Here is a 144179-nt window from a genome sequence, read left to right on the forward strand (position 1 = left end):
TTTTTTATGAACGTAGGTTAAAAATAAAATGTACTTTTACATAGATATGGTGTTGGATCTGACCAGGAACCTATACAAACAGGTGTAAATACGTCCCTGACCTTACGCGACTTGTGACCAGTTAATGAAGAGCCGGTTTGTGGACATGGGGAAGAAGTTGCAAAAATAGGAAGCGTTATTTGTTGGGTTGAGTTGTACTGGGCCAGTTTTAAGCATCTTCGGGTTAAGCACACATTATCTCGTACGGTAAACTTGTTAAAATAGAAAATATATTACGTATAATAATAATTATAAGATTACATTAGCTTCTCATTACATAGAAAGCCTAATGCTTATTTAAAACGCTCTTGTGTCCGTTTCCTGGGATTTGCACCAGTACTTAACTTAGTGTCTATAGGGGAGATCTAAAGTACGCTCTCAGAGTGGTGATCGAACCCGTGAACCCCCGATCGCTAGGCAGACACCATACCCACTATACGCCATCGCGATCTTTACTCAAATTGATGCACAATAAACCTGTTCGGAACACATAAAGGATACATATCTTTCTAATGTAAATGTTGGACACCATAAAACGTCAGAAGTAAAAAACATTTTTACTTGAATCGGGGACCCATACAAACAATAACATGTAACCCTGCTTAAATTGATTACACAGAGAAGCTAAAAAAACGAGTCCGTTTCTTGGAAAAATCAATACTTGTTGACACGTCTTTTGTGGAGATCTTGAAAACATGCCGTGATGACAGATCGAGCAGAAAATCCATTGTGCCCTTTGCCTTGGTTGGTTTGTCGCACTTCTCGGGTTTACATGAGGGTTCGAATGGTTGGCAAACTTATTCCGACCTATATATAAGGCATATTGCCGCGATTTCCCGCGGATTAGGCAGATAATTAAATGTTTTTTTCCCTGTTATTGCAGAGAAAGAAACACGTCTATGTTAATGTATAACTAAAGACGTCTAACGACAGTGTTAGTTAGAACGGCTCTGATATAAAATGTATGATTTAATCGTACATACATATCATAAAAAGTCCTCATTTTAAATATATGAATGAAGATATTAAAAGTCGACTTAGCACACCGCAAAATGCACGACACTGGGTACTCGACATACACTGATCATAATAGACACACAGACGGAACGACGGGCACACAGACAAATCTTAAATAGTTTATACAGACTATATCTGATCTCTTTTACTTTATATCGATATTGTGGGTTTTGGGATGTCAGAGAAGATAATTTGGTGTAATCGTATGCTTCACAGGTCTAAATAAAATCTTTCATATCACCCCTGAGCGCAGATAATTTTGACCACAGAGACGTGATTTGAACAAACATATTTGAGGACCACTATACGATTTTAACTGCCAAATGTAACACCCGTTTGCTTTCCGGTTTCATATGCACACTTTTTATTATAAGTCCTCCTCGTATTATATGTATTGTTGCACTTTTGCCCTGCGTATGCGGTAGACCATAACGATATGAGTAACTTTGTAATAAGGTCACACAAAGGTCTCTCCTCTGAAGCTGCCTGGCAATCTGCAACGCGTCATGGGTGGAGCTTTATTTCAAACAAATTGTTGAACACGGACCAAACGAGACCATTCCCCAAACCAGATCATCATGAGCGCATTCCTTGGTCAGGTCAGCTTATCCATGCTGCTGTAAACGGGTTAGTCTTCTTTAAAGATGAAATGCAGTCATGGCAATTTGTGTACAGTTCGATGAAACTCTTTAATTAGTATCACACGTCACTATTGAGTATAACAAGAGTTCCGCGGTCGGAGACATATGCCCCCCCCCCCCCCCCAAAAAAAAAACAACAACAACAACAACAACAAAACAACAAGGCTTTGGACAAGTGTCCCCAAAATCAATAGGGGTCATCTCCGAGGCCAATGCATATGTGACGTATCAAGCAAATCGTTCAATTTATTGTTTTAATTTTAGTTGTTGGTCGAAAACAATGTTCATACTTAATGTGACAGTGACCTTGACATTTGACCTAGTAACCCCAATTTCAATAGGGGTCATTTACTGTCCAAGACCAATGCACATGGGAAGTATCAAGCAAATCGCTCGATTCGTTGAGTTATTGATCATAAACAATTTTCACACTTATTTTTACAGTGACCTTGACCTTTGACGTAGTGACCCAAATTTCCATAGGAATCATCTACTGTCAAATGTCAATGTGAAGTATCAAGCCAGTCGGTCAATTCGTTGGCGAGTTATTTATCGGAAACGGTTTTCACACGTATTGCGACAGTGACATTGACCTTGTGACATCAATATCAATAGGGGTCATCTACTGTCCAAGTTTGACGAGTTCTTGATCGGAAACGATTTTCAATAGGGGTCATCTACTGTCCAAGGCCAATGCACATGTGAAGTATCAAGACAATCGGTCAATTCTTTGCCGAGTTATTGATCGGAAACGAACTGGTCTAAAGGCAGACCGACATCCAGCAAAGCAATATACATGTTCTTCCTCTTCTTCGAAGGAACAATAAATATTAACACTTATATGAGTTTGAACTTTTATTTATATTTTTTTCTTTTCAATAGTATAATGTATAAAAAATACAAAAAAAAATTGCCCTAATCATGTATAATACCAAAGGTTGAATTAACTGAAACAAGTGCATTTTACCACAGTATATATGTACCATTATACATTTGCCATAATAACGTATAATATAATAGGATACATTTAAAAGCATTAAACACAATACAGATGCATCAAATATATAAATGTGCTTTATATTATACAACAGCCTTATTAAATTAATATTTTTTGTTTCAACAACAGTTGCACTGGACTAAGTTTCTGGTTGGTAAATATAACATTTATATTTTCTACCTGAATGATCAGAAAACTGGAGTGAAATAATTTAATCTCGTGACAAAAGTAGCTTCAAGACAAGGCCATCTCAGCTGTCAGTCTAAACAATGGCTTGGCTATACAAAATAAACATTAAGTGCTAAATGCTAATTAAAACCTCATTAACGTTTAAACATACATTTGAAAACAATATATATCTTCTTATAGTGCAGCACTTCAAAACTGATTTTCCCTAAAAGTAACTTTTTAACAAGAGTGCCAAACTGTCACAAGATACGCCCGTTCGAAGGTTTTGGACACCATGCTCAATGCTTGAAATGCACTAAGTGACCTCAAGACCTAGTTATTGACTTGGCATGACCCATATTTGAACTTGACCTAGATATCATTTAGATGTAACATCTGACTAAATTTGGTGAAGATCAGATGAAAACTACTTCAATTAGAGAGCGGACACCATGCTAAATGCTTTAAATGCACCATGTGACCTCGTTTTTGACCGGGCATGACCCATATTCGAACTTGACCTACATATCATCTAGACACAACTTGTAACCAAATTAGGTGAAGATCAGATGAAAACTACTTCAATTAGAGAGCGGACACCATGCTAAATGCTTGAAATGCACTAAGTAACCTCGTGACCTAGTTTTTGACCCGGCATGACCCATATTTAAACCTGACCTACATATCATATAGACACAACTTTTGACGAAATTTGGTGAAGATCGGGTGAAAACTACTTCATTTAGAGAGCGGACACCATGAAATCCTTGAAATGCACTAAGTGACCCCATGACCTAGTTTTTGACCCGGCATGACCCATATTCCAACTTGGCCTAGATATTGTCTAGACTCAACTTCTGAGCAAGTTTGGTGAAGATCGGATGAAAACTATTTGAATTAGAGTCCCGACAAAGTGGCGCCGTTGAAAATGCACTAATTGACCCTATGACCTAGTTTTTGACCCGGCATGACCCATATTCGAACTTGGCCTATATATCAACTAGATGCAACTGCTGACCAAGTTTGATGAAGATCGGATGAATACAATTTGAAATAGAGTCCGGACAAAGTGGCCCCTTTGAAAATGCACTTATTGACCCTATGACCTAGTTTTTGACCCGGCATGACCCATATTCGAACTTGGCCTAGATATCAACTAGATGCAACTGCTGACCAAGTTTGGTGAAGATCGGATGAATACAATTTGAATTAGAGTCCGGACAAAGTGATGCCTTCCGCCCGCCGCCCGCCGCCCGCCAAGGGGTTTCACATAATACGTCCCGTATTTTATACGGGCGTATAAAAAGAACATAACACAACACAATTAATGAAATAAAACAAAAATCTGTATACACAACAAGTTTCATGTCAAATTTTTTTAACTACATCTATCATGTAGATGTCCTTATAATGCAACCAGATAAAAGCAACTTTGCCTTAAAATTCTGCAAAAGGCACACAACATAAAATAATCATTGAAATAAAACAGAAATTGGTAGCAAATAAGTTTTAAGTGTCAAATTGAGTCAAATAAATCCTTTACTATGTGAAATATGCTTACAAAAAGCATCTACATTGTATATTTAAATATAACACAACAACCTAGCTGTAATAATTAGGAATTGCATTAGCAGATTTGTTTAGCACAATTATTGTATTTAAGTTGAGCGCACAAATATAGAGCATCATTTTTATTGCTGAAGAAGAATGAATACAAGGCATTCACATGCATTTAAAAAATAAACAAGAGGGCCAAGATGGCCCTAGTTCGCTCACCTGAGAGGAGTCGATTCATTCAATCTTAACCAAACGTCAAACTTGACCTAGATATTGTCCAGACAAACATCCTGGTCAAGTTTCATCATTATTGAATCAAAACTCTGGCATATGGAGTGTTTTTGTTTTTTGTAAGATTTGACCTGGTGACCTTTATTTTGAGTAGACCCCCCTTTCCAAACATCAAACTTTGCTTACAAAAATAAATATTATGACCAAGATTCATAAAATCTGAAACAAAATTGTGACCTCTAGAGTGTTTACAAGGATTTTGTATAATATAATGAAAATTTGGACAATCTAAGAGCAATAATTATGGCATTAATTATGTGATATATACAAAACCAATCTTTTCATAAAGTTTCATGATGATTGGACAAAAAATGTGACTTCTAGAGTGTTCACAAGCTTTTTTTACTAAATAAATATAAGAAAACTGACTGCCCCCCCCCCGGCAGCCATGTTATTCAACAGACCGGAACCATTTTCGAAATCAACTCTCATATCAAGGAAACAAATGTTCTGACCAAATTTCATGAAAATTGGGCCAAAAATGTGACTTCTAGAGTGTTCACATGTTTTCACTATATACATATAGAGAAAAATGCCCCGCCCACTGGAGGCCATGTTTTTTCACCGATCTGGACAATTGTTTAACTCGTCTGAGATATCAATAAAACCAAAGTTTTGTCCAACTGTCATGATTATTGGGCAAAAATTGTGACTTCTAGAGTGTTTACAAGGTTTCTCTAAAGCCAAAGAAGGAAAACTGCCACCCCTGCCCCCCCCCCGGCAGCCATGTTATTCAACTGACCAGAACCATTTTCGAACTCAACTCTCATATCAAGGAAACAAATGTTCTGACCAAATTTCATGAAAATTGGGCCAAAAATGTGACTTCTAGAGTGTTCACATGTTTTCACTATATACATATAGAGAAAAATGCCCCGCCCACTGGTGGCCATGTTTTTTCACCGATCTGGACCATTTTCGAACTCGTCCCATATATCAATAAAACAATGTTTTGACCAACTTTCATGATGATTGGGAAAAAATTGTGACTTCTAGAGTGTTAACAAGGTTTCTCTATAGCCAAATATGGAAAACTGCCCCCCCCCCCCCCCCCCCCCCCTGGCAGCCATGTTATTCAACTGACCAGAACCATTTTCGAACTCAACTCTCATATCAAGGAAACAAATGTTCCAACCAAATTTCATGAAAATTGGGCCAAAAATGCGACTTCTCTGAGTATTCACATGTTTTCACTATATACATATAGAGAAAAATGCCCCGCCCACTGGCGGCCATGTTTTTTCACCGATCTGGACCATTTTCGAACTCCTCCGAGATATCAATAAAACCAATGTTTTGACAAACTTTCATGATGATTGGGCAAAAATTGTGTGGGCAAAAATTGTGACTTCTAGAGTGTTTACAAGGTTTCTTTATAGCCAAATAAGGAAAACTGCCCCGCCCACTGGCGGCCATGTTTTTCAACGGACCGGAACCACTTTTGAACTCAACCAACATATCATTAAGACAAACATTTTGACAAAGTTACATAAAAATTGGGCATGAAATGTGACTTCTACAGTGTTTACAAGTTTGTTTGTTTTTTTGACCTAGCGACCTAGTTTTGACCCGGCACGACCCAGTTTCAAACTCAACCGAGATTTCATTGGGACAAAGCTTCTGACCAAGTTTCATGAAGATCGGACAATAAATGTGGCCTCTAGAGTGTTTACGAACAAATGTGGATGGACGGACTGACGACGGACAAAGACTGGTCACAAAAGCTCACCTGAGCAATCAGGTGAGCTAAAAAGGTTTTCACAAAGATTGCCCTTTTTCTTACAATAAATTGTGTTTGAAAGAGAAATTTGTGGATACTTAACACACATCACTGAAATGCAATGTAAGTTTTGTTACGTTTTGCGTCAGTAGATTTTTACTGTCATTTTTCTAATGACTTAATGGGTGCAAAAATAATAATTTTAAGGTTTCGAGACTATTAGTGAAATTAGACTTATAACCAATGGATAATTCATTTATACAAGGAGCACCCGTTCATTCAATAACACTTAACACTGAAGCCTCAATTCATTTTTTGTGAATGTTTGTGGACAGTCACATTTTGAATTCGTATCCACAGACAAGTTAATAATGTTGATATTTCACACACTTAAAACTCTACTTTAAGTCTTTTGGAACCATGCCATGCGAAAATGGGTCTTATGTCATATGCTGCAAGTGTTGTCCAAGAACAGCCTGCAGTTTTCTAAACAAATTTGTATGATCATCTCAAATTTTAGTTACAATTCATTTGCATTTTAAATATATCTATCTATGCTACAATACAGAAAATGTGTTATAGCAAAAAGTTCTCATAAGTAAAGAAAAGTTCATTCAAGTAATTATTATAACCAGGGGTCAGCAGAGAGGGCGACTGTTTTGCCGAAAGTCGGCTAATGTAATGCTGTATTTTCATAATTACGATAATTGAAAGAGCAGGACACTGAATTTACGTTTCATATTCAGTGATTTAAAATGGTAAAATTATGCAATTTTTTAAAAGATAGATAAGAAATACCAAAAAACATGACTTTTCCTTTACCTCTGCTCACTTCTCCTTATATGCCACTAAAGAGAGAAGAAACTTCTCCCTAAAATTTGACCCTAGGCCAACCCCTGATAACAAATGTTAAATTCTCAGAGGCTTTTCAAACCAGTACCCGTCCAAACATTTACAAAACAGCCACCTCAACCAAAAGATCAAGCATTTGTTAGTAAATCTCTCTTCCACAAAAAGATTTTTATTTTTCGTTCGATTAAAAGAATGAAAGTAAATTCATACTACAGTATTTGAAAATATCTTGAACAATTTATAACATAATGAACAACAAGAAACCGTCGGAGACGGATGATGCTCCCCAAATGTTTTTTTTTGTCATAATATTGCACTTTATATTCAGATAAAAGGAAACGTCTTGAGGGGCATAACTTTGGACAAAATAATACGATGGATGGTTTAGCAACTTAAAAATTTCAAAGGGCCATAACTCTCTAAATAAATCATCTAACCAGAACCCACAAATAACATTCGCATCTCCTCAAGGTAGTTAAGCTTCCAATAAAGCTTCATTGAATTCCAGTCAGTAGTTGGGGAGAAATAGCCCGGACAAGAATTGCACTATATGTACAGTTTATAGAAAATTTCAAAGGGCCATAACTCTGTGAAAAATCATGCCACCATAACCGGCTGATAAAATGCACATCTCCTGTTGGTAGTGAAGCTTCCCATAAAGATTCATTGAATTCCCGTAATATGATGCTGAGAAATAGCTCGGACAAGAATTGCACTATATGTACAATGGAAAATTTCAAAGGGCCATAACTCTGTGAAAAAGCATCCAACCAGAACCGGCTGATAATATGCACATCTTCTCTTGGTAGTGAAGCTTCCCATAAAGTTTCATGGAATTCCGGTCATTAGTTGCTGAGAAATAGCCCGGACAAGAATTGCACTATATGTACAGTTAATGGAAAATTTCAAAGGGCCATAACTTTGTGAAAAATCATCTGACCAGAACTGGTTGATAATATGCACATCTCCTCTTGGTAGTGAAGCTTCCCATAAAGTTTAATTGAATGCCGGTCATAACTGCTGAGAAATAGCCCGGACAAGAATTGCACTATATGTACAGTTAATTGAAAATTTCAAAGGGCCATAACTCTGTAAAAAATCATCCGACCGGAATCCGCTGATAATATGCATATCTCCTCTTGGTAGTGAAGCTTCCCATAAAGTTTCATTGAATTCTGGTCATTAGTTGCTGAGAAATAGCCCGGACAAAAATTGTGCACGGACGGACACACGGACGGACGGACAGACGAAGCGGCGACTATATGCTCGCACAAAATTTTTTGGGGGAGCATAAAAACTCTGTCTTCAGTCTCCTTGATTCAGATAATGATGGTCCATGCAATCAATAGCAATTGATCTATCATGCCAAGTTTCAGGCTGTGTGAATTTATAAGGCACTATTAACTTCATTTAACCAACTTTTCCTTAATTATCACTGAAAAGGTTATTATTGATTGTTAATTGCACATGTATATGTAAATAAGTCATTTAAAATGAAATTCACCAGCTAGTCAGTTAAGTCAAGACACTTCAGAAATGATCCAAAGTTTTTCAATACAAGTTTTTTTTCAGTTACCAAGACCTAAAAAAAATCACTATCAATTTTACTTCTTGAAAAAATATGCAATTTCAAAACAACACACGAGTTAAATGAAAATTACACTATTCCAGAACAACATAACAGTATAATGAAAATAAAATGTCTTAAAATGCAAAAACGATTAAGAGCGAACATAAACAAATTAAAACAAACAGAAATGTAAAACAGAAATAACCTTTTGCAAAATAAGTTTAAAAATCTTTAAAACAAAAACATACATTTACTAAACTTTTTCTCATAATCTTTAAAATTTGCCTTTAAAAACCAACACTTGTAGTCTTTACTTGCCATGTAAAAGAAACCATGCTTAAAAAACACCTATTCTTACTACGACACAAATGAGCACATGTTGTCCACAAAACGTTAACTGTTAAAAGTTCAAAAATCTAACTTGTAAAATATCACTTTGTATAGCAAATACATAAAAAGTGTAAAACATAGTATCAAAACGTTTAATAAAATGTGTAAGAAATATCAAACATCATAAAATAATAGACATGTATACATGTATATAGCTTTTTTCTTCTTTTTTTTTAAACTCCTTAAAACCAATTAAAAACACAGAGAAGAATTGAATAAAATTACTAGAGGTCTAAGACATCAACAACTGTTCACATAGAAGAGAATCTACAGATGATGTGAATATTTATGTTCAATCTTCGTCAGTCAGTCCCGGTTGACCGCATCCCCAATCTTACATGGCCTAGACAACCCCTCATTGCAGGTCCATTCTAGCGCGGACAGGACAATGTCTCAGTGTGTGTGCATAGTCCCCTGTAGCGCCACACACAGTGCATGTGTACTTCCTCAGAATGGGACAGATCACCTTCCCCCAGCTGTCCTTCACAATATGGGTTGTATAGAACTCCTTTCGCTCCTTGTTGTTCTTGCAGAAAGCACAAAAGATGCCCTCCTCGGAAAGCCTGTTTCTGCAGTATCTTTCTCCACGTCCCTGCAGGTTTGGAAAGATGTTCTCTATCTGAAGCTGCCTCATGAGAAGCACATACTGATTCAACCAATCCTTATTGCCGTTCATGCCAGTGGAATATTGTCGGTACCCATGTTGAGATCCAGTGGGTGGGCTGATTGACATGTTGCTAGCTAGCTCGTCAAGCTCGTTGTCATTTCGACTGGTGTCCATAACATCTGGTCCATAGAAACCGGTGCTATAGAGTAATGGTTGATCACGGGAACCACTGTTGTTGGCTCTTGCCCTTCTATCACTATCCCGGTTGGTAATTGGAATTCCACCGGACCCATGGTTGATTTGGAGTCCATTTGGCGCTTCTCTCAGATTTGAAAACAACAAACCACGATTCTGGAGGCGGGAACCTGGTGTACGAGTTACAGGATATGGCAGGGGGTTGTTCCTTTGAAAATCCAGACTGTTGTGATCTCTGATGGAAGCAAGGGCGATACGATTTGTGACAAACTGGCAGTTGACGTCTGTTTTCTCATTCGCTATTCGTCGCCCAAGCAAAGGTCGACTTTGTCCTGTAAAATGGAAGAACATTTTCAAGGTTTAAACTTAGTCATTATTAAAACAAAAGACAAAAATATGCCATACATATTGCAGAAACAGTTTGAATCACAAATATCACAAAATATTTTGGCCTTAATTTCTATCATTATGTAATACAGTTCTGCCCTTCCAACCTCAAGATTTAAGGGAATTTAGAGACAAAAAAGGTCAAAGTGGCCATAGTTTACTCTCCAAAGTATCAGGGATTTCAATAGACGCAGAATCCTGCGTTTTTACGCGAGCAAATTAAAAACGACACGCTTTTGACGCAACCCTTTTTTCTGCCGTGCGTCATTTTGACGCATAGAAAATTTGACCCATGCGTCAGTCAGTTACATGTAACATCTCAAGTTCCATGGTAATAAATCCCGTTGTGTTCCTAATTGACATTGATGTTTCAGTATTTGAAACTCGGTCGAAGGAATACGCCGGGCGTTGTTTATCTTATCTCATCGCTTGCAATACACATGTCACAGTCTAAATAGTGCGTGCGCACTAACTGGGTAATTACTAAATTAGCAGCAGTGATTACGTGATAATCGATTGACAATCCGATAATTGCGGGGATTTTGCAGACGGCACGGTTAAAGAAAGTCGACAAAAATAATTAAAGAAAAAACAAAATTGATCAAAGGTCCATTAATTACGTAGATCCATTATTAAGTCCAGCGACTTTTGTCAGTTTGTTAATCCACCGATAGATCTAATTACGAGTAACACCCATCTTATATAAACTGGAATCACAGTTCATTTATCATACTAACAAGTCATAATACTTCACATAAACATTGAGAAAACACATTTCCTTGATTAGATATAATTTATCCGAGTAGAATTAAATTGCTACGTCATGACCTTCGACATTGTAAATGCCGGACTTATTGTAAATTAACATTCAACCCGCATTCAATTCAAAGCTGGCGATTCAACATCAACAGATTCAAGTTGCAAGTAATGGTTATTCAATAATGGAGAAAGCATTAACTGGATTTAACAAACATTTGATTAGGTTTGTTAAACCATATAACAACAAGGAAAATTTGGATTATTAAAGTTAAACTACAACAGGTAATTAAATTCTTAAGTGTACATATTTCGGACATGTATAGTATTCGGATAAACAGTAATACATGTAGATATACTACATGTTCCATGCAGTTAGATTGTGTTTTGTTACAAAAGCTTTCATAAGGATGATGATAATATAGATGTAATGATGAAAAATATGTGATAAAAAGGTGCTACCGGTACATATCTAAAATTACTTAAATCTGTTAAAAGACTTAAATGTGTTTATGATGAAGTAGATTTTAATGAGCATTTATTGTTTTTACAAACAAACATAGTATTGTGATAGAAATAATAAAACTTGTGAAAGGAACATGTTTTGTTTTTGAAAAACTTAGTCGATATTGTTCGCACAAATTATTAATATTTTGTCATTATCTTTGTGTACCAATTCATTAAAATATGTTTTGTTATGTATCCTGGTATTGTTATTTAATAATTAAAGCAGTATAACTTTTTAAGATTTTGTGATACTCTTAGAGCATCTTTTTATCTAAACAAAATGAAAAATACAGACAAAAACACAATTAACGCGCTTCAAAATTGACCCCAGCATTTTTCAATTTGACTCCTCAAAATTTCAATCCAGGGGTCATTGACTCCTGGTTTCTAAAATCTATTGAAATCCCTGAAGTATTCTTTTAAACAGGGGTGAAAAAATGGATGCATTTGGCACAGGAGATAAAATGTAAATATCATTTGATTACAGAAAATTAAAACCTATCACCTAGCAAATATGTGATCAATATATAATTTTGTTAAGAATTAGCCTCAGAACATGCTATTGCAGTGCTTTATTTTGCAAATCAATCCCTTTAAATATTTTAAGATGGCAGACATTACTCCTATAAATATGAGGTCGATTTACATTGACCTCATATCGTTTAACGTTATTTTGCAATAGCATCGTTCCGACGTGAATTCATGTCGGAAGCTTTAACGGCATCAAATTCATAAAACAGCACAGAATAATCATGCAATAAATTATTAAACATAAAATATCAACATTATTTTACTAATTGCATTAGAAAAATGTTTATACAAACTTACAAGTAATGATAGTCCAGACCTTAAAACACTACCACTGTTCAAATTCCATATTGTTGCCATATAGCACTGCGTAAATTGAAAGTTGCATAATGTTACCTCATTGGTCGGTTATAAATACAGTGTTTCTCTATATATAGTATTCGATTTAGACGAAAATAATAATTTACGTGGAATGGCATATTAGTTTTCCATTAAAACTTTGATCTTGCCGTGTGTGTTTATGGACGTTATTAATTATGTTATACTTATTTTTGTATTTCATTAAAGCGGGTATATACGATTTTTTATATGTGTTTAATTGTAATATATTGATAAAATATGTTACAATAACACAAAATAGGCAAGAAAAATTATACATTAAAGCCGAATTTCATAAAATGCAGCAAAGACAAATTAGCGCCCCAAGCCGATAGTGACGTACATATTTTCCTACAATAACCGAAGCATTTGTCTTTGTATTAGGATCGGAGATAGTGTTCGTGTGTCGTATGAATAGATATCGTTGCAGGAATTCAAATAAACCGTTAAACTAAGTTTAGATGCACATCGTACATGTATGGTTACTTATACATGCTGGCGAATTCGGCTGTACAGCCGTTTTCAGTTTCAGAATTAAATATCTGGCTTATTTCGCATTTTTCGAAACATGTTCTTCTTAACTTTTATTTTAATTTATATTGAAATATATATATAATAAGTTTTTTACACAGTTTATATAAATTCATAAATATTTGACAAAATCGTATATACCCGCTTTAAGAATTAGAACGTGTAGCCCTTTTTGTTAACTGTTTTTAGCAAACGATTCGCGGCTTAATAAGACACGGAAAATAGTTAAAGCGACACTTTCATTTAAAGGTTTAATGTGAACAATATTATATGAAACCTTTTTTGGTATTAATATATTTTATTGACATGTTAAATTTGATACTTGAAAAGGTGTTTAGTCTTTAAAAAGTTGTCGCTGATATTGTTAATTTCAATAACTGTTAATATGCTTAATGCTGTATAAGAAATTGAATAGTTTCACTGAGTTGTATTCCCGCCTAAAATCCGATATCGTAAAACGCGCAACGGTTAAGAATAAGGTCTGAATAAGTTTAGGTATTCAGATCCGAATATCAGCAGCTGTGCCAGCTGGGAAGCCCCGTTTTGGCTTTAACAACCGCAAGCGAAACAACATACTTTTTTAAGTCTTGCACTTAGACTCCATGATCACAAGTATAGGTCCCTGCTGTGGCGTATGACACCATAGTGTTATTTAGTATTGGTCGGCACAGTATCTGATCATAACGAGATAATTGGTTTGTGCTGAACACAGGGGCAATAAAACCACAGATCTATCAATAAACAAGATTATTGAGATATCTTTTATTGAACACCGCGATAAAAATGCTCAAACCACGGACTCTAGATTACACGGATAAGAAACATGGCAACATTCTCAGAATCATCACTGCTATATGTGTAATCACCTAACAATTCGTCTAAAAATAATTTATATATTTGAGTTGAAGACGATGTACTGTTGTATAAGTCTGAATAAACTATCTGTCTGCCTCTCTAAATCTAAGCCGTCATCGTCCCAGTGAAAAAAAATCTGATTTTGAATAGTTGGACATGATGCCCTGATGTCAAAATATGAAATGACCCGCGTAACCGTGATTTTCAAGAATCTTTAATAAATTGATAATTTAAGGTAAATAACATTTCATATAATTATACATAATTCCCGCGTTGATAATTAACAGCAAACGATGAATGTTTTTGACACCCTTTTTATTTCAAGTATGCATGCAAAGCCGAATAAAATCGAGAGGGTCCGCTATATACGCTGTTTCATCATAAATTTAACACCCTTTCTGTGTTATAAAAACGAGCTGAAATCGTTAAATTGTTAAGATTTATTTATAATAAGCTTTATTGATATGTTTCGTGAACAAAATACTACAATATATTCCATAAAAAATATAATCATCATGGCAAAGGAAATTCAATGGCCGGTTTCTAAACAAAAGCATAATCGCCAAGACCGTAGCATCAGTTCAGTGCGTTAGGAACGCGCGCTACTTTCTTCCGCCTTCATTCCTTAATTACTTTCGTTTTTAAACAATTTTTTTCTATCGTATACATAATTCTATTCTCCTAAGCAAGATGTAATTTTTAAAACTGAACTCCAAATATAAACGCTACACATTGGTATTAAGTACGAACATGTCAACCGTAAATCTAGATTCTAAAACTCCAAAACGGTATAATATTTGCAAAAGTTAAAGTTATAACTCGCCGGGCTGTCGAAATCAGAAGAACGCTACAAATTGGTATTAAGTACGAACATGTCAAACGTAAATCTAGATTCTAAAACTCCAAAACGGTATGATATTTGCAAAAGTTAAAGTTATAACTCGCCGGGCTGTCGAAATCAGAAGAAAAACTTAATATATATTTATATATCTGTTTACTACGTAACGTTAGCTTTCTAATGATATATAATTTGTCAAAATCGGCCGAGAAATGAAACTATAATTCAACAAAAGACGTGAGTGGGTACATCAAAATGTATAACCTCGGCGCTTCGCTGTACGCTAATTGTACAAGATCGATAGCCACAACACGGTAAAACGCGCGTTGGTAAAACATAAAATGTGTATTTCTTGTGTTTATCTCGCTATAAATCCATTAATAACAACGGGAATATACTAAAACGTATATTTTTTGAAAGAGGAATTAATAAGCAACAAGATAACGTATAAACCAATAAAATCGGATGAATAGTTTTTGCATAAGATTGAATTTACTACAGTAGGGGTCAAATACTCGATTCATCTCCTGTTAATATACACTCCGTGATACAACTGGTAGTTTTAACACACACACATAGGTTTCATTTAATTAAAGAGTACAGAAAGCTTAAAAGTGATGTGGTTTGTTGTACAACAACAATTGGTTATGTGTAACCTATTCAAAAAAATAATTTCGTTCAAGATAATTCAATGTAATTCTATAAACGACAAACACACTTCGTGTGTTGTGTATGTTTATTTTTAAAAATGTACATAAGTGGTTTAAAAGCACAATTTTTACACATTTAAGAGGTAATCGCTCACATTTATGTCTAATTAATGATAATTTTATGCATTAGCAAAGATTTAACGAGAAAAACTGAAGTTTAAGTTGAACTCAATTTGCTATATGAAAACAACGGTAGCCGTTTAGACGTAAGCGGGGTAGCTTACGTCTAATTATTTGGACTAGGCAGACATTGGCCATAATTCTTTGACAGCGTTTTGGAAACTAGCAATGATTTTTTTTCAGTTTCCGCTTATCTCAGCCATCCACTAGCCAATCATAAAGCAATTAAAGTAAGGAGTACAGAGCCAAAAATTCCGGGAATGCCAAGGAATCTTCAACATTATTCTTTCTAAAATGATTGCCTTATCATGAATTGCCTCCCCCGCCCTACCCCCTCTGAAAAAAATAATTGATTTTACATCTCAAAATCGACCATGGATGGCTCAAATCCAGATTTTCGGAATAATTTGGACAATTGCAGTGCTCACTCTGGCCTTCAGAAAATAATAGCCATAATTTTTTTCCTTAAAAAATAATAGCCAAAACATATGCGGACTTTTCCGCAAAACGGTACTGAAGGCAAAAAGAAAGAAAAAACAATGAATCTCATTTTATCTATGTTTTATTAAATGTATATCTATTGGATTTAAGTTATAATATATATTATATTATATATATATATATATATATATATATATATATATATATATATATATATATATATATATATATATATATAAACAAGCATAATATCAGTGTGTCATTTTCTTATAAAATATTATCATGGCTTTACAATAAAGAATACAATCAATGTTGTGGGTGTGACTTAACAAACCAGATCTCAGCTACAGTTACATACACATAAGAATTAAGGGCAGAGGCCCCAACCCACCCAGAGCCCTTTATCATGGCTTTACAATAAAGAATACAATCAATGTTGTGGGTGTGACTTAACAAACCAGATCTCAGCTACAGTTACATACACATAAGAATTAAGGGCAGAGGCCCCAACCCACCCAGAGCCCTTACTAAGTATACTATTTTTTATATAGTTTTTCCAATTGCAATTTTTGGTGAATACAAATCAAAATATTATAAACCACACCTTCCATATCAACGCATGTGTATTCTTCATTCTATGATTCTACTTTTGATATTATGAACTTCGAAAATAACTCGTAATCGACGAAAAAAATACAGTATCGGTACTCCGAAAAATTGTACGCGTTTCGCACAAGAAATATGCATAATATAAAATATTAATATGCATAATCTAAAATGAGCATATCGTTCGACAACTATATCTCTTAATATGACGTTTGCCATCGGCCGCAATATTGTAGGCAGAGGCAAATAGCAATTGTAAATGATTTATTCCAAAAAATAACACTTTCGCAATGCCCATCATGTTTACATCAATAAACGTCACAGCGCGTGAGTTTTAATACACCACCTCAGTGTAATTCCAAACACGTGTTTCGTTAAAGTTAGCTGGCCATGGCATATGCCGGGTCCCTTTGAATTGGGAAAACCAGGTTACCTGGTAAATTGAAATCATTATGTTAAAGCAGACGACAAACAGCGGTAATTACGGGGATAATTAGTTGATGGCGATTAAATAATTATTTCATCAAGCAATGTTCAACGTAATCTAATTGCAGAGAAAACGGCGTGAAAAACAAAACCAGCCGACAATATAAGCGGCAATTTCATGACGATTAAATAATAATTGGCGAAAAATTTACAAAGATCTAACAGTTACCGATAATTGGTAAAGCACAGAGAGATTAAAACTTTTTTCCAAAATATATCACTGCTGTTGGACACTGATTGAGAAAAACGCTCTAGGCCACAATGTCGCAAAAGTTATTGATGCGTGTATGACAATACACAGGGTGGAGTGTGTCAGGGGTGTGATTGAGGCAAAGTCAGAGGGGAGGAAAATTCTGTTGACTGATTTTGACTACGCGAATGGCGCGCATAACGCAATGACAAACATAAAAACAGACATTAAAACAAGATGTGTTTGTGAAACACAATGTCCCCCTATATGACGTTTGACCTTGAAGGATGACCTTGACCTTGTGAAGGATGACCTTGACCTTTCACCATTCAAAATGTGCAGCTCCATGAGATACACATGATGCATGCCAAATATCAAGTTGCTATCTTCAATATTGCAAAAGAATTCATAAAATAAGCGATTTGGGCCACATATATTTGACCTCTGACCTTGAAGGATGACCTTGACCTTTCACCACTCAAAATGTGCAGCTCCATTAGATGCACATGCATGCCAAATATCAAGTTGCTATCTTCAATATTGCAAAAGTATTTATAAAATAAGCGATTTGGGCAACATATATTTGACCTCTGACCTTGAAGGATGACCTTGACCTTGACTTTTTACCACTCAAAATGTGCAGCTCCATGAGATACACATGCATGCCAAATATCAAGTTGCTATCTTCAATATTGCAAAAGTATTCATAAAATGAGCGATTTTGGCCACATATATTTGACCTCTGACCTTGAAGGATGACCTTGACCTTTCACCACTCAAAATGTGCAGCTTCATTAGATACACATGCATGCCAAATATGAAGTTGCTATCTTCAATATAGCAAAAGTTATTGCAAAATGTTAAAGTTGGCGCAAACAGACCCTACTATAGTGGGGGACATAATAAATAACTTTTTGAACTTCATAACAACATTTCTTTATAAAAACTTGTTAAACTTCACATTTAACATACTGAGGATGCAAAGTAAACAGTTAAGTAAGTATTTATTGTGATCAATAGCAGCAGTTTTTCAATGTATTGAATTACAGTTAATAGACTAAATATAAAAAAACACACTTGAGTGTTCTTCTGGTGTTAATGATGTATTTACTGAGTTAAATGAATATATTTAATTTGTTTACCTTTCAATATCTTGCATTTCACATCTTCACTCAGTTCAAAGCTATTTCAGTTAACTGAACAGCGTGACAAACATAATAAAGCAGAATATGCATATGAATCTGATTATACACAGACCCACAGACATATAAAAATCAAATCATGTTTGTCTATTTCCATGTTCGAACGATACTCTTCTAAATAGTTTTACTTCACCAGTAGACTAAACTCCAATTTGCAAACACTGGTTTCCGTGACACAAATTCAGTGGGCACATTTCTTAACAAAATATGTGTTGCTTGTATCTAAAACGTAGTCTTTTTTTTTTTGACAAACACATTTCATTATTCCTATCAGACTAGGTGATGTCAGTCGTTTATGCGATTGCTATTTGTTATTTCAATTATCTTAATTTTCTCTTCACAACGGCGCCATTTGCAAACAAATCACAGAGCGCATTTTAAGAACACGATTTTAATTGGAAGATTGGGAAACGACAGCCAATTATATGGCTCGTTTTAAAAATGCTTAGGCATAATATACCAGTGTAAAATGCGGAGAGATTTCGCGGGCCGCGAATATTTCGGGCCGCTTATGAAATACGTCCGCGGAATCGGTGGTAGCCCCTCTCCCCCACATTTTTTAAAACGAATTTACGCAAATCTCAGAAGTGACATCCGGGACAACCCGATCCGCGGAAATCCGCGGATCTGTGGAAAAATCACACCCCTGTGTGTACACAGGTAATCTCGTTATCGATTTTTCCTGCTTGATGGCCCGATTTGCAGGCGTTTCGCATTCGCCGGACAACATTCAGAGGCAATTTGTTTTTTGATGTAGGCGGATAAAATATTGCCATTTTTTCTAGACAATTTTAAGAAATAATAGCGAGTTGGATAAAATAATCGCCATTGGCGATCATGTCTGGCAGCAGAGTGACCACTGAATTGACACCCTTTTAAAGGATATTTTGTTTGAAGCAAATGTTGACAACAAAAACTGCATGATTCCAGAAGCTTTAAAACCAATGCCACCAAAATAGCTCACCATGAGCACTTCCTGCTAAAGTTAGCTCATAAAAAAAAACAAAGTCAGTCCCCAAACATGATAAAGGCTTAAGCCCTCAGCTTTTGTCCATTCAGTGTTATTGGCCTGGCTGGTCAGTCACATTAATGCAAGAAGGCCCTTACTGATCTAGCTGTAATATCTCTTCATTGGTAAACCAGGGCAATAGCGGCAACCTACATGTACCTTGAAAACAGAAGCTATTTTGGTTACTTCGGGAGTCAAACTCGGGTATGGGCGACTCTTCTTGGCCCACCTCATCTGAAAATGATTGATGAGCACGTCATTAAATGAGCCTAATTCTGGGAAAACAGGGCTAAACGCATTTGTGTTATGTGTTGTTCCAGATTAGCCAATGTAGTCTGCACAGGCTAATTGGGGATGCCTCTTTTTGCTTAGTTAATTGTTTGTTTAGAAAGAAGTCTCTTCTAAATAAAATCATGTCCACTCCATGTTTAAAATAATCACATGCATTGAGCCCAGTTTCCTCCAACACTCTATGTCTAATGCCTCGGATGAATATGTAATAATCTAGTATTTTCAAAACAACAAAACAAAACATTACGTAGGAATTTTTAGTCTGTTAAATATTATTTTCAGATCTCATTTGACTTCAGGACACTGTCTGTTTGGTATGTCTGATCAATCAAAAAATGACCTTTATCAGATGTATTAATACTGCTCATTTGGTCATTGTTGACACAGGTACTATTGTAATCTAACTCCGGTATTCTGTAAGTTACAGGCACCTGGTCATATTCCAGGGTACTTACTTTCCATATATATGTGAATGCATAATGATTAGTAATGCAATATATAAGCAAGCAGAAATATTTGTATTTGTTGGAATCATTTGCATTTACAATAACATTTTTTAACAAGTGGAAAATCAAAGGGATCTTTTCACGGTTTGGTAAATTGACAAATTTGAAAAAAGTTGTTTCAGATTCGCAAATTTTCGGTTTAGTTATGATATTTGTGAAGAAACAGTATTACTGAACATTTGCCATGGTCAAATATAGCCATTTTATGCATCTTTTGACGATTTAAAAACCTAAACATTATAAAGCGTTGCAACGCGAAACGATTGAATAATTTGGAGAGTTCGGTTGTTGTCCTTTAAATTTGTGAAACTACAAAGATTGCTTTTATAACGTATAAAATACACATCTTATGTGTGCTTGGCAGGATAGATCAGTTGGCTTATGCGTTTTTACTTGAGGATTCTGGGGGTCACAGGTTGAAGCCCTGATGCGGGCTACTTTTTTTTTCTTTTTTTAAATTTTATTTTTGATTTTTTACTGGAGCTTTTAAAATTTAATGTTTACATTTATCAATGTAAAGCATTTAATGACAAACTTCAAAACATGCCAAAATCTGTGAAAAGGCCCTTTTAACATCTAGGGATCGTTCCCATGACATAGTTTGTTGTGTAAAGTAGGATAGGGGAAGATTCAGGCACGTCCAACTTGAGAGACAACTCTTGGACTTTGAGTTCTAAAATCACCTAGAAAACTGCACCCCCGTTTGCAGACTCATGCAATCCATTATAAGGCAAATAAAAATGTGTTATCAGCGCCTGACTGATCTTGACTTAATGCGCCGTTTTTGGTTTTACAAATTGAGTTCTCAATTATTTTAGCTAAATTATTTTTCACTACAATTATTATCAACATTTGCCATCATGTTTGCCATATTCCATCATATTTATTTAATTCTCAAAGAAAGCATGTTAATAAGCGTTTTGAGAGATGAAAGCATGTGAATCTTATTAAATCAGAAATCCTTAAAGAAGTTAATGCAAAATAAGTTTAGGATGTAACTTCCGTTATCTGGGTATACAACTGCTCAGGGCTCGACTTTAACTTTTTTTCTACTTGCAAAACATTGCGAGCATCTTAAATACCAACTAGCAAAATCAAAACATTCTCGCAAATTTTGCTGGAAGCATTATTTAATTTCCGTTTTTTTTTTCTAACTCAACGATTTACTTTGCATTATCTTTCATATTGTTATTTCGTTTGTGGGTTTCCTTTTGAAACTAGTTATTTTTCGCTTGGACGCTATGTCTATTCAAGTTCAATGAACACGTGTGAATTAGTCCACTGTTTCACAGTTCTTTGTACCAATACCATACACGTATCTGTACTATAAATATACCAGTCTACATACAAGGTGGGCCCTTCTGCATACGGGTATTCAGACGTACTATAAAAATGTTTGTTATCAGCGCCCGGCAGTTTTTACCCAGTGCTCCAGCTAGCACTAAATAGAGGGGCGCTGCGCCCCTCTAAAATTTGCCCCCTTAAAAAGCGCCCCTCTATTTTTCTGTCAAATGCCCTTTTGGTCTCTAAATTCCAGTTTTCAGGCCGTGTTAATCGCCAGAAACATCGACATGAATACACAGATAACACCCTTACCAGTACATGACTGCCGGGGGTGTATTAAGTCAACACATCGTGAACAAACAAGCCCCAAGGGCATGGTTTGTTATCAGATCACTAATTAGCCTTTTGTTGCAGACGATAGTAACATGCTGTGAAAGATTATCTCTGAGGTCACACTTGGTTAGGCACAATCACACTCGAATGAAATCAAAGTCAGCACTATTGATTTTTTTAAACTTCTGAATTCTTTGGCTATGATTTTTGTTTGCAAAAATAGTGATTTTTAATTCAAAATACCTATCAAAATTTGAAAACTAATCATCTCTTTTTAATGCGAATATGCGGTTAACTTTCAGTCGGAAATTACGGCATGGAAGAACATATTTGTGTTTGGATTTTATTTCTGAACTTTAAAACACTGTCTGTCCTCAATCATGATGAATTTTAACATGAATAGGGGCAGAGAGTTGTTATTTCAACAAATAAAGAGCTTGTTTGGAAGGCGGATTTATCACTCTGCGAGTAAAATGTAATTTTGATATTGTCATATATTTTCGGACCTAACAAAACTGTCAACTTTGTTGACATTACTCATTAGTTGAAATAACATGTTGTAAAATAAATATATCCTGTTACTAACAATGACAATGTTTCATTTTAATCTCCAGACTAAATGCTACTTCATGGTGACATTGATCATTGTTTAGACTTAAAATTTGTCAATAAAGACAATATAGATTTTTGTTTTAATTAATATTATTGTGGACAAACATTGGCTCAAAGTTATTTAAAGCAACGAATTTAAGTGATGACAATCTGAACGTTTTTTTTTTCCCAGTGAAACCCATGAATTTATTTCATGTTTTCTTTCTTCTTCTACAAGGCCACTGATGCTGAAACTGGAACCTAAAAGATTAACATGCAGTTCAATGATGACAGGTGATAAAAAACATCAAAATCTCCCCCCCCCCCCCCCCCCCCCCCCCCCCCCCACACACACTGGAAAGAAATATGATATCTACATATCTCTAATGCGTGTACAGTGTTTTTTAATATGGCAATTTCGGGGCCAATATTCGGCCCCATTCCCCTCAAAAAAGAGTATATATTTTTCCCCCTTTTGTAAAAAAAATCCCCTCCAGAAGTAAAAAAAAAAAAAAAATTTTTTTTTTTTTTTAGAAAGAACTGTCTCATAATCATGATATATTTATCTGAAATTTATTTCATAAACAACTAACAAAGTATATAGCTATAATTTATATTATTTTGAATTATTATACAGAGCTCCAGATAAGGGTCGTATTTTTGTAATTACGAATTATTTTCAAGTCCGTTACGTATTTATTTTAAAATCTTGTCGTACCATTAAGAATTACAAAATCAAGTTACGAATATTATTTTTATATCGGTTCGTATCGATTTTTATTGAGTTCTTTTCGCGTATTAAAGATCTTTGCAGTGCTTAAATAGAATGGTTATCGGGTTTGTTTAACAAAGCGCATTTTTTCCAATAAAAGCGGCGTATACAGTCTATCTGTCAAAAAACAATGGCGGCGCCCAGAGAGCGTCCTAAAAACTTCAAAGCGTCCAAAAACACGTTTTTAACATATTGTACACAAAGTGAGCCAAAGTTAAAATGTTTAGAAAGACATTATATAAAAGATCTTATACGATGTTGTATGTTCAATTGCCGACACAGTCGGAAAAGCTAAACAAAAACGCGACACGACGGGTCCAAACTTAAACACACAAAAAAAACATTGAACGAGTGGAAGGGACAAGTCCCGTGGCTAATCGTTGAAAAGATTGAAGGGGAGACCCGTTTTAAATGTGAAATATGTAAAAATTCATCTAAGGCATGCAATCTAAGCACAGTTTGGGCATATGAAGGTATTTGAAAAATAAAATTGTATAATACTGAAAAGACAATGTTGAACTCGTATAAATAAAGTTGCTAGTATGTTTATATTGATTTTTTTGCATGAAAATAACCATAATTATTTATTTTTAGGTCTTTTAGATAAAATAAGGATTATTTTCCAAAACTTAGTAGTAACGTTAAGAATAAAATTTCAGAGTTAAGAATTCTTTTTGAAAATCTGGTAGTAATTTAAGAATTTCACAAAACCTTATCTGGAGCTCTGATTATAAAGAGTTGTATTAAATAGTTTTTCGATATCAGTGGACTTTTCACATTAATTGCATTTTTCTCCCAAAACGGCAAAGAAAAGGCCTGATGTATCTATATTGTGTCAATATTTGTTGATAAAATCATTCAAATTTGGTCTATTTTATTGATAAAAAATGCTCAAATTTGCCATTTTATCGATTTAAAAGATCCCAATTTGACTCAAAATGGCTAAGAAAACTCAGACTGTGCATGAAGGCTGAACTGTCTGAAACTTTAATGTTGAAAAAATCATTGATATATATTTTTATTTTAAGAATAAGGACAAAGACATTAAGCTGGGAATATTATATTCATACAAACATGTGTATTAATATAATAAATATCATTACATATAAACAAGTGAATTTTTAATTTTCCCCTTTTCCTAAAAACGCCGCATTTTTTCCCCTTTGGACGGGCCCCGCCACCATTCCCCTATAAGTGAAAAAAAACACTGGTGTAGTCGGATGCTAGCCCAAGTCATGAAATTGGCTACTAAGTTGTTTTCCTTAGCGCCAATGTAGATAAAAATATATTTATTATAATTTCATTACACAAAATGAGGAACAGCATACAATTGGCGAAAGGTTCCAATGCACTAATATTTACATTTCATAAGTAATTAGGATAACCAAAGTATATACTTAAGTATATTTTTAACCAAATGCCCTATTTTCCAAAATTACGCGTGAAATGTGCCCTTTTTGGGGAAGCTCCCCTCTATTATCATCATGAAACCATTTTACTGTTTCGAGTTACTGTGACCTTGACCTTTGACCTAGTGATCTGAAAATCAATAGAGGTCATTTGCTAGTCATGATCAATGTACCTATGAAGTTTCATGATCCTAGGCGTAAGCGTTCTCGAGTTATCATCCGGAAACCATTATTCTATTTTGAGTCACTGTGACCTTGACATTTGACCTAGTGACCAGTGCCCCAGATAAGCTGCGTATCTGCGTCTTTCACCCTATTAAAATGTTTAAAAACGCAAAGAAATACAATATCATGCGTATTGAAAACGCACCCGATTTGCCTTTTACGCACATTGGTCTTATTTGATGCGTACGATACAATAGCTTTGATTGAAAATACTTTGCTAATTTTGGGTATTTTTTGTGATTATTTTCGTTACGCGGCGATGCTTTTATTCAGCAAGCGCCTGGATGACGGAGCAATAAAACAGTCAAAGCTATTCAAACGCTCTGCGGACTAGATTTCATAGTTAAATAAAGCGGCTGACCAAATTATTTACCACGACATACATGCGTTTTCAATCTGACTTAATCCGTCGTTCATTGTGCATGTATTTGTTAAGTGTCTGTACTTTCAGTTTCTAATACGATGCGTAATAAAAATGTCTAAGAGAAAGACGTCCGCAATTGTTGCGCCAAAATATCAGTCGATCGCTAACTTTTTCGAACCAAGAAAGCAAGAGCCAATAAGTGCCGAATCATTCGTGTTATCGATTTTTTTTTTTAAGTTTACAGTTTATATCATTAACAGTTTGAAGGATTAAAGATGTTATGAAACATCAGTTTATTTAAGTTAAGTATATTAGTGTACAGTTTTATTGAATCAATACAATTGTGTGCAGCTTCAACAGCAGTAAAGCAGTTTTACTGTATGCATCTTATAACTCATTTCACCCTATTCCAAGAATGAAATCACCCTATTTTTCAAAATCAGTGGGTGAAAACCCTATTTCCGAAATAATTATCTGGGGCACTGCTAGTGACATGAAAATCAATAGGGGTCATCTGCCAGTCATGATCAATGTACCTATGAAGTTTCAGGCCTTAGCATTCTTGAGTTATCATCTGGAAACCATTTGGTGGACAAACGGACGGACTTACTGACCAACCTACAGACATGTGCAAAACAATATACCCCCTCTTCTTCGAAGAGGGGCATAAAAATAGAGGTAGGGTTACAGATGGAGTTCCAGAATTCTTGATTGATGGCCGTGTTTTCTTATATAAACTTTTAGTCAACCCTTTGCATGCTGGGAAATTTGTCAGCTAAATGTCTGTGGCGTCTTATCTGGATCCAAACTGATTGCAAAGGCCTTTAGAATTTGGTTCCAGCAGTGAAAGAGTTATATAACTTGTTTTTTACAATTAACTATCAATTTTGTGCTTCATTTTAAAATAAATTCCATTAAATAAGAATTTTAAACGGTCGTCATGGCATAGTTGATATGGTTTCCGCATAGCTATAACCACTATGGGTTTGTTCTTTAGCACTCCCTCAAAGACACCATTGAAGTACTGTTGGCGAGTGTTTTGATGGGCTGTCAGCTCAATATGCCGTCGAGGTCAAATTATAATAAGGTTTAAACTGAGCGAGTTTTATTGGACGATAAATTCCCCCATAATCTCCATGCTTTCCATCCGCTTTTTATCAGAAAAGGATTTTCATGTGTGTCATGGAGAAAAAAAATCAAAGTTCTTTTTTTACTTTAGAGGGTTAGTCTATTTTAATTACATAAATGTAAAATTTTCTCCAATTTGTTTTGACATTTTAAGAATCAAAAGAACGGTGATATGGTTTTAATTGTACCAATCTCCACAATTACTTTTAAATCCACTTGTACAGTCAGAGACTGAGACTAGTGTCCAAAAATTTCACTTGTTCTAACCATAAGTTACCTCTCTTGACCTTAAAATGACAATAAATGCTATGAAAGAATTTTTACAGTAGTTTTAATGTAAACATTTAAAAACACATCACAAAAAATAGTCTTACCAAAATATTCGATCGAATTACTTGAAAACGCTGCGTTGAACAGATAATTAAGAGTATTTGTTATTAAATTATTCGCAAAAAGTCACAGAACCACTTTAAAGCGGGTATATACGATCTTGTCAAATATTTATTAAAAAATGTGTAAAAAAAACTTATTACACATATATTTTAATATAAACTAAAAAAAGGTTAAGAAGAACATGTGTCGAAAAATGCTAAATAAGCCAGATATTTAATTCTGAAATCGAAAAAAGGCTGTACAGCCGAATTCGCCAGCATGTATATCATATCATGCATGTACGATATGAATCTAAATTATTTTAACGGTTCATTTGAAATTCCTGCAGCGATATCTATTCATACGACACACGAACACTACTAAAAAGACGAATGCATCGGTTATTGTCGGAAAATATGTACGAATTATCTTCGTTACAATCGGCTCGGGGCGCTAATTTGTATTTGCTGCATTTTATGAAATTCGTCTTAAGTTAAATGTATATTATTTTTCTTGCATATTGTGTGTTATTATAACATATTTGTATCACTATATTACTATTCAACACATAAAAATCGTATAATCTCGCTTTAACCAACTTTATTTTTAGTTTTGAAGACGATCATTCTTGAAACAAACAGCTATTTCAGCTTGAACATCGGAGTCAACAAAATTCATTCAGGTCATATAATAGCTAAAACTTCTTACCTGGTGTCATACTTCTCAGCATTGGTAAGCCCAAATAATCGTTAAATGCATTAAAGGTCATCTTGTAACTTCAACTTGTCGTCTGCAACTGCGAACTCCAATACAGGAACTGCTGTGAAGCTTTACGACAGAGTCCATTATAACGGGGGTTACTTCATTAAGACATTGTGTGCTTTTGTTATCAGAATATTGTCTGTCCATTGTTCCATAACGTATTTTTTTATAAGATAATGTAGATATGAATTATTTATATTTATATTTTGGTGGATATGTTTAATACAAATAAATACGTGAATAAGAAAATATCCACCCATCACTTTTCTCCAAATGAACCGGTCCAAGAGGCGGGAAAACTTTCTGCGAGATCTGAAGTTCTAGCGGCGCCTTTGATGTCGGAGATTAGCACGGGTTGCATGGTGTATTTGTCCACACGCGTGTAGTGGTTTGAACACGTGCTGGTCGATGTTATCTTACCATACCATTTATGGTTGTTGTTTAAAGGGGCCTTTTCACAGAGTTTGGCATGTTTTAAAGTTTGTCATGTATTGCGTTGTATTGATAAATGTTAAGATTGGATATAAAAAGCTCCAGTAAAAAATCAAGAATAAAATTTAAAAAAGAATAAAAGGTAATCATCAGCAGGGCTCGAACCACTGACCCCTGGAGTCCTGGAGGAAAAAGTCTCCCACTTGAACCACTCGGCCATCCTGCTGGATACAATGACAGATGTATTTTATTCTTCATATAACCAATCCTCGTAGTTTCACAAAATATAACGACAACAACAGAACTTTCCAAATTATTAATTCGTTTCGCGTTGCAACGCTTTATAATTTTCGGGTTTTTAAATCGTCAAAAGACACATATAATGGCTATTTTAGAGCATTGTAAATGTTCAGTGCAACTGTTTCCTCACAAATATCATAACTAAAACGAAAATGTGCGAATCTGAAACAACTTTTTTTTCAATTTTGTCAATTTACCCAAACGTGAAAAGGCCCCTTTTAATAATGGTAGTTAATGAGAAAGTTTTGTGTTGCATGCGGAATGCAACATTAGTGCATTTCATTGTAAACATTATCGCATTTCAATGGTAAATATGTTGTTAAATGACTTCAGAGGCTGTATGTATCTTGTTGTTGGAGGAATAAATACTATTGACGTTTTGATACTCAACATACAATTCATTCTACATACGTGTAAACTAAAGCTGGTTGTTTCCACTGGCCTGACCGACCCAATTTTTGCGTCGACCCTAAACTTAGTTTTTAGTATTCCTGGTTGAGATTTATCATATGTTTGCTAAATTCTGTGATATTCACGTATTTTATATGAAGTTTGCATTCATGTTTTTTATTCGACGGCTAAATAAAATTTACATGAACATAAAAAACACACTAAAAAAACTACGTTCAATTTAAATTAGGCATTTGATAGCATATTCTATCATAATAACGAATCGTTAAAGTGATATAATGGGCATTTTTCACTCTTGAATTGAGCTGAAAAGAATTAACAGGTCAAAAGAGTTAGTTAAAATGTGGTTACTGACCAATTATCTGCAACTCATCTTGCTACCAGTTGTTCATAAAAATATATTTTATATTCGATATTCTTACGTGACCCACCCAGTCCTCTAAGCCGGAATGATCCGTAAAACAGAATTGTGTCTTTGTGTCGTATGAACGAATCTGCACTAAAACTACATTTAGGTTCACATCGTACATGCATGATCATTTGTCAAACGCAAGTACGGTTGATATTCAAATGCAATATTTTTCTCTTTCCGTGATATTGTTTTAGTATGTTGAAGCTGCATTAACAAATATTAGTGTATATGAAGTGAAAACACCAAAAATAAACAACGGTTGCGATAGACACCTATAAACTGCTAGATGCCCATAATATAACTCTAACAATGAAAGAAAACATCGACTTAACTATTTTACGCGATGTTAATGAAATGTAGAAACGATTGCGAAGGCTCCAGTTAGCTTCGTTCTTGGAAAAGTGGGCTTAATGCATGCGCGTTAAGTGTTGTCCCAGATTATCCTCTGCCTTCTTCAAGGGCTAATGAGGAACGTCACTTAAAGGCATTGTTTGTTTAAAGGAGGTGTCTTCTGAACGAAAATCAAGTGCAGGCGGAAAGCGTTGTCCTTGATTAGCTAATCTGGGGCGAAACTTTACGCATATGCATTAAACCCAGTTTTACCAGAACGAGGATAATACCACGTAGGAATGCTCATCTAGTCTATAGAAAAAGATGTCTGCCCGAGATGTCAAAACACCTTAGAGACCTATGTCCGCCTGTGTCAAAACAAGAATGGTAATCATTGTAGTATTAACCGATATTCGGATACACTTGTTACTTTTCTAAAGTAACTATACAGAAGCAAAGTTAAGTTTATCTGCTGACAATTATGTTTTTTCATGTGTTTCGATGTTTCTGAGGTCCTTAATCCGCGCATCTCATGCACTCCAAGAGTACATTATTAAATTATAATCACGCACGTTGGACCGAAGTTATATTTCAATGTCGGACAAAATCATTTGCCTTTGCGGAAATATGCCCTAACGATATTTGTTTGTTTTTTTTGCAAACAAGGGCATGTGCTTTTCCGAACGAATGCCCGCCTGTATTTGTGTCCTACTGATATTTAGTTAAAGATAAATATTCACCAAATGTTCTGCAAAATAAACTTAATGTAATATGCTGTTCCGATGTGTATGCTTGCAAAATAAAAATTGTCAACGAAACAATAACCCAGAGGTTTGTACGACGTTCTGATTGATAACTAATAAGGCCAACACTGTTTTATGGAACTTTTGTTTCATCTTGGTTTAAAGGGATCTTTTCACGCTTTGGTAAATTGACAAAATTGAAAAAAGTTGTTTCAGATTCGCAAATTTTCGTTTTAGTTATGATATTTGTGAGGAAACAGTAATACTGAACATTTACCATGGTCTAATTTAGCCATTATATGCATCTTTTGACGATTTGAAAACCTAAAAAATATAAAGCGTTGCAACGCGAAACGATTGAATAATTTGGAGAGTTCTGTTTTTGTCGTTAAATTTTGTGAAACTACGAAGATTGCTTATATAAGGTATAAAATACGTCAAGTATATGTACTCGGCGGAATAGCTCAGTAGGCTAAAGCGTTTTTACTTCAGGACTCTGGCAGGACTCCAGGGGTCACTGGTTCGAAACCTGGTCCGGGCAATGTTCTTTTCCTTTTTTAAATTTTATTCTTGATTTTTTACTGGAGCTTTTACGATCCAATGTTTACATTTATCGATATAAAGCATTTAATGAATAAGTTAAAAAATGCCAAAATCTGTGAAAAGGCCCCTTTAAAACCATGTTTGAGCCGCGTAAAGTGTCATCCCAGATAAGCCTGTGTAGTCCGCACAGGCTAATCAGGGACGACACTTTCCGCTTTTATGGTATTTTTTTAAGGAAGTCCCTCCTTACCGAAAATCAAGTTTTGACGGAAAGTGTTGTCCCTGATTAGCCTGTGCGGACTGCACAGGCTAATCTGGGATGACACTTTACGCACATGAATTAAGCCCAGTTTTCTCAGAACAAGACATATTTATTTGAACAGATGCTCGTACGCTTAATAATACACTTAGACGCTTTTAAGAACCATCGCAAGTGTTACGTTTGTTTTTATTTGAATAAACGTGTACACAAATAAGGATTGTCTAAATATGGCAGGTCACTTTGTGTGGCCCTGTCACGCTTATCGGCTGTGAAGGACATCTTGTAAGTACATCGGGAGTCGGGAGGCAAGGAAAGGACGAAGACACTATTCTACCGTTGAGTCTGCCCTAAAATTCAGAATCAGGGGCATTGTGTCCGGTATGGCTAACGTCCTCTGGTGTACCGGGGGTGGGGGTGAGAGGAGTGGGTGGCGGCAATGCCCGGATTGATCAAGGTGTTCCTAGCTGATCGCAATCGTCGTATGCTTGCGGAGTGGGATAACATAACTGACATGTGCGCATGTTTTTCATGACTCGTATTTACACATGGTTGTATGGCGTGCCACGAGGCTCCAAAATCACACATCTTTCGTAAGGATGATTGATCAATGCATAGAAAGGTTGTTTTTTTCATAGGTGGTAGTTCGCACGGTCGGCATTAAAAAACCATATAAGCGTATATATTCTTACCAGATGCGTAATTATGCAGAGTCAAGTGATACAGGCATCATGGTCAATTTTCCAAGAAACTTAATTTAACATTCAATACCATAATAACAACAAAAAATGTCTCAAACACAACAAACAATTCGGAATTGAAATACATACTATTTCTTGTTCTAAATATATAAAGCAACACAAACATGTATCGCCGATTTCCGCTCCTCGACTTTTAACGATACTTCTCGAACACTGTATAGTTTGTTCCGATACCATAACCCATAATTGAGATTCACCCAATTAGTATTTGTGTACGTACCGTGACTAATGAGACCATACAACATACTATATTTTCACTATATTTTCGTCAGTGAAAATAATTTGGTAACTCAAGTGTATTTTCTTTAGAAATAATAGCGAGAAATTATGAAGATTTTTTTCATCACAAACAAATGTTTTTTTACATAGTTATATTTAACAAAAATATGTTATACGCACCATTCGTATTGGAAATTGTGTACTCCTGCACTGTGCGATAAATGCGAAACAGAACATAAACACGAGACAAAACAAACATATTCGCATCAATCACATAACAATGGATGAAATCTGGATAATTCTTCATGAACAACACTTATGAAGTTATGTTAATTACACAATCTTGCTTAAGGAAAGGTGTTTAAAATCTCAGACTGAATAACACATAGTTATGAAGTTATCATAAATAAACAAATGCATATATATATATATATATATATATATATATATATATATATATATATATATATATATATATATATATATATATATATATATATATATATATATATATATATATATATATATGGGCCGCGTCGTGAAGAAACCGGCCTTTTGTGTGTAGAACAACAAGTTAATTGCAGCGTTCGATCCAATTAATGTATTCGATCCAATTAATGTAAACGCTTCAACTAATATATATTAAACGTTTGTGACACGGTCGAGAACTCAAGTGAAGATTTATATTTACATACCTGCGAAATATTTAAGACATGGCTATGCGAATACACAAGAAGGGTGGACAGAACATATGTGGAACCTCTGCGTAGCGTTTAGACGAACAAGATATTATTGAGCCGTGCTCTGTGAAAAGTGAGTTTAATGCATGTGCGTAAAGTTTCGTCCCAGGTTAACCTGTGCACAGGCTAATCAGGGACGACACTTTCCGCTTTTATGATATTTTTCGTTTAAAGAATGTCTCTTCTTAGCAAGAGACAGTTTAGGCGGAAAATGTCGTCCTTGATAAGCCTGTGCGGACTGCATGTATGCATGTATACACTTGGTGTGCGGACTGCATGTATGCATGTATACACTTGGTGTGCGGACTGCATGTATGCATGTATACACTTGGTGTGCGGACTGCATGTATGCATGTATACACTTGGTGTGCGGACTGCATGTATGCATGTATACACTTGGTGTGCGGACTGCATGTATGCATGTATACACTTGGTGTTTCGGAACATATTTTGTTCGGAGTTGAATGTTTTTAACATGACGAGTTTTACTTAAAGTTTGCTAGTTTTAAAGTTTTGTCCAAACTTTTAATGGACATACACGTGTAAAAGAGCATGAAAGGTAATTGGTTATTTAATAACGCACAAAACTACAACGCAACTCTGCGCGAAATAAATTCGAATCGGTATAAATGACGCTATTTATTAATATTATATCAATTATATTGTTTTGTTATGAAGGATAATAGAATATGAGCTCCGCTCTGAGGAAACGGGCTTAATGCTTTTCATAGATTTTGGCATGTATTGAAGTTTGTCATTAAATGCTTTATATTGATAAATGTAAACATTGGATATAAAAAGCTCCAGCGAAACAACAAGATTAAAATTAAAGAAAGCAAAAAAGTAATCCTCAACTGGGCTCGAACCACTGACCCTTGGAGTAAACGTCTATTGCTTAGACCACTCGGCAATCCGTGCTCATTCAATGAGTGATGTATGTTTATACTTAATAAGCGATCCTCGTAGTACCACAAAATATAACGATAACAACAGAACTCTCCAAATTATTCAATCGTATCGCGTTGCAACGCTTTATACTTTTCAGGTTTTTAAATCGTCAAAAGATGCATATAATGGCTATTTTAGAGCATGGTAAATGTTCAGTATTGCTGTTTCCTCACAAATATCATAACTACAACGCAAATTTGCGAAACATTGTTTTTAATTTCGTCAATTTACCAAAACGTGAAAATGACCCTTAAATGTGCCTGAAGTGTCGTCCATGGCTTATCAGACTGCCCAATCAGGAACGGTGTCGTCCCTGGCTTATCAGACTGCCCAATCAGGAACGGCGTGTCGTCCCTGGCTTATCAGACTGCCCAATCAGGAACGGCGTGTCGTCCCTGGCTTATCAGACTGCCCAATCAGGAACGGCGTGTCGTCCCTGGCTTATCAGACTGCCCAATCAGGAACGGCGTGTCGTCCCTGGCTTATCAGACTGCCCAATCAGGAACGGCGTGTCGTCCCTGGCTTATCAGACTGCCCAATCAGGAACGGCGTGTCGTCCCTGGCTTATCAGACTGCCCAATCAGGAACGGCGTGTCGTCCCTGGCTTATCAGACTGCCCAATCAGGAACGGCGTCCCTGGCTTATCAGACTGCCCAATCAGGAACGGCGTCCCTGGCTTATCAGACTGCCCAATCAGGAACGGCGTCCCTGGCTTATCAGACTGCCCAATCAGGAACGGCGTCCCTGGCTTATCAGACTGCCCAATCAGGAACGGCGTCCCTGGCTTATCAGACTGCCCAATCAGGAACGGCGTGTCGTCCCTGGCTTATCAGACTGCCCAATCAGGAACGGCGTGTCGTCCCTGGCTTATCAGACTGCCCAATCAGGAACGGCGTGTCGTCCCTGGCTTATCAGACTGCCCAATCAGGAACGGCGTTTTCGCCCATTGTATAGAATATTAGTCGTTTAAAGGGTGTCTCATCTTAACGTAACTTCAGTCAAGGCGGAAAGTGTCGTCCCTGATAAGCCTTTGCGGACTGCGATCGACACATATATGTTCTTAATGTTCACTGATTATTAGCATAATTACTTTGATGCTAAATACTTTTTTGTCGTACGTTTTGTTTACTGTTTACTGCCTTATGTAACTATCATTAATTGTGCTATGATACTGAATTATGTGCATGCAATACACTATGGATTTGTACCTGATTACCGGTATGAACCGTTAACTGACCACTCATACGTTTGAATTGTATAACTCCAACCCACGCGGTATGTACGTTAACAGGAGCAGGGTGATAATAAAGTTGTTACTCATCCATATAATTACGCATTCATATTTCACTGAAACCGATCTTTGAACAACACTTGACCATTCTTACATGTTAATTGTGCAAGCCAACCCACGTACCTAGGACACCGGTAATAATGAACCTTTCAGTAACGTATAATTATAAATTATATAAATTCTTAGCACCTTAACCGTCACATTTGTGTTGTACATGCTACTCCAATATAAGAATATTAACACATTTTAAACATGTATACACCGAGTAAGTTACCCCGGAAGCGGTCATTAAAAGTTTTTTTTTCCGTACGGCTGTTTCTAAAAGATGGCGACGTTCGACGGCTTATTTTAGTCGTCGACGGTCTAAAATCTCTACTTGTTTAACATCTTATCAGTGGGTAATTACTTTCTTGGTATATTTAAATCAACTTATATAAATTATTTCCACTTGAAAATGCATAACGTTTAGATATAATTATATAATGAACATTTGAGTACACGACTCTTTAGCTTTTTATCCAGTCACTTAAGAGTTAATTTGACTTTGAATTCTGAATTGACATAAATTCAACAAAGTTATGCATTTAACTTATTTTTCTTTGTTTCATAAATAAAAAGGCCAAATAAGTTACTCATACGAAATTTCCATCATAACAGGCAAATTCCAGGAAGGCGCCATAGCAACCATATTTTTTTCATATACATATGTATGTATAATCATTCTGTTGAGTAATTATTTTGTTAGAGAAAACTATACTGTAGTAATAATTTTTGATATACATTATTAAATACATCTTGTAATCGACAACTTAACACTAGCATATTGTTTAAAAACAAATTATATTTGTTAAAGTCGAGCCCTGATACTCATCTTAGAAACATTTTTAATTGCAGACTTCAATTAAATTTCACTTGTTTCAACTATTCGCACACAAGTCATATTGTTGTGCTACAATGAATGTGATAGCAACATAATTTTAAGTATCATTTCATCATTATATATAACCTTGAGAATGTTTCATTTTTGAAAGTTCATAGCATGTCTGCGTTGCATATTTTATCTTGTATGATAATTAAATGTTGTATATTCTTATAAAAATCACCATTAAACATTTTTAGAACGTTATCATTCTTGCTTATATATTCTACACTATTCCAGATTTTCTGCTCCAATTATTTATACACCAATTCCCGATTTTTGTTGCCCACAATAATATGGTGGACAGTGATATACTTGTGTTTGTTGTCCGTTCTTTTAACTCAAACCACAATTAAGTCATGAGTATTAAGCAAATGTTTGGACATCAATGTTATGTCGGTATAAAGAGTCATTTATCTGACGTTGTCGTATTTTTTTGAATTGTCAGTAAAAAATAAATCTTTTATAACGGCGTATTTAAAATTCTAAGTCAATCTTTTATAGCGGTATCTTCGTAGAATGCAAAATATAAATCCATAAAAGTTATATAGTTTAATTGTTTCAGTAGGACAGTAAGAGAGTACATTTATAAGAAATCCGCGTGTGGGATTCATGAAAACCTTGAACTTATGTTGTTTCGTGAAACATGACTGGTAATATGCCGTACCATTTGGGTCAAAAGTACAAATAGGCAAACAGCTAAAAATAGATATCGCCGCGGTGACAAAATTGTTACCACGGTGATAATTGTGTCACTGCGGTAATAAATTCATCACTGCGGTGATATCTATTTTGTCACTGCAGTAACAATTTTGTCACAGCGGTGACAAATTATGACTGTTGGTATATTTTTATGCCTGCTGTTACATTTATTTGTTTGGGTCAGTTTTTAAACAATCATTTTCCTTTCCCCATAACAAACAGAGATTAACATCGACAAACACTTTTTTATTAACTGTATGTGGGAATGCTAATCGATAAATGATTATGTAATTGTTGTCATCCATGTGTCCGAAGATTAAAATTACAAAACTCCTGTACCGAACACCAATGCTCAACAGTAATCCACGAAGACAGCACTTGATAACTTCGCAGTAAATATTCGCCGATTTGCCGTTTTGCAAGAAGTTATTTAGTTGGTCAGTTTGATTTAGTCCTTATCAAACTCTTTGGGTCAGACAAAGTATCACCGCAGTTACAAATATATCACCGCAGTGTTAAATTTATTACCGCAGTGATATCTATTTTTTAGCTGTTGGCATATATGTACTTTTGACCCAAAGGTACCTCATATGGTAAAGCATCAACAGAACGTTTAACCCATCGCGGAAGGTTTGCAATGTGTACCGGTATGTACTTAAATCCATCATGTCCAATTGTTATTATTCATTTACAAATGAATTGATTGTATTTCATACAATCATTAAGAAAATGATAAATCCTCATAAAATGAAATACCGGTAGTCATCTTGTCAGTTATTCAAATGAATTTTGTAGCATAATTGACGACAATGTATTAATACACATTTTGCCCCCAAAAAGAAAGATAAAATCCCTCATCACTTGTTATGAATTAATTAATTTTGCAGTTTTCTTTAAATACACTGTATTGTTATGTTTTAAAATAACCATTAGTATGGAACCATAAGCATTAAATAACTGAATAACGTTTAATGCTGTTTGTGCGCTATTATTTAAGTGCTATGTAATATGACGTCTTTTTTTAATAAGCGGACCTGATAGAAATGTTATGGACTCTTTTGAAAAAGTTGCACTGCATAGTAAGTGTTATTGTTAATATTTGTTTTATTGCATCGCTTTCGTTCTTTTTATGATGAAACATTACGGTTTGTACGGAGTTTTCCAAGAGGTGTATGTTTGGAACCAAAATTCGCTGACAATGTGTGTTTTGGTAAAGAGTATATAGGTAACTGTTTTAATAGAACATGAAAATCTTTTATACGTAACCAGTACGCAATTTCGAACGCCAAGGCTCGTGGTTCAGATTTTCTAAGCCTCGCAAAATAAACTTCACTTTATTCGGCACCGACCTAGTATTCTCTATGTATATTACAGACACACAAACATGAACAGAACCGGGGTAATTGCGTTGGAATGATCAATTTCAACGCGCGTGGGGTTAAAACCGGTTTTTGGGGTTTCATACTTCATATTTAGCGCAAAGCTACTCACTGGCATATGTACACAATAACACGGAACATATTACAGCGCCCTTTGACGGTTTAGTCTTTCTTGCTTCTTGGAGGATTTTAAAATTTACATATAAGAAAAGCAAGATGCCACCGGGACAGTGCCACATTGATCTCAAGCAGAATATTTAAACTTAATGTTTTTAATGGACCACAATTCGATCTTACATATCCAAAATTAAAACTTCAAGCCATGCGCTTTTAGAGCGGAAGATTAAACAAAAAAGGTTTTCACTAAATTCATATTAATTACCTACAGAGCGTGACTTATTTAGACCCCATGGACGTGATTAAAACAAAATTGGTAGATTACCACCCTACATGTTACATAACAAATACCAAACCTCTGGGCTGTGCGGGTTTAGAGGAAAATATTAACAGAACAATATACATATGACAACAAGTTACACCATGGGCGAAAGTTATGTTGACCACAGAAGGCCTGATTTGAACAAACTTAATAGAGGAACAACATACACAGTTGAAGAAGAAGTATCAAACTTCTAGTCCTTGCGGTTTCAAAGGAGCAGATTTTGTATAATAAATTCATACAAAAAACATGACTATTTGCATCCACCGGACGGATCTTATTTTGACACCAGAGAGATCATTTGACAAAACTTTATAGTTTATCACAAATATATGTTACATACCAAATACTGAACCTCTATGCCATAGGAAGTTTATACTTTTTATTTTTAAAAGCTCTGTGTTGGCCGAACGACTTATTTAATACACGATTTTGAACATTTCCAAGTTTTGTAAAATTCAACCCATCGGTTGAAGAGATGTCAGTTGAAGATTTTTTTTTACGAACGCACGCATGTCATGCTCTTACGTCACGCACACACGGGCAAACGACGGACATCAAGGTATCCCAATAGCGCGTTTTGCTCAAGGGAGATAGTACAAAGTAACCGCAAGGACAGAACCAAGTTTGATCAAAGTGTAATTATTTTAACAAACTTGGTACACGATTATCGTGTGATGTGACATGTTTAAAATTACGCTCCGGGTCCTTGTCGTTTGAGAGAAGTGGATTAACAAATAATACCGTGCTATATGGTTTTTATACGAAAACCCAGGGGGCGAGGTCAATTTCGACCTCGGTGACACAATTTAAACAATTTTGAGGACCACTTTGCGATGTTGCATACCGAATATTTAACATCGATTGTTTCTGTTTTCAGATAGAATTTGGAAGTTTTTATTTTTTTCGCTTATGCCTTACAAAAGTAGCGGACTGGAACGATTTCAACAGAACTTCGAAAGACGTATAACCAAGGATAATTCGTGTAAAGTTCTATGGAAATCTGAAAAGCGGATTAGAAGCAGACGTCAAATAGTTGACGAACGAACGGAAGGGCGTATGGAAGGACGGTTCACATAAAGGTATCCATATTGCTCACCACGAGCAAGTTCTGTTCAAATGAGCTGCTCTAGCATGCACACGGGAAACTAATCGAGTTGACATACCCTTTAAGTACAGTTTTGACTGATCTTTTACTTATAATGCACGCTTACTTATAATTTACTCATCAGATACTAAAACCGCAACTAACATCTATATTTATTCGTAAATGAGATACTAGTATGCTAATGTAAAACTGTTGCGTTACATTCGAAGTAAATACTAAATAACCAAATAGATTTGTCCATCGTCAGATAATTGCTCACCGGTTACTGAGCTTAATCAGTGTAAACATTGTGTACAGGGGGTTTTGGTCGTTTTATAGTTTCTTTTTTCTAACGATTTCGCCTAAGTAACCTCTGTCCTTACATTATGCATGAACATGTTAAAATGCGATTAAATTCCCGAATTTGTGCCAACTCAGCTTAGAGTATGCGGTATTAAATGTTTGTAATTTAATCATTAAATCACACTAAAGGCACTGTATATTAATGACAAATGTATTTACCGTACTTAATAAATAATTATATTTATAAACGATTGTATCTTTTTTCAGTCCTGATGAAATGTTTTGCTAAAACGCATTTGTTTATTTTTACAAATCAGTATATGGCATATCACTACATGCATGTTTAATATTTCAAATTGAATTAGAAAACATGCGTCAGCAAGGCTTATAGTAACCCTTCCCAAGTATTGTGAAACGTTTAATTAACCCATTTATGCCTAGTGGACTCTACCATCCTTCTAAATTGGATCAATTTATTTTCAAAATCAGGGATGTCTAGTATCTTTATTTCTATATTTAGAATATTTCTTACAGAAATTCCTCTAAGCAAACAGCGCAAACCCAGATGAGACGCCGCATCATGCGGAGTCTCATTTGGGTCTACGCTGTTTGCCAAGGCCTTTTTTTCTAGACGCTATGCATAAATGGGATAATTATAGTAATCCTTCTCACGTATTGTGAAACGTTTAAAACACTTCATCCGAAAGGGCAAGAAAAAAAATTTTCAGTAACCGACAAGTATTACATTATTGGTTGGAATATGTAACACTATTGTACTTAAATTATCATATGCAACGGTGTAAATTGTATCATTTAAGTTTAAATGGCGAACTGGCAATTTAATTTTTGGTAATGAGGGTGAAATATACTTAAACATGATTTCCATTTCAGGGACAAGCCTATGTATATGCGTCGGATGCCCCACCCCCTTTGACGGGCTAGTTGAACAAGTTAAAAAAGAAACACATAATATGCCATACTATATAACGTAATAACATAGAATAGTTACAAAACGGTGTGAAATAAATTGATCCTAGTTCACCTGTTTAGCTATGTGGATCGATGAACAACATCATATGTTTTTATAGCTGTGGGAATTGTATCTGTTGACGGACTAAAGGTATTTCGACTCTAACAAACAGACGATATAGCGCGGTTCGCCAAATCGCCCGATTCTGTTGAACTGATGTCTAAAATGATGGCATGAATGGGGACCGAACATAAATGTGACAAAAACAACACTATTTGAAAGAGGAAAAGAGACTTAAATTCATTTTTACATATATGATACACTACTGGAAACAATAAGTTCATTCGAATACTCAGGTGTACATCTGTTCCAATCTCTTGCACGACGGTTTCATTACATGTGTATGTGAGTGAAAGGAACGACAACTCTGCATGGAGATTACATCTGTTCAAAAGTGGTTATTTTCATAGATCACAGAAAATATCATAGCTCAATGCGCTTTCTTTTTATTATGTTAGTTTTTTTTCAAGTATAAGAATCAAGTAATCGTCCGACAACAAAAAAAAATAAAATAAAAAATGTGGTAAGCCTAGTCTTCTTTTCCGAAATAAAGGGCTGTGAATAAATCTATAAATCCAAATGCATTATATGGCGAAACTGGCAGATTTCTTTAACAAATGCATATATTTATACAGTCAATGCCAATATTGGTATAAAAACAACATTTCACCAAAAAAGCGATTATATTGTCAAGGAGACAGACTTATATCATTCTTAAATCAGAATATAAGAACAATTTAATAACAATAGGGTAACACAAATTGAAGAATGTTAACAATTCACTTATTGAACGTGAAAAAATGATGGCAAAAAACATAGTTTGCATTTTATATAAAGTATGGACACTAAGAACATATTAAAAATCATAAAAATTAATACTATAAACTTATCTGAACATTCACGAAAAATCTATACTTTTGTTTTTCAAGATTTAGTACATCGGTTCACAAACTAGCTATAGAGACCGGTAGATATACTGGTTGACTTTAATAGCGGTATGCTAGTGTACAAAAAAAAATAATCGTCAACATTTTTAACAAACAGAATGTCGCTATTTGACGTGATTCAGTACGTTTTGTGCTGAAACATAATATATTGATATATGTTTTTTAACCTTCGAAAAGAAACTTTACGCATTTCATACATGATTTTCGCATAATGGACTGTAAACAATTATCGCTTTAAAATAAATCAAAGCGCTGAAGGCACTGAAGTTATTCACTATTGCATACTAGTAATCTTAGACGCAAATCACTTTTCAATATTATGTTATAGCTTATTATATCACAAGTTTGAAATGAGCACAACCCATTCAAATTTATAAAGAGTGTGTCTTAAAGTACAGGTCGAGATGTGGGTACACTGTTTATCCTCATATTAATGTTATAGAGATAACTTTGACAAAATAAAAACAATGTCTCTTTTTTCGCAATTGGTTGCTACACTGGCAACCATCTTTAGAATTTGTGTTGCCTTGCTAAAGAATAACAAGCCTAGAATCATGCACATGCTAAAGAATAACAAGCCTAGAATCATGTACATGTTGTGTTATGTGTATCTAATACTTTATTTATTTTCTTTAAATTATTGAGCAACAATTTTGGCGACATGACAGACTTTTAATGCATCATGTCTTGTTGTGAGCCCGAATTGAATAATTTCCTATGCCTAATTGATCCACAGTCGCCAATTTGTATTATATGTTTAAATGTGAGTTATTCAAGCATTGAAAAAGCTAGGTGGCCCAGGCTAACAGGCAACCACTAAACCTGTAAGTTATTCACGATGTAAGATCTGACAGGGTATTGAACTCATTCAATTTGCACGTCTGGAGACATTAAAGGGACCTTTTCACGTTTTGGTAAATTGACAAAATTAAACGATTTCATAATTTGGTGAGTTCTGTTGTTGTCGTTATATTTTTCATACTACGAGGATTGCTTATATAAAGTATAAAATACATCTCTCATTGTATGAGCACGGATGGCCGAGTGGTCTAAACGATAGACTTTTATTCCAGGGGTCAGTGGTTCGAGCCCAATTGAGGGTAACTTTTGTTTCTTTATTTTGTTAATGGAGATTTTAAGATCCAATGTTTACATTTATCAATATTAAGCATTTAATGACAAACTGTGAAAAGGTCCCTTTTAGATGTTTACATAAAAATGCCAAAAGGTAAAAATTTAAAAGACATAGGTTGTTTATTTGATTTAAAAGTGATTTTGTTTATTTGCCTTGTCAGCGAGGTTACTTTGAAATTATTATCACTTTTATCTTTTTTTTTCAAATCATTAATAGAAAAGAGTAGTTTAAGCTTCATTTTGGGAAAACAGGGCTAAATGCATATGCATTAATTGTCATTCCAGTAGCAGAGACTTTCTTTAAACGAAAACCACCATAAAATCAGAATGTGTCATCCTTGATTAGCTTGTGCGCACTGCACAGGCTAATCAGTGTGCACAGTACACCACTTATTTGATTCATCAAGCCCCGTTTTCCTTGAACGCAGCCAATATGTACAATGTCAAACTGGCCAATGTCGTCGCACAAACTGTTAAACACTATTGATTACATACATGTACACACACTCACTGTCTGCAGTGTATCAGTGGTGAAGTAAAAAGAGGCTAACCTAGTAGGTCTTGTTGACTTTCGACCAAAATGGTACGCCATACATCTCACCGTCGGGCAGCTAAACAAGCCTACGGCCATGTATGCTGAATCACCGACATGTCATGGCCTTTTGGTGAAACATAAATTGTTGTCGTTTTTTTACGTTTTCAAATTGCTCGGCAATTCTAGAATAACTGAATTAATATTGCATTATTTTTGTTTGAAAATACATGTCCGTTTTACGTTCACTTATATAACTGTACTATTATTTAATTGTTTCAAATGACTCCAGAATTATCAAATTGTCTACAATTGTCTGTGTGCCCCCGCCCCACCCCTCCCTTCGCTTACCCATCATAATCATCTTTTTTACACCATGTTGTTCAATGTTGTAGAAATTATATGTTCCCTGTTGCAATTCGGGATTTTCGTAATTAAGAAGTTGTCTCCCATTCAGGAAGGTATCACAAGTATCCCGTGTAAAAAGCGGTCCGTCAAAAATGCGTACATGACTCATATCCGCGGATATGACCGAAAAGTGCGGATATGGACGATTATAAGCAATATCGACACTTTCTGCCATGTTCATTTCAATGTTCAATGAATAATACACAATATGTATCAAATATGCAAGGTAAAATATCTTATATTTGTTTGTTACTATATATTATAGGTTATTGGTACGTAAAAATATGCACGTTATTGTATTTATTCAAATGAACAAAGGATATCGTAGTGCTACATTTAAATGTTTCAAGAATGATTATAACCATTATATTAGCGCTGTTATTGAAAAGAAATGCATGTCCCGCAAATTTTTTAGATTTTTCCTTAATATTTCAACAGTTCATATCCAATATCCCGAAAAGTTAAAATACGAAGCCTATATGTTTAAGATTAATATTACAGCTGTTACATTCACTTATAAAACATAATATTAACGAAAAATATAATATTTTAGCGGGACATGCATTACTTTTCAATAACAGTGCAACTATAATGGTTATATGAACATGATGTGGACAATTTGGATTATGACTACAAAACATGCTATCTGTCTGGTACTTACGAATGGAAATGTAGAGCAGAGGTGACAGAGATTTTCCGGAAGTGGCTGTCTTAATATACACTGCTTTCTTTCATGTTTTGTTACTACTTTGCGCTGAGGAAAATTTTCAGTAGGAATTTTGTTTCGGTCAACAGAGTTTGGACCGATTCCGTCTCGAAAGTGGTCGGAACAGACTTGAGTATACGCCGTTGGAAACCAAGTTTTCCGGCTTATTGCTGTCTTCCAAGCTTTTCTTGAAATTAATCTTTAGGCAATTTATGTAATGTTACTTTTGTTGAAAATGTACCTATTTTACCGCTACAATTAAGGCATTTGACGATTGACCGTTAGTATTTCCCCATTGTTTTCCTTAACACCGGAAGTAGTTATACCTACCCGCACGAACGACAACTCTGTCAAGACGGAATTACGAAAATCGGGACATATTGTTTAAGAGTTTAACTTACGATTTTCGGTGGGATAATGACGTCATTTCGTCAAAAAAATGTCGTCATTTCACAGTAAAAAGTGAAAATTATCGATATTTTTCACTGTTAATTTTCACTGTTTGAAACATTGAAATTATCAGTTTCCATTCACTTATATTTCTCAATAAACCACCGGAAAGCATAAAATAAATAGTAACAATCAAATATTAGATAATTTTACCTTGCATAAAGTTATTATAGCACTACAAACATAGATCATTTATTGGATAAACCACATTCGTCGATTTTATCATATTCGCGCATTTAAAATCATCATTTATTTTCAAATGAAAAATGCCACTTGAAACAGTGACATTTCAGACAATATTTACTGCATTCATAACATTCAGTATATAAACATTTTTTTATCAAATAAAAATATAACCAGGGAAAAGTAACATCATTAATTACTTGTGGTCTGGCGATAATCGGCCCAAAAATATTTTAATATTTTCTAAAGTATATTGTATATCTAAATAATAAAGTTTTGAGACGACATCAAGAATAATAATACATTCAGTATATTATACAAACATTATGTAAACTTATACAACAAAACATATGTGGTGTCTGCATGGTTATATTGTTTGTGGTGTGTAGCCCTAAAACAATCTTCTGGCACTTCGTCATGTTCGCGGATATGAATTAAGAGTTGGAAAAATGATTATGTCTGTAAAATTGTTATATTTCTAGACAATACTAACATATTTAACCCACATTGTGTTTTTCTATTACACATTGCAGACAAAGTGTCGATATTGCCTGTATTCGTCCATATCCGCACTTTTCGGTCAATCCGCGGATATGAGTCATATTCGCATGTTAGACGGACCGCGTTTTACACGAGATACTTGTGATACCTTCCCGGATGGGAGACAACTTCTTAATTACGAAAAGACTTTTACACGTTCAAAAGTGTCGAAGATTTAAGACGCGGCGATTATACTCTTTCTTTACTATCACTAATAATTGGAAAACACACATGTGCCATTTGTGAATCTTGTCCAGACATGACTTCGTGGAATAGAGGGTATTTCCCGATATGTTATTATTGTTTTCACATAGGATCACTGACCGCAACTCGAAATATCATTCCGGTATAGTGGGCATTGGCCCGACGCGTTGTGATGTATACTACTGGATATATATAGATATTTTGTCGAGATATATATCCATAAATCGGTGAGCATTTTCCTGACTTGCCAAACTGCTAACATGTTGTTATACCCATGCTTCTTGAACCTAGTAGAATCAGACGTGCTCTAACTTTGACTAAAAATGGAATCATGGTGTTTGATCAACAACAAATATTATCAAGCTTTAACCTTTCTTGAGAACCATATTAAAACAATCAACACTTTTATTTATAATTCTGATGCTGGAGTCTTGCAGAATATAGGATCTAGCCTAAATGTAAAAGTGAAATAATATGACAATAAACAAATTCCACGAATTTCCAAGTGTTACAAGACATGCGCGATCCTCGGAAAAAATAAATTACTCATAGTTATGAGTAAATTTATTATTCTCTATTCTCAAAATACTTTTAAACACTCATCATCATTATCAACCATAATAAAATCATCCTTTGAACATCATTATCATACAAATAATAACTTAAAGACAATAGGAGTGAGTGCTTGTATTTGACAGGACTTTCGACATATAAATGCAAAAAACAATTCGTCTGACGCCCGTATGTGTTCCATGTGCAACGTAAACGGAAATCGACCTCGATGGCACCGCTCAGTTCACGAGTCTCGAGCCGACTGTAAACGGTGTAACATCCTTGTTCGGATGTGTAAAGAACTGAAACGATACTATTTAAATGATGTAGGTCATGTCATTATGAATGCTTAACATGCACATGTGTGACATGTTAACAAGTGCAAAAATCATAACAATTCGACGGCAAGTATATACCTAAAATCGAGAGTTACTGTCTGAATAAACTGATCCCCGCCGATGCCCAAAGTGCACACAGGACGCCCCTTATGCCCATCAATCACGTTAAGTTGCTTAAATATTATACATTTACAAATGTGAAACATTAATTTGCTTAAATAAGCTGCTGTTATCCGCAAGATTCATCCACCACCACCAATCAAGAGAAGTGTACATGACTTCACGTACACCCCATACAATAATCGGTAGTAATAAACGATTCAGGTAAAACCGCGAGCGGGATACGCAACCCTACTGCCATTTTTCTGTTATTTCTTTTTCTTTTAATGGCAGGGGGACGTACGAGGACCCATGGCTCAAGACCGGTGTCTAGATGCCTTCATCACCTCCCGAAACCTCTAATTTTAGAGAAATCTACAAATAAGCAGCTATTATTATACTGTAAAAATTAAGTAATCTTTAACAAAACATGAAATAAATTACGTTATCAATTTCATTGCTCAAATTAACATAACAAACAAACATCAAAAGCATTCCGTACACACCCGGACATGAACAAGAAACAAACAAATCACTCAAGCCATGAAATCCATAAAACACTTAAAAAGAATGTTGATAAATCATATGTATTCCGAGTAATATATATATATATGTATATGACGAATGTTTTCAACAGCTACATTAAACCGACTTCAACATGAAACCAGTCACAACAAAACGAAACAATTAATTAATCGTTAAAAATAGAATACCTTTAAAATTAAACGTTCCTTACGTAAGAAAACAAAAAAATGATAACACTGACAATTAAACATACCAAGATTTCAATAAATATGCAGGAAGTACTATCTCCAGAAAGTGAGAGTCTCAAATATGAAACATATAACTTAAAAATTCCACATTAAAATCACAATAGGAAATAAAAGATGAAACAAAATAATCAAGAAAACTTAGCTGATTCAGGCTTTAATGTAAATACACCCATCGACTTTCTCTGTAAAGAAATCGGTTCGTGTTTAGATGCCATCTCCCATGGACTAAAACCGAACTGAAAATAAACTTAATATCGACTTTATTATTGCAAAATAAACGTAAAAATAATGTAACCAATTATTTAGACATACACATGTCCATTAAGGGCGGGCGGGCGTGGTTAACACCCTTTCGTTTTCTTTTTCCATTACTTTTGCCTGTCAAATACACCCTCGAATGGCGACTCAATAGATTTGCACATCATATATACCCCAACACGAAACACTCGTGCGCTTTCGCGCTGAATCTTAAATACAAAGCCCGTGTAATTTTCGCGCTAAACCATTACCATAATCTCTTATAAATAACATGTATACAACCATTCTATACCGTATTTATCAAACCGAGTATAATTTCATTTACTCATAGTTATGAGTAAATTTATTATTCTCTATTCTCAAAATACTTATTAACACTCATCATCATTATCAACCATAATAACATCATCCTTTCGACATCATTATCATACAAATAATTACCCAAAGACAATAGGAGTGAGTGCTTGTATTTGACAGGACTTTCGATTAAAACAAAGAGAGAATACATATAATAAATAATATCTAACATAAAATTAATACCTAAATATTCTCCACCATGTTAAATACCTCTCGAACTGTCATTTAACTGAAAAGATATAATTACAAACATTTGTAAAAGCAATACAAATATATGATCCAACCACAATCAGCCACTATGGCCTTCAACAACGGTCAAATGACCACTCAAGCCAACTGGCTAATAAACATCTGGCACACTCTGGCCTTCACTAACGGTCAAATGACCACACAAGCCAACTGGCTAATCAGCAACAGGCACACTCTGGCCTTCACAAACGGTCAACTGACCACTCGGATAATACACAAGAGAATAAAACAGATATAATAAAAAATATTTACAAGATTAATGATAATTATTAAAACAAAAATTAAAAACATCATTATCATAATCTTAATAATGATAATAACATACTACATAAACCATACCTTTATGTTCTCCAATACTTTATATACCATTCGAACTGTCCAGTTACTGCACTGCAAAAAACAAACTTGCAAAGATTGTTTATTCCATGTGGACATGCGGTTCAAAGAAAGTAAGGTCAACTTACACAAGCCAACTGGCTAATCAACATCTTGAACTCTCTAGCCTTTACAAACGGTCAAATGACCACACAAGCCAACTGGCTAATCAACAACAGGCACAATCTTGCCTTCATAAACGGTCAACTGACCACTCGGATAATACACAAGAGAATAAAACAGATATAATAAAACAATATTTAAACAATTAATGATAATTATTAAAACAAAAATAAAACACATCATAATCATAATCTTAATAATAATAATAAAAACATACTACATAAACCATACCTTTATGTTCTCCAATACTTTATATACCATTCGAACTGTCCAGTTACTGCACTGCAAAAAATAAACTTGCAAAGATTATTTATTCCATGTGGACATGCGTTCTAAGAAAGTACGGTCAACTAACACAATCCAACTGGCGTATCAACATAAGGCATACTCTGGCCTTCACAAACGGTCAACTGACCACACATGCCAACCGGCTTATACTAATCAGGCACCTATGGCAATCAACAAACTATCAACTGCCCACTAAGATAATAAAATAGAATAAAACAGAAAAAACAAAAACAATATTTATTAAATTAATGATAATTATTAAAACAAAAATAAACAAAGGGACAAAATTGTCACAAAACCAGGTTTTCATTGTGAAAAAAAATCTGATAAAGGGAGACAACTCAAACTGAACTTTTTAAATGAACAAACAAAATTAACACCCTTTGTAAGTTTGTTTTAAAATAAATCTATTTTTAGTCGTGGCGACCTTGACATTGGAGATATTGACGTGATTCTTTTGTGCAACACACCGTCCCATGATGGTGAACAAATGTGCCAAATGATTTTAAAATATCATAATGAATGACATAGTTATAGCCCAGACAAGCTCATTTATGGCTATTTTTTACCTTTGAACTCAAAGTGTGACCTTGACCTTGGAGATATCGACGTAATTATTTCGCGCGACACACCGTCCAATGATGGTGAACAAATGTGCCAAATGATTTTAAAATCTGACAATGAACGACATAGTTATGGCTCGGACAAGCTCATTTATGGCCATTTTTGACCTTTGAACTCAAAGTGTGACCTTGACCTTGGAGATATAGACGTAATTATTTCGCGCGACACACCGTCCAATGATGGTGAACAAATGTGCCAAATGATTTTAAAATCTGACAATGAACGACATAGTTATGGCCCGGACAAGCTTGTTCCGCCAGCCCGCCAGCCAGCCAGCCCGCATTCGCCAATCTAATAACCAGTTTTTTCCTTCGGAAAACCTGGTTAAAAACATAATTATCATAATCCTGGTAATAATAGAATTGATATCCCCCGCAACATATGCTTTGTTTGAGAATGGGTGCAAATCGGACGGATGAACATACTGACAGATGGACGGACGGAGGACAATAACTCAAAACTAAGACCAAGTTTCAATGAAATCCGCCAAAGCATTTCCAAGATATTGCTCCAGACACAAAATTGACGGACGGATGGACAGCCGGACAACGCCAAAACAATATCCCCCCGCCTCTGGCCTCTGGCGGGGGATATATACTCATACCAAGTTTCAATTAAATCCGCCAAAGCACTTCCAAGATATGGCTCCGGACACAAAAGTGCCTAAAGTAAAAAGCATTTTTTCAAGATACAAAGGGCCATTACTCTGGTTTTAACAGATGGTGTACAATGCTATTTGGCGTGAATCCTCCTCCTATGCATATATATACTTATACGAAGTTTCAATGAAACACGCCAAAGCACTTCCAAGATATGGCTCCGGACACAAAAGTGACGGACGGACAGCCGGACTGACAGCCGGACGGACAGCCGGCCAACGCCAAAACAATATCCCTCGCCTCTGGCGGGGGATATATACTCATACCAAGTTTCAATGAAATCCGCCAAAGCACTTCCAAGATATGGCTCCGGACACAAAAGTGCCTATAGTAAAAAGCATTTTTTCAAGATACAAAGGGCCATAACTCTGTTTTTAACAGATGGTATACAATGCCATTTGGCATGCATCATCCTCTTATGCATATATATACTCATACCAAGTTTCAATGAAATCCGCCAATGCACTTCCAAGATATGGCTCCGGACACAAAAGTGCCTATAGTAAAAAGCATTTTTTCAAGATACAAAGGGCCATTACTCTGTTTTTAACAGATGGTGTACAATGCCATTTGGCGTGCATCATCCTCTTATGCATATATATACTCATACCAAGTTTCAATGAAATCCGCCAAAGCACTTTCAAGATATGGCTCCGGACACAAAAGTGCCTATAGTAAAAAGCATTTTTTCAAGATACAAAGGGCCATCACTCTGTTTTTAACAGATGGTGTACAATGCCATTTGGCGTGCATCATCCTTTTATGCATATATATACTCATACGAAGTTTCAATGAAATCCGCCAAAGCACTTCCAAGATATGGCTCCGGACACAAAAGTGCCGGACGGACGGATGGACGTACGGACGGACGGACGGACGGACAACGCCAAAACAATATCCCTCCGCCTCTGGCGGGGGATAATAATAACATACTACATAAACCATACATTTATGTTCTTCAATACTTAATATACTATTTGAAATGTCCAATTACTGCACTGCAAACAATAAACTTGCAAAGATTGTTAATTCTATGTGACTTTTGTTCTAAGAAAATTCGGTAAACTGACAACACAAGCCAACTGGCTTTCACACATCAGATAGACTGGCTTTAAAAAACGGTCAACTGACCATACAAGCCAACTGGCTTTCCAAATCAGGCCAATTCGCCTTAAACAAATTGGTCCAATGACCACAAGAAACATACACAAATACCAAACACAAGTTACTAATGTTCTCACAATCAATACGTATTTTCTGCTCTTAAAATTAAAACTAACGACCTGACATTTGTTTTTATGTTCAATTCACCAACACAGACATACTTTAAGCTACTGATCGAAACCTGGCTCAAATTTCCATGGAAATAGCATGAGCTCAATAGATATAATAGAACACTTTATTAATTTTGATCAACTAATTTGAAAATAGCAAAATCCTTAATACACTCAAATACAAAGCTATAGGTACTCGGTCGGCTGGAAATCTCGTCAAATTATTGAATTTTAACCAAGCAAACAAATCTCAAAGAAAACCTGTATTGATGCAAAGTTTAATTTCTGTGACTCTAAAAAGAATACCTTTACCTTCTGAGAATAATCCCTGTTGCTGAACCGTAACTTGTTTTTGTTCAATTAAACTCAAAAACGAGAAACGCGTTCATTTTTTGTGCTAAACCATAACCGTACTCTCTTTCTCTTCTAAATAATATGTATAAACCAACACTATTCCGTATTTATCAAACCTATAATAATTTCATTCACTCAAAGTTCGTAAATGTAGTATTATCTATTCACAAAATACTGTAAAATACTCATCCTCATCATCAATAACATTAGCATCATCATCATCATTAATAACATCATCAATAAAATCATCATTATTAATCTTGACAAGTTTTTTTCTAATACATTATTACACAAAAAACAAATCATACCTTTCGAGCTGCCCTCTTACTTTAATGTTACACTATTCATTATTTATCCTTCGAACTGTCCAGCTACTGAAAAAAATAAACTTTGCAAACATTTGTACATGCACTTTCAACATGTGTTTTGAGAAATTTCGGTGAACTGACACGCAAGCTAATTGGCTTATACGCATCTGAAAAAATCTGCCTTCAACAAACTGTCAACTGACAACACGAGCCAACCGGTTAATTCACATAAGCCAATCTGGCCTTTAATAACATACATTTAATGTTCTCCAATATAGTGAATATCGTTCGGCCAGTACAATCTTAAAAAATATAATAGACACAAAAATGTAAATGTAAACATACGTTTTAACAAGTTTGGTTAAAAAAATACACTCGCCAACTGGGTTATCCACATCTGGTCAACTGGCTTTCACCAAACGATAAGCAAATTACACATGTTAACTGGCATTAAAAAAACGGCCAAATACCATAAAAGCAAAATGTCTTCACACATCAAGCCAACAGGTCACCAAACAAGAACAAAAACTATTCACGAAAACTAATGACTTATAATGCTAAAAAATCATGTTTACTTTTGTTATCATTACAGTACCTAATATTTAAAAGTGCATTTTACTATGACGAAACTAAATTTAACAAAAACCGATAATTGCCTTTCATCTTAGTTTTAAAACAACCGTCTTACTGTCAACGCTCTTTTCAAACCAAATTTATACCACAGCATATCCAAAATATGGTAATAAGCACATATGCATGTACCGTTATTGACACCAACCTTGCAGGGAAAAAAACGTCTTAACTTGTAATGAAAAATATAATAACTCGAATGTTTAAATTAAACTTAAAGATTATTATTTTGTATTGTATTCAACAATAATATATCAACTGTTTTTTTCAATATCAAGCGAACGAGATGTAATATATGCAAAACACAAACATGTTTCGAAAAAGTTTACAAGACAAGTCTCTTTTACTGTTTCATATATAAATAGAATATCTAATTTACGTAATATATTCATTTTTGATGTTGCATTCTTAATTCATATGTTGGAATACCTGAATAGTTGAAAGATATGTACGCATAAATTTGAATCCGCTCATTATCATACCACGTAATATATCGCACACAAAGGTCTTGGTGAATTATAGGGAAATACGGCAGTTAATTGTAATAAATCGTTTGTTGAATCATACGTACATGTATGGAACTAATACAAAAACTGGTAACACATATATACCCATAGAAGGGGTATATCTTAAAAACAACAAAAATAAAGCAAGGTGTTCGTAAAAGCATGTGGGAGAGTGATCTAACTCTACTATCAATACAACCTGGAGTGACACACTATGTGGCCTTACCTATATATAATCCTAAAAAAAACATTACATTTGCGACGTTTTTTTGAACTTAAATAGTTTAATTTTTACCCAATAGTCGAATCAATTGATGTATCAGAATAGTTGGAACTAAACAAAAACAACAGCACAAATACAAATATGGAGCATGTTATTGAATATACTTTTCATAAACGTTAACAATGAACACAACCTGTGTTAATTTCAATCAGAATGTTGTTGTCAGTGTTATTAAAATAAACAGAACCATCAAGTCTGACCTTTGCTCGAAGTTCCATCTCACCATTCCGCTTCTAGCAGTGAATCAGTCCTCGCATCGAAAATCTGTTCCTTCCGAATACTATGTATTTTGCAAATGAACGCCTAAACTACTTTATCACCCCTTCGTTTTCTTTTTCCATTACTTTTGCTTGTCAAATACACCCTCGAATGGCGACTCAATAGATTTGCACATCATATATACCCCAACACGAAAAACTCGCGCGCTTTCGCGCTGAATCTTAAACACAAAACCCGTGCAATTTTCGCGCTAAACCATTACCATAATCTCTCTTATAAATAACATGTATACAACCATTCTATACCGTATTTATCAAACCGAGAATAATTTCATGTATTTAGGTCAATTGCATAAAGCAGGACTTCAAATTATTAAGTTGTTTGCGGTCCAACTGTCGTTCACAGTCATGATATTCTAACAGTCTAACGACTGGCCTCTGATCTAGTTATTGAACGTGATGACAGCCACACATATGTAACAATCAACATTCCTTCAGCGTTAGAGTATGAGACACAGAGGTAAAACTCAAACACCGGAATAAACAGAATTAGGTAACCAACAAAAAGACTAAATTTGCAAACAAATTTGAGTTAATAGATGACTAATAGCGTGTATTTTTATCAAATGAACCGTATGCGAGACATTGAAATCACGATAAACCAGGCTCAACAGCAAATGATAAATATGGTAAGCACTGGGGAAAAGTTCGGACTTAAATAATAAATAACAATGTGTGTGTTTTGTTTGGCAGTTTGAAAATATAGAAAGCAACCATATTTTTTATGTTTCTGAGTTGTGAAAGACTTAATGTTGTGCGAACACATTGAAATTTGTTGAAATGATAATTTGTGATGATTTCGCTTTCAAATGACCATCTTTCCAAATTGCTTACTACACGTTTTCTTCCCAGTTGTTTTTGACCATTCGGTCGGCAAGTTAAAAGCATCGGATAAGCTGTTATCTCTACTGGAGATGTACACAGAGCATTTTTTATAGCCGTATCTCATGAATTATCAATCCAGTCTGTTCATTTGAAGACTTTGTCATTATATCTTACAAAGTAGCTGCATGTATATGAAATTAGATCGTTTATCGAGTTGTATTCAGATTGTTTCTATTACCAATCGAACATATATTAAATAATAGGTCATTACATCTAATAATGAATTACATTAAATGGTAATTCTGATTATAAGGGCAACGTAACATAAATCATTCAATCTTGATTCTAAAAGTTGGATAACCAGTAGTATTTGAATCAATAATTATTTATTTAAGTACCTCAATATATATGATTATTTCGGCATTGTATATACAATTGCGTGTCTCTCTATTAATATAGACTACTCGGGTAACTAAAATAAGTGATGTCAATTTACAACAAGCGTTATTTTAAATTGTAATACTTACCTCAATGGATGTTATAGCAAGTATTCTAAATGAATAAATTAATATTCTTTCAGAATAAATAATTCATAATAATTATACCATAGGAAAAATGCATAACTTAAAAAGCTATTGTGTTCCTTAAATAACTCTTAATTCTGCTTCAACTAGAATTTTTTTAAACAAAATACCTCTTTGCTTACTAATCGGATTTGAACTCATCCGTTTCTGTTTATTTGTGCGTGAAAGGAATTTAATTGTGCTTGATGGAAGGAATTATAAACATTTATCGAGAAAGCAGCTCGCAAAATCAGTATCCTACTTGTATCTTGCCGCCCATAAAGTCCAGACTTCATCAACACATGTACAGGCTATTTGTGGCTTTGGTGTCCCACGCGTTTGTTTGACAGGACAATCGATATATTGGTGATCAAAATGATTGATATAGCCGTGGAAATTGAAACGCTTCCTTCCAATACAGCGACCCATACATTTATCTTGTCCACGTAGGTTATCATTGTCTGATCGGGATGCGAAAATAATAAGTGATCATTTTAAAGTCCGCGCCTGCCATAAATCTTTTGTTTTTATTAAAACGTGTTTGAACAAAGTTCGACTTGGACTTAAATTTTGAAGAAAATCTGATGTTTCACTCAAAGACCATGTAAGTAACGTTTCTTTAAAATGTTACGCCATCGGCCTGTATTTATCTTTAATCGGAAAATATTTGTATTCAGAACTACCATTAATGACGTGGTACTTGCGCTTAACGATCAGGATTTGTTAACAATATGTAGTAAAATGATTTTAACACTCTGGATCAGCAGACGATTTATTTCATAAATCAATCTCTGGGTTAATGGTCGCCATCTTTCGAACTACTTTCAAAAGTACAACAACAACAATAACAGTAGAAGACAATTTTAATTGCGAAAAGTTGAAAAATTGAGTACATGTGTCACGGTTGTTGAGTGAAATAGTGTTATTTTCAACTGTGTATGAAGCATGTGAACTGGTAGTTGAATAACCGAATTGTTGGTGGAAATGGAATTTAGAAATATATCTAATAATTCATCATCGTGTAGAATAATCATCAGCATCATTTCTGTGGAACATTGCACTATTAAAAAAAACAAGTGTTTCATAGATATGGTGCTTTTGACATAGTTCACTAACCATCAAGACTGAAATGATTCATGCACACAGGTAAAGTAAATAATAGAATTTGTGCAGAATGTTTATTTTTTACAAATTATTATTTAATTTGACTAGTTCTGGCTACCATAACTTTAAATGTCGCTTTTTATGATTTTTGACTGGCGCGACTTTACAGGTCTGTCAATACTATATAAACTGTACGCTGAAGTTTCTTTAGCTATAATTTGACCAATTTATTTTAGATTGATTGCACTGAAACTCAAAGTCTAAAGCTTAGTAAGACACGTAAGCCAGTTTTCTGAGAAGAAACAATACTTGTTCAGAGTATAGCAGGCTCATGCGGCCTCTGCCCTGGTTTATTTATTTGGCCTCGGCCTTTAACCTGGGTCGCTTTGATTTCAGGTGTTTAGCCCCCATATCAACAAGGCTCTCGACCCTATATGTAGTTATTTATATTGTTTAAAGATTTTGAGAACCCTCACTCGGTGCCAGTGGGGATAAAACAGGGACCTTGTTATAGCTAGATGAATGCATCAAATATGCCAGCAACACTTTATAATCAATAACTTTATAATTGATGATTCTGTTCTTTTAACTACATTACTAATTTACCAAAACAATGTGAAACACATTTTTATGCCCCCAAAGGAGGGCATATAGTGATCGCACTGTCCGTCTGTCTATCCGTCACACTTTGCATTTAGGTTTCAAAAAAATGCTCATAACTTCTATGTAGCTTCAGATGTAACATTCATATTTGGTATGCATGTGTATATGGACAAGGCCTTCCCATACACACACAAATTTTGACCCCTTTGACCTTGAATTTAGGGTCGGCTTTTAGGTTTTTAAAAATGCTCATAACTTCTATTAAAGCGTTTATCGGGGGCGTATGTCATCCTACGGAGACAGCTCTTGTTTTTGCTACTGTCCTCTGCACAAACCATGATATATCTGCATATATGCATCCAACCAAATCAGTAAAACTATTTGTCACTTAATTACAGTAAACTTATTGCATGTTAACTTTTCAACAATATATATATATACATGTATATATAATTATATATAACAGATCTTGAAAAACACTCACATCAAACTTCAAATTGTTTTAGTAAATTATAGGCTTTAATTGGTATTGTGACATTGACACCACTCATGCATGCGACTATACAATTATACAACTATGGAGCACATTATATATGAGAAATTCCAATACATCAACATTTCGTCTCAGATTTAAGGCAGATAATCTAGTGCTTTTTTGCTGCCATTTTTACTATTACACATTTTTTCATTTTATGTTATGATGCATTGATCTTGTTTCTAAATTAACCAAGCAATCATGTTAAACTTTTGAAGAGAGATGTTGTCTGATAAATATAGGAAATATAATCACTACAAAGTGAACAAAATTCAGTTGCATACTGTGACCAACAAAGATTTGCCAAAGAGCAATTCAGATCATGATTTAAATTAAATACAAGTAATATGAAAGTCTGCCTATTTGATCCCAGTTAAGACTTATTTGTCAAACCTGCACATTAGTTTTCCCTTAGCCATGTAGAATTGGGGACTAAATACCATCAAGTCATGTAAAAAGGAGCAGGGTATAGCACACTGCTATTGATCTCTTGAGCGTTCACATTAATTTTACGGGTAATTTTCATACAACAAATGATATTTTGTAGTGTAATGATAAAGCATTATGAGCACAAATTATATCTCTTACTAGTGGTGCAAAAATCATTTAAGTGTCACATTTCAAAAGAAAATTTATATAAGAAGGTATTATTAATTGTTAAAACGTTATAAAAGGTTATTTCAATTCACTAAAGCATTTAATTACAAGAACAAGTGCATTTTATGTCCATTACAATACATGTAACAGTATTGGCATTGTATTTATCTGCATTTGATGTGCATTTAATACACTTAAAAATGCAGACAAGACACACTTCTAACAGAAACAAATGTATTTTTTTCTGCATTTTTCCAGCATTAATACTCTTCAAGTGTATTTTTTATCATCCCAAATACACTTTACCAGGAAAAAGGTATGTTAAAATGCATTTTTAGTTTGTTTTAAGTATATTTTCAAATGCATTAAGACACTCTTTTCTTTAGCAAAAAATGTTGAACAAAAACTTGAAAATATTTAATATACTAAAGTGTAGTAATAATTAAAGTTTTGTATGAGCATAATGCGGCGTCTCATCTGGGTCTGCGCTGTTTGCTTAAAGAAATTTCTGTAAGAAATATTCTAAATATAGAAATAAATATACCAGACACCCCTACTTTTGGAAATAAATTGATCCAATTTAGAAGGATGGGAGAGTCCACTGGGCATAAATGGGTTAATGAACAACCCAGACATTAACGTTCTATACATGACCTGTCATAAAAGGTATTTTTTAGCCAGTACTACATTCGGCAATGATAGTCTGTATTGCATACATATTCCAACGTCTATTATCGATTCGCTTCCTCAAACTGAACAAATATTTAATGTTTACATCGCGAAACGTAATGCATTCAGTTTCACTTTCGGTTTGGTTGGTTTGTAAACACCGTAATTTCATCTTAAAAATTGGATGATAGGGTGATTAAATAATACTGGAAAAGTAAATCACTTGGATAATGGGTCAAAATGCAACACAAATGAACGTTAATAGTGCTCTTAATATCAAAGTTTCGGTAAAAAGTTTGGCGCTAGTTCAACGCGCATGTATACAGCCTCATAACAATAGACTGACAACCTTTTGGGTAGTAAAGTAGTAATACAAGGCAATATGGCGACCGTTAGCCACGAGGCCTATCTTACGGAGGAATCCGAGATAGCCGATGTATCACGATTGTGATTTTAATTGACCTTAACTTTTTTACGAGCGAATTGGTATGTATAGTTAGCGAAAGCAAAGTGAGCCCAGTTGCGTTATCAAATGATATATTTAAATAGTATGAACTGTTCAGTCGAGTCAAGCGGTTAACACAATTGAGCTTAAAGATAATTTACATATTTAGATCGGGTCGCGTTCTTTAATACTTTGCGTACACGTGACCATGCAGCCAATGTAGCACTTATATTTCTCTTTTAAAGTGGTGCAGTACCCATAGTTCAGTGTAAAATGCCAAAGAAGAATTTTTCACTGAATACAGACCAATGCGTGACATTAAAGTACACAAGCAGGCATACATCTGATATAGTCAGATTCAATCGGTATTTGGTAAATGCTTAGGTAAATTAAAAATTGAAATAACTGTAAATGCTTTGACAGAAATCTTTTGTGAAGCAGTTTCTATCATTGAGATGTAAAGATGCAATTTGTTGCGATAAAAATTAAACACAGAATAATATCCATAATTTACTTTTTAAACGAATCTAAAAGATTTTCACAAATGTACATATTTTTTTAGACGCGATAAAGAAACGATCGAGCACTTTTTTCGTGAATGACATATACAATGTACAAAACAATTTTTGAAATGCTTTTCACAAAACTGTTGTTTACATTTTGTTACACGTAAACCTTTTTCCAGCATGTATGTTTAACAATGTGTCCCTGTTCGATAATTGTGTCTATATGGATCAGCAATTTTTTAGGCATTATTGATAGCTGCTTGTTTTACAATGTTCCCTAATAAAATATATTGACCGATGATAATAATATAAGTGTAGCCCAAATCGGTATTTAAAAACGGAGCTTAAATATTGGCCAAACATATTAAACAGCGACACTAGTACATATATTATAAATAGAATGTACCAACCATCGTTAGATCAATGCAGTACTTAATTAAATTCAAACCTAATTGGGTAATCATTTTTATGATCGTTTTTTACTTTGTTTGCGTAACACATAACGTATTCGACACGAATAGTTTTCATTTAGATTGTAAACAAAGACTGTTATATCAATTTGTTCGTGCAATGCTTACCACACGAGTATGGTCTCATCCGTTCACAATAGAAGCAGACCGCCGCGACAATAACATAATTAAATATCGAAACTTATATTGCACTTTTGCACAAACACTTTCACGTTAATTGTATGTGTATATATGGGCCGTGCTCTATGAAAAGGGGGTTTAATGCATGTGCGTAAAGTGTCGTCCCATATAAGCATGTGCAGTTCCGCGTGTATATTTTTCGTTTACAGAGAGTCTCTTCTAAGCAAAAAAATCCAGTTAAGGCAGAAAGTGTCGTCCCTTATTTGTTTGTGCGGACTGCACTTGCTAATCTGGGACGACACTTTACGAACATGCATTAAACCCCATTTTCACAGAGCAAGGCTCATATGTATGTATATAAGTAAATTGTATCACACTGAGCCTAGTATGATTGAATTCATAAGCTTTTTAAAATCAACAAGTTATGAAAAAGTTTTGAATTTGTGTAAAGAAACACCACACCACGCTTTTAGCAGACGAAAAAGCAATAATAATGCTATTCGATAATTTTTATTTGTGTTCTCTTTAAGAGCATCTAAGAGCAATTTTAATAACTACACCTTATTATATATTTTTTTCATGTACATTTTGCGACGATACACAAATCACTCGTCGTGTGATGTGCTTTACTTACTATGAACTCTTAGTACTTTATGACAATGTTGATATTCTTTATAGTAAATATCATCAAAGTCGCCTAGCGATTGGGAGGTCACGGGTTCGATCCCCATTGTGGGAGCGTTCTTTAGATTTCCTTTATAGACACTAAGACTGGTTCTAGTCACAGGAAAAGGACTCGAACGCGTTTCAAATAAACCTTAGGCTTTCTATGCAGTCGAGCTAAAATAAATAGGTTTAAACTAAATATCACCAGCTTCATATGCTTAACAGTATTACACAACGTGTATATTGTGCATACAGTTTATATGTCGTAATGTGAGTATAAATGTGATATTTCATTAGCAATTGTTACGCGAACCATGCATGTGGTTAAGCAACAGAAAAACATTGAACTTTGAATCTGTATTTAAATACGTGCTGACACTAATTTTGCACACTATGATAACCGTTTGTAAACCGATGCTACTTGCCGCACATGACGAAAACGAGTGAGGCATCGAGTGAATGCGAATAAGATTGAGTTACATTGGTACTTTTTTGCTACCACATACACGGTGCAATTGAATTACAATAACTTTGTTTACATGTTTAATCATATAAGACTTAAATTATTTACCACGCATTGAAGTTGGTTAAAGCGATGTATATTTCCATTACTTCGCATTGTTCCTTAGTAACGAGCTCGATACTCACTTGTTTTTTTTTGACGTTTTGCTTATTTTCTAATTGTGTAATATCTTGTATGTGATTAACTTAATGAACGCGAATTTCTATAAATACATTATTCATATTCGAGACGGTATCCAGCGTTTCATAGTCATAGTTTAACCCATTTATGCCTAGCGTCTAGAAAAAGGCCTTGCCAAACAGCGTAGACCAAGATGAGACGCAGCATGATGCGGCGTCTAATCAGGGTCTGCGGTGTTTGCTGTAAGGAAATTCTGTAAGAAATATTCTAAATATAGAAATAAATACACCAGACATCCCTAGTTTTGGAAATAAATTGATTCAATTTAGAAAGATGGGAGAGTCCACTAGGCATACATGAGTTAAAAGAACCTTTTTACACGCGTAAATTGGTTCAATTGGGTACCTCGGTGACTTTCACCCACAATCTTGACACACTTATTTGTCAGCGTCTTGAAAAAAGTTTGGCCTGGTCTACACATTCGTAATGTGTATTTGTTTTGGGACGAAAAAAAACCCACCAATTATTGTATGTGGGTGTGTTCTGCAACCGATTGTTTAAATTGCTTAAGTTATTAGCAATTAATAGAAATGTATTGATTATTTGGATTTAATGTATTCCACATGCGTTTCATCTACAATCAAAGTCGAAGAACTATTACATATTAATTAATTTAATTCCATTTGTATGTCATTTCCCATAAACACTGTATCACCAATTTTACAAAGACACACCGTTTTTGCTTGCTTGGTAAATCACGAATAACAAGCCATAAAAATAATTGTGTGACCATAACAACTGTTCATTTATTGTACCCTGAATTTTATTAGGTAAAGTAATAAACGGATGCGATTTAAACTTTAATGATGCGATTTAAACTTTGATAACTAGTACAATATAAAAACAATATTTAACAAAACAGATAACAACCATGTGTCAACATACACACATGTTCCACAGATAAATATTTGATAACTAAATACATTGCGCTAGTACTATACACACACCACTTCTACATATAATAAACGCCGAATATGATTTCAGTCATTATTTACCGAAAGATACACACAATAAATATATTATCGTTTGGTTTCGATTTTTTAAACATGACCGGATGTGGTAGTTTTTTTTTTTTTTTTGTCGAAAGAGTTAAATTAAAATAAATATTTCACGTATTTTTTGGCAAAAGACACTGAATGCCTCAATATCACGTAAGTAGCTTTTATGATACAAATGGAAACGTTTGAAAGTATATACAATCTTAAAATATGTTCAAAATCTCAATTATTCAAATATTAATAAACAACATTCCAGATATTATGCTGTACAATAGTTATTTGACATAGTGGTCGCAAACCCAATAATGAACATAAATTAAATGTCTACATCAACATACACTGGATATATTTCAAAACCATACATAGTTATGCAAACACAAAATGAGCGAAAATATCTTATTTTCAGACATATATTATATTCGGATTCCGCCCGGGTGATATGTTTTTTACTATCAATCTTGTTTTTCAATAATTAAAAAAGCAATTCCATTTATATAAACATGTGATCATCAATAAACAATTAATGCTGTTTAAAGAGCAATTATACACATTACCGTGTCATTTCACCATTTAGAAAAAGCACTGCCTTTGTAAGAACTATAAGTCAATTCGACATGCATGGCAAAGACCGCGCCCATCCCATACGCTGTTCTACATGGTGTAAACGGCTAACGCCTTCTCGGCAAAGTCCCACGCACTTGCGTGCTGTCTTGTAAAAAAATCTTACGAACATCTACCGCATAACAAATTGCTGTTTTTTATAATAAATGCTCATAACTTTAAGGACGCGTGAAATCGTTCGAAAATGAATACAATTACTGAAATAAACTAATAACTAAAGCTGATTCCCTCAGACAGTGCTTCTTCAAAAATGTATCGCAACTAATATTTGCAATACAATGTTTGTTGAGTTCCCAGAACCCTCACAAACGTTGTTTTTTATTGACATATCAATAACTGAAATTCGAAAGGTATGTATACATTATATTTGATACACATAACTTATCGTTTTCGATTGCTAGTTTGCGTCCATTTTATTTTCAAATAAATAATTTACTATATAAACGATACTTTGAAGAATAGTTTGTAAGATTGACGAACTTATATTAAATAAATTTATATTAACAATTGCAAAGAAAAACGTTTACAAAATTACCTTTAATTGTCGTGCTTGTACTAACATTTATTTTACGCACCATGGCCAGAGGGTTCACCCGGTTTCCAACACATTCTATGTAAATTATAGTAAAACCCCATGACAATTTTTTTTGAAAGATGAAAATGCTTTTTATAATGACTCGTTAAAAAACAAGAACGTCGTTGAGACATTTCAACATTATACTTTAATATATATGAAATAGCAACTGCAACGTTTACAAATAGAAAGAAAACTATAGTAATGCCTTTTGTACCAATGCTTCTCCACAGTTTTCAAACTTAAAATGCAAACTTAACATTTTTTAAATAAGGCACTGACGCACAAGTATCTTTAAGTGCAGAAATGTTATACGGACCCCCCACAACTGTTGAAACTTAACCCATTTATGCCTAGCGTCTAGAAAAAAGGCCTTGGCAAACAGCGTAGACCCAGATAAGACGCCGCATGATGCGGCGTCTCATCAGGGTCTGCGCTGTTTGCTTAAAGGAATTTCTGTAATAAATATTCTAAATATAGAAATAAATATACTAGACATCCCTAATTTTGGAAATAAATTGATCCAATTTAGAAGAATCGGAGAGTCCACTAGACATAAATGGGTTAAATGACCATGAGAATCATACAACGCTTGACTGAGTAACCTTAGCTTAGTGGTTTAATACTCGAGACTCACGAGTTTAAGTCGGCAAAATTGTGATCCTATGTTGCTTTGTATTACTTTATAAAAATGTCACACCAACATACAGATGTTGCAAATGTAATCATGAGATAAATAATTTGATCACAATAAATAGTAGACCACTAACTGATATTCCATACCAAATAATACACATATCCATACCAAATAATACACATATGACCCCTGCTGTTTTTACAGAATATAATTTTTGAAGTTTTGTTTAAGTATAAATATACAAAACTATTGCCAATCAATAAAAGTCCCCTACCTACGCAGGATCCACCATTTTCAGCAATATTTGTAGTTTATTTGTTGCCATAGCAACCAGATTTTTTGACGTAGGAACACAATGAAATGACTCTCATAATCTCAATATTGCCATCTGTGCATGTTTCAAGTTTCACGAAAACATATGAAGAACTTTTAAAGTCATCGCAGGATCCAGAAAAGTGTTACAGACTGACAGACACACAGAGCGCAAGTCCCTCTCCGGTTTCACCGGTAGTGTACTAACAAGTATTACCCACAAATTTTACCAAACGGGCATGAGTTGAACTTGGACGAGAACCAATATACGAGGTTACATAGCAAATACAAAACCTCTGGTCCCTGCGTATTCAAATAAGATCTCTAAGGTTTTCACCATATACATATACGGAAAAGGAGTAACCCCAAAGCCGGGCTCATTTTGACCCCAGGGACATGACTTGGACAAACGTGGTAGAGCACTACGTTAAAAAAGCAGATGCAATAGACGTTCGGTTTCAGAGGAGACGATTAAAAAAAAAAGATTATATGCTTAGTGGTAAACAACTAACCCAATTGCGGGCCTTATTTTGGCCCATGTGGCATGATTTTTACAATCTTGATAAAAACGGTATGTAATTTTGAAAGATTTTTAAAACTTGTCACCTAGAGCAATTTTTACCACACATAATTAAATAATTAAAACAAATCTATCCAATTCAGGATCGAATCAATGATTTGACGAGGTTCACCGATACTATTTGTGAATTCTGTATTCGGAACGTACCATGAAAGCCTAATTATGCACAAAATATATCCGTCTGCGATACTTGAAATCAATGATTTTATATTTTGAATAACTTTTGTCTCAAGAACACAGTTAACAGTGAATACGTAATGATACGATTTAAATATAAAACAGTCATGAATGACAACAATATAATCAACATGAAGCAATACAAATGATTTACAAATTCTAAATGCATGTCTACTTTACAATATAGAATTATTTTGTTCTCATTGCGCGTAGTGTGATTCATAACCCATCGTTGGGAATATTGCCTCGCAGATGAACACTTTCTGTTGTTTTTTTTTTAATTAAAAGCTCTTTGTGACACTGGCATAATTTGTTGGTCGCTTGGCGAATACCGGGGGCTACATTTAAAGCGAGATTATACGATTTTGTCAAATATTAATGAATTTATATAAAATGTGTAAAAAAACTTATCATATATATATTTAATTATTAATTAAATTAAAAGTTAAGAGGAACATATGTTGAAAAATGCCAAATAAGCCATATACTTAATTCTGAAATCGAAAAAGGCTGTACAGTCGAATCCGCCAGCATGTCATGCATGTACAATGTGAATCTAAATTTAGTTTAAAGTGATATTATGGGCATTTTTCACTGTTAAATTGAGCTGAAAAGAATTAACAGGTCAAACGAGTAAGTTAAAATGTGGTTACTGACCAATTATCTGCAACTCATCATGCTACCAGTTGTTTATAAAAAATATATTTTATATTCGATATTTTACGTGACTCAACCAGTCCTGTAAGTCGAAATGAACCGTAAAACAAAATTGTGTCTTTGTGTCGTATGAACGAATCTGCACTAAAACTAAATTTAGGTTCACATTGTACATGCATGATCAGTTGTCAAACGAAAGTATGGTTGATATTTAAATGCATTATTTTTCTCTTTCCGGGATATTGTTTTAGTATGCTGCATTAAGAAATATAAGTGTATATTTAGTGAAAACACCAAAAAATAATCAACGGTTGCGATAGACACCTATAAACTGTTAGATGCCCATAATATCAATTTAACGGTTCATTTTAAATTCCTGCAAAGATAACTTTTCAAACGACATACGATCACGAACTTAAACACGATTGATACGGTTATTGTAGGAAAATACGTACGAAATATCTTCGTCACAATCGGCGCTAATTTGTTTTTGCTGCATTTTATGAAATTTGTCTTCAATGTATGTTTTTCTTGACTATTTTGTGTTATTGTAACATATTTTATCAATATATTACAATTTAACACATATACAAAATCGTATAATCTCGCTTTAAATTCCTGCAACGATATATATTCAAACGACACACGAACACTAACTCTAGTCTAATAAAAAGACGAATGCTTCGGTTATTGTAGGAACATATGTACGTCACAATCGGTTCTGGGCCCTAATTTGTCTCTGCTGCATTTTATGAAATTCATCTTTAATGTATATCTCTTTCTTGCCTATTTTGTGTTATTGTAACATATTTTATCAATATATTACAATTCAACACATGTAAAAAATAGTATAATCTCGCTTCAAGACTGTTGAGTGTAATTATAAAAAAACGATATAAAGCAATTTACATTATAACTAGGTTTGAATCAGTTAATTTATACATAACTGCGCTTCGTTCGCGAAACACTTAAAAGTCATGTTATCGTTGAGTCTAATAGTGATTTGGAGCTCTATTTCTAATTACCCGGTAAACAAAATCCGGATGATAAAAGTGTATATTTAATTGCGCTGGGTTGCGGGTTCTGTTTTGAAGACAAAATATTTGATTTAACTCACATGACATACTTGATTTAAATACTTGTTTCTGGCTATAGACAAAACTTCTGTAATAAATGACGTTTAGCTTTTTCTTTCGTCAACAGTCTTTATACGTAACAGCGTTCAATGTCCATTGCAACAAATTTAAACAGCGAATTTACTTCTCGGCTTAACAATATGAAATGTATAAAGACAACTTAGACTATATAGATCGCTCTTGAGGGGATCAATATACACTTATCGTTCTGCTTTTTGGTTTGGTATTTACTTTAAACCAAGAAGTTGCTAAAACTATGAGTTGCCCCAAACAGCTTGAACATTGTGAAACAACATTCGCCGAATGTGTAGATATTAAGTCAAACATGTTAATGTCACGACTGAATGACTTAGTAATGTTATGTAAAAATTGTAAAAAAAGTTCCATTTATTGGTCTTCACTATTGAAAATCAGCTGACATAAGCGCGGAGAGATTTCAAAATATTGAATATAAATCTTAATAAAAATAGGTTTGAATGCCTTGTTAAATTCGCTTGTTTTTTATTAATTTCAATAAAAGTCATTTTAAAACTATAGTATCCGGCTTTACCATACAGTTTTATATAGAAATACAAAATACAGCATAACTATTCGTGAGTGCATTAAATCTATGTTATGTATATTGGATTGCCAAGTTCACGAGCGGATCGCATCGATATAAGTGTAATGTTATTGTTATGAATCATAGCATACATAAATTATCAAAGTACTGACAATACTGGTGTGACGATGCTTTTGAAGAGGATGGATATTAAACATCAATTTAAGTTTATCTATGTCACCACAATTGTGTATGTTGATACGAACATTTTGGGTACGAAAAAAAATTGGGTAGGAAAAAAAATTTGGTACGAAAAAAAATTGGGTACGAAACATTTTGGTACGAAAAGAATTTTAGGGGTACGGGGAAGTAGTACCCGTGGGTAACTTGACCCATTGAGCGAAACTGGGAGGCGGGTCACATTCTCGATCAAATCCAACAAGAAATATCTTTAAACAGATAATCGGCGTGTATTTTTCTGTACCACTTTTCGTAAAACTTTCTATTATAATAAAATGTTTGTGGGTTATTAAAATTACCTTTCAGCAGATATATACAAAACACGACATGATCGTTAATAATAATAACACATATACATCATACCCTACCTTTATTTCGTTGTTTACGTTCTTAATTTAATTATATTATATGTACAGGCGTGATTTCACATGCCCATGGACATGGATATATGCTTTTTTCCTGTTGAATATTGTTTGTTAATTTAAGTTCAATACGCAAAGGCGTGTTTGTTCATTAAGTATGGCAATACTTTCATGATGATTCTCGAAAGTAGGTATGGGCACATAGCCGCACCAGGTGAGCTCAATCGTAAGAGCACTTGACTATCCGAGTTCGCCCAGGAACATATGGATAAATTAACTAACCAAAGCGATATGACCTGATACATGTATATTCTGAAATCTAACAATCGAAAGAATTATCAAACATGTTATGTACACTTAGATGGTTGTGTAAGTTCTGTTAGAACATCGTATTAAATGTATGTAAATTTAAAATGATTGTGCCCGCACTTGAGTTCGTTCCTTGTTTAAGTCTATACGCGCCTGGGCTGCACCCAGTGTGTGTATTTGGGTTTTTCCAAGGTTATGAGTTACCTCCGCGCCTGAGGCTGCATAATGTTGGGAACCGGAGTGTGACCAGCACTCCTACCAAATAAGCTTAGATTGACGACAATTTCTAGCTATTTATTTTTTTTACTGAAATACTTTTTTATTTTTTACATGGTTTTGTGCTGCGGGGGGATAGGATTATCCGGAAAAAAAACCCACCTGTCCGGAATGGTGACCACAAAACAAACAAAAAATAACACTGCGCCGGGAGCGGGAATCGAACCTGTGTCGTAGAGGTGAAAAAGCGAACGTCCTTAGCACTGCGCTAGCGAGACGGACAACTACGCAAAGAAATGTTGTTTTATCTATATATATCATAGCAGTGCAGCGTTTACAATTTGCAGGTTCGAAATTGTTCGCATTCTTTAGATTTGTGATCGCGTAAAAAGTTAATTTTACATATTTTCATTCGCAATTTATTTACAAAATCGAGAACAAATATCAAACAAAATAGAGAAAATATATTGTTGTTTCATTGGTCCATAAAAATAAAATGGATGTAAAATTACTAATTTAAAATTAACATTTTGATACACTTATCGAATCTGTTCTATTAATATTTACCTTTATCAATGATAATCAGCGAGGTATGCCGATAAGAAAAATCGAGATCTCTCAATCGGACTGGCTCGGTCTTTTACATAGGTCGCCATTATGAAGAATTTTTTCATGGTATGATAACTTAGACGATGCTTCGCAGCATCGTCAACAAGTGCTCGCAATACACCTACTAAATTTTAAGATTTGCAGAAACATTTAAATCGGCCAGTGAACCGTATTATTGTTAAAACCGTTACCTAATTTGCTTGGCTGCCCCATCAGTTTTATACAAGATTTGCCAAGAGCTCACATGCGAAGCATAAACACAGCAACGCATCTGGACGTAATCGTTTGCGCTATATATAACTTATGGCGTACTGCGACATAGAGCCGCTGGCCGAGGTCTTCTTTTCCATTCTGTAAAGATCACTGGGTCCAACCCCGCTTGGGTTATACAGTGAGGAAGAGCTTGTGTAGCTGTCCGCCTCGCCTGGTAATCGATACTCGTTCGTCTTCGGGTTCTTCGTGGGTTTGGTTATGGCGTCCATCAGCCAGTAGGTCAGCATCTCACCTTTGCCCTGATTGGATCAAAAGGAAATGTTAAAAACAATGATTCATATAGCACTTCTAATGCAAATCGTACAGTGAATAAAAAAAAACTAAATGTTGGGCTTACAAAATATAAAAGTTCATAAAAGTTAAACGCGCATGTTTAAGAAAAAGTTCAGAGTATGCTTTGTTTTCCGACATTGAATAACTGATATAGACGCCAGTGGTAGGCGCACGACATTGAATAACTGATATAGACGCCAGTGGTAGGCGTACGACATTGAATAACTGATATAGACGCCAGTGGTAGGCGCACGACATTGAATAACTGATATAGACGCCAGTGGTAGGCGCACGACATTGAATAACTGATATAGACGCCAGTGGTAGGCGCACGACATTGAATAACTGATATAGACGCCAGTGGTAGGCGCACGACATTGAATAACTGATATAGACCCCAGTGGTAGGCGCACGATATTGAATAACTGATATAGACGCCAGTGGTAGGCGCACGACATTGAATAACTGATATAGACGCCAGTGGTAGGCGCACGACATTGAATAACTGATATAGACGCCAGTGGTAGGCGCACGACATTGAATAACTGATATAGACCCCAGTGGTAGGCGCACGATATTGAATAACTGATATAGACGCCAGTGGTAGGCGCACGACATTGAATAACTGATATAGACGCCAGTGGTAGGCGCACGACATTGAATAACTGATATAGACGCCAGTGGTAGGCGCACGTCATTGAATAACTGATATAGACGCCAGTGGTAGGCGCACGACATTGAATAACTGATATAGACGCCAGTGGTAGGCGCACGACATTGAATAACTGATATAGACGCCAGTGGTAGGCGCACGACATTGAATAACTGATATAGACCCCAGTGGTAGGCGCACGATATTGAATAACTGATATAGACGCCAGTGGTAGGCGCACGACATTGAATAACTGATATAGACGCAAGTGGTAGGCGCACGACATTGAATAACTGATATAGACGCCAGTGGTAGGCGCACGACATTGAATAACTGATATAGACGCCAGTGGTAGGCGCACGACATTGAATAACTGATATAGACGCCAGTGGTAGGCGCACGACATTGAATAACTGATATAGACGCAAGTGGTAGGCGCACGACATTGAATAACTGATATAGACGCCAGTGGTAGGCGCACGACATTGAATAACTGATATAGACGCCAGTGGTAGGCGCACGACATTGAATAACTGATATAGACGCCAGTGGTAGGCGCACGACATTGAATAACTGATATAGACGCCAGTGGTAGGCGCACGACATTGAATAACTGATATAGACGCCAGTGGTAGGCGCACGACATTGAATAACTGATATAGACGCCAGTGGTAGGCGCACGACATTGAATAACTGATATAGACGCCAGTGGTAGGCGCACGACATTGAATAACTGATATAGACGCCAGTGGAAGGCGTAGCAAAAAGGCTTCACCATGGCTTGTGACGCTATAAGTTAACATAATTAACATTTGAACAAACAAATAAATTTACAAAAACAAGTCAACACATGTATAGTGATCCGTGGTCAATTTGTAAATTAATGTATACAGACCATTGCCCGATATACGTTCAATTAACAGACTTAAATTTCATTTATTTAAGTACACATCATGTTTAATTTGCTGACATATGTTCCAAATGGGAACCCTGGATATATTAGTAAGTGAAAAAACATGTTGCTATTTAGAATTGTGTATGGATTTAAAAAAGCGTTGTGTTTTATTCCATCGCATTAGTTTTCAGTTGCTTTTTAAATACGGAAATCTGTAAACAGGTCTGTTTCAAGGACAAATCATGCCCGCAGCCGGATTACCTTCACAGTGATCGTTCCACGTGGTTTCAGCACAAAGAAACCGGTCTTATCAAGGAGTCTGAAGGTCGGTTCGTTGATGTGAATCATGTTCGCTGTCATGGAAACGAAAATACCGATAAGTTGTAGTTCTTTTATCATTTCATACGCAATGGTAACGTTAGGAACACCTTACAGTCGATAAATGTTGTAAATAAGCTGATAAATGAATCGGGTTGTTGACAACATTGTTTAAAGTAACATTACTACTCAAAATCAACGAAAATTTCGTAAAATAAAGCTGAACAATGAAAAATCATTGTTCCTTATGGCCATTGTCGAAATTTCAACGCCAGACGTGGTCTGGTAAAATAGATGTTTGTGGATACAAAATGCTCGTTTTTATTATGGTTTTACAATTACACCATTTTAGTGTTCGTGTGTCGTATCAATAGATATATTCGCAGGAGATTAACATGGAATTTATTGTGGTCACAAATAAATTAAAACGAGCATTTTGTATCTACAAAACTCTATGTAATCATACCACATCTAGCATTGAAATTGTTGCTATTGCTATAAGGAACACTGATTGTTTAGGTGTTAACTTTATTTTACGAAATACTTTACGAAATTTTCGTTGATTTTGAGCGTTATAGAGACTTTAAATAACGGAAAATGATGACATTTGCAGAATATAATTGTATATGAGAATTAAAAGTATGATAAGTACATAGCAAATGCTGCATTTAACAGAAAGTCAAACGTAACACGTGTCATGTACTCACGTTGTCCACAAGAGCGCATGCGCGACGCAGTGTTGACTGTGTCCCCGAACAAGCAGTATCTTAGCATGACTGACCCCACAACTCCGGCAGACACGGAACCTGTCAACAACGACAATTTGGTATTGTATCTATATTCTCGCGATAAATGAAAGCGTTCGCAGCTCAACAGATGAAGCCTGAGTCGTTAAAGAAAGGCATCCAGCAAAAAACAACTTTATATTTCAGCGATTTGTTTTGTTTAGATTCCATTTTAAATATTCAATGTAAACGTAACGAAGCGCGTGTAACTTTTGTCAATAGAAATAATCACATACAAATAATAGATTTTGAAAAATAAAATGACAGAATACTGGAGGGGCTATTACACGATATCATCGAGGACTAGTATATTCACCGATCGTGATCATGATTATGAAACCTACCGGTGCTGAATCCGACTTTCAGCTGCAAGGGGAACTTGATCCGCGTCTCACCAAACGTTTGCTTCTTGATCATGGAGACGATCTCCAGCGCCAGATAGGCAATCTCAACTGGATGCCGGGAACCGTTTGGTATCGGAACTCCTGCAAGGCGACGTAATTTAAAATTAAAGGAAAAAATCCCCAGCAAAACCAACAATGGATACCTTCGTTCGGTCCACCCGTTACACCGCGCGTCATATTGTTGTAAAAAGGCTGTTTGTGGTCTACGAAAAGTAGCGATATCGCCTAAATATTAACGAATACCGTAGAAAACGACGTGGTTGTATTATCTTTTATTATACGAACAAAATAAATTACCACAGTCCATGCATAACACCCTCGTATGTTTATTTCAGCAGTATAGCGCATGGGAAATGTGTCAAATAAACACAAAATCGTCAGACTCTTAAAGTCGTACTGATTGAAGTAACCTCGAGTAGTGGTAAGTTACGGAATACCGTTAGGGCCATCTTGTTACACATTAAAATCCAGAGGGCGACAATGCGAAAGTACGATGGCGACAATGCGATGGCGACAATGCGATAGTACGATGGCAAAAATGCGACAATGCGATAGCACGATGGCGACAATGCGATAGTACGATGGCGACAATGCGACAACGCGATAGTACGATTGCAACAAAGCGATATTCATATCGTACTGTCGCCATCGTATCATCGCATTGTCGCCATCGTACTATCGCACTGTCGCCATCGTAATATCGCGTTGTCGTACTGTCGTCATCGTATTATCGCATTGTCGCTATCGTACTATCGCCATCGTATTGTCGCACTGTAACCATCGTATTATCGCACTATCGAATTGTCGCCTTCGTACTATCGCACTGTCGTTATCGTATTGTCGCACTGTCGCCATCGTACTATCGTATTGTCGCCATCGAACTATCGCGTTGTCGCATTGTCGTCATCGTACTATCGTATTGTCGCCATCGTACTATCGCATTATAGCCATCGTATTATCGCATGGTCGCCATCGTACTATTGCATTGTCGCCCTCTGGATTTTAATGTGTAACTGCGATGGCCCTTACGGTAAGTAACAGCGAATTTAATATTCGATTCTTTCAAATATTATGTTGACGACGATGACATTATATAAATATTACATGTCTGACAGGGTGAAAGTAAATTTGTTGACTTGAGGAAATACTGTCAACCGAGGCTTCGACAGTATTTTTTGAGCGGGCAACAGTAATTTTTAAACAGTATTTTTTTTTCCCGCTGGGTCTGACAGTATTTCTATGTCACGATGGCCTATGGGAGTTAAGCATTGTGAATAAAAGTGAGGTATACTAAGAATATATGACCGATGTTGTATTATAGTCAATGAGTTGTTTGGGGTTGCTTTTTATTAAGACTCTTTATTAGTTAGACTTCCTTATTAATTCTAAATAATCTTAATTATATTAAATAGTTATCTGTGTTACTATGAACATCAAACTTAAAAAGGCACGATATTATCCAAGGATAAAGGTGACAATGCAAACACATGCGGGACTAATAGTGCTTTTATAGTTTTATAAATTAATTAAAGAACGCATGGTGGGTAAAGACAGATTATGTTTATAAAGTAACTTTTCTACATTGGGAAATTACCTGAAGCAACCATGTAGGTGTCGTTGATTGTCTCAACTTTGTACACGTCGAACATCTTCAGTTTATCGTCAATAGCCGTGTAGAGGACATTAAGCAAGTCCACAAGGGCAAGAGGAGACATTTTTGTGGTAAGTTCGTTGAAATCCACTATGCTGGTAAACATGATTGTTGCAGATTTGAAGAATTCAGACTCAACCTTTGAGTTTTTCTTAAGTCTGTCGGCTACTGGCTTCGGCAACATTTGGTACAGTAGGCTGTCGGTTTTGCTTTGTTCGTCCTTCAGATCGCTTGACGCTTTCATAAGAACTTTTGAATAAGTTTGCATATGCGACGTCAGTGCTTCAGAAAAGAACATGATGACCGGACAAGCCCCAATAACAATCACTGCTACAACCACATAGGCGATCACTTGCAACTCGATGTCTTTAAGAGTGTCATTCATGTTTAGGATGACCCTTTTGGCTAATGATTCTTGAAGAGTGTACAGGTAATCTATCCGAAACGTCGTATTGTCAAAATAAGCCTGTGCTTTAACAATGGAAGAATAGTTCCCCCTGAAGTTATAGTACCTGATTTCAGTTCTAAGAACCCTTATAGCACTTGTGTATGTGTTGCTATCAAGATTCTCTTCCGTTGAAGTATCCACAAGGTCAGAAAAGAAAGCGGAAGTTTTGAAGTTGTGATTAAAGCGCGAAATGCGATTCAAATATTCATCATACATGCCTGCGTCAGGGAAGTTTCCATTTGCAAAGAACAAGGAGCCATACGCCCTCTCTGCCCCGGCGTCAAGCGTGCACCATGTGATCTTCTGGAACACGACTAACGTCTTCCAAACGTTTCCAAATCCTGTTCCTTGGATGTTGAAGATCATCCAATCCAATATGAATTCCACGATTCCATTGTAGAATTCGATCTCAGATTTTGTGGTCGATGTAGTAATGTCGAGGGCAGTTCTGTGTAAGTTGATATACGACATAAGGTTTTCTTTACTTCGAAACTGCTTCATTTCATTTGTTGTGAACTCTACGGGCCAGGTCCACATCTGTTCAAAGGCTTGATCCGTCTTGTCGTAATCTGCTAGCAGGAATGTTTTGGAGCCGAGGCCCAGTCGACTGATGTACAGGATCGACATGTCGCGTTCCTTCTGTATGTTGAAAAGCAACCTCCCAAGTGCAATTGATTTCATCATGGTGCCCTGTGCCTGAAAACGATACACAACTTTTCCTATGCAAACAATATTATCGTTTACATGGTTCATCGACGCCTGAGATCAGTAAACGACTTTCTCTTAGTACCATGCTTACAATCACGTTTTTGCGTGGGTTACTTTACTGCCGTAATATGACTGAAGGCAATACAATCGACGAAAACATCCGCAGCAACAAATAGTGTCAAGTTACATTTCAATTGTTCATTCCCTCGCGGGTTATTTAAGGATACTTTCCCTCTTGTTTGTAAACAATGTCTTTGAGCCGACCTAAATGCAATACCAAGCTTAGATTTTTAAGAAGTAAACCGTAGACTTATGGGAAACTAAAATGGTGATTATGAAGATAGAAGTAGAATTTATAATACCGAAGTGCATTCCGTTTCACAAATCATATTTACGGTTCCAACGCACTATGGTGTTGACAAAAAAGTAGGCACATTCGTGTTTAAGATCGCAATTGGGTTGGCATCAAAGTATGGTCCTTCACATACACTACAAATTTTATAGTTTAGTAACGTAACGCAGAATAACAAAACTTCAGAGTTTAGGATACACAAATGATGAAGCCAAACATTAAAGTAAGAAAGAAAAGTAATACAAGTAATACAAACCCTAAACCACCCACCTCTAGGTACACATTCTTCGCAATAACATTCTCCGCTATGCTATACAAGGTGAAGGCCCAGCCCGCAAATATTGGTATGAAGACGACAGCCAGGAGTTTTCCCAGCTGTAACCACTTTCCTCGCTGGCTCAGATAGTCCACCCGGAAGAAACCACCTGTTTGTACGATATCAGAAATTTTCTAATAGAAATGTTTGTATAAACATTTGAATCTATTTTTGTCGTCATTCAGTAATGTTTTCTCATTTCAGAATCGCTTATTAAGAAATAAATTATAACTGGGGTGAACATGAATTTTCAATCGTTTAACGCATTTATGTTTAATAGCAAGCCAGTAACTTATTTTATTTTGTAGATTGAATAGATGCACAAGCTTATAAAGCTATTATTCTCTGAAGACATCAATATGGTTTGTGTTTTTGTATAAAACACAATCGTGTTGCTTTCTTAGAGGCTTGTTCCAGTAGCATCAACATAGTATTCAAATTAATAGATCAATTGCTTATAATCCATTATTAAATTTACAATGAACATACGTGTTCTAAATCTAAATCATAAAATGCGTTAATTATTCGTCTTACCACATCCAACGTTCATATGCCATGCCGAATATAGGTCACTCAGTCTGGATATAGAACTTCCTCTTTTCTTGACACTTAATCTAAAGAATATACATAGCGTTTGCAAATGTGTATGCATTTATTTTTAAAATATCGTAAAAAAAACTAATCTATAATATGCCTTACATCATTACGATTCTTCTTTGCTAATAGTACATGTATTTAATGGCCGCTGACTGCAAGCATTATTTTGTGTAAGTGCCCGCTCAGCAATAGTGGTTAGATACCTTTGCAGCCAATAAAATGTGTTCGAGTTTTCAAATTATTTTATGGAGAATGTACCTCAGACTTTTTAAGATTCATTGGACATCAATATGAAAATGGAATCTTTCAACATTAAATTACGCCAAATTCAAATAAAATCTATATTCCAGTTTAAATTGTATTTTAAAGTGTTCTATTCAATGTGAAGAAGGGTGTTTCACATTTTTGTTATGTATAATAACGTTGATTGTGACTTTCGAAAATACCCAGCATGATGAGCAGAACATTCGCAGTGAGTGACTTTCTTTTTTTGCAAAAGTAAACACAAGAAAACATTTTAACCGATGGTATATTCGTAAATTTGTGTTGGTAATACATTTGTTTTTGCATTGTCTTATTTGTATATGATATATTATTATTTTATAATAAAATTCACACGCCGTATAATATAAGAAATTGTAGTGACCACCGAGGGCCTCCCAGTTCATTGTGGCCGACCAGTCAACCTCAAAGTAACGTAAAAATTGGCAGGATTTATTATTTCCTGTTTATTCTTTATCTTCATTAAAATGTTCAGCCATTGCAGTCGCATATATATTGCGTACAGCAGATGTATATGTGGCGTATGGATGCAATGCTTTCATATCCCTGAAAACATTTTTCGCGCTCATGTCTCACTGGTATCATTGTTTCATAGGCTCCGTGTTGCTATTCCATGGTTGTCCGCTAGATTGGTACACAAACATAGCCCAAACAAAATTATTCGATATGACAATCAATCCCACACGTTGCCCCGTGTTTTAATTGTTTTGAATACAAATACAGAAAATATTTTCTTATGAAAGCTTTATTTGCGGGAATCTCACAAGTTACAATTTCACCGTGCAGTATTAAAAAATGTTTTAATAGGCAACGGGCCATATTGCGGGGTACATTTACGTATATTTTCCGTACACCGGTTACTTTGTAGTTAACTTAAGACATGTTAACAAATGTCCACCTTTAACCGAACACGATATTTTTATTATTTTATGAACCATCGTAACAATCGTCGCCAGCACTGCCGGTAAATGGAAAGACATTCGTTTCAAGCCATGGATTACATTTTAGGCGTCTTTTGTACCAGTTAAAATGAATGTTTTGTTAAGGAATGTTTAGAGAAAGGTCGTTGATAACAGCTCAAATTATGATGCTTATGATGATAATGCTGAGGCTTATGACTATGATAAATGTCTAGTTGAGTTGCAGTTGCAAATCTCAAAACGCTTGTTTATGTAAATTTTATTTCGTATCAAGTTATCCCAACTACAAATATTAATTGATCATGCCCTGTTGGTCCTCGCGGTGTTACTTTCGTTTTTGATCTTGGCACACCTAAAAGTAACATTACTACTCAAAATCAACGAAAATTTCGTACAATATTTCGTAAAATAAAGCTGAACAATTCAAAATCATTGTTCCTTATGGCCATTGTCGAAATTTCAACGCCAGATGTGGTCTGGTAAAATAGAAGTTTGTGGATACAAAATGCTCGTTTTTATTATGGTTTTAATATGGTACCATTTTAGTGTTCGTGTGTCGTATCAATAGATATATTTGCAGGAAATTAACATGGAATTTATTGTGGTCACAAATAAATAAAAACGAGCATTTTGTATCTACAAAAATCTATGTAATCATACCTCATCTAGCGTTGAAATTGTAGCTATTGCTATAAGGAACACTGAATGTTTAGGTGTTAACTTTATTTTACGAAATACTTTACGAAATTTTCGTTGATTTTGAGCGTTATAGAGACTTTAAAACTTTTTTTTCCGCTAAAATAAAAAAAAAACATGAACTTAAATTAAGCGATTTGATTTGAAATGTGTTCGACGTAGTCGTCACGGTTCCAAGATACACCATAACATTTCTACGGAGTTAATGCTTAATAATCCGAATATGGTATCTTTAAAATGTTTACATATACACATGTATATTATTTTTCGGTGCACAGCCAAAGTCCCCAGTAAAATATGCACTTATTGAAGTAAATCTATATGCTCTCGAAAAATAGCATAAACATTAATCTATTTAGCCTATAAATCTTAACAGACCTTGATAAATATGCTTAACTTTTTATGTCTTTGAATAGTTCTAAAATTGAAGCTAGAGAAATGTGTTTAGACAAAAAGAGTTGTTGTTTAGATTTTACCGAAACTTGATGCGAATGTATAACTTTGCTAATCCATGTCAAGTTTATACGAACTTCGTTAGTATATAGATGTATACGAATGTCTCTATGGAATATAGTTCAAGTTTTAAACTGGGTTATCTGAAATTAAGATATGAAACAAAGTCAAAAAATTAATAGTGTCCTTTGATTCAACTCTGAGAGGCAGGTGATCGATATCATACTTGTTAAACACGGCAAATAATTGACAACACCCCAAAACGGTGATATAGTAAACGATACTTCATAAATACTCATAATTTAGTAACGTCAATGCGGCGTACGTGTTTTTTTTACAACAAAGAAGTGATCCCCTCACTTCTATAAAGTGACATACATAAAGGCATCACTATGCATGCTTATCTATTTGCAAGAAATTCATCAAGATCTGTGCATCAAACATCGATATAGTAAACAGATGAAATTATAATAAATATGTACAGAGATCTAAGTAAATAAATGGCAATTAAAGACATTACATTATTCGTATCATTTATTAGCAGCAAAGAGGATTTCAACTGTTCCGAAAGGTCGGATATTATGATTGTTTATCAACAACTGAGCGTGAACAGTTATCTTTGCATTGTGTTAACAGACCCACCAATTCTTCTCGCTGAGATTTGATTAGTTCCTAGCATATCTCGTATCAAGGAAAAGCCGCTAGATATTTGATTAGTCTCTAGCATATCTCGTATCAAAAACAAGCCGCTAGAGATTTGATTAGTTTCTAACATAACTCGCATCAAGTACAAGCCGCTAGAGATTTGATTAGTGTCTAGCATATCTCGTATCAATTACGAGCCGCTAGAGATTTGATTAGTTACTAACATATCTCGTATCAAGTACAAGCCGCTAGAGATTTGATAAGTTTCTAACATATCTCGCATCAAGAACAAGCCGCTAGAGATTTGATTAGTTACTAACATATCTCGTATCAAGTACAAGCCGCTAGAGATTTGATAAGTTTCTAACATATCTCGCATCAAGAACAAGCCGCTAGAGATTTGCTATCATATCTCGCATCAAGTACACGCCGCTAGAGATTTGATTAGTCCCTAACATAACTCGCATCAAGTACAAGTTGTGATTAGTTCCTAACATATCTCGTATCAAGTACAAGCCGCTAGTGATTTGATTAGTTCCTAACATATCTCGTATCAAGTACAAGCCGCTAGAGATTTGATAAGTTCCTAGCATATCTCGTATCAAGTACAAGCCGCTAGAGATTTGATTAGTTCCTAACATATCTCGTATCAAGTACAAGCCGCTAGTGATTTGATCAGTTCCTAACATATCTCGTATCAAATACCAGCCGCTAGAGAGTTGATTAGTTCCTAGCATATCTCGTATCAAATACCAGCCGCTAGAGATTTAATACTAGCTATGCTCGGTACGAATTTAATTTCTTGACGGAGGTTGCGTCGTGGCGTCACCGTTTTCAGAAACCAAATCGGGGATTAGGTAACGCGCTGTGCTTCACACGAAAACACGCACTATAAGAAAAATAAAGATGCTGAACCAGGAGGTAATATACTTCTTTAAAAAACAAACAAAAACACAATGCATACTTATCGAAAAAAAGATAACGAAAACTTCTATTGATAACAAGATTGGGAATGATAATTAAACTGTAGAATGATTTTTCGCGTATATTTTTTATCAATAAGAATATTAGAAGAATATAGGCAAATTAAGAGTAGACAAGAACACAAAAATGCTTATATAAGCCCGAAACATTCAAAACCTCGATTTCCTTCGGCAGCACAAACAGACGTAAAATAATAATAATTATAACAATAGTAGAAGTAATAGTAGTAGTAGTTGTAGTTGTAGTAGAAGTAGTAGTAGTAGTAGTAGTAGTAGTAGTAGTAGTAGAAGAAGTAGTAGTAGTAGTAGTAGTAGTAGTAGTAGTAGTAGAAGTAGTAGTAGTAGTAGAAGTAGTAGTAGTGTAGTAGTAGTAGTAGTAGTAGTAGTAGTAGTAGTAGTAGTAGTAGTAGTAGTAGTAGTAGTAGTAGTAGGAGTAGTAGTAGTAGTAGTAGTACTAGAAGTAGTACTAGTAGTAGTAGTATCATTATCATAATTTTTTTATGTGTATTATTATTTAAAAGCTTACTGCACTGTCTTGGAAGGTCCTTGCATGTCTTTGTTTTCTGTAGTATTATCCTCCCAAAAATTATTCTTTGACATCAGATGTCCGTGAAAAGTATAATGACAAAGCACCAAAACTAACGGTATATACGGACGCAACAACTGAAGACCGCACTGATGTGCGCGAGCATATACGTGGAACATTTACAATCATCACACTTTTGTTGCAGATTGCTACATTTCCGAAGAAGTTAGCACATCATTGACCGCTGGCAAGCGTCAATAGTGCTAAACGTTCGCACCTTTCACGCATGGTCCGCGTTGGTCTTCGTTTAGTCCTGGCATTTTCATGTTGCTGACCTACCCATTCTCGAAGTTTAGCGCTTACTTGATTCTAGGATCATCCAGTTTGTTGACTATAGATAGTGTTTTCAGATAAACATGTTTGTACATTTTTTCGGTATCAAGCACAATACAAAAATCACGTTGTTTGTCAAAACCTTACCGACGTGGGTTTGTTTCGTTTTATTGTATATAAAAATGTTTTTATAATAAGTTTTTATTAAAGTGATATTATGGGCATCTAACAGTTTATAGATGTCTATCGCAATCGTTGTTTATTTTTTATGTTTTCAATTCATATACACTTATATTTGTTAATGCACCATCAACATACTAAAACAATATCCCGGAAAGAGAAAAATAATGCATTTGAATATCAACCGTACTTTCGTTTGACAACTGATCGCGCATGTACAATGTGAACCTAAATTTAGTTGTAGTGCACATTCGTTTATACGACACAGAGACACAATTTTATTTAACGGATCATTTCGGCTTACAGGACTGGGTGAGTCACGTAAAATATCGAATATAAAATATATTTTTATAAACAACTCGTAACAAGATAAGTTGCAGATAATTGGCCAGTAACCACATTGTAACTTACTCTTTTGACTGTTTAATTCTTTTCAGCTCAATTCAACAGTGAAAAATGCCCATAATATCACTTTAAAGCGAGATTATACGATTTTTATATGTGTTGAATTTTAATATATTGATACAAATATGTTATAATAACACACTCTATGCAAGAAAAATGATACATTTAAGACGAATTTCATAAAATGCAGCAAATACAAATAAGCGCCCCGAGCCGATTGTGACGCAGATAATTCGTACATATTTTCCTACAAAAACCGATGCATTCGTCTTTTTAGTAAGTGTTCGTGTTTCTCTATAATTATAATAACATTTTATCAGATATTATTAAGCAGCGCTTTCAGATCTTGAGTTGAGTTTATGAATGTGAGTATACCTACATAACCTAGAAATGAAGTATGAAATTTGTTCCGGTTTAGTGATTTTTGGCGAAGTTATGGGCCTTGTACTTACTATACCATTCTCCGGATGGTTCTTACGCAACTCCTTTAAAGGGACCTTTTTACAGATTTTGGCATGTTTTGAAGTTTGTCATTAAATGCTTTATATTGATAAATGTAAACATTGGATCTTAAAAGCTCCAGTAAAAAATCAAGAATAAATTTTAAAAAAGGAAAAAAAGTAGCCCGCTGCAGGGCTCGAACCAGTGACCCCCGGAGTCCGGGAGTAAAAACGAATTAGACCGCGCGGCCATCCTGCCAAGTACGTATGGGTGAGGTATTTTATATTTTATATAAGCAATCTTCGAAGTTTCACAAAATTAAACGACAACAACAGAACTCTCCAAATTATTCAATCGTTTCGCGGTGCAACGCTTTATAATTTTCAGGTTTTTAAATCGTCAAAAGATGCATATAATGGCTAATTAGCTATATTAGACCATGGTAAATGTTCAGTATCAGTGTTTCCTCATAAATATCATAACTAAAACGAAAATTTGCGAATATGAAACAACTTTTTTCAATTTTGTCAATTCACCAAAACGTGAAAAGATCCCTTTAAATACTGAGCTGATTTTAATGCCCCGGTATCGTGGCATATAACAGTCGGACTGTCCGGCATTTAATGTTCCGGACTTTCTTTCAAAACGCTTTAAGATATTTGACCTTATATTTGGTGTGTGAGTCTACCTGCATTACAAATGAAATATGAGTCCGTTCCGGTACATTGATTTTTCGACTTAGACAAAGTAACTTACCAGTTCAAATTAATGACGAATATCCATATCACCTCTCTTCAAAACATTTTTTACACATTATTAACGTTATTTTCAGATCTACGACCTCCTGTATCACTTGTCTCCATTCCCTGCTTATTTTTCCTTGGCCTCTCAAAACACATGTTACATCAACCATAGACAGAGGAAGCTTTCAGGTTCACAATGGGTCTGATCGGAGTGGTTGTGTCCACAAGGCGATAAGAAAAACATAACTGTGAATAATCTAATAATACACGTTAATAGTTGTCATTATATCACGTGATACGACGACGCCCATGCCGAGGCAGATTTTTTTGCCGTTTTTAACCTTTATTATTATTTTTTTTTAATGCCACTAACTTTCCATCCATATCAGCAAGAAAGTTACTAGCATTTATTTCTTATTAATATTCGCTCTATATCTCGACTTTACTCGCTGCGAAATTTCTTAACGAGATGACCTTATTGAAGCTCCACTAAGAAAATTCGCGAGGAGTTAGTCGAGATATAAAGCGAATTTTAATACGAAATAAACGCCAATCACATCTGTACTGCTATGGCTGGAAAGTGAGCGTCATTTTAAAATAATACAAAAGTAATAAAGGGTATAAAACGGCGAAAAACTGTCTCGACATGGACGTCGCAATCTTAATTCGAACATAATATTCCACTATGTATACGATGAATTCACCAATTGAAACAGACAGACGGACAGCCACACAGTTTATTCAGACTTAAAGAAAAGTTTATCGTCTTGATAAACAAATACACACATTTTTTTCTGTAACATAACTACGAATAACAATAAAGCATTATTTAAAATAAAAAGTCAATAAAAAAAACAATACAATCCATGGAAAGAACATGGACGTGGGCTGGTGAAATCTAGTAAACGGTAGTATTAATGATGGTATTTCATATAACAAAAGCTTCTGTTATATATGTACATACATTAGAAATTACTAATATATCACATGCAACTAATAGGTTAATATTAAATATACGGTTGATAAAGTTGTTTTTTCTTAAATCAGTGTAACAGCGGCATAAAAATATACAATGCTATTAATCTTCTAAATCTATGTTGTTACAACATAAACACTAGCGTTCATTGCGTGGGATGTTGTTATATACATATCTGCCAGTTTGGATTCTCAACAGATGGGCAGAGACTCTTCATCTTACACAATATAAACGCAGTGAATTCTCAACAGATGGGCAGAGACTCTTCATCTTATACAATATAAACGCAGTGGTTTCTCAACAGATGGGCAGAGACTCTTCATCTTATACAATATAAACGCAGTGGATTCTCAACAGATGGGCAGAGACTCTTCATCTTATACAATATAAACGCAGTGGTTTCTCAACAGATGGGCAGAGACTCTTCATCTTACACAATATAAACGCAGTGGATTCTCAACAGATGGGCAGAGACTCTTCATCTTACACAATATAAACGCAGTGGATTCTCAACAGATGGGCAGAGACTCTTCATCTTACACAATATAAACGCAGTGGATTCTCAACAGATGGGCAGAGACTCTTCATCTTACACAATATAAACGCAGTCGTTTAAGGAGTGAGTCTTAGTATTGTGCATATTCCGAAGGGGTTTTTCATAGTTTATACATGTCTAATACAGGACTGTTAGTTACCTGCATACCAAAATTGAATATAAAATTTGAGTATCAGATTCCAACATTCGATCGATTTTCGAATATAAGAATATTCTTACATTCGTTCCCATCCATATATTTAAGTCTATTTAGGAAACAACTCCGTTGTAAGTCACATCACATTGGGAATGCTTCTGCCAAAGTCCTGCCGAAGGACTAAAACAGAGGGGTTAATCACGGGGATAGTCAAGATGGCTACGTCCATACCGAGACAGTTATTTTTCGCCGTTTTATACCCTTTATTACGTCTGTTTATTTTTTTAAATGACACTCACTTTCGAGCCATTTCAGTAAAAAGGTGATTAGCGTTTATTTCGTATTTAAATTCACTTTATATCTCGACTTTACTCGGTGCAAATTTTCTTAGTGGAGCCCTAATTAGGTCATCTCGCTAACAAATTGTGCACCGAATAAAGTGGAGATATAGAGCGAATATTACTTAGAAATAAAAGTCAGTAACTTTCTTTCTAATATGGCTGGAGAGTGGGCGGAATATAAAATAATAATACAAGTAATAAAGGGTATAAAACGACGAAACATACCGGCCTCGGCATGGACGTCGCCATCTTGTTTGTCACGTGATTACCCCCTATGTAAAGTGGATGCAAATAATCTGTAAAGCTCAATATTTCAAAGAAACTTCTGCATTTGTGTGCATAAAACGCACTATAATGTCTTCTTTACTAATACGTTTTGGTTTCTAAACTTTCTATTGAATGTCAGTCAAGACAGAGTCATCGGACGGAGAAGGATAACTTCAAAAGATTACACTGTCGACATCTGTTCGGCCATATCGGCTACCTGAATATTTTATGATGTGTATCCTTTGACCCATCCTTTGGGAAATATAAAGAAGATGCGGCTAGACACGACTAATAATTATTTTGAAGACACGATACGTTCATGAATCATTTGTAAACCATGAACGCCTTCTCTCAGATAATGAATTCATACACATACTCAAAGGTAGGTTTTACATTGATATATTCGAATATAAATAATCAAATCGAGATATTTACTCGTATTTATGCGTACGTATATCAATAGTTAGGCCATCAGAGGCAGTGATTTTATTATTAAGGTGTACACGAGTGCACATTTCGGGTTACCTAAGGCCGAACTGCACCATTTTTGTTAAAATTTTGTCGGTGTTATGTGTTTGAAAAGAAAACGGTGTGATTAAATGCGTCACTTGCTTTCATAACATCATTATTTTTTCACATTTGTACGGTCATGGATATCTCAAATCGTGAAGAATGTATTTTAAACTATATTTTACGTTGAACATAAAAAGACAATTTAGGTACTGGTACTAGAAGATAATCCAACCAAAAGCTAAAACCTGATCCTACAATGAAATGGTCATTTCTACAGAAGTCGCTGTCAAAATCCACATTTGGCCAAAATATGCTATTGTTGTTTCAGACTGCATATCACACATGGATTTAGTTTCTTTATTTATGTCATTAAATAACGAAACTAAATCCATTTGTGATTTACAGTCTGAAACAACAATAGCATATTTTGGCCAAATGTGGATTTTGACAGCGACTTCTGTAGAAATGACCATTACATTGTAGGATCAGGTTTTAGCTTTTGGGTGGATTATCTTCTAGTACCAGTACCTAAATTGTCTTTTTTTTTCTTGCTACCATTACCATTCCGTTTACAATTTATAAGAAATAATAATGTATATTTTACTTTAATATTCGATTCTGTTAAGGCGGCATACCGAGATTTATTCGTTTGGAAAGTTGTATTTTGTGTGAAGTATAGTACTACTATTAATTAGAGTATTAACAGATCGACAGAACATGAAAACAAGAAACCGATACACGTACATCATACGTTGGGCCATGCCATCTGTGTCTTATGACTCCTTAATTAGCAATAATTGCAGCACGCTTCCTGGGGAATTATACGATATCGCTAGAGGCGATCCGATTGTCATGCGACACATGAGGAAGTTAGTGGAAGGTAACCTCGCTACTAATTAATGATTTGCCGGAAACAACAGAAGTAATCCATTGATTTTTGTTTTTATCAATCTCGCGTTCGTGGAATTCCGGTCAGTACTCAACCGATCTTGTGTCCACAGACGTTTGATTGGATAGAGTTTTTTTACCGACAGGTTTGTTTATTATCGTAACGAATGTTATGAACATAAAAGAAATATAAATTCTTTTGCAATGATACATGAAAACTTTTGTTTGTAAGTAAATGTATTTTTTTTTAAGCTCTACATGTATTTTACTTTGTAAACAAGTAAACTATCAATTAAGGATAACGTAAAAGAAATAATAAATTGTAAAACATTTGCCTCTGCATATATTTCATTCCATCGGGAAATCAAAATATGCGCACAAATAATGCCTTTCAATGCAGTAAAACTCTCCAATTCTTTCCATTGTAGAAGCATATTGAAATATTGCAGATGTATGCACATTATAAAGTTTATATATATATATATTTAATATTTAATACTTAGAGTTTATAAACTCTTCTTGCCCATGATAAGACTTAAACTTTGTCTTCTATACAATTTTAAATAGTACACACTATTGTCTTGACTTGAAAAGAGTAAAAAGGAATAAAATATCGGTAATCATCTAATAATACTTACTTGTTTGCCATGGGAATGATTCATCGTCCGTGGGTTGGCAATTTCTACTATCATTTGATAAATGTTTTAATCTAAAGGTAGTTTGATTCAAATGACAGATTGTCCTTGCTTTAAACAGCATTTTAAACGGAACGAACTGAATGTGTTAAAGCTATTTGATTGTGTTGTAGTGTGTTGTCATTGGATTCATCTACTCACATGCCTGAAGTGGTTACTAGCGAACATCACCTTTATACGAAACTCTGTGTCTTATTCGTTCGATTATTGACACGTATTACTTCAGCTATACTTACGATGTGCACAATTAGAAACGTTGTTTAATTTGAGTAAATCGCTAAATACATATGAACCAAGATATCAAATGGGTCTTTAAAGAAATGACAGCTTTTTGTATAATTTAAGACACCAGAATACAATGGTGCTAGTTAATAATGGGGCCACATGCATATTCGAATATTTTTTATGTTATTAGTTTCGCTAGACAGTTTTTGAACTTCGTTCACATTAAAACTTAAAATTTTAGTATTAATGCATAACAATTCCGATGTTGGATTATGTGAAGTTTATATGCGACTAAAGTAAAATGCAATACCACTGATCATCAATACTCGCACTTCATCGGTGACAGTCGCAAAGTTGATTAATTAAATGCCTCATGCGGCGTGATCAGACAGTATGAAATTTATTGACGCGATTTATCCTGTAAAACTATGCCCGATTATCAATGAAATTGAAACTGGAGTTCAGATATTGAACGGACTTACTGAATTTAAGACGAGTGAATCGAATAACAATCTTGTTGGATTTGATTCGGATGATGTTACTCATGAGGTGTGTCAATTTTACAAAATACTATCTACAAAATTGTTTTCGCATGCATTTGTCCATGACGAGTGTGTTTTGTATGTAAATATTGCTGTTTCATTCTGATTATTTTTTGGATAAATGTATTTTGGTACTTTTCATGTGTCATTTTTCATGATATTGAAATAACAATTACATGATCACATTTTAGAAATTACAAAGTGAAAATTATCAATTAGTGATTAAAGCATGGTACAGGACTTCACTTCTCTCGACAGAGGTAACCGTGCATGGGAAAGCCTTTCATTTTGATATGGGGAAATAAACTGTCCTTCCATTTTGTGGAATATTATATCGAAAACACCGACAAAGAGATTTTTTTTTAAAGGTTAGCTTATCATATTGAATTCATTGCATTATTTTTTATGAAATTATATTGGGGAAAGCGCTTTAGTAGGTCCCTGCTAAAGAGCGAAAAAGTTCCATGGGCGGGGAGGCTTTGTTATTAATTAGGCCGGAATATGTTAGCGAGAATCAGTTTGGCGAGTTTAATTGTTTTGTTAATAGTTTGGAAAATGAATAAAAACAATTTCAAAAACTAAGTCAATAATACATTTACACATTCATTCCTTAGACAAGTATTACAATATCGTGCGTTTGTTTTTGTTCCTGGATAATCATTAGTCGACGGCTTTTTTAACGCATTTTGTAAAAAAAGAGGAAAATAATGGTGCTACTTACACAGAACTTTTTAATTTAAGGAAGGGCCCATGGATTAGATATTGCTCTTATAAAGGATCCGGTTTCGAATTCCGGCGAAGGGTGATATATCGAGAGATAATAACTTTGTTCGTTAAAATATTAATGACTTTTTCTAGCAAATTGAGAACAAGTCCCGTTAATATAAAATCAATTAAGTTTATTTCATGTCCTCCAGAATGTTGGGATAATAACAGATGTGACATGTTCGACGGATTAACGCGATTAAGCCGTCCAAAATCATGTAAAATCAGAGATTATTAAGCTGTTTGAGGAATCACGTAAGCACAAACAGCTGTTGCAAAAATGACGGTTCAACGCGAGTTTCGTTGTTCATTTTTGCAGCGCGATCAGCGTCCGTGCAAACACTACGTGAAAGTCTGCTGTAAATTTAACAATGCTATCAAAGTTGCATTGATATGAGCCGCGCTCTGTAAAAAGGAGGTTTAACCCTTTGCATGCTGGGAAATTTGTCGTCTGCTAAAATATCGTCTGCTGAATTTCTAAATTAGCATTTTCTTCGGAATTTTTTGAAAGAATACTATCAAAATAGCAAACGGTTTGGATCCTGATGAGACGCCACGTTCTGTGGCGTCTCATCTGGATCCAAACTGTTTGCAAAGGCCTTCAAAATTCGGTTCCCGCACTTAAAGGGTTAATGCATGTGCGTAAAGTATCGTCCCAGATTAGCATATGCAGTCCACACAGGCTTATGAGGGACAATACTTTCCGCTTAGGTAAATTTTTCCTAAGAAGAGACTTTTTAAACGAAAAATACGTACCTGATTAGCCTGTTCGGGCAGGCTGATCTGGGACGACACTTTACGTACATGCATTAAACCCCCTTTTTACAGAGCACGGCCCATAGAGATTGTATTTTATTGGAACGAAATGGGTTCATAAACCATTTTGAATTACTATAAACTTACAAAAAATGTAAACGGTGAAGCAAACATTCTTTAAAAATAGAAAGTATCAGATAGTTTACAACAAAGTTTAAGTGTCATAACACTTGAGATGGCTATATCTTTATCAACACATTATCTCGCGGTGTAAGCTTGAAGAGGATTTAAATTTACAAAGCTTTCTTAAACAAACACAATAAATCTTCTGTACCAATTGTTTAAACAAGGTTTGCGAGGTCCGAATATCTTTACAACATAGTTTTAAAGATACGTTCGATGAACTTTGCTTGTCATTAAGATGTGAGAGCCTTAAAACGTCAAACGTCAGTTTAAATGTTATCTTATTCATATGGCTTGTTTGCAACGGCATAAACGCTGGATATCATAACTATTCAAATATGGGTAACGTGACATAAAACAAATCAATGATTGTCAGATGAAAAAAGGAAACATATAAAAAAATCGTTTTTAGTACATTTGGCACTTTAGAATAATTCAATTCGTGGAGCATTAAAGCGCGATAAATTGGAAAGTCGTCATAACATCGCAGATTTTGTTTGTGCGCCAAATCCTAATCGCCAGGGAAATCGACTTAAAACAACCCGGCCTTATCCATGGGAATTTCAAATGAAAACAATGGTTTTTATAAGCTGTTAAAACTCACGGAATACAAACCATGAACTTTTATGACGTATAAATATAAAACTGTAAAATATACACTATCTAATGTCTTCCAATATTTTACATGTATGCTGCTAAACACTGACTCCCTGAAACTTGAACACCGATCTTAAAACTATGGAGATGTATAATAATAAACAGAATATAAGTGCCTTGGTTAAAAGACCAGACATGCGTCGACGCGTGTATACATGTTTTGATAACGTGACGCTGGAACATTTTAATTAGTTATGTGTTATAACTTATAATGTGTTTGTTTGTTCATTATTTTGCGTGTGTGTGTGTTTATTAAAATACCATATATACATGGGTGAAAGAATAGTTGAAGATAGTTGTTGTTTCATCTATTGTAGACATTTGCGATGGGGTACAGCGTACAGCGCTTCATCACACCTGTAGACCCGAACCTTATTTGCGGCATCTGCAGTTCCGTGCTCGAGGATCCCGTACTGACCCCGTGTGGACATTCCTTCTGCCAGTCGTGCCTTAACACATGGCTGTTGCGGCCGAGAACCGACACGTGTCCGGAATGCCGAAGTCACGTGGCAAAGGAGACCGTAAAGCCAGTATTGTCGCTACGGAATCTCATTAACGGGTTTGACGTCGAGTGCGATCATAACGTTCGCGGTTGCAAAGTTATTATAAAACTCGAGCGGCTAAAATCGCATTTGGAGACCTGTGGCTATATCCCGGTGACTTGTGCAGGGTGTGATGAGAGTGTGAACAAGTTCCAGCTAGCCAGTCATCAGATACATTGCGAAGGCATCGCCCATTCCGTTAGTGACGATACCGATGAGTTCGATGGCTCGTCAACTCAAAAACGTCTCAGTCACGCGCGGCTTAGTCACGCTTTGACGTCAATCGACGTCTCAGAACTGATTTCCAAAATGGCATCCTTGGAATTTAAAGTGAAAACGCTTAAACGTGACCTTCAGATAGCCGAATCAAAAAACAGAGTCATGGAGAGAGCGTTCAAGAAAACAAAGGAAGAGCTTCAAAATAAACAGTCTGAAGTCATTGATCTGAACAACGACTTCGATCCTGACTACGAATACGGTTATACTCCGCAAAGCATCGCCAGGCTGTCTCTCCTATTGGCAAGATTTTTGTTGAAGAAACCAGCGTACATTGACAGAGATAAAATATTTACTGCCGTGAGACGTTGTTACGACAAGTACGCCCGTTGCGGTTCCGAGTTCGAACATGATATCCACATGCTCGTTGCTACTGCCTTCGCAAGTAACTGGTTTACGGACGATTGCCGGACAACCTTGCACTTTTGGCTGCAGAGTATCGCGCGATATCGTCAATTGACAACGGTATCCGCAAAATACCTCACTAGTGCGAGATAACAAATCGATTTATTTAAAACATCAAACTTGCCGTCTGAATCTTCATAATCTTAATCAACATTTTTATGAAGAATATACATTACCGGTAGATCTTTATCTTGTGGGTGTATTTAAATGTTTAGATTAGTTGTGTTCCTTTCAGAAATTGCACATTCTCTAAAAGCATGAAGTATCTAAATCACGGTACTGTTATAATGTGTCCCTATAACTGGCATTAAGTTTAGACGATAACAATACATCTGCAGACATTTCATTCTGTGAAAGACATAATGACTCTTGGGATACTCGTACATAAGAAATCGTGGCTCTTAAAGCGACGATGTTGGAGTAGGCTTACTGCTTGAATTTTATTGCTTTTCACTTTGTAACTTTACATGTCAAACACGATTACCATGTAACACTTTCTGTATACATTCTTTGACTATTTACAGAATGTTAATGTCCGTGTATTTTGTCATAAATGTTTTACACTCTGTATAAATTTTGTTGAAAGGTTGTTTGATACGGTTCCTGTTTACGTTACTGTTTTATTTATTTTTAAGTTGTTTATTTCAAACATACCAACACTTTACACGTTTGATTGTTTCATTTAGATGTTGGGATTATATCAAATAAACCCCTTTACATAAAATACGGTCGAGTTGCTGTTATAGCTTAAAGGGATCTTTTCACGGATTGGTAAATTGACAAAATTGAAAAAAGTTGTTTCAGATTCGCAAATTTTCGTTTAAGTTATGATATTTGTGAGGAAACAGTATTACTGAACATTTACCATAGTCCAATATAGCAATTATATGTATCTTTTGACGATTTGAAAATCTAAAAATTATAAAGCGTTGCAACGCGAAACGATTGAATAATTTGAATAGTTCTGTTGTTGTCGTTTAAATTTACGAAACTACGAATATTGCTTATATAAGGTATAAACTAATCAAACCGTGTATACCCGGCGGAATAGCCGAGAGGGCTAATGCGATTTTACTTCAGACTAACTCCAGGACTCCGGGTGTCACTGGTTCGAGCCCTGGTACCGGCTACATTTTTTTCCCTTTTTTAATTTTATTCTTGATTTTTTACTGGAGCTTTTAAGATCCAATGTTTACATTAATCAATATAAAGCATTTAATGACAAACTTCAAAATATGCCAAAATCTGTAAAAAGGCTCCTTTAATTCCGAAATCCCAAGTCAATTTAAAACTCAAACAAAGCGAAGAAAAGTATCAAATTCATTATAATGCCCCTGGTTATGTGAGCTAAATAAGTGAATCAACATTTATGAAATATAATATTTTGATGGGTCGTTTGGATGTAGTTACCCTCTCTTTACATGTTTACTCCAAAGGATCATTTTAAATTTAATAAATTGTATTACTATCAATATATTTCAACAACAGAACTATCATTATTATTTTGAATAACGTGTGTTCAAAAGAACTTTTAAAAGACATTTACGACTATGCCTTGGTAGCGAAAGAGACATAAAAGAAATTAAAAATAAAACAGGAATAAATACAGCTTTTATGAATCAAAATTAAAAGACGATCGGTCGGTCTGTTTTTATGTATCGTTATCTGTAGTATGAAGGGAAGGACTGCGTTTTTTGTTAAGATTATCAAACGTACGAATTCTTTTTATTCGGGACTGAGGACGTTTTACACTGAATAAAATACTGATGATTGGAATAAGTAGACACGTTTTGTCAATTATTCCCGATGAATACAGAATTAACGTAACCATGTGGTGCCAGTCAAATCAGTGGTTAGTTAACATTAATTTAGGATCGATTGGGACTCAACAGTCAACTACGTCCTTAGAATCTATCATCATTAAACGTACCAGGGCAAGTCAATATCGGTTGCTATAGAAATTCATTAACAGCTATTGAATTTTACAGACGTTTATTTCTAAGAGGAAAACTTCGCGATAATTGTGTAGAACCGGATTACCTGAATACATCAATAAATGCAAAGATGATAATTGCAGAAAAGGTTACTATGGAAACCAGATTTTTTAACTGTTCAATGCAAACCGGAGGCTTTGTTGCGTGGCATGGATTTACATAAGAAATCACCAGAGGTGTGCGCAAATCAACAAAACAAAAATAACATATCATCTGCCTTTAAACGTGAATATCGTATTTTATTTTGAATATGAAAGTACCACCAACCGTAATGACTTCGGACACCGAAAATATTACAGGTGTCCAACAATTTAGAGACAAATATTAAATGTCCAAAAATTATAACCATATTGAAATAAAATCAATAACTCAATGTACAATAGTGTTTCTACTTTTAATTAAATACAACTTCACAGCTTTGTTAACTCTTGCCTGAAATGATACAGAACAAAAAAAGTAAAAACATCAAACAAACTGCTTCCTTAATAGGAAAATATCATTTAGAATGCTGTTGGGTTGAACTATTTTTTTCTACCGGTATACATGGCTATTTACCGTATTAAGCAATTGTTATGGTCCATTGCTCTCAGGCATGCGTCTCCCCGGGTTTAAGTCATTAATGAAAGACAAAAATGTACGGTGGCATAAAGGTGACATAGGAAATGTTTTATTTAACGGTCTCTATAACGTGCGTATGCGATAGCAATGACGTGCGCACGCGATAGCTATGACGTGCGCACGCGATAGCTATGACGTGCGCACGTCATAGCTGACCAATCAGAAAAGATATCAGATCAGAACAGGTAGCGCATGCGAAAGCAATAATTGACCAATGAAACTTGTCAAAATGTCAGCCATATTGTAACTAGCACACTGAGCACATGGTGTGTTTTTATATCTAATTATATCTTAATAATCACTTATTTGATACCTTTTCTGATTGGTCAGCTATCACGTGCGCACGTGATAGCTACCGCGTTAGCACGTCATAGCTATTCGTTAACGGCTTATTTACATTACTTATCGAATGTATATTGTTCTGGGCGTAATTGTAACGTAAACATTACGCGCGGTAGTCAACGAGCCGACCTTTCTTCATTCTGAAATCCCGTATGGTCATTGAAACTGACTTGCTCTCAAATTTCGTACTAAAAATGTCATTGAAAGAAATAATCAACAAATATAAAACATAAAGACTGGTATCAAATTATAATAAAAGCACACAAAGTTGGATAAACTTTACCCGTGACCTTCGAAAGCAAGATCTACCGTGCTGTGGACCAAGAATTACGAGTCAGCGTATATTGAATAAGAAAGCTTTGTTATTAACATACGTTTTTTACCTTCAATGACAAGTTTTCCGAACGCTGTATTGGTAAACAGATTTCGATGTATAATTAAACGGGTCGATATATTTTTAAAAGATTTGTTTTAGTTACAAATCTTGTTTCGCCGTTTGCATATAAAAATGCATTTTTTTAAAATTTATAATGTTGTTTTTAATATTGTTGTTGTATCGAATCATGACAACTATTAAAAATGGAAAATCTTGTTTCTAAATTTTAAAATCAAACCAACTAGAAAATACATATGTCAATTCATAAGATCCTCCAAGGCTCAACACTTATTGTAATTATTTACCTGTACATGTATGTATTTACATGTATAATTAAATATCCAGGTTTTATTACGCCATGTTTTACCATGCAACCTACGATAATTTACATTGATCAGTGATTAAAAACGTATTTATGCCATATCGGATTGCATAGCTGCACCCACTCTTAAAATCTATTGCAATTTCAAAAAAAAGAAAACTCTCATAAATCCTTTATGAAAATCAATAGTTCCTTACGATGCCACAAATAAAAATATAATATGGATTTGCTTGAAGAGCGCGAACGTTTAGCATACTTAACGCTTGGCAACTGCCAATAATGTGTTAATTTCTTACAAAATTTCACAATGTTTAAGGTAGATGTTTACGATACGTTTTCACGAGGTTTTGACGTCAATATATACTGTTAGTTTATTACTTTGCCATTATACTTTCCAATGACATATTATGAATAGTTTCAATATTATATTTTTGGAAGGACAATCAAACGCGCACCTCAGTATTATTATTTTTGGAGGACAAGCAAACGCGTAGCCCAGAGATGCAAGGGACGTCTAAGCCCAAGGCGGCGCAGTAAGTTTAGTTGTTTTATTAATACTCTTACTTCTACTACTAATACTCTACTTTGAATATTTATAGTAGTAGAAATACAAACCATCATAAGAAAACAAACAATGCTCGCATTTAATTATTGATTTAGTTTATTGTTATCATCCTCATTATCATTAATGTTACAAGTAAACACTCACTATCAACATTTATGCAAATTTAAGATACAATGTAACGAGCAAAAGAAATAAAAAGCTGATGTTTGTTTACAAGTCATCTGAATACATATGAATTAAAATTATGTAGTAATTATATGTCAGAAACAAGAAAAAGACCGAGTTTGAAATACTTTGAAAAAATAAAGAGATTTATTTGATCTCCTTTTAATAGACTGTTTTCTATTTGACACTTATGATTTCATGAATATTAAGGCATTTTGAGGAAAACGATACATACTTTTTAAAGTATAATATCATTATCTAGAAATTCAAAGGTTTGACGAAGGTCGAAGAACACAGAGCTGAAAATCCTACTAAAATATTTTTTGTAAGCTAATATTCTTCTCAACGAATCAAAGATGTCTGACCATAAACATAATCCGCCATTTTTTTGCGGATACCGCTCTGACTGACTAGCATAGGATTATGTTTTTGAAGATATGATTTAATGTGATTTGTTAAATGTCTTTCAAATATTTTTGAAATTGTTCGGAGTATAGAACTAAGTCTAAAATATATTTTGTCTGAAACTGTTTATGTTGGTTAATTGTATGCCTCCTTCTGCCCAGTAACAATTCCAGTTTGAACACATTTTTTTGTTATAAAGATTATTTGGCCGACAATGGTATCACTGCAATATTGATAATTTTAGGACTAAAGTATCAAGTCCTGATACTTTTGATGTATTGAGGTGGTTATTTTTTTTTTTTGAATATCAGCAATTGTAATATGAGCGATATAGAAAATATATGTGTGTATAGTTTGTTATTTGGAAATGTATTTAGTCTGTGATATTGTTATGTAAAATATATCATGAATAACATTACTTTGTGTTGATATTTTTAGAATAGTAGAGGAAGTGTGGGGGTTAAGTTGATTTTAATACTAAGATCATTATTTACGGATTTGATTGATGTATTTTCCATCACGTATTTTTTTTTAATGTGATTTTTTCCATTATAAGATACGTTAAACGATTCGCTCACCTTTTGCGAGTTTTAATTGCGTTATTCAAATTCATCTAAAGAAGGTAGTCGATCTGATTGCATTCGCTTTGATTTTCGGGATGCATAGATGTTATGTATTGTGGTTATGGCATTCAGTAAGTAATTGAGAAGTGTATTTGGATCCACATTGTCTAGTTTCTGACTCTGGGTAAGTAGCCGAGTCTTTTCTTCTTTTTGCACAACCTGAACTATCTCATTAAATAGCTCGAGTTCATCGTTATCTATATCAGATATCAGATACAGTCAGATCTTTGGAGTTATAATTTGAATCATTTAAGTCATTACTTTAGATGGCCGCCACGAGTGGTTGCTTCAATGAATCTTTGATGACTTCAAATAAAGTTTTCTCGGGAAATACCATTCTTTTTATGTTTTTCTCGGGCAATACCATTCTTTCTATGTTTTTTTCGGGCAATACCATTTTTTCTATATTTTTGCGGGCAAAACCATTCTTTCTATGTTTTTTCGGACAATACCATTCTTTCTATCTTTTCTCGGGCAATACCATTCTTTTTTATTTTTTCTCGGGAAAAACAATTATTTCTATGATTTCTCGGGCAAAACAATTCTTTCTTTGTTTTCGCGGGCAATACCATTGTTTTTATCTTTTCTTTGGCAATACCATTATTTCTATGTTTTTCTCGGGCAACACCATTCTCTCTGTGTTTTCTCGCGCAATACCTTTATTTCTATGATTTCTCGGGCAGTACCATTCTTTCGATGTTTTCAAACATGCTTGATTGGTGAAAGTTTCACCAATTTTTTTTCCATGAACACAACACAAAACTGTTTTTGTGGTATACGTTCAAAAAGTTAATAGCTTGACGGCCTGTTTTGTTTATATTTAAAATTGGTATTAAAAATCATTCAAATAAAAGTGAATTGTCACTGACATCTGGCCAGTAGCTTCCAACTTTTCATGCTGTGATGTACCGGAGTTCTTACATGTTATGTAAAGCCCATTAAATCTGTAAAATGCGCTGATTTTCTGCCAGCGATAATATTATATATATATCCAAAATATTTTTGGCGTCTAAATTAAATAAATTTCATACAGCTGAAATAAATGAATTACATTGAAGAAATATTCAGTGTTTTTTTACTTAGAAAGTGACGCCGATAGTCGGCGTCTTCCCCTACCAGAATTTTTTCACCTCAAAATACAATTTCCCCACCAATAGTATCATTTTTCACCATTTATTTAAGCTTTAAATGGAATGTTGTTAATTTTGATTGCTTAATTATCCATCGTAACACTAGCTTATTGTTTCAATGAAATTGTTCGCAATTTGAACAATAATCGAAAACCGGTCTGCACCAGAACAAGAGCCATCGCTTGACCTTGCTGTAATTGAAGCGCACGTGGTAGCTGGCCAATCAACATTGAGTTCGCTTACACATAGTCTAATGTACGGTGGCATAGAGGTGACATTCACTTCTCTTTTTTTTTATTGCTCTCCTCTTTTTTCTATCTCGTGGCCACGAGTTAGCTATGTCGTGGCCACGAGATAGGAAAAAGAGGAGAGCAAAACTTAATAAAAGCGGCGTACAATTAAAAAAGGAGCGGTGCTTCTTTAAAATTGCTCTCCTCTTTTTTCTATCTCGTGGCCACGAGTTAGCTATGTCGTGGCCACAAGATAGAAAAAAGCGGAGTGCGAAACTAAATAAAAGCGGCGTACAATTAAGAAAAGAGCGGTGCAGTAAATAAAGGCAGAGTGCATTTTCGCTATCTCGAGATCCCGAGTTAGTCAGCCAATCAAATTTTGCGTAACATGTGTAAATATTCTGTACGCATATACAAAGCTGGTCAAAGCAGGCAAGGCTCTGATATAACATTACATACTACTATTAGTACTCTTATTACTGCTACTACTACTGCTGCTGTTGTTGTTGTTGCTGCTATTACTACTACTACTACATGTACTACTACTACTACTACTACTACTACTACTACTACTACTACTACTACTACTACTACTACAACTACTACTACTACTACTACTACAACTACTACTACTACTACTACTACTACTACTACTACTACTACTACTACTACTACTACTACTACTTCTACTACTACTACTACTACTACTTCTACTACTACTACTACTACTACTTCTACTACTACTACTACTACTACTACTACTACTACTACTACTACTACTACTACTACTACTACTACTACTACTACTACAACAACTACTACTACTACTACTACTACTACTACTACTACTACTACTACTACTATTACTACTACTACTACTACTACTACTACTACTACTACTACTACTTCTACTATACTACTACTGCTACTGATACTACAATATGAGAAGGACATTGCAAATGTTACTCTTCTTTGCGTGTTGTGTCGTCTTCTTGTCAGAAGACTGTGTTTTCTTCTGTAATTCATCAACTGGGGCCAGTTTAATGAAAAACTACAACACCCGACTGTAGTCGCGCGACTGTGTGGTTATTATTCGCTGGAACAACCATACTTACTCGACCATGGTCGCTCTCATTAAACCGGGCCCAGGTGTAGGCGGCGATCTTGTCGTAGCGTTCATTTGCCTGCCCTTGTTTGGCGTCGAAGTAGCAGGCGCATGTATGCTTTCTGTAAAACGGATAATCGACTGTTGACTGCAACTAGTATGGTGTACGAACTGGTCCAAAACTATTCTAAACTGTCCGGGACGGTTTATAAACCGTCCGGGACGGTTTGTAAACTGTCCCGGACAGTTTACTAAACTGTCCCGGACAGTTTCTTACTTTTGAACTATGGTGTACGAACTGGTCCAAAACTATTATAAACTGTCCGGGACGGTTTATAAACCGTCCGGGACGGTTTGTAAACTGTCCCGGACAGTTTACAAAACTGTCCCGGACAGTTTCTTACTTTTGAACCGCTCGTGCGTCTGTAAACTGTACCGGGCGATTTATTTTGTGGATTACAAACCGTCCGGGACAGTTTAGGAAACTGTCCGGGACGGTTTCCTGGAAACTGTCCGGGACGGTTTCCTAAACTGTCCCGGACGGTTTGCAGGCATAAATTTTAGTACGGCATAGGTTCTTAAGACCATAGTCGGACAGTTAAAACCGTCCCGGACAGTTTACTAAACTGTCCCGGACAGTTTAAACCGTCCCGGACGGTTTATGCGCACGAACGGTCCAAAACTTTCCTAAACCGTCCCGGACAGTTTGTAAACTGTCCGGGACAGTTTAGTAAACTGTCCGGGACAGTTTCGGGACAGTTTAGTAAACTGTCCGGGACAGTTTACAAACCGTCCCGGACGGTTTCTAAACTGTCCCGGACAGTTTAGAATAGTTTTGGACCAGTTCGTACACCATATTGAACCGCTCGTGCGTCTGTAAACTGTACCGGGCGATTTATTTTGTGGATTACAAACCGTCCGGGACAGTTTAGGAAACTGTCCGGGACGGTTTCCTGGAAACTGTCCGGGACGGTTTCCTAAACTGTCCCGGACGGTTTACAGGCATAAATTTTAGTACGGCATAGGTTCTTAAGAGGAGTCAATCAATCAATCAGAACACTCGTAACACTTCGCATTTGTGTGCCATTTCGAAAGTGAGAATTTCCTTTTTAATAACGTTTACTCGAGTGATTGTTCGATAATTTATCATTGTTACGCGAATATGGACAGAGATCGGTTTTTAGAGACTTGTCGGGATGTGTTTAATTCCATTACAAGAATTTTAGAGACAAATAGGTTCATTGAGGTGATTTATTCTTCACTGACAAGATTGGATGCTCTGGCTAGAAATGTGAACAGAATGACCACATCATATCCCGAGTTTACACCTACTCGACATTTTCAGGGCAGCGACTGTAAAAGAAGAAATTCGTTACCAATGTCAGAAATACTTTGTGGGCAAATACATTTATTTCGAGTACTTAAAATATTCATTTTTAACTCTGGCGTTTTTGGCAGCAATTATTGATTAAATATTTTTAAAATCATGTTTTGTCCGAGAAAAATAGCGTCGCTCGAGATGACAACGATATTACATTACGACTTCTAAAGAAAAGCATTATTGTAAGGAGTGTTCTGATTAGGAATTGATTTCCTAAACTGTCCCGGACGGTTTGTAATCCACAAAATAAATCGCCCGGTACAGTTTACAGACGCACGAGCGGTTCAAAAGTAAGAAACTGTCCGGGACAGTTTAGTAAACTGTCCGGGACAGTTTACAAACCGTCCCGGACGGTTTATAAACCGTCCCGGACAGTTTAGAATAGTTTTGGACCAGTTCGTACACCATAAACTAGTCGTGGATCTCGTGGCGCTAGCGGATCGACTTCGCACAGTCGGTGTGTGTTTTATGATAGAGGTGTCCACGGGTTTCACGTTTTCACAGTCTGTGTTTGAATGTGTAGTGATTGAATCACATAGGGTTTCTGTGTCGATATGCTCTAAGAGTAACACAATATCTTAAAACGTTATACTGCTTTATTAAATAACAATACCATGATACATAACTTAACATATTTTAATGGTACACAAAGATAATGACAAAATATAAATAACTTGTGCGAACAATATCCACATAAATGTTTTCATTTCATAACTTTTATTATTTCTATCACTATACTATGTTTATTTGTAAAAACAATAAATGCTCATTAAAATCTACTTCATCATAACACATTTAAGTCTTTTAAGTTTTAACACATTTAAGTAATTTAAGATATGTACCGGCAGTACCTTTTTATCACATATTTATCGTCATTATATTATCATCATCCCTATGATAGCTTTTGTAACAAAACACAATCTAAATGCATGGAGCAACTAGTATATCTATTACTGTTTATCCGAATACTATACATGTCCGAAATATGTACACTAAAGAATGCCTTACCTGTAGTAGTTTAAATTTAATAATCCAAATTTTCATTGTTGTTTTCTGGTTTAACAAACCTTATCAAATGTTTGTTAAATCCAGTTAATGCTTTCTCCATTATTGAATCACCATTACTTGTAATTTAAATCGCCAGCTTTGAATTGCACGCGGGTTAAATTCAATTTACAATACGTCCGCCATTTACAATGTCGTAAGTCATGACGTAGAAATTTAATTCTACTCGGATAATTTATATACAATCGAGGAAATGTGTTTTTTCAATGATTATTTGTAGTATTATGACTTGTTAGTATAAAAAAATGAACTGGTATTCCAGTTTAGATAAGATATATGGGTGTTACTCGTAATTATCGGTGGATTAACAAACTGACAAAACTCGCTGGACTGAATAGTGGATCTACGTAATTAATAGACCTTTGATCAATTTTGTTTTTTCTTTATTTTTGCCGACTTTCTTTAACCTTGCCGTCTGCAAAGTCTGCAAAAAACTCTGCAATTATCGGATGGTCAATCAATTATCACGTAATTACTGCTGCCAATTACCCAGTTAGTGCGCACGCACTATTTAGACGGTGACATGGGAAGAGATCAGATAAGATTAACAACGCATGGGGTATTCTTTCGATTATAGACCGAGTTTCAAATACTGAAACATTAATTTCAATTGGGAGCACAGCGGGATTTATTACCATGGAACTCGATATGTTAACTGACTGACGCACGGGTTTAATTTTCGATGCGTCAAAATGACGCACGGCAGAAAAAAGGATTGCGTCAAAAACGAGTCATTTTTAATTTGCTCGCGTCAAAACGCAGGATTCTGCGTCTATTGAAATCCCTGGACTATGCAAATTCGATCACCTGTGCAACAGTTGGTCAATTTACCATTTATGCGAAGTTTGTCCCTTCTGTTTGAAATGACGTCAATACCCTTAAACGTTAATGTTCTTGTGATCAGTCCGTCATCGACAGAAAGTGGTATATTTTTAACACATACCCGTGTAGAGTTTTCGCCATCTGGTCGGTCCGGATTTGTATTCAAGACACTTATGATGCGTCCCCTTACAGGAACACCATCCGACATCAAAACAACTTTGTCACTCAAATTGTCAACATAGAAACGCCACATTGTACGTACCCTTTGAAGGCCTGTAATTTGGCTTGGTCGATGCGTTGAGCTATTGCGGTGTATAGTTCCTCGTGTCTCAACCATTCTTCCTTTTGTGGCTTTCGCTCGCCGAACAAGTCACGTTCACGAAGAAACACTAATGGCGGGTCGCCATCTTTGTTGTCATTTTCAGTCGCACTTGACCTAGATATTTCCATTTTCAAAATTCACAACAATGTGTGCACTTTGATTAACTTTTAACACAAAATTTCGTCTTAAACGAAGCCTTTGTTAGTATGCTTTCAAAAGTTTGTATACTAGTATATTGTTTGAAAACCTAGCTTTAAAGCATTTAAGACTTAGATTTTTACGGAGCGCAAAAAATTCACAGCCTTGGCTTATGTCGGTTGCACTCCATCTATCACTATAATGCTTCGTTTACTTTCAGGTATATAGAAGGAAAGAACTTATTCGCTCTAAGTGCCTTTCCTAGCTTGAAATCGATATAAAATTATAATATATAGATTGACATGTCGATAATTGAAACAGAAATGTACGCTGGATTTGCTCACGATGTCTTTATATTCAGTACCACGAAGAAAAGAGCAAGTTCTGTATCTAACCTGAGCAGCATATATTCGGCATTTGGATGGCACATGAACGTTGGATGCGGTAAGTCGAACACACATGCGCAGTGCATGAACGCAAACAATTAGTGTATACATGTATACACATTAGCTAATACAAGCACTGATTTCTGCACGCTTATTTTACTAAAATGATTGCAGAAGAATAACAATACTGTTGAGAAAGCTTAACTCTTGTGTTGAAAGGGCCTTTAAACGTAAGAAATAGGTCAAATAGTTACACCGTTATCCCAAAGACACGGCGCAGCACACTCAGTACACAGTCACGTCCTTAGAGATTGAAAGCTTTAAAACGCTATAAAAGCTTTTAAATTATATTTTAATTCAATTTGATAATGGCTTAATATTTTAATAAAATTGAGGTTCAATAAAACAACATCATAAAACTAATGCATCCTTTCTCGGTGTATCGCCGATTTCGAAATTATAAGAAACAAGCAAATTAGTTGAACTGATATCCCCCGCCAATATGCTTCTGGACACAAAAGTGTTATATTTGACACTCAAAGAAGCATTTTTTCAAGATACAAAGGGCCATAACTCCTTTATTATCCAATGGTGTACAATGCCATTAGGCGCGCATCATCCTCTTATCCATATATATACTCATACCAAGTTTCATTGAAATCCGCCAAAGCACTTCCTCCGAACGGAAAGACGGACGGAAGGACGGAAAGACGGACGGACAACGCCAAAACAATATCCCTCCGCCTATGGCGGGGGATAATAACTTCATAACGGCACGTAAACATTGATTATTATATTTGCGTTATTCACGTTTGTTCTTACGGACAAGGTTCCCACGCTTATTTTGACATCAGCGGTTATTGGTTCCTTAATGATTTTGACAAATGATCCATACGTTATAAAAGATTATCTTCTCGTATTAAGTCAACAAATCATTTTTTTTAAAACTTTTTTTAAACAATAAGCCGATGTATAATGAGTGTCAGGGACATCAATACTGTAGGAGCCAATGTCCGGGCTGTCAAAAAGGTAAGAACCGATGTCCAGGCTTTCAAAATAGGGTAGCAACAAATGTCCGGATTGACAAAATAATGTTATTTTAATCACGTTTATTTTCTGATATTGTACAAACAGGTGGTTGTTTCCGGGTGGACTATCTGAGCCAGCGAGGCAAGTGGTTACAGCTGGGAAAGCTACTGGCTGTCGTCTTTATCCCGATCTTTGCCGGCTGGGCTTTCACCCTGTATAGCTTAGCGGAGAATGTCATAGCAAAAAGTTCTTTCATAGAGGTGGGTGTCAAGTGTTTTGTTTTAATTAAAAAGCCTGTTTAAATGTCTTCTTTTTTAATTACCTTAATCTCTAAGGTCCTGTTATCCTTTGTTCTTGATCCATTGCTGTGTTCCTTGTGTATGCATACACTACTGATTGACTTCTGTGTACTGTGCAAAATGTTAGTCAGTAGAAAGCAAAATGCCTCACTAATGCCTTGATATTGTATGACGGACCGTTTAAAGTTCGGTTGTCTTCACACTAGAACGGTTTGTTATTATTTCAATAAACACACACACACACACACATGTACGCAAGCATGCACACACGAACACATGTAAACGTACACGCCCGCGTGATATATTGCTATGGTATTCATTGGGTTGCGTAATTCATTCAAGGCCCAAGGTACCATGATGAAATCAATCGCTATAGGAGGGCTGCTGTTCAACATACAGATGGAACGCGACATGTCGATTCTTTACATCAGTCGACTGGGCCTCGGATCAAAGACCTTCCTGATAGCTGATTATGATGAGACGGATAACGCATTTGGACAGATGTGGGCCTGGCCCATGGAGTTCACAACACATGAAATGAAGCAGTTTCGAAACAAGGAAAGCCTCATGTCATATATCAATTTACACCGAACTTCCCTCGATATCAATACATCGACCACCAAATCTGAGCTAGAATTCTATAACGGAATCGTGGAATTCCTATTGGATTGGATGATCTTCAACATCGAAGGCACAGGATTCGGCAATGTTTGGAAGACGTTAGTCGTGTTCCAGAAGATCACATGGTGCACGCTAGACGCCGGGGCAGAACGGGCATATGGTGCATTGTTCTTTGCAAATGGAAACTTCCCTGACGCAGGCATGTATGATGAATATTTGAATCGCATTTCGCGCTTTAATCACAACTTCAAAACTTCCGCTTTCTTCTCTGACCTAGTGGATCCTTCAGCGGAGGAAAAACTGGATAGCAATAAATACACAAGTGCTATTCAGCTACTTAGAGCTGAAATCAGGTACAGTAATTTCAGCGGAAACTATTCTTCTCTTGTCAAAGCACAGGCGTATTTTGACAATGCGACGTTTCGAATAGATTACCTGTACACTCTCCAAAAGGCTTTAGGCCAGATGGTCATAACGGACATGAATGTAACTCTTAAAGTCATCGAGTTGCAAGTGCTTGCCTATGCAGTGGTTGCAGTTATTGTTATTGCTGCTTGTCCAGTCATCATGTTCTTTTCCGAAGCACTGACGTCGCATATGCAAACTTATTCAAAAGTCCTTATGAAAACGTCAAATGAACTGAAGGATGAGCAGAGCAAAACCGACACCTTACTGTACCAAATGTTGCCGAAACCAGTCGCCGACCGACTTAAGAAAAACTCGAAGTTTGAGTCTGAATTCTTCAAATCTGCGACTATAATGTTCACCAGTATTGTGGATTTTAACGAGCTAACAACAAAGTTGCCTCCCCTTGATCTTGTGGATTTGCTTAACGGCCTCTACACGGCTATGGACGACAAACTGAAGATGTTCGACGTGTACAAAGTGGAAACCATCAACGACACCTACATGGTTGCTTCAGGTAAACATGATCATATAATAAATACTTATAAAGCATCATCTTTCTTTACAAACAACACTATCTTCAATCGAGTTTAATAACTATCATATTGCTGGGCGCAATGTAGTTGGTAGCATTGACATACTGCGTAAATTTTATGCTTATATCGACACAAATAATAATACAAAAACCCATTTGATTTTAAGAGTGTCGCCATTATTCGACACCTTTTTGCCAAACGCAGGTCTTTTGAAGATAAACACACGTGTGTATTATACATGGGTTGTTTTAAATAATTTACCGTACCTATCGCAACGTTCTAGAATGAACTCCGAGGTGCAAAACACCAAACCAGTAATTTTGTTCTAACAAAGGAATATGACGAAGGGTGGAATGGGCAAGTCGAACGTAGGTATCTGTCGATTGCTTTTAGTGTGCTAAGGTTGGATTGTTACCTTATATTTTCGTGGAACTGAATTGCAGGCGTCCCAGTTCCGAACGATTCCCGACACCCAGCGGAGATTGCTTGTCTTTCTTTGGAAATCGTCTCTATGATCAAAAAGCAAGCGTTTGGGGCGACGCGGATCAAGATCCCATTGCAGCTGAAAGTCGGGTTCAGCACAGGTATCCCAATGTTCATAAGTATGATTTAATTAGATAACAATTATTATATCCAAATGTCATTTGAGGTGTTCTTCCCATTTACGTTTTTTAGTATATGTCATAATTTATTTTTATTCGATGTAGCTTCACATGGGATTACTTTAAACAAATTAAGAAGTACTTTCCTGGGTGAAATAAATAGAAAAACTAGAAATGTAATTACAAACAGATTAGTATTTCACATGATAACAACAATGTTGGAGTAAAGAGTATTGTTTTCAGTTTTGCTATTTTTATCAAATGTGCACATGTTTTATTCATTCGGGCTGTATATCATTATTCGGTAAACTTTCCTCACATTCCATTGCTTATTTACAAAGATTCATTGATTATAAGGTAAGCATAAACAGTTCTTTTTTGTTTGTTTTATGAAGCAAAGTTTCTATAGGTCCTTTATTATTACCCAGTATTTATTTCTACTTATTTCCAACATGCTTTCATTATACCGCGTTGTTATTTCACAGGCGTCATTTATCCCTGTTGACAGGTTCTGTGTCTGCCGGAGTTGTTGGGTCAGTCATGCTAAGATACTGCTTATTCGGGGACACAGTCAACACTGCGTCGCGCATGCGCTCTTGTGGAGAACGTGAGTATATAACACGCGCTTCATTTTTTCGCTTTTGTTAGTTATGCTGTCAAGTTATTGATACTCGCGATTCTCACCTTTGCGATCCCTTTTAAAACCCAATGTCCGTCCGTTTTAAGCTTGGTTATTGGTCTAAGTTGGACAGGCGGGATTCCCAAAAGGTGCTCAGGTTTCAATCACAGCACATCCCCAGACCAAACAATTAAATGAAACATTCGCCTCTGTAAACTGGCGTAAGTCTAGTCGTGTATCTGGATAGGATAGCAGGCACCAGCTCCCGGTCTTCACATCATGCTGCATGGAAGTACACAATAAACTTTGGAAAACTGTAATTGTCGAATTTTACTTTTGTTTAAATGTGTATACAAGTCGTGAAATAATTGACGCATCCTAATTCGAAAAATAAAAAACGAATCAACCCGAAACATATCTTTATGATTGTATACCAAATTTACTTTAAATGAGTTCTTAAAAATGCTTATTTTACAAAACAATAAACACTAGAGAATGTAATATGTTGATGAAGTTTACCATATGTTATTTTGTCCGTTTTGGTCTTATTTCCAAAATATAATCCAACCTGAGAACAGTTTTCAGTCAAAAATGGCTAAAGTATACAGGTAACCGCTTTTTAGATGTGTAGTCAGTAGGTTGTAGGTTGTTACCCCACTCGTTTGCACACAGTGTAATACAATTTATGGCTCATTGTCGTCTAAATAAGTATAAAAACATAAATAGTTTAAATTGAATAATACCAATGTATATAATAAACTGATAGATAAAATTCATAGCTATTGTTTAACATGTGAATTTATCAACGATAATTATGTTGTCTACTCCTGCATCTGGTTCTTTCGGTACATCCACTAGTTTTATAAAGTTAATCATATTTTTAAGAAACGGCCTTTTCGTGGCAATTATCTCACGTCTGAAAAAGTATTAATAGGGAACTTCAAGAACAGTCATTAAATCATACATGTTCCGATGACAACGAAGTTAAAAATTAACAACAACCTATTAAGGCTGCAGTGTCATAGCTGTTATAATAAGTCTGGAACAAATCTACAGAAATCCTTATTTGCGGTTCAGTTAACGACAATGTCAACGTACCGATTTATTTCACAGCCCCATGACAACACTTATCGGCTGTTGGTTAGTCTGAACGTGAACGTCACCAGTGTATTTGGTATGATAGGATGAGAGCAACTAAACCTATCTGAATATTACTTTCTATTACAGCGAACATGATTCATATCAACGAACCGACCTACAGGCTCTTGGAGAAGACCGGCTTCTTCGTGCTGAAACCACGTGGGGCGATCACTGTTAAGGTATTTCAACTGTTGGCATGTCCTTGAAACTGACTTGTTCACGTGTTTCTTTATTTTAAAAAAGTCATTTAAATGTAATATGTACAAAAATACAACATCCCAAATAATCCCAAATTATTGAAAAAGCCAGATCAAAATTGGTTTCCCATGGCTTCTAATGCGGAATCTGTGAAAGTAAGATCTTACCCGCTTCCTGTGGACCAAGGAGCTAGAAGGCTAGCGTTCAATGTATGTTAACACTTCGTTAGTATTAGACGATGTATTCTTCATATGTTTATCATTACAAACACTTTATTATTTTACGGATTTTGATAATTTATATACCGATATATATTTTTAATTCATGTTATATAATAAATGCATCTGAATTTATTGTTGCTTGTTCTTATGTTGCCATACGATAAAATGAATTACACATGTGTGCGACCACACGATAGGAAAAAACCTAACCTTTTCAATTTTCAAATAACACCATCTGGTAAATTCTATTTAAAGCGAGATCATACGATTTTGTCAAATATTAATGAATTTATATAAAATGTGTTAAAACGTATTAAATATATTTCAATATAAATTAAAATAAATGTTAAGAAGAACATGTGTCCGAAAATGCGAAATAAGCCAGATATTTAATTCTGAAATCGAAAAGGCTGTGCAGTCGAATTCGCCAGCATGTATATCATGCATGTACGCTGTGAATCTAAACTTAGTTTAACGGTTCATTTTAAATTTGTGCAACGATATCTATTCATACGACACACGAACACTAACTCTGGTCCTAATAAAAAGACGAATGCTTCGGTGGTTATTGTAGAAAAATATGTACGTCACAATCGGCTAGGGGCGTTAATTTGTCTTTGCTGCATTTTATGAAATTAGTCTCTAATGTATAATTGTTCTTGTCTATTTTGTGTTCTGGTAACATATTTTATAAATATATTACAATTTATCGCATTTACAAAAATCGTATAATCTCGCTTTAATGCATAGTTAAGATGTTAAGATACCCCAACGGTTCAAAAATCTTGTCAGGTGTTACATGTACAATGCTCATTCCAATCATTAGAATGTCACGTTTCCACATGCAAGCTACGCGCATAAAAAAGTAAATAATGTACACACTCCAAACTTGATCTATTGTACATAAGTGAATAAATGTTTGAATTTATTAATGGCGAAACTTATTTCCCCAAAACAGGGTAAAGGTAAAATGCTGACCTACTGGCTAATGGGCGCCATACCGAAGCCAACGGAGAACACGGTCACGAACGAGTGGCGGTTGCCAGGCGAGGCGTACAGCTATACAAGCTCTACATCACTGTATAACCCAAGCGGGGTTGGACCCAGCAATCTGTATGGGCTGAGCAAGACGACATCGGCTAGCGGCTCACTGACGCAGTACGCCACTATTCATATATAGCGTTCACGTCCCGTCATGAAGCGCCCCGGCGAGCTGTGTATGCGTTACTCTAAAGCGTTACGTGTTAATTCTGAAAACAATAGACAAGTTAATTGTTTTTGTTTTTAATCAGAATTTTCTACGCCGGCGCACTTACTTGCTAGCAAAAGCAGTGGCTACGGTAAAGTAAAACATGAGTAGACACTCACGTTTTAACTAAAAGATGATTATAAATTTCGAAATAAACATGTTAACACACAAATAACAAATTAAATATATCATATTTAGTACCAATATTGTTTAAAAATAATTTCATTTCGATAAAGATATCAGTTATTCACTAGGAGAATGTAAAATCCCATTATGAAAATGTGTAATTGATTGGTATTATGATGTTGTGTCGTACGTTGTCGAAAGTATCGCAAGATTTATACGTTAGTAATGATGGAGTTTTAATGGAAACGCTTAAGACATGAAATGTTTACCACCAATATGTGTATATAGGTTTGGACAAACTGCTTTGGACAAATGACTTGATATTTACAATACGTTTGTTACATATATTTATTTAATGAAACAATAAGGCCTCCTGCAGGTTTTGCATTAAATAATCCTATGTTATGATGGTTAAATACTACCACAAAGGCAAGACATGGAAGTGTCCAAATGATTTTTACATAACTTTATTTGTTTATCACCTGTGATTTATGCAGAAATGTTGTAAGTTAATTACTATCTGAAGTGAATCTTTTAATAACGTTAGATATGGGGCGATTGAACACCATGGTATGCATTTCCAAACGTATGTCAAGATTGTTGAACAATTGAACTATGAAAACAAACTTGTCAAGGTAACTGATCTAAAGTTTAACCATGTCATTTTTTTCCAGACATATACATGGTCAAATTATGAATTATATGTTGTGTGCATGCGATTGGTTAATTTGCTGTTTGATGTCATCTTTCTTCGTTTAAGTAAATTAATTGTACAATAATTCGGAAACAAATTCGATTTTGGTTGAGTATTTTTTTACTTGTACACAAAATGATCGTGAAAATATGGTATAAGTAACCTGAAACCTGGAACACTATGCGTTGGGATTTTCACCATCTGAAATGCCTTATGTAGATGCAAGAACGATTCTTAAAGATGCATTTCCTTTGCACGAATATTCTTTAGTTGTTTTAACACAACACATTTGCATGGTTATTAAATAAATGTTATTAATAAATGATAACAAACTGTATTGTTAAATCAATATATTGAGTTAAGTCACTTTGCCAAAACAATCTAGCCTTATTTAGTTGGTGCTCTAGCAATAATACGGGATGTTTACTTATGGTATATTTTGAAATCATAATAATGCAATGTTATTGATTGAAAAATAATGGTAAAATAATTGTGAATAATCTTGAAATTTAAACACAATATATTGTTGTAGTTTGCAACATCTGTGAACGTAAAAAGAATATTGGTGAACAGATTTTAAAACATCCATGTCGAGGCGGTAGGCATGTATCGGCATGTAGGCAAATAGGCATGTATCGACTTTAGTTATTTGCACGAAATGCGAATTAGAAAGGAATCCGTTGAATCTGTTTGTAATGTTGACGTTAAGAATTGCTATCGTCGCACACTTATAATGAAGCTTTTGTCTTTCTACTTCTCAAAATTCTCGACCTTCACATCTATATGTCCAAGTCCTATTTTCAATAAAACTAGCATTTTAAATATAGGCTTGTGTAGACGGTGTGGGGTAGGTGCAGGGGAACATGGCACACACAGTCCATAGCTCTGTTTTATCCATTTTATTGACGCTGACTAATTTAACGGAAAATACCTAAACAAACGATGGCAATATCTTTACAAACTTAACAAAACGTAAGATGCTATGAAATATAAATGAAATTACTATCACGAATGAATTAATACACATTTCATAATACAATAATACAAAATGTTCACTGAAAGAAAACAGTTTTACAACACACTAGCTTGGAATACCACGAGAATGGACTGAAAACCACTAAATGGTCCCGGCAAATGCAAGCATGGTTAGTTAATTTATAACTAAACAGAACTTTCTAGTGAATGACCAATGGCCATCTTGCATCGGATCAAGTCATCATTATAATTGGGCATAAGTACTATTGCATCAGCCTTTATGGGTGAACGAACACTGGCGAGGGGAAAGAATTCCCACTAATAGTGCACATTTATTCCGAGAAAAGGATATACTAAATGTACACGTACTACACTCCATACTCAAACAATAGCAGGACCTGAGTCTTATTCTTCTCACTAGTAATTGTGATAGTGACTATTCATTGTGTTCGCAGTTGGGAAATAAAATTGATCAATATACTGTGTGCATAACATTTGTCGAAAACCGTGAGTGCATGACATTTGGCGAAAAACCGTAAAAAAAACATCGACATTGGATTGGGAGTCAAATTTAATTTGCATATCATTCTGGTATTTTATCGCCTTCCTTTAAAAAAAAATATAATTTACAATAATTAACAACCTGTTTAATTGGCAATATCATTTTCTATTTATAAAAGTTAAATAGCCGGGATAAGCAACACAATAACCGCCCGCCGGCATGTATCGAGAATAACATTTTGAGGAGCGATATGGGTCTGTATCAAGAACAACAAAATGACTCTATATAGTTACTAAATAATCTTAACATTACGCTTTTGACGTTGATAACAATTTTTTGTAACGATTATTCGTAAAAAACATACGATATTCACGTTGGCAAGGACATGCTATGATTGTGTTGTGGCTCCTTTATATGAGCTTCATATATTTTGGATTTTACCTCAATGCTACTTCTGAAACGCCAACTGGCATTAGCTTCTTGCGATAGTAACAATGTTTCAAATTATCATCGTTGCTTTTGATTATGTATCCTGGTAAACCTATTCCGACCCAATTATCGACATTCGCCGTGTCTTCTCCTAACAAGAAACGTGGGTTTCCTTCGATTTCTGTTAATGTTTATCCATAGCAACCAATATTGACTGATATCGAAATAAATCATGCACAATATCGGGATTTTCTAAATCAACCCGAAAGAGTCCGAAATTTTTTTGTATAACAACTGACTTTGCTGCTACCAGACGGCTAATAGATCTTTTAATTTGTAAAACAGTTAGTGTTAGTTTATCAGAATGTGTTCAATTTAAGTTGGAAAAAAAAGTATACAATGTCGAATATGATAAATAAGTTCATTTAATTCAAAACGCTGACCTGTTTTTTCTTCATTTTTACAGATGACAGGCTGGTTGTTCATTAATTTTATAAATCAGAATAAGGCAGATGTATTCATTTGTCTTATTAAGTCTTTTTCGTTACCCAAACATAGCCTAAAGTTTTTCTTGAAACGAATTTAGAACACACGTTATTCATTGTAATAATTAAAATACTAATTTTAAATTGTATAGATATAATTACAATACATTTTGGTGTTTTATATAGTAACATTTAGAAAGCGTTAAATTTTACAGACCCGCTTTGGATGAATTTGTAAGGAAAGGATCATTATATCCACTAGGAAAATTAGAAAAATCGCATAAAACATAATTTAGATTCATTAATTTAAGATTTGGTTGCCTTGGACAATATACTTGATTTTAGTTTTAATCGCTTTTTCTGAGTTTGGTATTGATAAGGGATGATGTATTAATTAATAAATGACTGCTAGTCAAACGAGTTTTTACATATTAAAAGAAAGCAATACACATATGTAAATTAAACAGTAAAGCTTATTAAGTGCTCGTTATTTCGTAATGAGCAAATTAAAATAATGAAATTGTAAGATAAAAAGAGCAAATAAAAACAAGACTATTGACAAACAATGTAAGTCCCCTACCGGTGAAACTCCACCATATTCAGCAATATTTCTAGTCTATTTGTTGCCACAGCAACCATAATTCTTGGTGTAGGAATACAATAAATGACGTGCATTATCTTCATATTACCATCTACCTATATTTCAAGTTTCATGAACAAATATCAATAGCTTTTAAAGTTATCGCAGAATCCACCATTTTCAGCAATATTTCTAGTCTATTTGTTGCCATAGCAACCAGAATTCTTGACGTAGGAACACAATGAGATAACATGCATAATCTCCATATTACAATCTGCCCGTGTTTTAAGTTTCATGAAAAAAATTAAGAACTTATAAAGTTATCGCAGGATCCAGAAAAGTGTGACGGACTTATAGACTCACGGGCTGACGCACAGAGCGCAAACCATAAGGCCCCTCCGGTTTCCCCGGTAGGGGACAAAAACATTTTAAAACAAACTTAAGCACAGGGTGTAAACAGTTTATTACACAATATACGGACAATAATGCCGCTGCACATTGAAAAAGAAGGTATACATAATTATTTAATGCCACTGTTATCGTTTTTGACTTATTGGGATCTAAAGTTGCAAATTGGAAAGCAACTTAATGCAATTCGTTAAGGTCTACGGGTATTTATTACAACAAAACTATATCTTGAAAAGTCAGAAAGTCCAATAAGCGTATCTGCTGAAGCGTTCCATAAGACTTCCTATATCTCATAGAATAGTGTTTCCTTATTTGGGAACGAAACCAATCGGGCTCAACATAGTAATATTGTTAACCTTACCGATGATATTAAACAATCAGATTTTTCATTACAGTATATTAACGGCAGAGGGAAGTTTGACTGGGGAAACATAAAGATTGTTCACACTTTTTGTATTTTTTAAAATAAATATTGTGTATTCGATTCATTAACAAAACTTATACATATATAACAGCTTCTCTTAACAACATTCTTACATATATATATATATATATATATATATATATATATATATATATATATATATATATATATATATATATATATATATATATATATATATATATATATAAATATATATATATATATATATATATATATATATATATATATATATATATATATATATGCATAGTGAGAACAGTTAAGCAAATACGACAAAAACATGGAAACAAAAAACAAACGCGATTGTCATTCGATTCACTCGCCTAAAATTCAGTGGGTCTATAAAATATGTAAATTTAATTTGCATATCTTATTGACATGCGTTCATAGTTTGAAATACAAAAATATTATACTGTTTGATCAGACCGCATGTGGCATTGTGTGTTGAACGTGAACACATATGACATTATAATAGTTACTGGCCACAATTGTTCCTCTTAGGATGAGTCAAAGTATAGGCGCCATGAAATATTCAAGAGGCCAATATGGCACAACAAGTCAAAGTATAGGCGCCATGAAATATTCAAGAGGCCAATATGGCACAACAAGTCAAAGTATAGGCGCCATGAAATATTCAAGAGGCCAATATGGCACAACAAGTCAAAGTATAGGCGCCATGAAATATTCAAGAGGCCAATATGGCACAACAAGTCAAAGTATAGGCGCCATGAAATATTCAAGAGGCCAATATGGCACAACAAGTCAAAGTATAGGCGCCATGAAATATTCAAGAGGCCAATATGGCACAACAAGTCAAAGTATAGGCGCCATGAAATATTCAAGAGGCCAATATGGCACAACAAGTCAAAGTATAGGCGCCATGAAATATTCAAGAGGCCAATATGGCACAACAAGTCAAAGTATAGGCGCCATGAAATATTCAAGAGGCCAATATGGCACAACAAGTCAAAGTATAGGCGCCATGAAATATTCAAGAGGCCAATATGGCACAACAAGTCAAAGTATAGGCGCCATGAAATATTCAAGAGGCCAATATGGCACAACAAGTCAAAGTATAGGCGCCATGAAATATTCAAGAGGCCAATATGGCACAACAAGTCAAAGTATAGGCGCCATGAAATATTCAAGAGGCCAATATGGCACAACAAGTCAAAGTATAGGCGCCATGAAATATTCAAGAGGCCAATATGGCACAACAAGTCAAAGTATAGGCGCCATGAAATATTCAAGAGGCCAATATGGCACAACAAGTCAAAGTATAGGCGCCATGAAATATTCAAGAGGCCAATATGGCACAACAAGTCAAAGTATAGGCGCCATGAAATATTCAAGAGGCCAATATGGCACAACAAGTCAAAGTATAGGCGCCATGAAATATTCAAGAGGCCAATATGGCACAACAAGTCAAAGTATAGGCGCCATGAAATATTCAAGAGGCCAATATGGCACAACAAGTCAAAGTATAGGCGCCATGAAATATTCAAGAGGCCAATATGGCACAACAAGTTTTCGACTCTGTTACCGTCCTAAAATAATCTTTCTCCGTTAAGACGACTTGGTCTTTGATTGAGAGACATAAAACTCGGATAACTTAAATGACTCCACCAAAGTACTCTGTATAGTACGGAAGCGTATATGGAACACCCCAATAATATGGTCATGTCGGATTAATTTATATCGATTTACTGTGAAATAACATGGTATGTCGACATAGTTTTGTCGATTTTTCCCACTTAATTTTACTCGCCATAATGACACCAAGTTAAAGTCTCGACGAAAATGTTTTCGGATGTTCCCGAAAAACAATTTGGTCGACATGATCTAAGTCGACAAATGAACATAATTTGTGGCGTCATGCTCTTGTGAAAATGACTTGCCATCATAGTTTATGTCGACACGATGAGTTTTTTTTACGCCATGACACCTTTTTCATATCATGCCGTCATAGAATGTTGACATCCTCACAGCATCAGAGTGTACCATATACGCTTTTATACTGACCTATACACCGTTTTATCCAATATTAAATCACCTTACAATCAAAAAGAAAGGCATGTCAAAAAAGAAATCACCTGAAGAATATACAATGGCATTTTGAAAGGCAATAGAAGTCCCAGATGTCGCTCAGCTATTATTAATATATTTTGATAGATAAAATGATATGGTTTTCAAATGTATCGACACTTGTTGTTTCTCACATTTAACGATGGTGTTTACTTTTGCAAATTCTTATAATATCATAAATCAGCCAACTCATGTTATAACATTCATGTTACAATTTTAACATACATGTATGTTTATTTTTCACCAGAGGAACACATGTCTTAGTGGTTATTAATCCTTAAATAACTTATTATCAGGGACCTATTCAAACAAATTGTAAATGGCCCCGATCGGCCTTCGGCTTTCAATAAGACTTCCATATATGGAGAACATTTGTGACCAAATGATAAATTTTACAAACGAAGCTGTGATGGACGGAAGACATGAAGATAATAAGCTTATGTGGGATTTGCGCAGGTGTATTTGGTAATTCATGTCGAAAAGTATTTGTTTCTTTTTAATGGTAGTTTTTAATGATAATGTTGCTATATTGATCAGATGAGTGCCATAATAAAAACGATGATGATTATGATGATGATTATTATTATTTTAATGATGATGGTGTGGATAATGAAGATTAATAATGAAGATTATAGTGATAATTATAACTTTTATCCTTATTTTTATTTCATTTATATGATACAATGTGGTTTCCAATTAACAGGCAAAAGCGTGTTTAGTAGCCATGCAAGTAAAACCAGCAAAACAATATCATACAACTGAAAAGAAGCATTTGTTTTTTTTGTGTGAAAACATTTCAAAAATAGAGAAAATAGTAAAGGGATTTTGAGTAGTAATGTTACTTTAAATAGTATATGTAGAAATGCACAAGTATTGAAAATACAACAAAATGTATAGTTGCAAGTTAAATCCGATTAAACATTGTTAAATGTTCAACAGTGTTATCGTCTTTATCCGAGTATTCGGTTGGCTTTTAACGAGTCGTTTTTACTTAAACATTTGTTGTCTGTAATATTATTTTTTATAACGGCTTTTGCTCACAAAAACATATACTGAGCAACTGATTAAACTGCTTTAAAGTGCGCAAGTATTCTTGTATGCCAATACCTTTGTTATCAATGTTAATACACAGTTGTTTCAAATTGGACTTTGAAAATTTTAATTTTTTCAATTTACTTACCCTATGTAAGTTCATGCCAAAATACACAGCACTGTCCCCTATGGTATTACACGACTCACAAGGTATCGGGTTTCCTGGGGTGTAAATGGTGTATCATTCTATTGCAAAGAAAAAACATCACAGAAGAATGGTAAATTTTTTCCCCCAAAAATAGAAAATTCGGTCGGAAAACATCATAAACTGGATAAACAGAAAACATTTCAACATAATAAAACTATTTAGAAATATTGCAAGAAATTGTTTGATATTCCAGCATGTAGAGTAATCACTGTGCTTTAAATATTGAAATTTTGATAGCATTCAATTAAGTATAAACAAAGATAGAGCATGTTTTAATAGGTGGTATTCGTGAAGTTGCGGATACTTTGATTCCCGATATAGGGCACTTCGGATAACAGACTTTCAACAAATTGGGCACTCTGATAACCGAGTTTAATCTTTTACCTGAAATGCATTTATGTATATTATGGCTATTCTTACCAAACATTTTGAAGTACGAATCAATTTGTATTGTCAAGCCCAACACATTGGGAATCTATGCATAACGTAATTACATACCCATGTAAAATATAACCAATGGCGTTGTTCGTTTTCAAAAATCTTATTACTATTCATTTATCTAATTAATATTATAAGTGCAAATGCAAATTTTAAATAAGATTCAAATGCTTATTTCTGAAGTAATATATTTCAAGTGACTACCGAAAATAATTGTCTAAATAATAAACTTGTTTTTAAGTGGTAAATTGAGATTAAGAGAATTGAAAATACAACGGATCATGTGGATCAACACGACTGTGTTCAATTGAACTTATAGCAGGACTCTAGATAAGGAGAGCAAGGGGTTTTAAAGCGGCAAATACACCTCATAAAATCCTTTGTCATTGGTGCTTATTAGAATCGCATCATGAAGACGATACTAATGCGTAGCCAAAAAATTTAAAAGAGATGGAAAAATTTCCTTTATATTGAGCTTTACACTTCCCTTTCCTTTTTATTATCATATTCCAAAGGGATAAGAACATGTTTCGGTTATTCGTTTTTAATTTACGTCAGTACATACATTTTTATTTATTGCCTGCTTACTATAGCAGTTTTCCACAGCGAAGTATGCATTTCTGATTCACTAAATAGAGTGTGATATATCTGGTAAAAAGTGTCGAGTTATCTGGAATCGAAGTGTCATTGTCTTTGAGATGATCGGTAAAAGAAGTGTCCATGAAAATTTGGCACCCGACTCTTAAAGCAAGATTATACGATTTTGTATATGTGTTAAATTGTAATATATTGATAAAGTATGTAACAATAACACACAATAGGCAAGAAAAATTATACATTGAAGACGAATTTCATAAAATGCAGCAAAGACAAATTAGCGCCCCGAGCCGATTGTGACGAAGATATTTCGTACATATTTTCCTACAATAACCGAGGCATTCGTCTTTTTAGTTTGTGTTCGTGTGTCGTATAAATATATATCGTTGCAGGAATTAAAATGAACCGTTAGACTAAATTTAGATTCACATCGTACATGCATGATGTACATGCTGGCGAATTCGACTGTACAGCCTTTTTCGATTTCAGAATTAAATATTTGGCTTATTTCGCATTTTTCGACACATGATCTTCTTAACTTTTATTTTAATGTATATTAAAATATATGTTTAAACAGTTTAAAACACATGTTATATTAATTAATGAATATTTGACAAATTCCTATAATCTCGCTTTAAAACATTTGAATTTCCTCAAAAACGTTATTCAACTAAAATTTAACATTGGTGTAACATTAATGGACATATTGATCTTTTATTTCGATTAGTTGGCATGTTCTTGGTTTATTTTTGAAGTATTTTTATTTTGTTGAAATACGTACTGATCAGTTCTACATTTAAATGTTTCAAGAATGATTATAACCATTATAGTTGCGCTGTTATTGAAAAGCAATGCATGTCCCGGTAAAATTTTATATTTTTCGTTAATATTTCAACAGTTCATATCCAATATCCCGATAAGTTAAATACGACGCCTATATGTTTAAGATAAATTTTACAGCTGTTACATCCACTTATAAAACATAATATTAACGATAAATAAAATGACGTGCATATTTGTACGTACTAATAAACTATAATATATAGAAGATATTTGTTGGATTCGAACTATAATATATAGAAGATATTTGTTGGATTCGGTGGATTATCGATTTTAAAGTGATATAATGGGCATTGTTCACTGTTGAATTGAGCTAAAAAGAATTAACAGGTCAAAAGATTTAGTTAAAATGTGGTTACTGACCAATTATCTGCAACTCATCTTGCTACCAGTTGTTTATATATATATATATATATATATATATATATATATATATATATATATATATATATATATATATATATATTCGATATTTTACATGACTCACCCAGTCCTCTAAGCCTAAATGATCCGTACAACAAAATAGTGTCTTTGTGTCTTATGAACGAATCTTCACTAAAACTAAATTAAGATTCACATCGTAAATCGAATCATTTCTGACGTCAGTTGTCAAAACGAAAGTACGGTATTCAAATGCATTATTATTCTCTTTCCGGGATATTGTTTTAGAAAGTTGATGCTGCATTAACAAATATAAGTGTTTATGAAGTGAACACACCAAAATTAAACAACGGTGGCGATAGACACCTATCAATTGTTAGATGCCCATAATATCCCTTTAATTCACGAGTGATCATAGAAATAATATTTTCACGAGTGGCGCAGCCACGAGTGAAAATATATTTGTTCAATGATCACGAGTGAATTAGAATCTATATTCCACCGAATCTAACACATTTTCTTTTTTATTTTATGCTTTTTTTCACAGTTTCGGTCTTTTCGTAATTAAGCGTGAACAAGAGTTGTCGTTCGTGCGGGTATGTATTGTTTACTTCCGGTTGTAAAATCAATAAGCGCGTGTATTTAAAAAAGTTATCGATTGAAAATATGAATTCTATTAAACTTCGGTGACTTTAATTCCAATGAATATTACAACAACTGTCGAGGATGTATTAAACTATTCAAAAACTGAAATTCAAACGTTTTTAATGTCGAACAATGTAAAAATATTTATTTATCATATTCGCGCATTGGAAATCATCATTTATTTTCAAATGAAAAATGCCACTTGAAACCATGACATTTCAGACAATATTTACTTCATTCATAATATTCAGTATATTAAAATAAATTCAACATTTTGTATTCAAATAAAAATATAACCAGGGAAAAGTATCATCATTAATTACTTGTGGTCTGGCGATAATGGGCCCAAAACTACTTTGCTATGTTCTAAAGCATATTGTATATATAAATACTAAAGTTTTGAGACGACATCAATAATAATAATACATTCAATATATTATATAAACATTATGTAAACTTAAACAAAAAAACATATGTGGTGTCGGCGTGGTTATATTGTTTGTGGTGTGTAGCCCTAAAACAATCTTCTGACAATTCGTCATGTTCGCGGATATGAATTTAGAGTTGGAAAAAATGATAATGTCTATAAAATTGTTATATTTTGAGACAATACTAACATATTTAACACATATTGTGTATTTTTTTAATTAAACATTGAAATAAACATGCAGAAAAGGTGTCGATATTGCCTGTATTCGTCCATATCCGCACTTTTCGGTCATATCCGCGGATATGAGTCATATACGCATTTTAGACGGACCGCTCTTTACCCGGGATACTCGTGATATCTACCCGAATGGGAGACAACTTCTTAGTTACGAAAAGACCGAATTGTCTGATGTCTAGTAAGCCCATTAACATTCCAGCTACTGACCCGTTTCCCACCCAGTGAAAGCGCAAGTCCTTGATTTGACGGTTGTCGGTATATATTATATCATATGATATCCAGGAATGTTTTCCTTGTGGTTTGGCCACTTTAAGTTTGGGTGCAATCTTTCTATGTTTGTCGGCTATTCCTCGATTATATAAAAAAATGAGTTCCCCTCAACGTTTTAGTCTGCTTACAGACGTACATTTTGTCCATAACCTCATCAAACTTCGTAATTTTTGCTCCTCGAATTTCAGTGCCGGTTGGTACATATTATGTGAACCCTTTCAAGCACTAATTTATCTTCATTATCCTGTGATGTGAAAATTGAAAAATAGCAGCCTATCATCTGATAATGTAATGCGATCATCATCAATGGTCCACAGCCTCTTAAAATCCTTTTCAAATGTACTAAGGATTACTAAACGATCTATAGGGTCGCTCATTTCTGTTCTATTGTGCCAAGTCAGCCATATATATTCAGCAGGCATTCAAACAAATCTTTGCTTGCTTGATCCTTTGTGGCGGAGCGACAGCCAGAAGCTTAACCCGAGAATTTAGCAATTATTTCCGTATCTGTGGGCCTTTTCATCAAAGATCGTACGACAATCTTAATTAAATACCAAATTTTGGAGACTGAAAATACAAAAGTTTTCATCAATATGCATTCGAAATATAAACTTTATGTGAGAAAACAATAAAATGAATAGATATACGGAAAAATAATAGTATCATTCCTTGGTGTTTAGTCAAAATGCTTCATTGAAATATGTATCGTATTCCAATTTTGTCGTACGATCGTTGATGAAACGCACCCCAGAAACCGAATAATGTCCGAAAGCATTATCACGTTTATACGGACACAACGCAGACTTCGTTTGACTCCTAACTTCGCTTAATCAAGCAAAGCCGGCCGGGCTTCCCTCAAACACGGCCGGGCCTCCCTCAAACACAACCGGGCTTCCCTCAAACACGGCCGGGCCTCCCTCAAACACAACCGGGCCTCCCTCAAACAAGGCCGGGCCTCCCTCAAACACAACCGGGCCTCCCATAAACACGGCCGGGCCTCCCTCAGACACAACCGGGCCTCCCTCAAACACAACCGGGCCTCACTTAAACACGGCCGGGCCTCCCTCAAACACAACCGGGCCTCCCTCAAACACAAACCTTGCCGTTGGGCCTCCCTCAAACACAAACCTTGCCGACTGGGCCTCCCTCAAACACAAACCTTGCCGGCCGGGCCTCCCTCGAATACAAACTTTCTAAGACTGAGAAACTCGCTAGATCACTATTTCATTTCAGTGCTTTCACGTCAAGTAAGGGGTGTTTACTATACACGCTGATAATTTGAATCGAACGTTGTATAGAAAAAATGAGGATATTGTGTGATGATAGATACATATAGTGCGTGATGGATGCACCCGCTTTGAGAACTTTATTTTTATTTGGATGCTTTGTCCGCAGCTCAGGTAAGATTCGTTAAAATTACATCTAATTATGCATACCTACTAAAGGATTGTTTGAAATTTTACTATTTCATAAATACAGGTATCTCACGTGTTATAAATTTCGTTTGCCCTAATTTGTCTAGTGTTCAAATGCTATCTTAACTATTTAGTTGTCGTAGAGTGGTGAATTAAGGTCACTTCCGACAGCGTTGCTGTTGGGCTAGCTCTTTAGCGACGCAGTTAGAGAGTCTGACTACCACTCTGGAGGTCGCGGGTTCAATACCCCGTTGGAGCTCAGGATTTTTCACTTCAATGACGACGAGGCGAACGATTCAGAAAGTGGCTGGTTAATGGTTTTTAGGTGGACCATGCGGATGCAAGACATGCTGTGGCAGGCGTGTCTGGGTCTTGAAACATTAAGGGGGTGAAGAGTGTAGTGAAATAAGGTCATTTTCAACAGTCTTGCTGTTGCGTTAGCTCTTTAGCGACGCTGTTAGTGTCTGACTACCACTATGGAGGTCGCGGATTCAATCCCCCGTTAGGGCTGAGGAAGTTTTTTTTTAGCTCTTAAATAATAGTATATGATTCATAAACTTAAGTTTCTAGCCGCATTGTAATGAATGGAAAGAATACACATGTTTAGTTATATCATCCATATTTCTGTAGTTATACATTCCAAACACACATACAACAAACATACATACATAGGTATTCATGTGCACTTTTTTCAACCATCAACTGTCTTGGGAAAGCCGCTAGCTTAAACATGTAAATAATGTAAGTATATTCAACACATAAATTTTTACTAAATTACATTCATGGCGGTACAAAATACTTCACAACATCTATTTTCCAGTAAACGAATAGTAACAAAATAATTAAAACATCAAAAGACCCGAAAAGAATATTTGAAGTGAATTCAAAGTGATTTAATCTTTGGAACTTCTATTGAATCGTTGGATGATTTATGTAGCATAAATAAGTCAATAAGTGTATGAAAGAAACAGGTAGAATACGAAACAGTATGCAGTTTGTTTGGAACACAATAACACAAGTAATAACATTTATTTTCAATCGAGAATAAATAATGTTGGTTTTGTAAATGGATAGACAACATTTATTATAGAACCTCACGAACAGGCAATTAATTCATTACACAATAAACAAGAAATTATATAAATGCATTTCTAAAACATCTTGTAATTACTGTCTTACTTCTAACGATCATAACAGTGGTAAATAAACGGATTGCTTTTACATACTTGTTGTGTTTTTTTTCCATTTACTAGTATACATTTAGTTCCCGGCATTTGTAGACATCTATACTATTCTACATTTGCAAAGAACATTGAATATTTCTTCAATATGTTTATTGGCTGCAAATGGTTACTTAATCCACTCTTTAATTTTTTATTTGGTAACGCAAAAGCTTTTTTTAAAGATAAAAAGAAATAAAGAATCTTTATAGCACTATAGCAGTTGATTGTCTATCCAGGTAAACCAAGGGAACCAATAAACACGATGATAATGGCTGACAATTGCATTCCTTGAAAAGTTTGTTAAATAATCGCTATATTTGGTGATCTCTGGAAACTTATTATCTCAGCTATTTTAAGAATGGATTGAGTCATTCACAGCGCTTGGCAGAACAGCGTCTAAAAATGAAAAAAAAAACAAAACAATCAACGTTTTGTTGTTCTTATTTTACAATCTTACAGAATATGGTACGAAAATATGTTGGTACGGCAATAAGCTTATTTGTATACTTCTAAAAGCTATTGTATGCGTAAGAGCTAATAAATATTCGTTTTGGTGTAACAATACAAATAGACCAAACAGACTAGTAAATATTGTAAGGGCATTTATCAAAACATAATTGTTTTCTAGGTTGGTGACGATAGAAGTGTTTTCCTTTTTGAAAGCAAACTGATAGTTTACGTTACCAAACCAAATTAATAGATTATTGTTTTACTTATAAATGTGTCGTGTTCTGAGAAAACTGGGCTTAATGTATGTGCGTAAAGTGTCGTCCCAGATTAGCCTGTGCAGTCCGCACAGGCTAATCAGGGACGACACCTACCGCCTAAACTTGATTGATATATGGGTTCATATAAGACGTTGAGTTCTAGCGACAGTATAATTAGAGAAACTATTTATTTCAATTCATTAATTAAATGTTATTTTGTATTGATAGTATATACAATCTGCAACACGTTATTGATATCTTTGAAAAATAAATGCCTTACATTTCTATTAAATGTATCGCTATTTAATTCTTCACTACAGTTTTGTGCATTAGATTGAAACATCAATCCAACAGTACCCAGGTCATTCATCACGTACATTTAAATATTATGAATACATGGACGTTATGTGGAGAGTGCGATACATAAAATGTATAATACCATTTTAGACAACAGTATGGAAAAAGTGGACCCTTGTCATATTGTACAATGTATGCATACACGCACGACAAGGTAATCCGAATTGGAAAGATTTCCAATACTGCCAATCGGACTGCTATATGACATACTCGGGTCATTTTAAGATCAAGTTCCTGCTGTACACCCGTGCGAACACTGCCTTGCCTCAGGTCGTGACAAAAACTCCTCTGTCAATCAAACATTCGCATTTCTCCAGCGCGAGAAAGACAAAGTTCATGATTCACGGGTATCAGAGTTGCCACAGCCACTGGATGATCAATATGGCACAGGCCATACTGACAAGGGTAAGTCTAGACCACAAGCATGTGGGTGTGGGCTTCCACTAGCTTAATAAGCAATATCGGCGGCTTCGCCACTCGTGTAAATATTATTTTATATGATCACTCGTGAAATAAAATCGATATTCCACCTTTTTATTATTTTATTTTTGAAAGACCGTCCAACCATCCCAGCCAAGCTATTGCTATCAAACTTGAAATATCATCCTATTAGTTTGTTTTATGTCTTTACAACTGTTCAATAGATTGTGGAAAATATACCTGAACTCAGAATCGTCTATAATGTACCACTTCTTTAAAACATCAGCGATCAATATGTTTCAATTATGGTCCTCTTTCAGTTAGAATATGACTATATTACCTTGACATTATTAAGTATGAACAGTTTCCCCATGATGGCTTACGTTTTATTGTCAAGCACTCGAAAAGTCGAGCGCGCTGTCTTCTGACAGCTCTTGTTATTAAGCCATCGTGTTTACTGCATTACTTAAAAGCCATTATCTTCAAAGTTAATATTGGATTTAATGATGATAATATTGTAGCAAAGCAGCTTTTTTTATTTAGAAAAAAATGTATTCATTTGTAGCTATTGGTTTTAATATGGAGAATATCAGAATTAGGTCCTGGTTTAACTCGTTTTCTAATCAAACAATGTATCTTCCGCCATGTGTTAACCAGCTTAATTGTTGAATGTCAATGTACAAAAACGTAAAATATCAAGTACTCCCGTGAGAAAGATCGGTTGAGATCTTATCAATGTAGCCTGTTTGAGACAATATCCAGTTAACGAGATACATGTTCTCTTATTAAACTGATACTATTAAATATAGAATACTTATATACGTCGAAATTACTTATAGAAAGCTTTGCAGTGATCGAAACTTTTGCATTAACAGAAACTCTTTCGTGCGTTCTATTATTTTGCAAACACCTTTTCCCCTTCCTATTGTGCTACCGTATATTTAATAATAGTTTTGTATATCACAAAGGAGATATAAGAACCTTTGCGCATTAAATGTTCAGGAAGACGCAAATGTGTTTGCAGTCGACTGGTCGAAAGAAGCTGACAACATCGATTTCCATCAAGCAGCGGCGAATACCAGGGTCGTTGGTGCTCTGATTGCACAATTCATTACACAACTTCACACCAATGCGCATGCCCGATATGGCGACTTCCATTTGATTGGTCACAGTCTTGGTTCTCATATTGCCGGTTACACCGGTGAAAGAATTTCTGGACTCGGTCGAATTACTGGTCTGTGTAAATAGTTTAGCTATCTGACAATATTGCCCTTCATTTAATATGTGTTTTAATCGTTTTAACATATAATCCCTAATAGTATCATATATCGCATTGTTCTCAAAGGATCTTCAAAGAATGCTTACATGTGACAATAAGTGCATTTATTCGATGTTGTGATATATTTAAATCTATATAGTAAACATACACATTTGCCTGTGTTGTAGTGTTTTTATCGGTACAGCATGCTGTCATATGTAAAATATCGACAATATGCTCGATGTAGGCCTTGACCCGGCCGGTCCCTTGTTCGAGAACAAGAACCACAAGGTTCGTCTGGATCCTACAGATGCCGTGTTTGTCGACGCCATACACACGGACGGCGACTCATCCATTAATCTTGGTAATTCAATAAATACATTATAGATTCAATTTAGCAAAAACGCTAAAATGTGCAATGGCATTTTTTAGTCTGATGAAATATATTAATTAACATTTTTATATGGTCAACTAGATACATTCTCCAACGGATGTGTTATAATGTAAATAAGTTTGATAAAAAGAAGTAGTCGATTTATACTTATTGAGAAATTTTGTTTGTATGAGAAAGAAGAAGAAGATAATAAAGAAGATTATGACGATGGTGATGATAAAGAAACCACTACCGCCAACTACAACCACCAACCGCTACTGCCAACCACTACCGCCAACCATTACAGCCAAGCATAACCGCAACCAACTTCCGCCAACCACTGCCGCCAACCACTACCGTCAACCACTACCGCAACTACTTCCGCCAACCACTACCGCCAACCACTTATGCCAACCACTACTGCCACTACTGATCTCACTACTGACACTAATAATAATGATGATGATGGTGGCGATAGTATCTCAAGTAGAATCCGTCACCGTTTCATTTCAACACAAAGCGTTGTAGACAATCCAATTGGTTTAATGCTTACTGCAGGTTAAGTAATTTTTCTTATTATTTTCTAATATGTAAACTAGCATTTAAAATAAATAACTTTGAACATGCTGGAAATGATTGTTATTCGTGTATTCGTTAAGTCATCCAAACGTTTCATAATAAGGAAATACGTAAGTTGGCAACTCCAAGCAAACAAAAGCCCACGTACATTTAGGAGTGTCTGACAAGCCCAATTTTCCTATCTCTGTCAATCATTGGGGAACCATCCTAAATACAACAGTTTTCGATATAAAAATGAAAACAACAGCGCAAAATACAATATAAGTATTATAACGCTAGACCATAAGTTTACTTTGGATAACATTGGTGAAACTATTATCAATCTGTTGAAGTATGAAAGCTGAAACATCACACAGATGCCTATTTCTTAATTGACGCGAAGATTTTTTTAAACCATATTTTTATTCTGGTATTTACCAAAAAGAATGTACAAACTGTGCCGTTGTTACCATTTTCAATAAAGACGAAAATCAAATCCCTTAAAATTATTGATAAATTAACCAAATAGATAGCATTACCTCTATATAGTTTCAATACATATACTGAACTATTTGTGTGAAGAGAACTAAATGATAACAAATGTTCTAAACAGTTAAGAGTTAACAAGTAAAATTTATATATTTAAGCGAGGCTGTTTTCGGAGAAAACCACCGTCCGACGTCCGCCGTAGGCGTCGTGCTAAAACCTTAACATTGGCCATAACTTTTTTAATATTGAAGATAGCACCTTGATATTTGGCATGCATGTGTATCTCATGGCGCTGCACATTTTGAGTGGTAAAATTTCAAGGTGAACATCATCCTTCAAGGTCTAGGGTCGAAAAAACAAAGTCAATGGAAGTAATAAGCTTTAAATGGACATAGTTATCTGACCTGCCCACGTATATATTTTTGTTAAATAAATCAAAGCGGCGCAGTAGGTGGCATCGTGTTTCTGACAAACACATTGTGGTTAAAGGTTATAAAAAAAAAGAAAAAACTCTGGCTATGATCTCTTTTAAACCACAGGCCTTAGTTGTCAGTGATGTCTTACATGGTCATAATTGACTGTGAGACCCCCCCCCCCCCCGGTTGGATTGGACAAAATCCAAGGCAAGTTATAAGCTTTAAAGGGAGATGATTTCTATACCTGCCAAATGATAAATGGCAATTTTATTTCAAAGCGGCGCAATAGGGGGCATTGTGTTTCTGATGAACACATCTCTTGATATAATTATAATTTCTAACCTGTTCTAATTTGTGAATGCTAGTTTTCATTAAATGCCAGTGGACTTATGTCCATACATACATGCAATCTCTTGCACGACGGTTACATTACACTCACCTCTGTGATAGGCTCAAAACGGACTATTTTTATGAAAGCGTCTCATTCATCTCATCATCATTCCAAGCGTTCATCGTGGAGGTAACAGTATACTAAACAATCTTTTGCACGACGGTTACATTACAGTCACTGCATTGAAGAAAACCATCTCATACCATATCTTATATCAGTCTTAATTCATTATTACAAAATTGATATGGTTTTCTTGATGTTAACAAACCTACATACATACATACGTCGAAGCAATGCCTAACGTCACTCAATAAATGTTCAATTGTTTATATTTGTGATGTGCGTGGAATGATTCCATCTGCGTAAATGGGCACTAAAATTGTTCCAAAGAGTTGCATTAAAACTCGCAAGTTTTTGCACGATGAATCGTAAATTTAAAATTCCTATTTCATTATTTTACGCCTTTGATCCTAAAAAATCCAAATCAAAGATACTTTGAATGCGTTTGTTCGGTTTTACCAAGTTTCTGGGCAATGCTGAGCCTTTCGCAGAGGTGTATGTGAGAGCAAGGAACGACAACTCTGCGTGAAGATTGACATACATGATGAACTCTGGCTATGATCTCTTTGATAAATCACAGGCCTTGGTTGTCAGTGATGTCTGACTTGGTCATTTTTTACTGTCAACAGACCCCCCCCCCCCCCGTTGTTGGATTGGACAAAATCCAAGGGAAGAAATAACGCTTTAAAGGGAGATGATGTCTATACCTCCCCAATGATAAATAGAAATTGTATTTCAAAGTGGCGCAGTAGGGGGCATTATGTTTCTGACAAACACATCTCTTGTTTTTTTCAAACATGGTTAAAAAACACATATATTTATTTGTATTATTTTATTTTTGAAATACCGTCCAACCATCCCACCCAAGAATCCCCCCCCCCCCAAAAAAAAAAATGTTTTTTTTTTTTGCATTTTTTCCGCATTTTTGGAAGATAAAGTAATAAATGACCACATCCCCACACTATACACCCCTCTCCACTCCACCCCTCCCTTCCTTGTGATTGAAATTGAGATAGGTCCCTACACCTTAAAAAGAAAAATAGATGAGCGGTCTGCACCCGCAAGGCGGTGCTCTTGTTTAAGTTGAGTCTAATGCATATTTTTGTTTGATACCTTTGTTTGAAACTGTTAAATATGTGTTGCTTTTCCGGTTTCTTGAGTATTTTGTGAAGACTTGATACTAATAATGAAGTATCAGAATGAACTTAGCCGTGCAGTAACCGCTCGATTATTTAAAAACGAATTGTTTTGAGAGAAAAAACTAACATACAAATGCGGCCTTAGAATCTCTTGTATGAACATGTTTAACGACATGTCAATGAAAATACAATGCAAGGAATTGAATAAAAAAGACGATTCGAGCAGAGGAACTACGCGTTTAGTATACCTGGACACATAATCTTGATAGAAAGGTTAAGGCAAAGATGATATTGCAGAAAATACTGCAATTACGAATAGTTACGTGTCCGCTGAACTATCTATGCACAGCAGGACTGTTTTATACTGTGATCATGGTGGTGACATTTGCACTATTTTTTGTTTGCTCAACTGCGTTGACATGAATTTCTAATTGCACACGCGAAAATTCTATATGTACACGTTAGGGAGGGTCGAAGTGTGCATGTAAAGCTCCGATCAAAGAGCGAACGTGATTGTATAAATTCGCACGTTAATACTGCATTGCGGAATTGAAAGTCCAAGTGCGCACAAAAATGTCGAAGTGCGCAGAAAAATGTCGAAGTGCGCACGAAAATGTCGAAGTGCGCATGCAAATGTCGAAGTGCGCATTAAAATGTCGAAGTTCGCATGAAAAGTTCGAAATTCAATCGCGCAGTTAAAAGTGCGCACGTTAAGGTTAACACAGTGATTCGTCCGTGCATTTCGTAAACGGAACAAATCATGAATACCAATTATGCAAACACATAATAGTTTCTGCAAAACACCATTTAATACAGTAATGTTTGAAACTCTTGGTTCTAACGGAATGCATACTTTACCGTACGCTTGACGCTTAAATATTGGCTAACAAAGAGAGTCGATAAGAAATTAAAGCACCTTATGTTTATTCGATCAAACACGTACATTAACACGTACTTAAGTTTTCATTAGGTCGAATGTGTAAATTAAAACAAAAACAAACCAAGTGGAATGCAAAATCTGATTTAAGAAATACGGTTTAAGGTCGATTGCCACGGATGTAGAAAGAAAGCTGGTCAGGAACATCCAAATAAGCTGATTAAAACTCTCTGAAGTCATTCCTACAGGAAAACATTTATATGTGGTCAAGTTTCCAAAGTTAATATTCTCTATTTAAATGTTTCATCTGTCGGCCTCACGATTGCATTGATTTTTCGATTATATATGTTATTAAAGCTGCTTTTTTGTATGTATGTTCCGATAAGGTTTCAAATTACCTTGCAAAATAGTCCCATTACACAATCTAAACAAGGCCGCTTTAAGATAATGCTGGCATTAAAAGTTAAATTTGACTCCAAAAGAAATATCGCATTTATAGCTTCAAATATCAAATTTTTCATATGAACGACGGCAAAACGCTTTGAATCATTCACATCACAGTACATAGTATAGTCAGAGTAAATCAGTACTGTACGAATACAATCATGTTAAAAGGTATAAATTACAGTTTCGGTCTAGTGTAGCACATACTTAGTCAGCCGAGGCGCTACGTTACGTTTCGTGTGCGCTACACATGACTTATAGAGTACTTCGCCATTGAGTCGCTGGCCGAAGTCTTCTCGCCAACACCGTACACATCACTAGATCCAACGGCACCCAGGTTATATACTGAGGAGACGCTCGAGAAGCTTTCGGCCTCCCCTGGTAACCGCGTCTCGTTCGTGTACGGGTTCTTCGAGGGCTTTGTTATGGCGTCCATTAGCCAGTAGGTCACCATCTCACCTTTGCCCTATTTGAGACAAGGGGAATGTCCATTAATTATTTAATATGCGTTTAAAAAAACTGCATGAGGTTGTATACCTTTTACCTTTAACTTAAAATGCAAATAATATAAGAAACAAAAATGATAGTAGGATGCATAGAAACATATAGACAGTTCACAGTTGATTATATCATCAGAGGTCAGATAACTTTCTTTAATGGCATTCAATTTTACCAATTCAATCTGTAATTACTACGGTATAAAACACTGACCGACGCCAATGTCCGTAGCTTGCATGTTAAAACATCCCTCAGTTACGATTTCAAATAGCATTATACTTATAATATACAAACATAATTGTTGAGCGTAGGTGGAGCTTTAGATTCGACATGCCGTATATATGCATTAAATACGATTATCGGTTGACGTTAATTTTAAAATAAAAACAAGATATGTGTTTGTCAGAAACACTATGTCCCCTTTTGCGCCGCTTTGAAGCTATATAATTGACCCTTGTCCTTGAAGGATGACATTGACCTTGACCTTTCACCACTCAAAATGTGCAGCTCCATGAGATACACATGCATGCCAAATATCAAGTTGCTATCTTCAATATTGCAAAAGTTATTGCAAATGTTTAAGTTAGGGCAAACAAACAAACACACAAACAAACAAACCAACAGACTGGGCAAAAACAATATGTCCCCCACTATATCACTAAACAAAGCGCTTACACGAGCTTGTAAACGTGGAGGTCCACCAGTAGCGAACTAGATCATGCTCACAAAGTTCCAGGCTTGAATTTGTATCCAACAATTATTTTTATAATTATTATCATGTTTAATTGTTCCAAATTGTGTATATTTGTTTTTTAATATAATTAACGACATTCAAAACGAAAAATCTGCGAAAATGTGTTTTCAAGGACTATAAGTGCCCATAGTTTGATACTTTTACAGTGATCGCCCCACGTAGTTTCAGCACGAAGAAACCGGTCTTATCCAGTAGCCTGTAGGTCGGTTCGTTGATATGAATCATGTTCGCTGTCAAAGATGTGAAAAAGTCAACGGATTAGATGCCCTTTATCCAACCATGCACAATACATTGATGACGTTTCGTTTACGTAAAAAAATAATAACAAGCTGATAAGTACTGTAAATTAGTTGTTCAATAAAAATCGACCCGTTGTTAAAAAGTGTAATTAACGGCAAATTGTGCTATTACCATGTGGTAAACATCGCACATGGGGATTGACACATGGTAACAGAGGTGATAATCGAGAGGAACAACCTCTGCGATAACTAGACAACAATACTAACCAAGTATTTAAATAAATCACAGGTATTTACTCACGTTCTCCACAAGAGCGCATGCGCGAAGCATTATTGACTGTGTCCCCGAACAAGCAGTATCTCAGCATGACTGACCCAACAACTCCGGCAGACACAGAGCCTGTCAACAGGGTTAAATGACGCTTGTGTAATAAACAACGCGGTATAATGAAAATATTTCTGAAATTTAAACTGGCGAATACTCAGAAATATTCAACGATATAATAAAAATGCGACTACTGTAAAAATTGCAAACCATTTTGCGTATTTTTCAGCGTAGCTGTATAACCTAGGCTTTGATCTGTGTTAATGTCCAATCAAATGTTGAGAAAGTGTCCCGCCAGAAGGCCCGAATAAATAAATCAAATATTCTCATTTGTTAAAAAGACTTAAAACGATAAGAATCCATTTCGTCTCCGACTTAAGTATACTTTTTAAGAGAAATGTGTTTGGATAAAGCTTAGATGATGTACATCGCAATGCCCACTATTGTGTGCACATGTGTTTGTACGATTCAAAGACACACATTTTGGTACTGAATCTTGTACTAGCACCGTGAAGGAATCGGCGTTGCACTTAGAAAAACTTTCGAAATTTAATAGGTAAAATAAGACATACACACCGTTAAGTTTTATATGATTAAAATTGAAAATCGGTCATCTATTGTCATATAACAAGTCTTATGACAGAATCTATTTGAATGAACTTGTCTAGTGGATATTGCGATTGATGAAAAGAGAAAAACTACCTCTACATCCCCAAAATACGTTCGCCTACATTATCATTCACTATGTGGATGTGACGCTTCTTAAAGTTGTGCAAAAAGAAACAAAATCCGCAGAATCATATGTTATATCATTAATTTTACCACCTATATTTTTTCACCCATAAAAAAGAAAACATCACAGCCATAGTTCTTTTTGCAAATATATGTATTTTTTTCTAGTAATAATGCTTTACCCGAGCCGTTTACAGGTCATGTCGGACGGGTTACCATGTTCGGCACATTTTTTTTTTCACAAAAAAAATATGTTGCATGTCAGACGTTTATTTTTATTAAGATCCTACTTTAATTCAAAGCAAGCGCTTGAATATGTGGCCAATAAATGTCACAACGCTAAACAATACATTAGGGCATTGACTGACTGAAAAAGTATTTAATTTACAAAGCAATGCATATGACGTTAAGATGTAATTTAAAACACCAAATTCGTAGAAATATCAGGAATCGTAAACATTGAGATACCTGTGCTGAAACCGATTTTCAGCTGCAGAGGGACCTTGATCCGCGTCTCACCAAACGCTTGCCTCTTCATCATGGAGACGATCTCCAATGCCAGATAGGCAATTTCCACTGGATGCCGAGAACCATTCGGTACCGGGACGCCTGCAATGAGACGCCATTACAAATTAAAAAGAAATATCCAACGCAAGCACACTGCAAGCTGTTTACAGATATGTATGTTCGATTCACTCATCAACTGCGCTTAATATTAAATAATTGACAACATAATTGGATATGGCTTCTTAAACTTTTTAATCGATATGGGAACGGTGCGATTTCGCAAGAAAAGAATACTTTCGATAAATATTCGCTACCACAACCCACGCAGAACACACGCGTATGTTTGTTTTTATCTCCCTCCCGAAATATTTTGACTGAGCCAAAATGTCAAATAAACGTAAGAATCGCGTGACTCTAAAGGTTATTTACTCGGCGTGACTGTGCTAATTAGTGTTTAGTACTGAACATTAGATCCGATAATAGATTTTGTGATTGAATGGTAGGACTATGAAGTCGGCAAAGGGAGTAAATTAACGAATGTTATATATTTGTCAACGAGTTGTTTATACACAATATCAATTAGCCGTCATCTTAAATTCTATTTGTTATTATGTGTGTAGCTATAAAATAAATTATTTATGCACAGAATAAGGTAAAACTTTTGAATACGGGGCTTTTAGCGCTATCATAGATTTATAAATCGTTTGAAGAACGTATTGTTGGGAAGTAAAGCTTATGTTGTATTGCATACTTATGACATTGCGTAGTATACCTGAAGCAACCATGTAGGTGTCGTTGATGGTTTCTACTTTGTACACGTCGAACATCTTCAGTTTCTCGTCCATAGCCGTGTACAGGACGTTAAGCAAGTCCACAAGGGCAAGGGGGGCTGACTTTATCGTTAGTTCGTTGAAATCAACAATGCTGGTGAACTTGATAGTCGCAGATTTAAAGAATTCCGACTCAACCTTGGCGTTTTTCTTCAGTCGGTCGGCAACTGGCTTCGGCAACATTTGGAACAGTAGGATGTCGGTTTTGCTCTGTTCGTCCTTCAGATTATCGCACGCTTTCATGAGAACTTTTGAAAAAGTTTGCATATGCGAAGTCAGTGCTTCAGAAAAGAATATGATAACCGGAAAAGCTGCAATAACAACCACTGCTACCACTGCGTAGGCGATCATTTGCATCTCGATGTCATGAAGGGTTTCATTCATGTCATTTATTATTCTTTTGGCTAATGCTTCTTGGAGAGTGTACAGGTAATCAATCCGAAACGACGTATTGTCAAAATAAGCCTGTGCTTTAACAATGGAAGAATAGTTCCCCCTGAAATTACTGTACCAGATTTCTGTTCGAAGCATCTTAATTGCAGTTATGTATTTTTTAATATCACGTTTTTCTTCCGTTAGAGGATCGACAAGGTCAGAGAAGTAAGCGGAAGTTTTGAAGTTGATATTGAAGCGCGCGATACGATTCAAATATTCATCATACATGTCTGCGTCAGGGAAGTTTCCGTTTGCAAAGAACAATGCACCATATGCCCGTTCTGCCCCGGCGTCTAGCGTGCACCATGTGATCTTCTGGAACACGACTAAGGTCGTCCAAACTTCACCAAATCCCGTACCTTGGATGTTAAAGATCATCCAATCCAATAGGAATTCCACGATTCCGTTGTAGAATTCAAGCTCAGATTTGGTAGTCGATGTATTGATGTCGAGAGCAGTTCGGTGTAAGTTGATATATGACATCAGGCTTTCCTTGCTTCGAAACTGCTTCATTTCGAGCATTGTGAATTCCGTCGGCCAGGTCCACATCTGTTCAAAGGCTTTATCCGTCTTATCGTAATCTGTAAGCAAGAATGTCTTCGATCCGAGGCCCAGTCGACTGATGTACAGGATCGACATGTCGCGTTCCTTCTGTATGTTAAACAGAAGCCTTCCCAATGCGATTGATTTCATCATGGTACCTTGCGCCTGAAAGAGGTAGATACAATTATGAATAGTATCTCAGTTTCGTATCCTTTGTTTATCGGGTGATCAGTAAATGTCAAAGGTCATTCTGATCACGCGCACTAAGCGCCTTCGGTTATAAACCTAAAGTATTGAATATTGAACAGATGAAATAATGTTCAAGGCAATACACGCAATTTTCGTTAATTACATTTGATTTCAAAATAGCATGCTTAAATTATTTTCCGTGGAGTTCGGCTTTAGTGTAATTAATAGGCTTGGTCACCCACCTCAATAAACGCACTCTTCGCAATAACATTCTCCGCTAAGCTATACAAGGTGAAGGCCCAGCCGGCAAATATCGGGATAAAGACGACAGCCAGGAGTTTTCCCAGCTGTAACCACTTGCCTCGCTGGCTCAGATAGTCCACCCGGCAATATCGACCTGGTTTCAGGATATCAGAGAATGTAATAAATGTAATAGTCCTTGTTTCGCGGTCTACGAGTTAATGGCATTTTCGGTGTCTTTTATAAAAAAATATACATATTTTTGAATCAAATTTCACGATTGGCAATTCTTTGAAGATGCCAAAGTTGTTTTTACAAGATGCGTCCCCAATAATTTTCAGTTTATTTAATGGCCAAGTGATGCAAAAATAACTGAATAAAAAGGCAGGTATAAATGCCTTAAATGCTTCAAAGGGTATCCTACTCCTAGGACATCAACTCGGCTTCAAAAGTGAAACCAACGAGTTTTTAAGACGCCTGGGATTGTATTCCAGAAACATCTAAAGTCATTTCTTAAATAATTTCATTAAGGTCAACATTACAATATTTTGTATTTCATTACTAGATAAGGAATCACATGTTTCTTTTGGTATTCCTAAAATAACATTGTCAAAATGATGTTATTTTGATTTAATTCTCTTTGCCAAAGTATTGCAATGGGAAATGAAACACTTAAGAAAATGTCCCAGTTTAAGGATAAAAATAGAATTTAACTTAAGATGCTTCTGAATTCGAACCCTGTTCTAGCCGATCCAACACAAAATCTTCATACCAAGCACTCGATCTTTTATTAAAAAACAACAACACTATGTCTTCATAGTTAACTCATTAAAACACTAAGTTCAAACTATGAACCAACACAAAATCGTGCTTTGATTATCCGTCTTACCGCATTGGTCGTTAATATACCATCCAGCTGCCGTGTATATGCTACTCAGATTGGAAATCGAACTTCCTCTTTTCTTCGTGGGACTGAGACTAAATAGTATACATATTGTGAGCAAATCTCGCGGGCAGTTCTTAGCAATTGTAATAGTACCAATGTATTATTCTAAAAAAATAAAAAATAATTGTCAGTTATTTCAGTAAAGCATAGAGTGCTCACCAGACACTAGGAGAGGCGGACGAATCTAAGTTTTTCGCTTTTTTTCAGCGTTCGTGTCTCAGGGATGCTATTATTATGCCCCCCTTCGAAGAAGAGGGGGTATATTGTTTTGCACATGTCGGTCGGTCGGTCGGTTGGTTGATCGGTCCGTCGGTCCGTCCACCAGATGGTTTCCGGATGATAACTAAAGAACGCTTAGGCATATGATCATGAAACTTCATAGGTACATTGATCATGACTGGCAGATGACCCCTATTGATTTTCAGGTCATTATGTCAAAGGTCAACGTCACAGTGACTCGAAACAGTAAAATGGTTTCCGGATGATACATCAAGAATGCTTACGCCTAGGATCATGAAACTTCATAGGTACATTGATCATGACTGGCAAATGACCCCTATTGATTTTCAGGTCACTTGGTTAAAGGTCAAGGCCACAGTGACTTGAAACAGTAAAATGGTTTCCCGATGATAACTCAAGAATGCTTACGCCGAGGATCATGAAACTTCATAGGTACATTGATCATGACTGGCAGGTGACCCCTATTGATTTTCAGGTCACGAGGTCACAGGTCAAGGTCACAGTGACTCGAAACAGTAAAATGGTTTCCGGATGATAACTCAAGAATGCTTACGCCTACGATCATAAAACTTCATAGGAACATTGATCATGACTGGTAGATGACCCCTAAAGATTTTCAGGTCACTAGGTCAAAGGTCAAGGTCACAGTGACTTGAAACAGTAAAATGGTTTCTTGATGATAACTCAAGAATAATAAGGCCTAGGATCATGAAACTTTATAGGTACATTGATCATGACTGGCAGATGACCCCTATTGATTTTCAGGTCAATAGGTCAAAGGTCAATGTCACAGTGACAAAAAACGTATTCACACAATGGCTGCCACTACAACTGACAGCCCATATGGGGGGCATGCATGTTTTACAAACAGCCCTTGTTTTACTTAGAAACATAGTTTGTTTGTCACTTAAAATCCATAAAAACTAGTGCTGATAATAAGTTATCACTTGTTGACCGAGATGGATTTCTACTTTGTTTATGTGAATATACCTCCGCGATGAGTAAATTAAAATAGATAATGTACAAAATGGACGTTTTTAACTAGATGTTGTAGTATTAGTGGTAGAAGGAGTAGGAGTATGAGTAGTAGTAGTTGTTATTGAACTACTACTACTACTAGTAGTAGTAGTAGTAGTAGTAGTAGTAGTAGTAGTAGTAGTAGTAGTGGTAGTGGTAGTAGTAGTAGTAGTAGTAGTAGTAGTAGTAGTAGTAGAAGTAGAAGTAGTAGTAGTAGTAGTAGTAGTAGTAGTAGTAGTAGTAGTAGTAGTAGTAGTAGAAGAAGTAGTAGTAGTAGTAGTTTTCTTTTTATACTATAATTTTTATTTTATAATAAAAGCTTACTTTGGCGCTGTCTTGGATTTAGAAGTTCCTTGCATTTCTGTGTTATCCGTATGAATATCTTCCCAAACTCGTTGACCGGTTTAGAACATGTCCGTGCATTATAATAATAATGAACTCCAAATAGGTGTATATTGACGCACAACTGCAATATATAAAACAGGTGCGGATGTGCGCGCGCATATAAGATTAACGTCATCCCTCCCTTGGAACTGTGTGACATATTAGCACGTTATTGGCAGTTGACAAGCCTCCGTAAGTGTTCTAAACATTCGCGCTTTTCACGCGACATCCAACGTTGTTGCCAATGAGTTTATTCGTAATTGGAAGATGCTTTAACATTTTGCCTTTGAAATACATGTCATGCGAATGATCCTTCCTATGATTGTTATAAGCATAGAAAGTTCCAATCCAATTGAAGGCATCCATTTTTTCCTCAGATTTTTGTTTTAAGATAACATCATATGTTAAGAAAAGATCTTGTAAATGTTGTACTAACAAAACTTCGAACATATGTTAACGCTTCCCCTAAACAAGAGTAAAGCCAGCGTACATGGGTAGGCCGATGTTAAGACAAACAGAGAAGTTGGGTAGACCACTGCGATTGAAACTACTGTGAGGTTTTCATGATGCAACGCCCTGAACAGAATTATTTATTTGTTTCATGTCGTTAACAACTTAGAACGGATTTCCTTTGCGCTCTAGATCAAAACAGATGAAGTTTCATAACAAGACATCACGACTTGTTGGTCTACCAAAAACCTTTCTGTACGTTTAATAATCACAATCACAATTATATTATACAATGGTACATATTTATACGCATGACGAATTATATTCGACCTTCTATTCTGTCATCGTTTCTAGCCTTATCGCGCTAATCAACCAAGCGTCTGCTGAGCCAACCGATGATGTATCGATCTATATTTTCGGCGATTTTGTTCCGACGATCACCGGATCACCAAAGCTTTATCGTATATCAATGCGCCAACGGCCTTGAAGACTGTTGGCAAGAAACAGGGAAGTTTCTGTTGAAGCAAACTTTCAAAGAATAGTTAAACAAATGAAATTTGAAAAAGGTGAAATAATTTAAAGGTTTGCGAAAAGAATAAAGAGCGTGTGTTAAATAAAATATTGAAATAAGTTTCAAATGAATGAATTAAAATGTGACAATAGTTCACTCCACACAATTAATGTGTACGCTTATGCAATTGAAAAGTCAAAGATCAATATACGTTTACGTTAGATGAGAAAATTAGGGTCACTATTATTAGCCTGGCACTGGCCTTTATGCATGGATATATAAGTCACCTCCATGGAAGCATGGAAGTGATTGGGGACTTGGGTATTCTGATTTGGGCGTTAATAAACTCGTGCTTAAACCTAAAACATCAATACTGGGCTCATAGTATTATAACTATATTAACGCTACGTAAACGGAGAAAAAGATGTCTTAATTAGTGTATATCCCTAAATACCCCTGAACCCACATGTATGAAGGTTTCATGAACGCCTCCTGGGTGTCGTCTTTGAAACGTTAGTATATTGCGTGCCGTATTTCTTAGGATAAGAGACTTGTTTAGGATAAGGCACGGGATGTTATGGTAATACTTGGATCAAAACGTCCATGTTCTTTTAAATTGTTTCCTTAGATGTAAATGTCTGTTGATTCAAGATATATTTGAAATCGTCATCTTAGGATGTTTCTTCTAAAAGTTTTGATGATGTTTTAAGACATAGTAAAGCAATATTTAATTATATCTGTATTGAGACAAAAACACGGCAGAGCATGGCCGTACGTCTATAATCGGCTCTCTGCGGACCGACGTCTTACCCAGCTCTTCCATGTGTTATTACATATAATCATGTCTGTTACTTCACTGAAATGTATTACCAAACCAGATTTCCGTACTTTTACTTTCATAAATTGATTACGCAATTCATTACGTATCTCGTTTTAGGTAATTTCTGTGATAAAACACACCACTTTAAGCTAGAATTCGGGCGTTGTCGTTTATTAAACAGAAAATAAGTTTGAACAAGCATCAAAAGAATACAAAACGTATTTCGGATTGCATGTGTGTCGTGCATACTTGGAAGATTCGACAGGAAACAAATAAATCGCATCGCTCCATTTGATTTCGGTAATTGTGTTTTGGTCAGAATGCTTAGTATTCAATACACGAGTTTCCAAAAATAGCGTGATTTATAATAAAATAAGATAAAAGTATGGAAGAACGGAACATGGAAGTGCATATCTTTGTACTTTACTTTTGGTATAAGCATTGGTTTAAAGTTGCCATTAAACGTAATAAGGTGGCCAATATCGGTTGCTATGGAATACATTAACAGCAATTGGAATATAAAGACTCTTCCGGCACGAAAACTACGCGATAACTATTCCACATCACTTAACCTGGATATGAAATTGACTAGAGA

General features: G+C 35.2%; 5 protein-coding genes, 1 long non-coding RNA gene, 1 other non-coding gene and 1 pseudogene across 8 annotated transcripts; 3 read left to right on the forward strand and 5 right to left on the reverse strand.

Moving 5' to 3' along the window:
* Positions 1-9384: 9384 nt before the first annotated feature.
* Positions 9385-27685, reverse strand: LOC127866948 (uncharacterized). Its single transcript, XM_052407816.1, has 3 exons — positions 27572-27685; positions 19748-19822; positions 9385-10376 (listed from the first exon to the last, which is right to left on the reverse strand). Exons 1-3 carry the CDS (start codon positions 27630-27632, stop codon positions 9598-9600), a joined length of 915 nt encoding a protein of 304 aa, XP_052263776.1. The 5' UTR covers positions 27633-27685; the 3' UTR covers positions 9385-9597.
* An 18964-nt stretch (positions 27686-46649) lies between these two features.
* LOC127866955 (uncharacterized) lies at positions 46650-54418 on the reverse strand. Of its 2 annotated transcripts, none has more exons than XR_008043178.1 (2): positions 49333-54418; positions 46650-48988 (listed from the first exon to the last, which is right to left on the reverse strand). It is a non-coding gene; the product is annotated as an uncharacterized LOC127866955 (long non-coding RNA). The 2 variants fall into 2 exon arrangements; XR_008043177.1 differs by having other exon boundaries at positions 46650-48993.
* Positions 54419-70370: 15952 nt separating this feature from the next.
* On the reverse strand, positions 70371-82600 carry LOC127869717 (adenylate cyclase, germination specific-like). Its single transcript, XM_052412372.1, has 7 exons — positions 82597-82600; positions 77110-77264; positions 75275-76475; positions 73621-73761; positions 73199-73297; positions 72435-72526; positions 70371-70592 (listed from the first exon to the last, which is right to left on the reverse strand). The coding sequence occupies exons 1-7, from the start codon at positions 82598-82600 to the stop codon at positions 70371-70373; spliced, it is 1914 nt and encodes a 637-aa protein (XP_052268332.1).
* A 6569-nt stretch (positions 82601-89169) lies between these two features.
* Positions 89170-93806, forward strand: LOC127866947 (TNF receptor-associated factor 6-like). The gene is made up of 2 exons (XM_052407815.1): positions 89170-89505; positions 92177-93806. Exons 1-2 carry the CDS (start codon positions 89350-89352, stop codon positions 93173-93175), a joined length of 1155 nt encoding a protein of 384 aa, XP_052263775.1. The 5' UTR covers positions 89170-89349; the 3' UTR covers positions 93176-93806.
* A 7388-nt stretch (positions 93807-101194) lies between these two features.
* On the forward strand, positions 101195-101373 carry LOC127870551 (small nucleolar RNA snR44). Its single transcript, XR_008044887.1, has one exon. It is a non-coding gene; the product is annotated as a small nucleolar RNA snR44 (small nucleolar RNA).
* Positions 101374-101673: 300 nt separating this feature from the next.
* Positions 101674-101817, forward strand: LOC127870544 (small nucleolar RNA snR44; annotated as a pseudogene).
* Positions 101818-133589: 31772 nt separating this feature from the next.
* Positions 133590-135765, reverse strand: LOC127866952 (receptor-type guanylate cyclase gcy-4-like). Its single transcript, XM_052407821.1, has 3 exons — positions 135717-135765; positions 135315-135406; positions 133590-134390 (listed from the first exon to the last, which is right to left on the reverse strand). Exons 1-3 carry the CDS (start codon positions 135733-135735, stop codon positions 134169-134171), a joined length of 333 nt encoding a protein of 110 aa, XP_052263781.1. The 5' UTR covers positions 135736-135765; the 3' UTR covers positions 133590-134168.
* Positions 135766-136890: 1125 nt separating this feature from the next.
* Positions 136891-143587, reverse strand: LOC127869718 (uncharacterized). Its single transcript, XM_052412373.1, has 4 exons — positions 143575-143587; positions 139219-139373; positions 137752-138952; positions 136891-137081 (listed from the first exon to the last, which is right to left on the reverse strand). Exons 1-4 carry the CDS (start codon positions 143585-143587, stop codon positions 136891-136893), a joined length of 1560 nt encoding a protein of 519 aa, XP_052268333.1.
* Positions 143588-144179: the final 592 nt, after the last annotated feature.

Source organism: Dreissena polymorpha, chromosome 2 (assembly GCF_020536995.1).
Source record: "Dreissena polymorpha isolate Duluth1 chromosome 2, UMN_Dpol_1.0, whole genome shotgun sequence".
In the NCBI taxonomy this organism is placed as follows: Eukaryota; Metazoa; Mollusca; class Bivalvia; order Myida; family Dreissenidae; genus Dreissena; species Dreissena polymorpha.

Coding starts and splice junctions, on each gene's coding strand:
- LOC127866948 (XM_052407816.1), bottom strand. CDS start 27,632: ATGACCTTTAATGCATTTAACGATTATTTGGGCTTACCAATGCTGAGA. Junction 19,823..27,571: donor GCTGAGAAGTATGACACCAG/GTAAGAAGTTTT, acceptor AATCATTTTCAG/ATGAGGTGGGCCAAGAAGAG. Junction 10,377..19,747: donor AAATAGCTTCTGTTTTCAAG/GTACATGTAGGT, acceptor TCCATTTTACAG/GACAAAGTCGACCTTTGCTT.
- LOC127866947 (XM_052407815.1), top strand. CDS start 89,350: ATGAAATTTATTGACGCGATTTATCCTGTAAAACTATGCCCGATTATC. Junction 89,506..92,176: donor CGGATGATGTTACTCATGAG/GTGTGTCAATTT, acceptor CATCTATTGTAG/ACATTTGCGATGGGGTACAG.
- LOC127869717 (XM_052412372.1), bottom strand. Junction 73,762..75,274: donor CACCTACATGGTTGCTTCAG/GTAATTTCCCAA, acceptor GTCGCCTTGCAG/GAGTTCCGATACCAAACGGT. Junction 70,593..72,434: donor GTGGAACGATCACTGTGAAG/GTAATCCGGCTG, acceptor TGATCCAATCAG/GGCAAAGGTGAGATGCTGAC.
- LOC127869718 (XM_052412373.1), bottom strand. Junction 138,953..139,218: donor CGAAGAGTGCGTTTATTGAG/GTGGGTGACCAA, acceptor TACCTCTTTCAG/GCGCAAGGTACCATGATGAA. Junction 137,082..137,751: donor CACCTACATGGTTGCTTCAG/GTATACTACGCA, acceptor GTCTCATTGCAG/GCGTCCCGGTACCGAATGGT.
- LOC127866952 (XM_052407821.1), bottom strand. Junction 134,391..135,314: donor GTGGGGCGATCACTGTAAAA/GTATCAAACTAT, acceptor TGTCTCAAATAG/GGCAAAGGTGAGATGGTGAC.